Source organism: Drosophila albomicans, chromosome 2R (assembly GCF_009650485.2).
Source record: "Drosophila albomicans strain 15112-1751.03 chromosome 2R, ASM965048v2, whole genome shotgun sequence".
In the NCBI taxonomy this organism is placed as follows: domain Eukaryota; kingdom Metazoa; phylum Arthropoda; class Insecta; order Diptera; family Drosophilidae; genus Drosophila; species Drosophila albomicans.
The window spans coordinates 21,835,600-21,965,125 of record NC_047631.2 but is presented as its reverse complement, the minus strand read 5'-3'; the positions used below and the strand labels follow the sequence as shown (position 1 = coordinate 21,965,125).

General features: G+C 40.0%; 11 protein-coding genes and 1 non-coding gene across 17 annotated transcripts; 5 read left to right on the top strand and 7 right to left on the bottom strand.

Annotated features, from left to right (window-relative positions):
• Nucleotides 1-3,941: 3,941 nt before the first annotated feature.
• Nucleotides 3,942-4,769, bottom strand: LOC117574748 (uncharacterized). Its single transcript, XM_034258688.2, has one exon. It carries the CDS (start codon nt 4,767-4,769, stop codon nt 3,942-3,944), a length of 828 nt encoding a protein of 275 aa, XP_034114579.2.
• A 2,990-nt stretch (nt 4,770-7,759) lies between these two features.
• LOC117575601 (calmodulin-related protein 97A) lies at nt 7,760-8,442 on the bottom strand. Its single transcript, XM_034259870.2, has one exon. The coding sequence runs from the start codon at nt 8,293-8,295 to the stop codon at nt 7,846-7,848; it is 450 nt and encodes a 149-aa protein (XP_034115761.1). The 5' UTR covers nt 8,296-8,442; the 3' UTR covers nt 7,760-7,845.
• A 20-nt stretch (nt 8,443-8,462) lies between these two features.
• On the bottom strand, nt 8,463-9,022 carry LOC117575600 (uncharacterized). Its single transcript, XM_034259868.2, has one exon. The coding sequence runs from the start codon at nt 8,961-8,963 to the stop codon at nt 8,463-8,465; it is 501 nt and encodes a 166-aa protein (XP_034115759.1). The 5' UTR covers nt 8,964-9,022.
• An 11,426-nt stretch (nt 9,023-20,448) lies between these two features.
• LOC117574363 (luciferin 4-monooxygenase-like) lies at nt 20,449-22,146 on the top strand. Its single transcript, XM_034258196.2, has 2 exons — nt 20,449-21,125; nt 21,180-22,146. Exons 1-2 carry the CDS (start codon nt 20,449-20,451, stop codon nt 22,144-22,146), a joined length of 1,644 nt encoding a protein of 547 aa, XP_034114087.2.
• Nucleotides 22,147-45,084: 22,938 nt separating this feature from the next.
• LOC117574258 (uncharacterized) lies at nt 45,085-46,150 on the bottom strand. The gene has a single exon (XM_034257989.2). It carries the CDS (start codon nt 46,068-46,070, stop codon nt 45,585-45,587), a length of 486 nt encoding a protein of 161 aa, XP_034113880.1. The 5' UTR covers nt 46,071-46,150; the 3' UTR covers nt 45,085-45,584.
• Nucleotides 46,151-46,527: 377 nt separating this feature from the next.
• LOC117573980 (nuclear pore complex protein Nup58) lies at nt 46,528-48,603 on the top strand. Its single transcript, XM_034257527.2, has 2 exons — nt 46,528-47,690; nt 47,775-48,603. Exons 1-2 carry the CDS (start codon nt 46,659-46,661, stop codon nt 48,516-48,518), a joined length of 1,776 nt encoding a protein of 591 aa, XP_034113418.1. The 5' UTR covers nt 46,528-46,658; the 3' UTR covers nt 48,519-48,603.
• Nucleotides 48,604-48,670: 67 nt separating this feature from the next.
• Nucleotides 48,671-50,207, bottom strand: LOC117573981 (developmentally-regulated GTP-binding protein 2). Its single transcript, XM_034257528.2, has 4 exons — nt 50,029-50,207; nt 49,705-49,905; nt 48,988-49,652; nt 48,671-48,925 (listed from the first exon to the last, which is right to left on the bottom strand). Exons 1-4 carry the CDS (start codon nt 50,090-50,092, stop codon nt 48,764-48,766), a joined length of 1,092 nt encoding a protein of 363 aa, XP_034113419.1. The 5' UTR covers nt 50,093-50,207; the 3' UTR covers nt 48,671-48,763.
• Nucleotides 50,208-50,570: 363 nt separating this feature from the next.
• Nucleotides 50,571-54,575, bottom strand: LOC117573979 (uncharacterized). Of its 2 annotated transcripts, none has more exons than XM_034257526.2 (5): nt 54,268-54,575; nt 53,067-53,729; nt 51,719-53,008; nt 51,044-51,662; nt 50,571-50,978 (listed from the first exon to the last, which is right to left on the bottom strand). In XM_034257526.2, the coding sequence occupies exons 1-5, from the start codon at nt 54,388-54,390 to the stop codon at nt 50,731-50,733; spliced, it is 2,943 nt and encodes a 980-aa protein (XP_034113417.1). In that variant the 5' UTR covers nt 54,391-54,575; the 3' UTR covers nt 50,571-50,730. The 2 variants fall into 2 exon arrangements, with proteins under 2 accessions (XP_034113417.1, XP_034113416.1); XM_034257525.2 differs by having other exon boundaries at nt 50,572-50,978; nt 51,044-51,665; nt 54,268-54,573.
• Nucleotides 54,576-58,244: 3,669 nt separating this feature from the next.
• On the top strand, nt 58,245-62,822 carry LOC117576111 (glycine receptor subunit alpha-4). Of its 2 annotated transcripts, XM_034260669.2 has the most exons (5): nt 58,245-58,589; nt 60,296-60,421; nt 60,483-60,937; nt 61,522-62,174; nt 62,237-62,822. In XM_034260669.2, exons 2-5 carry the CDS (start codon nt 60,351-60,353, stop codon nt 62,510-62,512), a joined length of 1,455 nt encoding a protein of 484 aa, XP_034116560.1. In that variant the 5' UTR covers nt 58,245-58,589; nt 60,296-60,350; the 3' UTR covers nt 62,513-62,822. The 2 variants fall into 2 exon arrangements, with proteins under 2 accessions (XP_034116560.1, XP_051863478.1); XM_052007518.1 differs by lacking the exon at nt 58,245-58,589 and having other exon boundaries at nt 59,669-60,421.
• A 1,868-nt stretch (nt 62,823-64,690) lies between these two features.
• LOC117574739 (plasminogen) lies at nt 64,691-71,784 on the top strand. Of its 3 annotated transcripts, XM_034258674.2 has the most exons (6): nt 64,691-65,406; nt 68,774-68,851; nt 68,914-70,408; nt 70,836-70,946; nt 71,007-71,319; nt 71,380-71,784. In XM_034258674.2, the coding sequence occupies exons 1-6, from the start codon at nt 65,373-65,375 to the stop codon at nt 71,536-71,538; spliced, it is 2,190 nt and encodes a 729-aa protein (XP_034114565.1). In that variant the 5' UTR covers nt 64,691-65,372; the 3' UTR covers nt 71,539-71,784. The 3 variants fall into 3 exon arrangements, with proteins under 3 accessions (XP_034114565.1, XP_051863477.1, XP_051863476.1); XM_052007517.1 differs by lacking the exon at nt 64,691-65,406 and having other exon boundaries at nt 68,779-68,851; nt 68,928-70,408; XM_052007516.1 differs by lacking the exon at nt 64,691-65,406 and having other exon boundaries at nt 68,791-68,851; nt 68,910-70,408.
• Nucleotides 71,785-72,548: 764 nt separating this feature from the next.
• Nucleotides 72,549-104,700, top strand: LOC117574740 (nicotinamidase). Of its 2 annotated transcripts, none has more exons than XM_034258677.2 (7): nt 72,549-72,837; nt 89,442-89,649; nt 90,858-91,044; nt 101,410-101,514; nt 102,538-102,672; nt 103,457-103,897; nt 103,954-104,700. In XM_034258677.2, the coding sequence occupies exons 2-7, from the start codon at nt 89,564-89,566 to the stop codon at nt 104,071-104,073; spliced, it is 1,074 nt and encodes a 357-aa protein (XP_034114568.1). In that variant the 5' UTR covers nt 72,549-72,837; nt 89,442-89,563; the 3' UTR covers nt 104,074-104,700. The 2 variants fall into 2 exon arrangements, with proteins under 2 accessions (XP_034114568.1, XP_034114567.1); XM_034258676.2 differs by having other exon boundaries at nt 72,549-72,996.
• Trnav-cac (transfer RNA valine (anticodon CAC)) lies at nt 73,383-73,455 on the bottom strand. Its single transcript has one exon. It is a non-coding gene; the product is annotated as a tRNA-Val (tRNA).
• Nucleotides 104,701-129,526: the final 24,826 nt, after the last annotated feature.

Sequence of the window (129,526 nt, the reverse complement as noted above, 5' to 3'; positions counted from 1 at the left end):
ATAAATATCTCGGTGCTGACTACAAAAAGCTTCTCTGTTGTTCATATTACTTTGGGAAATTGTTGCAGCTACTTTGGCAAAATAACATAAATTTCCGCTTCACATAAAAAGACAGACGAAGAGCGAGCGAGAGAAAAATATTCTATTCGCTTTCTTGTCTTCATTTTTTTTTTTTTTGCATCACTTTGCTTATAATGTGTTTCTCTTTGCAACAACTGCCGTTGACTGACACAGTTGATTTTTTTTCTGTTGTAGTTGCTGCTGATGCTGCTGCTGTTGCCAACTGTTACTGTTGTTGGCCAAGTTGCATGAACTGTGCTCACTTTGGCGCTTGTCTTGGCTGAAAGTCTTGGCTGGTTGTTGCTGCAGCACCTCCGGCGCCGAGCGCATTGAAATAAATCTGAGCCGAGCTCAGTTTAGTGCAAACTTTGGCAAGCAATCGCAGTCGGTGGCATGCGGCATGTGGCATACAGCCTGTCTATCGCCCTTTCCCCATTCTATCCCTTTTCCTTTGCTGAGGCAAAGTGTTATTTACCTTTTCTCTTTGTTGCCCAGGTAGAGAGACGCCTTGGGACAGACTCCAAGAAAAGTTCCACTGAAGTTCCACAGTGCACTGACTCTGTCTATAATTCCCATTACAATGCGAGCGACTCTCCAAGGCCGAAGTTACTCAATGTTTACGTTGCATAATTAAACTATTATCAAACGCAACGGTTGCAAGTGCAAAAATGAAAACAAATTTCACTTGAGTTGATTTGTGGCACATTGAAAGCCTTCTGAAGTAATTTATTTTGTTTGTTTAACATCTAAAAATATTAACACGCTTTGAAATTACTCTCACCTTAAATGTGCCTGCAAAAAATAAACAATTAATTTAGAAGTGATTTACAATTTAGCTGTCACAAATTTATTAACACACATTTGATAATTACGTTTTGTATTTAATTATTTACTATGCACTTTTTTACCCGGACATGTAAACCATTTATTCATTATTTAATAGCTTATTTAGTTGTTCATATTCACAGCCATTATAATGCAATTATTTACTGTACATTTGTTGTCAGATTTATTATTTATTTTCGATAATTATTTATTAATAAGCAATCATTAATTATTTATTTAATTCATAACCCAGAACATTGAATATTATATTCAATGTAATTACCCATGCCCAAACATTTTTAGAACTAACTTTAATGCTGCTTATCAATCAATATTGATGCTCTGTATCCATAACCTTTAATCAGGCTAATAGCAGTGACAAGAATAACAACAAGCGCTGGCATCGTTAACATCATCAACAACACGGCACAACAAAACAGGAACCGAAACAGTAGCAAGAACAATAATTAATCTCGGGGTAATGTAATAACCGTCATTAAACTAAACAAACAGAATACACCGACATCGACATCGACATTTGCCATTTGCCGTTACGCATAAATTTCAATATGTCTGGCAACTGTTTTCCCCTCCCACTCCCCCACTCATGTTTTGTCTTCCCTTCAGTTTTAACCAGCAGGTTGGCTATGTTTCCAATTGGCTGGCCTGATAGCGTATATTTCCCCGATCCTTGCTGTGTTGTGGGAGTTGTACTCAGTAAATAATATAGTCGAGCCAATGTTAAATGATACGAAATTAATGCGCAAATATCAGCGGAATAACCGTATAACAACAGGACAACAATGTTGCTATGATGAGGCGTGGGACATGCCGCATTTTCCCAATGAAACAGGCCAGGTGAAATGTTAATGGCATTGTAAGTCTACGGTGGGTCCATTTATGACTGCTGTGCGTATACTTAATTTGTGATAGATATTACCTGCCCAACCCCTTTTCTCCGGGCATAATCGAGAGTTGTGCCTAATGTTCTACGAAAATACAAAGCACACCCACAGTTCTTGACTTAAGTCAGCTTGAGGAGAGAACTAGGCAAATTTGATTCTTTGCCTTGAATTTTATGTGTTGGCTGTCACGCCCACAAGACCAAACAATTGGCGCCAGTTTGCTTGAATTTTTATCGTAACTCGTATATAAGTATGCCACAATTTGAGGCAAGAACATACACAAACAAACACACACACACGAACACACAGTTGGGTCTCATTTTTCGGCCGAAATTTTTATTGTCCAGCAAAAAGCGAGGAAATACGCATGAAATTAGATTTGCTTCATCGAATTGATTTCATTTGTTTTGATTTGTTTCCGAAAATACGCAAATTGGATACGAAACCAAAAACCCAACAGCCACACTCTAACACACAGCACACACAACGCACACGAATAGAAGCATTCAAACATTATGGCAGCATTGCCATTGCTGAAATGAATACATTTTGGTCAAACTGTTGAGATTCAAGCATTGTCGTAGTCGTTGTCGTTCTTGTTTGTCGGATTGCGGGGCCCTCGGTGGGAAGGGCGTTGACGAGGGGGCGTTGCGGTTTATGTTGATACTGTTGACTGACAAGGAGGCAACACCTCTCTTCTACTCCTTCTCCCTCGCCCATCCGAAAAACCCGAAAAACCATCTCCAGTCCCTGACTCAACCCAAAACTCACTCTCGTAGTTTAGCCCGGCCTGACTTTTAGTAGTTTTTTGTTCTTGTCGTTGTAGTTGGTTTAAGTGCTGCTACTGCTGCTGCCTTGAGTTGGATTTGAGTTTTGTGCGTTTTGCTGCTGGCAATTGAGCGATCAACACTTGGCAGCTGTGTTGGCATTAAAGTGTCAGCAAATATTTTTGAGGGGGCAGCCAGGCAGGCAGACAAACTCTCTGGCATGCATGTGAAAACAGTGCGGACAAAGTGTTAGTGATTTAGGCCGCATGCGGCTTAATCTGCCACGCGTTAAGCCGTCTCTGGCCAACACAACAAGGCCAAAACAAAAGTTGCCTCTCAATCAAATGGCAAATCCAATCGTTTCTAGCACAAGCACAAGCACAACCCTTTTTCGGTTCAGTTCTATGTCTGGGGATTAACAGATCAGAGGCTCAAATGACCCAAGCTATCCTCAAGGGTTTTGCGTTCAATGCTTTTGCAGTAAGTGTTCCCAAGAAACTTTTTCGGGGCCCTCAAGTTATTCAACACATTTCGCTTTCGCATTGCTGTTGATGACCCAATTAATGGCTTTTCAAAAATTTATTTATTGTCATTTCTCGCGCCAAACTTTATGACAAAACCGAAATAAAAAAAAAAGAAAATAACAAAACGAAAGAAAAGCTAACAAAACTTTAAAAACCAAATATTTATTTTTATTTTTTTGTCGCAAAACAAACCCAAAACTAATCATTATTGAAAGCGTGTGTAGAAAACTTTTATGCCATCGCCCCTTGTCGTTGTCGCACAAGCTGGCGAAAAAGTCGAGTGAAAACTGTGAACGCCATAGCATTTCGACAAATTGTTTTATTGTCCTTTTGCGCCCAAAAATATCCCAGCGACGTTAAAGCCTCTCAAAGGATTCCATTGAATGGGTTTCGTTGTCAAAGCAACGCATTTCTATTAATGTGTGGGAAGAGAAGTGACGAGGAAAAAGTATTTTCTAATAAATTGCCATATTGAATAAGCGGATTAAGAGCAAGAGATGGAAAGTTACCAAGTATTGGTTCAAGGATATAGACAACTATCTGTGAATACTGTTGTTCATTATTCTAATGATACAGAATCTCTGCTTTAAAATGAAACTCACACCAATTTGTATAATCAAAGCATGCACATGAATAGCGAGTGGATGAATGGCTGTCAATCACTGAATCGATGATAGATGAATCAAATGCTGATTGATGGATGTGTGGTTAAAAACAAGTTGCAAACTTGTACAGCCAAAGATTGCATATGAATATAGTCTGAAACAGATTTTCCCCTTTAACCTTTGGTAGCTATTTAATAGAGACTTGCTCTCTATTTATTGTGGAAAATCGATAGAAAATAAAATGAAATGCACTTGCTACTGAAGCTGTTGCTTTTGGTGTATCTTGTGGCGCTTCCTTCGGTTGCTGCTCCTCCCGCTGTTCCTTCGTTCTCTGTTTGCCTTCTGACGTGCCTCGGCAGCAGCACAGACCGCCTTGTAGGCAGACTTTTTGATGTTTTCGAGATCTTTGCGCGCGTTTTCAAGCATTTTCTTAAGCGTATCAATGCGATGCTGTGCCGACTCTATAAGCTGCGCCTTCTCCGCCAGCTGCTGTTGGGCACCTGCAGCCGCATTCTTGGCATTCGCCAGATTCTCATGGGCAATCTTGATGATGCTCTGCAGCGCAAGCAGCAATTGATGTGCTTGCTTTGCCGACTGGCAGGCGAAATTTAAATTGTTTTGGCTGGTTGCCACCAAAGCGGTTTCCTGCTGCAATGCCGTCTCCGATACGCAGAGCTCTGACTCAAGTTGCTCCACCATCTGTTGCTTGCATGACAGCGCCGCTTCGGCTGCCTTGGCTGCCGTGTTCGCCTTGTCGGCCAGCTGCTTTTTCACCTGGTGGGCGACCTCGTCTGCTGCACACTGCTGTGTGCCATACGCCTGCTCTGCCTCCTGGGCGGCCTTTTGGGCAATATTTGTGGCTGTTTGCTTTGGATTGTTGCGATTCATCATATCGCAGCCGCCTCTCTCGGCATTGCCATCGTCTCCTATGTCATCCGGTTGATCCATGACATTGAGGCGCGAACGATGATGCAGCGGACCCAGCTGATGAACTGCCCCGGTTGGTGTGAGGATGATGTGCTGGAGTAGCAAAAGTGCCAGGAGTAACGGGTTGAAAGCCTGAGTTAGCTGTGCAATTCGCATAATTACGTGAGCCTTCAAACTTTCTGCAAGTTTTCCTTTTCAGTTGCCGCTCGAACATTTTTACATTTCAAGTAGTTTGCTAAGTCAACTTACAGAGTGGAAAATAAAAATATATAAATGTTGCACGAGCAGTAGGCGAACAGTAATGACGGGAGGGGCAACGTGGAAATACAGCAAAGGCGACGACAGACGCAGGCAGGCTCGGCGCATAACTTTTCCAAGCAATTTAACGGCAACATTTTGAAAGTGGAAGCTCGTCAGCCTTAAGAGCCACATGATACCCTAAGATATGCGTGAAACACTACAGCAAAGCTGAGTTTCGCAGAAACAAATCCAAAAGTATTTTTGCTAAGAGCTGCGCTGAAGTGTCATAAAATGGAAAGTGTATTTAAATTCAACGAGCACGGCTCGAAATTCTTATTTAATGGACCTTTTATGTGTAAAATTATATTGTATTCAGAATAAGTGTGACCAGATGTTACATATTTGAACACTTCACTATCAAAGTGCTCTAATTCCAAGAAATCATAAAACATTTGAATATTGCGCATACGCCCTGTCAATTGTGTAACCAGCGGTGTCGAATTTTGTTCACTTGTATATTATATTCTGAATAAGTGTGACCATCTCTTACATAAACTTTTTACACAATGCAGCGTTAATTCTATGGAATTCTAATTCATTGAAATATTACGTATACGCGTCATTTGTGTTAACAACTGTAGTGAACCTTTTATTTGTGACATTGTATTTTATTCTGAATAAATATGATCAGCCCTTGCGTAACATTATTACACTTTAGTTCTAATTCTGTGAAATCCCAATACATTGAAACATTATGTATACGTCTAGTTAATTGGGTTAAAGTGCTTTTAGCAATTTCTATTTTACAACTATGCGCAGTTATAGACATAAATTCTGGTTTAGCCGGTTAATACAATACATGAAACAGTAAACATTTTACAACATGAAAAGCTCGCCCACATATCATAAACAAAATAAGTTCGGTTCTTCTTCTTTTGGTCAAAACTAATTGGGTCATCAAAGCAACTGCCAGCTTCGGTTGCCTTCCCCTTCAACTGTTGACCAAGTCGTTTTGTCCTTGATAAGCTTTGGGGCATTATCGAAATGGTTGAGCTGGTAACTCCACAAAAGACCCCTAGACGATTGCTCTGTGGGTCGTTTTGTGCGTTGATCTGCTAATCCCAAAAGGGTATTCGTCTTTGCCACACTTTTATGCTGGCTAAGAACTTAGATTTGCCATACGAAAGTCAGTTTTTACGAGCCATAAAGATTTTACGGAAAATGCTACAATTTAAAGAGTAGAAAAAGGTCTTTATGTTAAATATGCTTTACTATCAATTAAAAAGGGGGAATTTTCTCTCTCGAAAATATTCCAAAATATTTAAGTGGAGTTGAATTACTGCAGAAATGGACACTCGACAACCGCAACTGGCAGCAATTCCGAATGCCCTGGCTTTGCCTGGCTCTTGTCCTTGCCCCCAAACGGCACAGACGAAACTTATTCGCTTGCAAGCTGCCTTGTGGCATTTGCACATTTGTCGGGCTACCTCACGACGCCCCACACACCCAGCATGTCCTTGTACGCTCAGCTTGTGCTTGTGCTTCATGTTCAGCCCTATCACCATCCTCAGCCTCATCCTCATCCTCATCCACGTCACTTTCATGCGCCTTTTTGCGTGACCAAGTACATGTGCAGAAGTGTCCCAAATGACACTCCCGAGAGTGGGTGTGAGCCTTGGTCCTGGTGTGGCAAAAAACCGCAAAAAATCGTACACGAAATCGATGTGAATGGAACATTTTGGCGAATGCAACTACTACACTGCAAACGAACTTGCAATGCTCTTTAATTAAACTCCATTTTACCAATAGGCTGTAATTATCTGAAATGGTATCTTAATTGCAATTACTTGCCTTACTTAATGAAGAAAACACAAATGATTTACAGGTAAATTTTCATTAATTTGCAATGTTATGATCTGTCCCTGACCTAGGTTCACAGCCCTTCTATCATGGCCACACTACCGAAACGGCAACAACAATGCTCAGCCACACACAAATTCAATTTCCTCTGCAGTCAGTGGACCATCGAATGGCATCTGTCGTCATCCCAAGCCAGTGCCAGAATCAGAGCTGGGACGACCAGAATGTGAGTATCAGAGGCAAATATTGTAGCAGCTATGTCTATGCTCACCCCTTTTCCTTCCCACCATATGTCTCTTTCGCTCTCTTTCTCTCTCTGGGGGTATATATTATATTTATGCCATTGCAAGTGCTTATTGATGTTGCATCTGAAATTGAAATCTGCACTGTTTTTTGTTACCATTGCCATTGCCATTGCCTTTGCTGTGGCTGTCACTTGGATCGTTTACACTTGAAAATGCATCGATTTCTGTGCCAATGTTTTGAGAACTTTCAATTAAGCAAAGCTGGCATTTCGTTAACCGGGAACGCCATCAGGAAATTTGTAGTGTAATATGCAAAAATGTCATGATACTCCCTAAAGGATCAACAAAAAAAAAGATAAAGGCAGGAACATGTTGTACTGCGCCTGCAGCAGAGTGAACACAGCAAGTTGAGTCGAGAGCCATTGAGCCTCAGGTAAAATTTAATTTTAATGCATAAGTAAATTGAATTTAAGCAACAGGAAAATTGCTCGCAAGCCACAAAGGTGCACCGTCCCAGCTTCAGCTCAGATGTCTGCCACGCCCACGAAGCCTCATCAGCATATGGAGGAGAAGGCAGACGCCGCACAGTGCTCAGTGCTTGGCAAAAGTCTCTCAAGCAAAATTCTCAAAGCAACCGACCACAAAAACCGAAACATGAAATTTACGCAAATATGAGCAAGCGAAGAGAAGAGCACAGGACGCAAGTGAAGCCCAAGTTTGATGACAACGTGCACAAGGTTGATGTTGAAGTTGTGCTCAGACGAAACCAATGATTAGCTTGGAAACATGACGAGACAACTCTTCTTATACTTTCATCGAAACTTTAATTTAAACTGTTGCATTGAACTATTTACAAAATTTGCATAAAAGTGGGTTTGCTTCAAATTTTACTTCTGCGTGATCATATAAACAAACTCCTCATAGTTAATGAGACCATCACCATCAAAATCAGCTTCACGTATCATATCATCGATCTCCTCGTCGGTTAGCTTCTCTCCCAGATTTGTCATAACGAATCGCAGCTCGGCTGGCGAGATGAAACCATCCTCATCCTTGTCAAAGATTTTGAATGCCTCACGAAGTTCCTCATCGGCGTCGCCCTCGTTCGCTTGTTTCGACATTAACGAGCAAAATTCCGCAAAATCTATTTCACCGTCACCATTGAGATCGATTTCATTCACAAGATCCCTTAACTCCGCTTCGGTGGGATTCTGGCCCAACGACTTCATCAGATTGCCCAACTCCCGAGTGCTTATCATGCCGGTCCCAGTTTTATCGAATAGGGAAAACGCCTCCTTGTATTCGGCAATTTGCTCGTCAGTCAAATCTTGAACCATGATTGTGAATGATTATGATTTCTTGTCGGGAGAAATGTAAAAGAGTTTCGATTTTGAGTTTTTTGTCGACTTAAACTATTTTGTGAGTATTTACAGACTGAAGCATTTAATTTGTTATTCGTATCCAAAACTTGAAACTTAAAACTGTCAAATGATCGTCGCCTGCTTTACTTTTCACTCATCATGGCTACGAAATTTCTATAGAGAATATTGCCCTCGGTATTCGAATCGGCATCGAGTATAATCTGATCGACATCATCAGGATCCATGGGATCTCCCATCGTAGACATAATTTGTCGAAATTCATTTTCATGTATATATCCATTATCGTCTTTGTCGAAGACCTGAAATGCCAATATAACCTCATCCTCCGGCGTCATGTCCTTATAACGCTCTGACATCAGATGCAGAAAATCACTGAGATACAATTCATCTGTACTATTGGGATCATATTCATTATAGTATTCCTGCAGTTCATGCTCCAGCGGATTGTGCGCAACTGCATGCATTATATCCTTCAATTGTTTCATAGATATATAGCCTTGATTTTTAGTATCAAACAGTGTAAAGGCTTCCGTTAAATCTGCTTCTTGTTCTGCGGTCAAAGTATGTTCTCGTATTAAGCGTTCTTCTGGTGGTGGAGTGCCATAATCAAAGTCCGTATCCATCGTGAATAGAGTTTAAAGAAAGCTGATGTGGAATAGTGGCAATAGACGGAGGAAGTGTGTTGAATTGAAAGCAGACACTAAAATTTGAAGCTACTTTAAATATTTTAATGAAACAAAAAGCACTGTCGACTATGAGAACATTTTTTATTTACACTATTGTTTAGTATACTATGAGATTATAATCACAATTATCTTTATTGACTTGTAACTGCAATAATCGTCTGACGATTCAGCTTAATGCGCTTAGTGGTATTCCCCATTGTTAAAGGCATATCGAGTACACTTAGTCTGCTGACAATATAGCCCTAAAGTCAAGATGAGTCACCACGAGTAATTGTCATAAGCATGAGCAATCTCAATGCGCACATACCAATGAAGCTAGGCAGAGAAATGTTTACAACGTATGGGGAGTAGACCAACTTTTGTGGTAGACGACGGAGGAGAAGTTGTACAGGTGAGTCGGTCACTTGAGTTTGCTTCTCATTAGCAGCAGTTCCAATTATGGATTGTTGGATCTGCATTTCTAATTGTTGTTGTGGTTGATGTTGTTGTTGTTGATGTTGTGTGGGAATATGCCAGCTGCAACCGATGCCAAAGCAATTTGCCGGTTACAGCTAGAAATTATGTAAATTGTGCAATTTGCCTTATGCACGTTAAGCTTAAAAGCAGCAACAACAACAACAACAATCCCATTGCATGCCACAAAAGACGGCACGTAAAACGGCAAACAACCAAATATCTACAAGAAAAACAAATGTCCAAAAAGCAACGATTTTAATTAAAATTGTAATTACCAAAGCAGCTGAGCTTGGACCTGGAATTTCAAATAAAATACGAAAAATAAAAAAAAAAAACAATTTCCTGAGGCTGTTAAAAACACAACCTGCAATCAAAAGCAAAACACAGATTTTACTTGGAATTTCTACAGAGCTTTAAGTTGGCATTATAAATGAAAGCTTTAAGACGTTGAGTTGAGTATTAAATTTTATACAAGGCCTTGGGTTTGTAGTAAGCCTATATTAGATAGACAAATAATTGAATCTTAACAGAGAATATATATTTGATTTGTAGATGGTTTAAGAATTCTATAAAGAAATTATATTTTTCAACCAAAATTCGATTTGAAGTCCTCCTTACACTAAATTCTACTTTACTTCCACAAAACTTGCTCAATTGCTTTATCCTCCTGAATTTAATTAAGCAAAGGAAGATATCACTACACACACAATGCGACACTCAGTTCCAATTGAGTGGACACTGTCATAGCTACAGCTCTTTGTCATTGAGTGCTATCAGAGCATAGGCAGCAAATTTGTCTCTCATACAAAGCGCTCTCAATATGCTCCATTGTGACCCTCATTTTGCGGACGTCACTGCAACCGGAAATGATATATTGCCCCCGGTGGGGAAGAGCAGCAATCAACCCGATGAGGAATGAGCGTGTGACTTTGTGGTATGAAAATATTCTGCATTATTGCTAAAGCCATTGTCTTTGGGGAGCCAGCCAGATGCATTGGCATATGAGCTTGGCCAATCTGATGAGTTGTTTTGATTGCCGCTCTTCCTTTTTACCACAAATGTCAATTTTCATTAAAGCCGTCACAGCATTGAGACTAACAAGCGTCACAGAGTCCACACTGCAAACTCAGGCACTGGCTGGCTTGTTTGCTGTTGATATAAAAAGAAACACCCAGACACACGGACAACATGGACGCAGACTTCTTCAGCCTCTGCCTTGGCGCACTTGAGGCAAAGGCAATTCAACCTGCCACCACTTTCTATCTCAATGGCTTTCTGTTTACAACCCATGGAGGCTGTGGACTAAGGAGAAAGCATTTTAAAACAAAAACACTGCAAGAGTAGAACTTGCTGTTGCTTGCTGCTTGTTGCTGCTTTAAGTGTAAAGGCAAATATGTAGACGGGGCAAGTCAAAGGTTAAGTTACCAACGAGTCTGGCTAAAAATAAAAACGAATCAGAGAAGTCTTGCCAAATGAAAACTGGCATCTTGCTCTTTAAAGTAATCAAAGTTGCACGTGCAGGCATTAAAAGGCATGGAGTACGAAATAAATCAATCAGTAATTGATTTAAGCTCCACTTCAACTAAATACTTAAATTGTTTGCAAGCGTATTAATTAAATCCCTTTAAACACCACTTTTTTATATGCAATAAAAAGATACGAGTTTTTATATTACGTGCTAATGTTGAAATACATATAATATAGCAATTCTATTTTAAATTGATCTATAAAATTGTTAGTTCAACTGGTTTTTATGAGTGGATTCTCAATTGCCATGTTTCACTTTCATGAAATTATGAGACTTGCACATCACAGAAAGTCATAACTTTTGTTGACTTTGTGTATAAGTCCTTTTGGCCATGTTAGTTTCTTGTTTGTTTGTGACACAAATTGCATTTGTGGATGACAACAAAAGCTTTGGTCAGGCCAACACAATGATTAAATTACTCATACGCCCCGTGTACGGGCATCGCAATAGCACAGCACGGCATTTGTGGGCGGCATTGGTGGGCGTGTGGTAAGGGGACAAGTGGGCAAGTGGGCGACAACTTCTGTGGAGTTATTGTTATTGTTTTAGTTTTTGTTGTCTGGCATTTAGTTAATTAAGTTTTACAGCAGCTCGACAACGGCGCCTGCCACGCCCAGTAAACAACACTTACCCGCTGCCAACTGCCATCATTCCCTCTCTCTCTTCCTCTATTTCGCCCATTTAATTAGTTTTTAATTATTTTGCAGTATTTTTATTTTTTTGAACAGCACACTTTACAAACTGGACTAGCGAGCACAAAGTTGAGTATTTGTTTTGAGTTTAGTTAATTTTATTTGTATTTGCTTGAACCGCCCACAGGCCCAAAAACGAGCTTCCCACTTGATGTTCTCGGTCTCATTCTCATTCTCATGGCGAAGCTTTGTTCATTTAGCACATTATTTCTACACGCTTTGTTTTAGTGCAGTTCCTTCCGCCCCTTTATTGCTGCAGCCCAAAGACTCGCCTACGCCCGCAGCTACTTTCTGGATGGCTGGCAAAGTTTTATGTAAGCCCATTTGCTTAATAGGTCAGTCCAGCTCGTTGCTTGTGTATGTACAGTAATTAAGTTTTGTTTCAAATTAATAAAATTTAAGCAGGCCGCAAATAGCAAATAGCAAATAATTTGCCCAAAACCGTTTGCTCGTAAAATGCCTTTGACAGAGGCGCAGGAACAGTGTCTGTTGCGGTACAGTTTTTAATTGAAAATTTCTGGCCACGTTACGAGGCGAACGTCATCAACGCTGATTGAAATAGCCAAGCAAATATTGCACTTTTCTGCATATTTAACGCATCTGGGGGAAAATTGCCGGGAGCGAAAGCTCAGCTCAGCTCAGCGTAGAAGTGGAAGTGGAAGTGAGCGAATGAGAATGTGAAGGAGCCAATGTAAATATTTACACACTACGTTGGCAGTGCCATAAACCACCGCAAAACAATAAAATTCGCAATAAACCAAATGGAAAACGGCACCAGAAATGGAAGTGAGGAATTGCTGCCGGCGCATGTGAAATGCAATGCAATGCGAAACAAACCAACAGCAACATCAAGAACAAAGCAAAACAAAGCAAAAATGCCAGGGTATGCGCAAAAGTTTTTGGCTTTCACTAACCGATTGAATACCCTAAACCAAGCGAAGGATTTAATATCATGCTGTAAGCTGAATATTGGGGCTAGAAGACAAAATTTTTAAATCATTTTCATAGCTTAACTTTAGAATCTGCTCATTAATAAATGAACTAAGAAGTACCAAAAATATTTACAATACTATAAAAGGCAATAAATTATTAAAATTTACACATTATTGCACCTTGTTACCAAGCTGTTCTTAGTTGAGTAATACCCTTTTAAAAAGAGCTCTACAAAGCGCATCGGAACGAAACGCTTTTTCATAACTTAAATTGCACAATGCACAAAGTGCGACTAACTGGAAAATCAACACAAAAGGCAATACCACAACAACAATAACAAGCCCAGAGTTGACTTTCGTCAGACAAACAAACACAATGATACACAGGGTCAAGACAAAGCAATTAGTAATACAGCTTTGAGGCACTGTACTGTTTGCAGCCAAACTCATACTTGGCTTTCTCTTGCTTTATTATGCAAATAGTTTGAACAAAAAAACAAAATAGATTGTTTGTTTGTTTGCTTTTTTTTATCTACTCACACAATAACCTTTTTAGGTTGGCTATTTGCACAAGAATTCTCGTTATTCAAATCAAAATATTAACCAGCTATTAAGATTACACAAGCAAAGCTCATAAACACAAGACTCTATACACAAATGTAAAAATCATAGCATACTTTTCTGCGCATCATCCAAATAGCTGATTTAGTTTCACCCATTTTAGTGCTGGCTCATGAAAATTGCGAACTCTATCTATATTTAAGCACGGCTATTTTAAGCCGTATAATTAACCACACAACCCATACTAAGCTGAGCAAAATCCGGACGCAGGCACAGAAATAGCCTCCGTTAGCCGAGAAAACTTTTGAGTCACTCTCGCTCACCTTGATGGTGCCGAGTCACTTTAATAACGTTAACAAAAAGTTGATGGTAACAAAAGTTTGCCATGCTTTTGATCATCGCCATTGAGTGCCTAGAAAGCAGCTTTCTCATCAGCTTCTATTGACCTTTTTAATGCACTTTCAATAAGCTACGGCAACATCGGCATTGTCCGGCTTACCTTTGAAGTAGGCTTTGACCGGAATTCTATTCTTGTATTTCTCGTTTCCATTCAGCATCCTCAGCTTCATACACACGTGGCCGTTAATTTATTGCCTGTCTAAAGCCCAATTTGGATTTGCAAAGTGGACGCAGTGGTCAGTTGTTAGTTGTTCCTTGATATACGGTTTAGTCAATGGTGACTAAATGTTAGAAACCTTGACTTAAATTTCAGTTGGTTTAGCAGTTATTTCTTTTGCTAGCACCATGGGCAAATTGTTTTTCAACTGCGCAAAATTAAAGCCATAAAATGCAACTCCGACCAACAAGTGCAGGAAGTTGTTAGTTGGCAAAATTCTCAACAGCGGCAGTAACATTCAGTTTGCAATTGAAGTGCCTGTTGTCGTTGTTGATGTTGTTGCTGCTGTCGTTGCTGTTGTTGTTGTCGAATGCTCGACGCCGTGTGCAATTATCACCTCGAGCCATACGTGTACACAGCCCAGGCAAAAACAGCAACAACAACAACAACAGCAACAAGAACAACATTATGTGCTCAAAATGTAAATGTCATTTATGTGCCGAGCAGCACAACATGGCGACAACAACAACAACAACTACAACTACAACTGCCGGCAAGTGTTGCACATTTGAAAAATGTGCTGCTACAAGTGAAGTGCTAGCAGAGAGTGTACCCAGAGTACACAGGAAAACCATCCAGAGCAACCCAGGGTACCCAGCGAAGTCGCAGTCCAAACGGGCAACGCTGCGAGTACTACTCATAGTTGCTCCTTGCTTCGTCGTATGAATAAATGTGCTGGCAGCACAATCGAGAGCCGTAAATTCCAAGCAGTCAGCAGGTAAAATAGGTGTGAACAAATACACACACACACAACAAAAAACTAGTGAAGAACAAAGTACAAAACTAGATGAGAACGAGGATGAGACCAAGAACAATGGCAGGCCCAAGGCAGACAGTCTAATTGGTATAATAAAATGTCATAAAAGGAAAGAGCATTGCAACTGGCCAAGTCAAGTTATGCGGGAAATGTGATAAATGTGCCAATGGAGGAATGGAGAAGAGGATTTTCTGATTGGTTGCAGGTATTCAAAAGGCCAAAGTGCTAGCTGCCTGGCTGGCTGACATAGTTCGGTAACAGCTGGGAATGAAGCAGAAACTGCAACAGTCAATTGTCACAAATGACAATTAGAAACTACAAGAATCGAAATAGAGTTCAATTATTTTTCATCAACTTAAATGGAAATGTTGAAAATGTTTCACTGCTCTTTGTAAATGCTTTTAATTAAATGTATTCACAATCAACTTCATTCGCACTTCAACATCAAAGATTTTTGGTGGCCAATATGTCGATAAAACGAATATTGAAAAAGCATGTCGAGGCCTATAAAAGACTTTATTTGTTAGTCGCAAATCCATTTTAATATACAGCAAGATTATACTATTTATTTCCTTCTCAGTGTCAGCTCGTCGACGACAGCTTTTATTTTATTTTTTTCATGTTTTAAGAGACTAAAGCAATTGCCAAGTGAGGCATCAGCTACATTCTCTGTGCCCATATATCAACAGTCGATGGCTTGCAATGCTTTGGCGCCACAATCAACAAAATTAGTTTCATTTCGAGCAAATGGCATGGCAGTCAAACCACTCCCTACACGACCCACATAACAAACTGCGCTTTAAGCTCAGTTATCTGCCTTTGCCTTGTAACCACTGACAGCACACACTTCGCTTTCCTCCTCTTCTCTTGCTTTCTTCTATTTAATTTTCCTTCGCTGCGCACTCGCATCGCTTTTGATGGCTTGCTGGCATCGCTTTTGATCTTTGCCGTGGCCTGATAAATGATAAGGTCCCTGGCACAACCGACAGATAACGCAAAAAAAAACCAAAACAACAAAAAAATGCGCCAAAGTGTAGAAAATTGCGCCGCAGGTGTGTGGCCATCAGCCCGCATCAAACTGCAAAGAGAGAAATTGTTCTGCCACAAGCTCAAGAGCAGCCAGGGGAAAAGGACTCTCTCGCTGTGTATTGCTCGTTTAAGCTGAAGCGTTTAACAAATCATTGTCACGATTTTCCCTTTAAGATTCATGAAATGTAATTAAAATGCGTAATGGGCGTGCAACTGAAACTTGCTGCCAATTAGCAGCTAAACTGAACGCTGATAATCATCAGTAATGGGCAACGAGTTGTCAAGTCTCTGATTGGTTTTCTCTTGCTCTTCTCCAGTCTCGCTTCTCAACTGCTTACACAGCCATTTTTGTGCTTTCAATAACAGCTATGAGCAATATTTATATTTATGCAAAAGTGCAGTTGCCACGTAAGTTTTACCTCGTTTCGCTTAAATCAATCATACGCAGCGTACGCCCGCCTGGACCCCGTGTTTACACAATTCACTGTGTGCCGTTGCCTGTCAGTCAATATTGTCTGTCTTTCTCATATATACATATATATAATATATATTTTGCATTGCTTTTATTAAGAGCAGTCATGCACACACCCATACAGATGCGCAAATGCACAATTTAATGTATATGGCAAGCCAATAAAAAAATATATTGCGAATATCCACCGATTTTACACTAATATTGACGCCGCATTTCTCTACAAACTTAAACTGAAACCAAATTTAAGTCTGTAATAAAATTTAGAAATCTAATATTAATCTCTAAATCAATGGAATATAATAAACTTAGCATTCTCCTATAAACGAAAACTTTAGCTGATAGTAATAAAATATGAAAACTATATAAAAATCATTAAATCAGGCGAATAGAAGAAAACTCGAGCAGTGATATTTTTTAGATATTTTTTAATTTCAGCACAACGAATAAATTCTGGTAGTAAAATTTAAGGATTTGATTTTATACAGTAGTAGTAGGAGGAGTTTCGGATTTAACTGCCATCCCATTTTCAGATTCTTTTTGTTGTGTGGGTCATTTCATTGTCTACTTGCAGTGAAGCACAGGAGCTGCATGAAGATGAGCTTGGCGCAGCTTCTGTTTTGCTCTGGCATACATATTTGCATTGTCTGCTGTTCCAATTTTTTGTTTTTTTCTTTTGGTCGATTTTGTTTCTTTCGACAACTGCCGAAACGCCCCTCGATGTGACGTTGTACCATAGTTGTGGCTGGTTTTAATTTCGTTTTGTTGGATTTCCTTTTTTTGCTGGACTTTTTGATAGTTGGAACCGGTTGAAGGTGGTTGGCTTGGGTTCGATGACAACGTTGCGATGAAATTGCAGCTCACAACATTTTTTTTCTTTTTCGGAGCTTTCAATTGAATTGTCAGCATTTGTTTATGCGAATAAAAAACGCTGAAGCGTTATGTTGTCATACATCCATTTAAAGCTCTGCAGTGGAATGTGTAAAGCTCTCCAAAGGTTTTTTGCAATGCTTTGTAAAAAAATGAAAAAAACCTCAGCAGTTTAAGTGTAATTTCATCTCATTAATCACTTACCGACTTGTATTTGTATAGTTGGTAGTAATACTATATATGCTAAGGGCCCTTCAGTCTTTGATATCACAATTGAACTCTCGTGGCAATAATATTCATTTCATTGTTGAAAACTCATACATTAAAATACTAATTAAGCTGTGTAATATGTGAACAATTTTGTCCGTTGGAGCGTCAAATATATATACACACATTGATTGAGCTTAATTAATTCAGAAATTAATTGCACATTATGTGACATAATTATGAACCTGACACACAACTCCAACTGCCAGTGCTGAGTGTATTGTGTCCGAGTGTATTTGTTATGTGTGTCAGCTCAATTGACCATTCAAAATACCCATTCACACGAACACACTCGTAAGTAATTAATGCTTTTACAATGCTATGCGATGCGATTTGCTGCTGTCAGATGTCAGCAGCCAGTATGAACTTTTCCTCACAACTTTCAAGCAATTGAACATCAAAAAGTTTCTGGCAAATCCCTTTCTCCATTTGAGCAAAGTGCAGCTGTCAGGGGCTATAAACTGAAAATCGACAACGAAATTGCTAGCGCTGTTTTATTCTTCTTTTTTTTTCTGCTATTTTTCTATTAAAAAAACTTGACAAATCGGACAGGCAAAAAAACATTGAGCCAACATAAATTCATGACGAGGACAACATAAGCCAAAGTGGCCCAGTTTGCGGGCAAAAGTTTTCCCACCCGCAAACACTTTTTACAACATCATTTTCGATTAGATAGATAAGGTCATGTGAGAGTCGGACTTGAGGCGTTGTCTGTTTATCTTGGACTTCGGACATAAATAAGTTAGTGAGCGGTGGCCAAGTTGAGCTGATGGTCAACGACTGCAACTATCCAGGCTAAATTACAAGCAAGTGGCAGCCAGAGGCGTCGTAACTAATCAACCACTGCCAAAGCGTGTGTGGACTTTGCAGTTACCGTTGCAGTTTCAGTGGCAAAATGCAATTTGTGCGCTACAAATTGAACAGCACAGAAAATACCTTTCTCTCTCTCTCTCTTTGTTTCGCTGTCAATTTAATGTATATAAATGAAAATTAGTAAGATTCCACAGTCCAACGGCACGAATACTTAATATTTTGTTCTAGCAACGTGGGTTGGCACCCGAAAAACTCGCTAAAAACATTCTAAAAGCTGCTGAAAGTAGCTAACCAAATGAAGTTAATTAGATTGCGTCAAGCAATTTGCAAGCATCAAGACATTGACAGACAGCCTTGACAAGGACATCAGCAGACAGACAGCGACAGCAACGAAGCAACCAATACTTGTTGGAACGAAAGATGGTTGCCAGCTGCCTCACATCAATGGCAGTCGGTAAGTTGTAGTTGCAAATTTGATTAGTTGCTAATTAATCTCATTAATTGAGACGAGTCAATGTTAGTTCGCCAAACTGTCGACAGCTCGACAAAGTGTGTGTGTGTGTGTGCGGAAATTGTCTGAAATTGGCTCCTTAAAGCTGCAGGCAGCCAACAGTATTCAACATCAAACATCCTGATTGTATCCTGAAGGTAATTGACATTGTTTATGACTCGCACAATTGACTGACTGACTGACTGACTGTGTGTGCATTTAAATGAATTGCATAAATATTTTTGCAGAAATTTTCAACACATGCGCACATAAGTTTATGCATTTATTTGTTTATTTATTAGAACTTTTATTTCGCACTTTTTTTGTGTTCGCCACAAAAACCGCAAAACTAACACAACGCCACGGCATGCTGATGTATCCACTTTTAAAGCTGACGCTGCCCTAATGTCTGCGGTTTGGTTTTTGTGTGGCACCCAATCGAAACATGAACAGATAAAAAGTAAATGCACGACGAAAAAACGAAAAGATACAAATACGAAAATTCAGCTACAAATTGCACAACCGAAAATTGTTATCCACAGAGCGCACAAATTGCAGGCTAGCAGCAACAACAGCATCAGCCTGAGAGGTAGCAGGAAATGAAGGAAACACACGGAATAAAAAAAAATTGTGCTTAAAATTCACAAAATGAAAACCACAAATATGTGAGAGTGTCTGTGTGAGTACTATGTGTGTGTTTAAGAAGGAGCTAGAGAACTGTAACCAAATATGCAAAAACTGTGAATTTGTATTCAATTTTGCAAAGGGCCACATAACGAAGCCAAGTGGATGAGCGGGCGACAGGTCGATTACTGCTCTTGCTGCTCTTGCTGCTTGTCCAGTTCCTCTACTCTCATACTCTCTCCGTTTACAGCTTTGCCTGCTTCGCAGTTCCCAGCTGCCAGCTTCCAATGTTGCAATTGCTGGGCTCTCTTCCTGCCACCGGACAGACATTGAACATGGGCAACCTATCCAAAACTAGACAACACACAGCACAACACAGCACAGCACAGCTCAGCACGGCAACTGACCAGCCAGTGAACTGACACAGCGCATTTGAAAATTGATCACCGGAACATCCGTGCGCTGACCGGAAATGCGCAAATGCAATTCCAACTGCATTTCATGACGCGCTCTCTATTTCATCACAATGTCTGTGTGTGAGTGTCTGTGTCTGTGTCACATATGAATAACTGTTTTGCATTCGCCAATTGTTTGAAATTTCAAACGTGTGTCGTGAACTTTAAATTCAAGCAAATCGAATTGCATAAACGAACTTCAAGCAACCTAAATTTAAGCACAAATGCAATGGAGTTTTTATTTGAGTTATAATAAATAAATAATAAAAAATATTTTTTCTAATTTTAATTATTTAAGTGCACATTTAAATCTCCGAAAATTTGTTCTTCTTCGGCAATGAGAACCAGTATTATGAAATTCACTCAATCTTTTTTATCAATGCGCCCTAATTGAGTCGCAGCCACACAAAAACTCTATAAATAGTAAGAGATAAAAAACGAAAAAATAAACCATTTAACAAAATAACAACGTTTTACCCAAGAGTGTTCGACTACAATATACTCTAATTATTTATAATCTAATAACAGATCAATTTAAATTCTTATTCATTTTAATATAATTTTTATTATTAATTAATTTAAACACTCTTATAATAAAACTGAAGTTTTATTGAAAAGAAAAAACATTTTCGCTATGAAATACTTTAAATACATCTTTAAATATATTTAAGTTTAGCAAAAATCGAATAGCACCGTATAACAAGCTTTTAGCAGAGTATGAAAACAAGAAACTTGAGCACAATATTACTATCAACATGGGCAACTTTATTTAATCTATTTGCATATCTCAGCTGGTGAACATATGTACTCATAATATAAGACAAACCTGCTCGACAACAAAACTCTTTAGTTTGTTTAAAATGTTAGATCACACCAGGCTGACGACCAAGTTAACGACGAGCTATAATGCGGAAGAAAAAATCTGGTCAGGTGCCGGAACTCAAAGTTCTTACAACGACGATTTAACAATTGCCCAGCTTATATTTAATCAGCTGCAAAGTGAGCCTGAGAAAGTGTTTCAAATTTCCATCGCCGAAAATACGCAACTGACTCGCGGTCAAATGCTCGAGAATGCAACGAAAATAAGTGCATATTTACGTCAAGAAGGACTCATCGAGGAGTCGCATAACGTGGGCATCTTGGCAAGAAATACAACACATTTGGCTGCATTGGCCTATGGCTGCTTATTCAATGGAACGCCCTTTAGTGCTGCTAATCCCAACATGGACGAACCTAAAATTCTTGATTTGTTTAACCTTATTAAACCACAAATTATTTTCTGCGTTGCTGAAGACTGTGGGAAGGCTACAAGTGTAGCGAATTCATTGGGAGCAAAGATAATAACTATCGATAGAAGTATCACAGGTGTAACAAGCATTGCTGACATATTAACAACTCCATTAGAAAAGGATTACAAGCCAGAATGCTTTCGAAGGAGCAGAGATAGCACGATAGCTATACTTCACACCTCTGGCTCAACGGGCACGCCAAAAGCAGTGACGATACCCAATAATCCCATTTTATTTGAAGCCTTCAGGTAACAGTTTAATAACTTGAAATTATCGAATTATAAATACTTGGTTACTTTTAGCTATCTTGGTGTAAATGATGTGCAATATACACCAAGTTCACTGGATTGGGTTTCTGGATTAATTAAGCTGATCACGTCGGGTATTAATGGCACATTGAGTCTAATTTCCGAGGAGCCATTTAGTCCTGCACATTTTTGGACTATATGTGAAAACTATAACATCAGCTGGGCTATGTTGGGTGTCTCGCAAGTGGCCTTGCTAGTCAATAGTCCTGAGATTAATGCCAACCAGTTAAAAAGCATACGATATTTGATCATCGTTGGTGGTCGCATACAACCAAAGACTGTGGCGACGATGGAGTCCTATTTACCAGGCAAAGGCATCCAGTGTATGGCATATGGCATGACGGAGATGGTTACGCCTTTGGCTAACAACTTCAGCACTCACACGAAGCCCACTTCGGTGGGTCGCCTCTTGCCCATTATTCGCATGCGTGCTGTGGATGAAAATGGAAAGAACTTGGGACCCAATGAGGTGGGAGAGATCTACATTGATCATGGACAGCATTGGAGTGGCTACTATCAAAATGCTGTGGCTACAAATGAGATGAGAGACATTGAAGGTTGGTTTCACACCGGTGATTTAGGTTACTTCGATGAGGATAACTATCTGTATGTGGTGGATCGCAAAAAGGATCTTCTTAAGTATATGCGAATGAGTTACTATCCAAATGAGATAGAGGAGGTAATTGCACAAATGCCCGAAGTGGCAGAAGTCTGTGTATTTGGCATTTGGAGTGAACTTAAAGGCGATGCTGCTACTGCCTCAATTGTAATTAGAGAAGGTAGCACATTAAAGTCCACTCAAGTAGTTGACTTTGTGGCCAGCAAAATCAGCGCAAGCTATAAACATCTGCATGGCGGAGTACAGTTTGTATCCAATTTAGCTAGAAGTCCCAATGGCAAAGTAAATCGACGAGCTGTAAAAGAAGCCTTTCTAAAGGCTAACCAAATAGAAGAAAAATAATAGTAAAATGTCTAAATTAATCACTTCATTTTGTTATTTAGAATGAACTTCGTAAACCATTGAAATTTCAAAATTTAATTTTAAAATACATAACATAAATTTCATAAAAGTAAAGAGTAAAATAATACCACAAAAGAAACACACTCTAAAATTAAGATTATTGTTAAGGATTAACAAATCTTCAAAATAACTAAAGCACAACTATACACAACACAGCCAAAGTTTATGGCAATAGATTCAACAAGCAGGTAGTAGTTGGAAAACTTCTTAACAGCAATAATTCGACCGAGGTAACGAAATTTCAATATTTGCGTATATTTCTTTAGCAGTTAGCGAGCGAAAATCCAGCATTTCTTTAGCCTTCTTCTACGTATTGTAATGGGAACTTGAGTTTCAGTTTGAGTTTGAGCTGAATTTCAACCAGCGCGCTGGTTGTAAATTTTAATAAAATCAGGCAACATAAAATGCCAAAAGTTTTGTGCCAGCGTCCCAGCGGCGAGTTTATAAACTAAAAGCGAAAAAAGATTTAATTTACACGCAGCGTAAAAGGATTGTGGGGGAACGGAGGGAACGGGTGGCCAAATGGCGCCAAACTATGAAAACTAATTTAACTACTTAAAGGACGTGCGAGGTGCCAAGTGAGAAAAACAAAAGAAAAACACATTTGCAAAATGCAAAACTTGTGTTGACACGATATCTAGGCGCCAGTTGAGCCCCAGCTGCCCCACTTGTCCACCCCTCGCTCTATGCATTTATTTACTCCCGAGTAACCACCATGCCAAACACCTGGGTTGACAATGAGTGTGGATTACGGGGCGAATGCATTGCGTGGCGAGTCTCAGAGTTGCCCCGCCTCGCATTTCTTTGATGGAGTGACAAACTTCGCAGGTTGCACAAAACTTGGGCAGATTGCTTAAAGTCAACCCCTGCACCGTTAACAGTTAACAATACTCCCCCAAACACCCCTTTCACTCACTCTCTCTCTCTCTCTCTCTCTGTCTCTCAATGCTTTCTGCGTCGGCTGTGGCTGCGGCATTTTATGCGTTTTTATGTGTAACACAAACCCGGTACTTAGTGAAAAGTGAAAAACCAGTGTTACAATGTTGAGCTCTTAACGGTAAATTGTTGCGCCAGAGACAAAAGTTGTTTGCAAATGAACAACACGAACGAAGCAACAACAACAAAGTTGACTAAGGGTTGCCAGTATTACGGGAGCTAAAGAGATTGGGGCATTGGGGAAATGCGACTGGGAACTGAAAACTGGAAACTGGCATCGTCAGCCAAACAAAATGTGTCAAGTAAGTGCAATGCTTCAGCTGCAGCTACAGCTAAAGCTTCAAATTTATGCAAAGTGCGCCAGTTCGGCGACGAGTGAAGAACCCTAAGCATGCCAAGTGTATTGTAATTTCAATGGAGTTGCGCAAATTCTCGTGCACTAACTGGAATTACTATATACAAAACTGAGCAGGAGAACTGAGCAAAGGAGAAAACGTAGAAAAAACGATTGAATGATAAAAAGAAGCACACAACGAAGACGAGTTGCCTTGCAGCTTGCACTATTCTATTGACTCATAAATATATATCCACAACATTTTAAATGCATTGCACTGTCAATGTACCCCAAAAAATACCAAAGTGTATACGCTGTGCCATTTACATGCAAGCACAGTTTGGCAAAGTTAATCAGACTTTTTTTTTGGCGCGACAAACTTTTAATAGGGGCGAATGCACCGCGATTCCACACAAATAATAGCAGCTACTTTGCTGCGAATTTTTGGTTTATGAATAAATTGTGTTTTCTCAAGATGAAATTTAATAAGCAATTCGGTTATCGCAAGAGTTTGGAAAGATGAGAAAGAGTAAGTATTTTTTACGAACTTTGAGAGTAAAGTAAAAAAAAATATATACTTCAGTAAAAATAAAGTAAATAGAGTAAGTAATAAAGAGTAATGTAAAAAAAATATTTACTTCACTAAAAAATTTATACTTGTATCTCTGTTTAATTATAACCTGTGATGATGTAGAGAGTGTTTAACTCAGAAATTGCTATGATTTTAATAAAATTATGTAATTTTTCAGTAGAAGATTTCAAGTTTCTTCAGATAACTTTATATAAAGTTTCATTATATTTCGATAGACAGTAACATAATTATTGCAAATCCAGTAAAACTACTTTTGAGGAAGAAAAAAACTATTTTTGATACATTTTTCGTATTGTTTTATTACTATTAAAATTGCAATAAGTTGTTTAGTTGTTCTTTTTCTATACATTAATACTACACTCTCGTTTAATTATAAACTGTGACAACAAATATAAAATTCAGTTTAATGCACAAGGGATAAATTTAACTTAATGCTGCTAACAACTGTTTATAGGGTATATTTGAGTCTCTTATGCCCTTGAGCAATGCTCTGATTACTAAAGGGTGTTTGTTGCCGCACAAGTGACACTTTGACTGACACCGTAAGCGGTGAAGGCTGAGGGAGCTGCTGTTGCTGCTGTTGCTTTTGCTTATGCTGCTGCTTGTGTTGTTGTAGGATCTGCAGCTGAATGCTAGTCTGGACAGCAGCAGCAGCACTTTGAATGACACATGGTTTCGTTGTGTATGTGCGTGATCCGATGGCCCAACGTTTGTTTGATGTAATCGCAGCTGAGTGGTACAAAAGGAATAGGAAAAACCCCTCCTCACATCCTCCTGAACCTGGCCAAAGGGGACAACGTCGAGCAACATCAATTGGTTGGCTGCGCTGCTTGTCTAGTGGCGATGTTGATGGGCTTGGATTGGGTTTGGGTTTGGGTTTGAGTTTGGGGTTCGAGTTTGTGTTTGGGATTCGTGTAGCCGTTGTCACTTCAGCGGGGGCAATTGACTGTAAGTAGCTTGGATCTGAACTGAACCAACTGCTGTGCTGCAGTCTGCTGGGCATTAGGATTAGAAGTGTTTAAGCAAATGCGGACAACTTTGAGTGATTGCTCGACGAACGCTTGAAAGACACCCAGACACAACTTGACGCGTCGAGGAATGGCAACATCAATGGAATTGCTCCTGAGACATGCAACCGCTTAAATCTCAATGAAAATTTGCTACTAAATGGATATGGGAAAAAAAGGAAAACTGCTTTCAGCAGGTGCGCGCAAGAATCTTTATCTGGAATAATATTCTTTCACAGAGCTCTCTCTCGCTATTTCATTAATTTATTTGGCTGTCCGTCACACGTAAACAACACGTTGAAAAAGCGCGTTCGAAAATGCCCCTTGAATAAAAAACAAACGATCGAAATGTCTGGCCATTATGCGAATTTATTTGCGGTTATCCAATTTGGTTGCAATTGCAATTAATTTCTCACACATTTTTAAGTGACTTTTGTTGTTGCTGCAAGTGCTGCATGACATGGTTGGCGGCAATTTTCACTTCAGCTCCATTGTTTTGCGAGCTGCATTCAGTCCACAATATATTGTTAATTTCGTGGATCAATTGTGCATTTTTAATACGCATTAAATTGATTTATATTGTCTAATGTGCTTAATGCATTCCGCTGTTGGTAAACACTTTGAGCGTGTGTTTATGTGTGTGTGAGTATGCAAGCAAAATGCTTGACACAATTCTTTCTTCACTTTTGCCTTTTCCGCCTACTTTTTTTTTTTTCAATCTTTTGCGCAAACAAGCAACTGGAGAAGGAGACAACTAAAAACCAAAACGAACCGCAACAATGAAGGTCCTTGGCAAAAGTATTTCACTTTCACGCCGCAGCTGATGCCGCAAGAGTCACAAGAGTCGAGACGAGACGAGACGAAACCAGACGAGAGTCGAGTCGATTCAAGTCCTTTTTGGTCTCTACTAAGTCTATGCCAGGCCAACAGATTTCGAGTAAGTAATTGCTGCAGTTCTCATTGCCAGTTGCCACTTGCCACTTGCAACTTTGCCACACACACACACACACACACACAGCTAGCTGGCTGTGGCCTTCGATGGCGTTTGTATGGCAACGTTTGCTACGTTTGCTTAATTGTCTGCAGTTTTCTTTTGCAGCTGCAATTTTTCCTGCTCTCCTCTTTTGGCCTTTGCATCCGAGTTTGCTTTCGGTTGAGCCTTAAAGCAAATCAATTAAACAGAAGCCACAAGTGCATGAAAGACACTACGCGTCAGCCTTTGGCAGACTTAAAAGCCTGCCAAACAAATGATGACTTGCCTGCGTCTATTTAATTTTTGTAAACTATAAATTATTACCATCAATTACCAAATCGTATCTTTAAATAAATCATACAACAAATCCCTCAGATTGTTAAATTTCTTATACGGATAACTGCATAGGTAAATGAATATTTTAAGCCTTGGCAATTTGCCGCAGGCAGTCACTCAATTGGATAGTTGGGCCAATTGGGCCAATCACAGCCAGCTGCTGCTGCTGCTGCTGCTGTTGGTCGCTGCTGTTGCTTCTGATTAATTTATGCCAATATGCAATTTTCACACCAATGGGCAACTGCAATGACAGCTCAAGCGCATAATTGCATGGGCTTTGCTTATTTATGGTGCCATCTGTGCACCGAGAGTAAGAGAGAGGGAGTTTCCGATGCATGAACCAGCTGTTAAGATCAGGGGATGAGGAGAAGGAGGAGGCATAAAGGCAAGCTTAACGACGACAACGTTATGGAAAATGCCTTTGGCGAGTGTCGAGGCCAATGTCATAAATCGACTCGAGCTGTCAGTTGGCAAATAAGTTGCATAATTTAATTAAAAGTCACAAGATATATATGAAATCTCTCCGACCGTAAGTGCTTTTCATTAATTGCAAGCCAATGCAAAAACAAAACAAAAAAAGGAAATAACAAAAATGCGATAATAACATAACGCAATGCAGCGATAAAATAGGAAAGAGCATCTTTTCTCGGGGAATTGGGGAATTCGGGAATTTGGCAACTCTGGCAAAAACTACAAATTTATGCAAATTGCTAGAAAATGCTAAACATTGGAAGTTGCCTTCAGCTTGAATGCCATCTACTCCACTCGCATACTCGCAACAGCTTTTATCTTGTCGTCTCACTCACGTTTAGTCTATGCACGTGTGCGCTTTATGGCACACACAAAAACTAAAACCGAATCTATGCCACGTGTAGCAGCTGGCATTTTGATTAAGTCAACACCAGACAAGAAAAAAAACCACACAGAGAGAGAGAGAGAGAGAGAGAGAGGAGAAACGAAAACAAAGGCATTGCATACATTTGAGTGCTGCTGAATTACGTATACGACGCCTGAGCCGCGTTGACTGTCAAATAAAAATCAAAATAAGTCGGACAATGAAAGAAAACAAAATGTTCGCCTGTCAACCGCAACGATACAACAGGTGCACAGCAAATTAATGACTATGGGATACACTACCAAATTGATTTGATTAACTTTATTGCATTTTTAATATATTCTTGCCCCATTATATTAATCGCTTTCATTGTCAGAATTTAATCTATTCAGTTTAGTATCCAAACAATGTACCTTTTGAATTGTTGGGACTCTTTTCTTTCCTTAGGGTATCACAACAATTTGCCAAGCACTAAATGCGTTTGCTCTCACAGTGAATTGGCTTAGATTGCTCTCTTTGCCATGGCCCAATCAACGTCAAGCGTCGTCAGTCATCACTTTGATTGACGCTTGATGGATTGCCAGGGCTGCACCAACACACACACACGTAAGCGATCGCTAATCAGCAAAGCACTTACTTGCTTATGACAGACTGCGCTTGCAATACAAATTATTACGGAATTTTACCCTCGCTTCTTAAAGTGCCATTAAATTTACGGGTATTTTTTTTTTGTCAAGTTTTGGCCTGACAAATGATGTTTAAAGGCCAAGTTAAACGGGTATTTTGTGGTTTGCCATTTCTTTGGCTACCTCTGCTTTTCTTATGCTTTTCTTCTTCAGCTGACTTCAAGCGAAATGTATAAATTTATTTGAATTATTACCAAGGGCTGCTTGTTTACGTTTAAACCTTTTTTTTTTTTTTTTGCTTCACTTTGGTTCTTTCTTGGCCGCTTCAGCTGACATCCTTTCAACACAAAACTCGTTCATTCGTTGGTTCGTTTTGCGTTCTCTTGGCCGTGACATAATAAATAATTGTGGATATTTTGTTACGTAATTTATGCAGGTTGAAACGCGTTAAAAAGGTGCCAAGAAGTGGGGACTTTCCCCTTTGTGTCTACAATTCCAGGGGGTAGACAAAACGAGCTGCTGCTGCTGCTGCTGCTGTTGCTTTTCCTTACTTCCCTACTTTTATTGCTATCAGTTTGTCCTTGAGCGCTTGCACTTGACCATGCAGATATCCGTAGCCTGGCCAAGTGATTGTCTTGCCATTGTGGCCATAAATTGTCTTCAACATCTACATAATGGCTGTGGCTGGAGGAAAGAGTTTCCTCCCTCGTTTGGCATGCATATTAGCGCAGTTTAACTCGTATTTATAACACCTACGGGCTAATGATCAAAACGTGCCGCACACATATGCACGTAGCCCTGGCTCTGATTTTTGGCCATGGCCAAAAACAATTTTCGGTAACATGAATATGCGAAAACACGAAGCAAACACATTAATTAAATTTTGGCGCTGAGACCAACGCAAATTCAAAAGGCGCTCGCTACTTTCCTTCTCTACCAAAAAAGCCAACCGAAAAAAAATAAAATCACCTAACTCTTATTTACGGCACCCAAGAAAATCGCATAAAGGCTGAGGTAAAGATCGCGAGCAGACGAAAAGAGAGTGGGAAGGGCAAACAGGGGACGCATAAAGAAAATCATGTTTCGTGCCGCACATTACAAGCGCTTTCAGTTTCAGGACATGTGTGTGGGCCAGTGCTTCCCGACATTTGATTAAGAATTATGTATGATATGCGGAGAAGAGAAGAAGCTATAAAGCGACAGAGAGAGAGAGAGAGAGAGGAAGAGAGATTGCTGCCCATTAAAGATGAGCCGCAGAAAAAAAGCGAAAACCAAAGGCGATGCCTGCATTATTTATCAGACGCTCGCTCCTCCGCAAGAAGAGCCAAACCAAATAAAGCCTCATCAAAATGCCCAACAAAATGCCGTCAGCTTAACAATATTGCGGATATTACAAACAAAAGATAATAATATAATGAGCAGCAAGGCGAAGCAAACCGAACTTGGATTCAATTATGTGCGATAAGCAGCCGTCATTAAATATTAAAGTGCTAATGGAACTGGAATACGCACAATGCACAAAACTGCTCGTGGCCAAGTCAAAAGGAGTTGGCAAGAGCAACAAGCCAACAGCAAACAGACGCCAAGACACTTAAACTACAGTCAAATTAATGGATGCAAAGCAACAACAGCAACAACAACTACGGGAAGAGGAAGCACCACAGGGTGTCTTTTGTTTGCTTGTCTCCTCTCTCTCTGAAAAAATAAAAAAAGGTAAGTAAACTACTTGCTACTTGGCACTTGTTTACCGTTCGTCTTACCTTCTTCCATCCACTTGGCATTTTAGCCATATGCCCATATGGCTCTTGTATGCATATCTTAGTGGAACTGCCACTTGCCAAGGCATCTCTGCGATGACAGGGGTGCACAAGCACAAAAGTCTCTCTCACACACACACATACGAGCGTTAACTGCTTTTGGCCATATTGCTTGTTGCTTGAGGGCCCCGAAAAACGCGACTTAAAGTCGTCGCTCGACTCGAGGGAAATTTTCACCCGATACGCGTATGTGTTTTTCTGTTTAATTTTAATTTATTTTGTTTTGTCGCAAAGGTTAACACTGGCCTGTGGTGCATAAAATTATGACAGCTTCCCCACCCCACCCCAACCGAACTCAAAACCCCAATCTCCCCTTCCCTTTGTCCGTTTACTTGACTGCGTTCTGTGTGTGCTACCTCACTTGCCCTTGGGAGCCATATTGTGGCTGAATATTTGGGCTAATTTTACGCATTTCTAATTCAATATTATGCGGTATTATGCCTTGCGGTTAGATTGGCTTATGTTTTGAGGTTATGTTAGCTTTTGTTTTGAGGTTATGTTGTGCATGCTTTGAGGTTAGGTTTGCATACTTTGAGGTTAGGCCTGCACAAACCTATAAAGCAGCAGTCTGCTTTAAGTTCTTAACTTTTGGCTTTACCCCTAGTTGAACTTAGGATTGCTAGGCTAAAGTTTTGAATATAATTGGTTTGGTCATTTGCGGTTACTCTGTGTTAAGCACAAATAAAATAATAATTATAACACAATTAAAATATTTATGGTTCTTTGATCTTGAGATCTTAATCATTTTATTGGCTGACTTAAAACGTTATGGCCACAATTAAATTTTGAATGACATCTCTTGTGACTCATAATAATGTTGAAATTGAATAATTGCGAATGAACTTATGCTTTGCTTCGTCAACAATTTAAAGTGAGTTTCGAAATAAATGGGGTAATATATCAAAGGCAAAATATGTGACGTTGTAATAATTCATCAGAGTTAGCTCACCATTTCCGCTGACATTCAATTATAAATGATTTGGTTCATTACAAATGCATTGCTTTCATTTTACACATTGCGTATTTGATCTATTTTGGGGAAAATCAGAAACACAGCCACAGGAAAAACCACTCAACATTGAAATCAGCATTCAACTGAATGTTGTTCCGCTACACAACAAACATACATAACATATAATATGGCTGAAAGCTGAAACCGCAGAACAGCTGACAGCTCGGAGTTTCTATTGCCTAAACCAGATGTTAAATACGACATGTAATTGCTTTGCACTAGTTTTGGGTAAACAGAATTTGCGCCAGTTTTGCGGCTGGCGATGGCAGGTGTTGAGTATGGAAAATGATTTTGGAATTATATGAAATGCATTGAGCGAACCAGAGAGTGCCCACGAGAGACAGAGAGGAAGCGACACCCACAGCTGTCCCTATTGTTCCAGAATTCGTATGTAGGACATATGTAGTATATACATGAAAAACACCATTTTTTTTTTGTTTCCCTTTTTTTTTTGTGTTGGGGAGGCGTATTTCGGTGCTTGCTATGCTTTATTTATGCCATGAATAAATGCAAATTTTGCCAACACCGTCGCAGATTTAGCAACAGGATAACGGCAAGCAAGCAGGCAGGCAGGCAGGCAGGCAGGCAAGTCGCCAGCAACGCGTGTCCTTTGCATAATAATAACTTGTAAAATGTCATGTAGTGTGTGGACCCGGCCTGTAAAAACTGTCGACTCGTTCGCTTGTCGTTTACTTAGCTCCGGCTTTAAGGTTTTGGCCGTGTGCGAAATTAGCATTTAATACTTGCGAGTATGTGCCATAAGGCCAACTGCATTAAAATTGCTAATACGGCAACGTTTCAGTTATTTATGAAGAAAGGAAATGTCTAAAATATATAAAATACAAAAACTCTACAAGCATCTCAAATGCAAGGATTTCACTTTGTCAGGCACCGCATTAGCACACAAATTAAATTGCTTTGCGACAGGCGAATGACAGCAGGGAATGAGTATGACATGATGTTATCTGAGTGTCACATTAAAATAATGAGAAGCAAGACAAGAAATAATAATAAGTTAAACTGAAATACACTTAAGCCTAAATTGTGATCAAGTTTAAACTGAGATAATCATTTCTTAGCAATTGATAAGTCTAATAAGTTCGCGTAAATAAATGCAAAATCAACGACCTGTGCTTAATGAGTTTCCGCGATAGTTTTTGTGTACTTTTGCTCACACTAAATATTGCATTTATCTTGATTAGTCGCATGCATTTTTTATGCAGTTAATTGAGCGGAAGGACGACAGAAAACGAAGAAGAAGAAGAAGAATTGATTTGCTTATTCAGTCGAAGGCTGCAACGTCAATATTAAGTGAATGGACAGTCACGGTAATAAATCTATTTCCCATGGCTTACACATACAGCTTCATTGGCATTTGCCAATGCCATAAAAAATGTACACGGTTTTTGGTATTGAGCTGAGCTGAGCTGGGATGAACGCAACTGAGAGTCAATTCCACTTATAGCCAACGCAGCAAATAGGACAACACATTAATTCAAATTAAATCTGCTTAATTTAAGCAGACGCGATAAAGGACAATGGCAGAAACATGGCCAAGCTTAGCGTCATCATTTCTGATTACGTATACGTCACGTTGCCATACTTAATATACTTCACTTACTCAGCAGCATGACAACGTTGTGCGTTGTAGAGCAATTAAATGTGCCCAAGTGAATGCAACAAATTTCACAGAGAATTTCGTTAAAATGCTTCTTAGAGTACGACTTCCGATTCAGTGGCCACTGAAATTGTTTCATTCCCCCGACTACCAAGTATTTTATATGTATAGCATTCGCAAATGACTATCCAAAAAACTAAAGTTCGCATTACACTGTGCAGCCGAACGTGATGAGATTTAATAAAATTATGTAAATGTCTCTCTCTCTTTGAAATGTCGGTTTTCTGTGTTCAGCCAATCGAAGAAAGCAGCAGAAAACTTTAAAGTGAATTGAACATTTCAAGCATTTGGTTTGAGTTCTCAACACGTTGCTGACTAGTGTAATTGACACCTGCTTGGTTGCAATTGGTTGGCTGCTGGTTGGGTACCATGGATATGCGTGGAATGTGATGAATGTGATGCGTAGTAGCTCTGAAGCAAGCCGAGCACTCAATGCGAATTGCGACTTGCGAGCTGCGCGTGTTTTCTGTTTTGTTCCACAAATTGCATATAATGGCAATTTGTTGCTTCGCACTAGCTGAGACTCAGACTCTGATTCCGACAGAGATTCGCTGAGGCATTTGTGCAATGGCAAGCGGTTTTTGCCAACTGAAGAGGGCAAGGGAAGAAGGAAGATATGTATGAGCTGGGGGAGAACAGACACTTGTATGTGATAGTCGTAAGTATACGCAAAAAATAGAAAAGAGAAAGATACAGATACAGAGATGAAACCAGATAAAAGCCATTTGAAAACTATTACGCCCATGAGATTCATTCAAGTAGTGCGGCATTTATAACTCAAATGTTTGCTGCCTAAAAACGGCAAGAGAATGAAACAGGGGAAGTGCAGTCAAAGTTGAACTGTGAAGCAGCAAAAAGGATGTGCCAAGCATCAGTGTTGAGCAATGCAAGGAAAAGAGAAATGTTTGCTGCAAAAGGACAAGCATTAGTGGCTTTAACTGTGAGTAATACTCAATTAAATGGCGAGATTTCTGCAAGACTTGCGCTTGCTTTGGCAACTTGCAAAACTTTAACAAATGTTTCGCATCACTGACAACGGCAACGTCGACGAGAGAGTGAGAGAGGACAACACAAAAATGGCAAACACAAAATGGCGTACTCAATGCTTCCCTTTTTATTAGAATGTGTCCATGGAGACGTGGGCGCCTGGCATTGTCTGGTCTTGGGTTTTTACTCTTCGCATCCGTATCCGTATCTGTATCTCAGTGTGTGTAGTTTGTTACACATTTCTTAGCACGTACTTATCTCTCTAGACCAGCCCCAACAACAGTAACAGCAGCAACGGCAACGGCGACGGCAGCAGCGACAACTTGAACAGCAACACTTGAAACAACAATAAAAAGCTTGAGTAACTACAACAACACAGCTCCACATCCCAGCATTGCCATAAAACTTGAAGCCCTGTGGGAAAGGAAGTCGTTGCATTGGCCTGACAAAAGAGCTATGCCTACATTTGGGAGACATCTGAAAGCTCGCAATGATTCCAGCATATAATAATGTTTATAATATGTATATAAAGTGAAACTCGGCAATTTTGGTTGTGGCAACGATTTCAACTTATCTCACATAATCAAAATGATGTGCAAATATCGATGCTGACTAAGCAATCTGATTTTGCTCTTTAAAGATTTAACTTTGGCATATAATTAGCCTATAATCTAGTCCATATTTATATTTATTAATAGACTGCCAAATATCTACCAGCATTGTTTGTTTTGCTATGTTAATTAAGTCAACAATTGAAATGTAATTTCATTGTAGAGAAATCATTTTATTACCAAAACTGTAATTGCTCTAATGCTACTGTTTCGCTTCAAGCATTCAACGAATTTAATTTGAAGCAACTTTTTTTCTACATATTTTTTTTTGTTTGTTCGTATCTCAAAGCTGCAGCTGCTTCAGTTCATTTTGTTGGTTTCAACGTACACAGCAAAAGGAAATTAGCAACTAATTAATTTTCTTATTAAAACAGGACAAATAACCAGCGGCAACATTTTGGCTCTCTCTCCCTCCCCTTCCCTTTCTCACTCTCTCTCACACTGGGAGAGTTTAAAGTGCTTTGCGGTTTTGGCCAAGAATATATTGGTTGCTTTCAATTGCACACACACACACGTACAATAAGAGAAATACACACAGTTAGTCATTGCTTTATTTGCACGATCTACAAATTTATTTATTCATGTTTTTCGTTGTTGTTTTTCGAAGCGTTTTCCCGAGCTCAGAAAGCGAACCCCGACAACCAGCTGCGCTGCCAACTAATGCAGAAATTTATTGTGACTTTTGGCACTGGCGGCAACAGCTGCTGCACATTATGTGTGTGACTATGCTAGCAACTTTTTAACTTGCAACGAAACCCTAACCTCCAACCCAAAAACCCAACTCGATCCCATTTTGGGAACCCTCTGCTCCACTCGAGGGGAGGGACTGACTACACACAAAAAAAGAAAAGGAAAACAACAGACACACACATGTGTCTCCTGCTCAGTTTTATCTGGTGCACTGCACGCGGCACATTTGCATAGTTCGTGCAACAGCAGCAGCAGCAGTAGCAGCAGCAGCATCAGAAGCTCCTCTTTTTATTTCAGTTTTATTTTATTTCATTTTATTAATGTGGAAAATGTAATTTCAGGCACTTGTCCTCCCCAAGGGTTTCAGTTGGGACACGATACTTGCGTCCCAAAAAATTGGCATGTGGAAAATTGCTTGCCTAGATGCAAAAATAATTTGCGGGCAGGCTTTGAAATTCAATAAGAGGTCAAAACTAGAACCAAATGTGTCAAGCTGCGAACAAGTTAGATACAATTTTAATTAGCAACAAAAAGAAACAACAACAAAACTGAAAAGTTTGAGAGTAAATGAGTCTGTCAATCAGCAGAAGGTTTACGATCTGCCTTTAAATTCAGCAAAATAAACGGATTATTTAATTCCAATTAAAATGCCTAAAGTTTTGCAAAATTTGTCAATGGATTTTGCTGGTCGGACATTTATCATCATATCATTTACAAATTGTTGTTTATTGCAAGTCAGGATAAATCAGCCATGTTTAGATAAATACAATAAATGGCAATGCTGAAGCTCCGGTTTGCTCCGGTTTCATTTCATTTGCATTTGCATTTGTCACGCTCGTTACGAGTTTCTTAATTCCCATTAGTCGACCGTAATTCGATATGTTATGGCAGTCACGTGACTGAAAAGTTCTCGTACTCGCACTTATGCCATTTGCACAGCACAACTGAAGATGAGCCACTGGCTGTATAGCATTCATTCAACGGCAACAACAAGAAAAACAGTTGAGAGCTGAAGTGGAAACGGATGCTTACGAGCTTACAACGAGCAAACTTTCCCACTTGGAAAATTGTATATTCTTTAAACTAATGCACACACAAACACACACACACAGCTGCTTCTTTCAGGAGCAAGGAACAGTGAAAACTCATAAATAGCATAGAAATACTACGGTATGAAAACTGAGCCAACTTTTAGTTTTACTTGGCAGCAGACAGCAGACAGCACTACATAAATACTATGGGATAAAATTACTTTAAGCTCAATCCTTTGGGTCATCCACTCTCTTAAGCACTCTTCTAATAGCACAAATCCAGATACAAGTTCTTGGGCCAATTAAATATTTAAAATTATTGCAGTTGTTCTAGACGAAATATACAAAAAAAAAAAGTTGAATGCGTCTGTTGATTAAGTTTGATTTGAAGAAGTTAAAAATAATAAACCAGAGATACAGAAATGAATTTCAATGGAAATGAAACCAGTGAGCAAATAGTTCACATTAATTCAATGAATTCAAACCATTCTAATTCACTTGGCACCATAAATAAATAAACTCATAGATGCTCTGCTTTGCAATGTGTTGCATACGTAATAAGAAAATGAATTATTGAAATCATTTCAAAATGTCAGCATATCAATTTAATTTTTAAGCAACTTAATCGTCATCTCAATTCAATTGATTATTTATAGATTTTTGCAGTCTATGCTATAAATAAATATCAAGTATTTTGAGGGTATTTACTAATCGTATGCCCACAACTATCAGCAGCTGCTTAAAGAGTTTTCCCTCAAGCACAATTCAGAGCTTGGTAAAATTTTACACCATGTGGCTGGCGGCCTTCTTATTATTACTATTACTATTATTATTATTATTATTGTTGTTGTGTGGGGTTGGGGGGGTAGCTACTTTTGTGTTTGCCAGCTAAGGAAGTGGCCGTGGCCGTGTGGCAGCCACAGCAGCGGCACTTTTCATAATCTTTTGCATTTTATGGTCGTGCGGTGGCAAACAACACAAAAGTCGGCAGCTAAAATTCAAATGAATAGTAAATTGGATGCAGTGAGTAAAGTGGGCGCAGCGAGTGGGAGTGGGCGTGGTAAGGAGGAGGACGTCGGTGTGCTACGGAAACAGCTGTTTCCGTTACAGCAACTTTTGACCTAAAGCCCGCTTTCAGTGGCAACCTCCAGCTTCAGCTCCAACTCTTGCCTCATTGCCAACCAAAAAACGCGTTCAGCGAAATTATTATTACATTTTATGCGAATTCAACGAGTTTTTTGTGTGGGTCGACAACAACAATTCGGGTGGTGATAATAGAGAGAGAAGGAGAACACATTTGCATGCCTCGCATATGCGGCGTTGTCTGCGTCTTTGGCCTCAGTTCTTGGTAAGGTAATTTCCGCTGCTCAGTTTGCTTAATTAACGTAAACAAATAAAACAACAAAAAAAATCGCATAAATTTGGCAAAACAAGAACTTAACAATACCCTGTATACCTGAGCTTAATTAGGGAATATTATTTTAAGTATAGTGTGTAACCATATGCATAATATGTATTTAAAGGTATTGAGCTACATTCCATTCTCCTATCCACAATTCAAATTAGAGAGTAATGTGTAGTTCATCGAAAGCTCTGCAGTTTTTTCTTTCGTGTGTCCTTTTCCATGACAGCCACGGAAGTTAATATTTTCGCAATTTGCGCTCGGCTTTAATTAAAACCAAACTCTGCGATGCGCTTCCAGTGCAAAATTAATGAACGAAGGCGTTTAAAAAAAAACGCGCACACCACAGCAAACAACACAAAATTTCGACTCGGTCTGGCAACGCCGGACGCGGCCGGATGGCAATTCTGGCTAATTCTGTATGCGCCGCACACAAATCTTGTCATTATTAACCCAACACAACACAATGCAAAAAACAAGTAAGAAATCTACAGTCGAGTGTGCTCGACTTTGATATACCCGCTACCCATTTTAATAAAAGCTAAACAGTGCGGTTTATTCTTGAAATATAGCACAGAATATACCGCAAAAAATACAACAATACCATATTTTGTATATAAATGAAGTACCACATTCTAAATACATATACCATAGAGGTCAAAATATACCAGCTTGTCTGGCAAAACAGCTAAGACACAATTGCAGTAGGCGTTACTTGCAATACAAAAGCCTTTTTTAGATAACTTCTACAATTTTTATCGCAACCAAATTCAGGAATCTTAATAACTTTATTTATTATTGTAAGACTCTATCAACTCTATCTTCAAAATTACGCTTGTTATTTAAATTTTAGGAATTTTTGGGGGCGAGGGGAAAGTGACAAAAATTTTAAACACACTTGATCTAAATACAAATACATATAATAATTGCTGTAGGAAAAAAATGACATCTCTACCTGTTACAATCTGTGAGATCTAAGTGTTCATTCAGACGGACAGACAGACGGACATGACTAAATCGTCTTGTCTGTTGATGCTGATCAAAAATATATGTATATACTTTATGGGATCAGAGATGCTTACCTCTGCCTGTTACATACATTTCCTACCGGCACAAATTTATAATACCCTTCTAACCTATAAGTAGCGGGTATAGAGAACGGGAACAGTGGCGAAGAGAATACGTCTGCTTTTTGCTCGTTTGATTTGCTCCATTAATTTTGAGTGGTTTGGTGTGTCTGCCCGTTGGTCGTTGTTCTTTCAGTTGTCCATCGCATTCGCGGTTTGTCCTTTTGGAGCCTTTGGAAGTTACTCGTCGCCGACGCTCGTTAAACTTCTGTGACAATCGCTTCGGCGGCGGGTTCGCTGTTTGCTTGTTGATTTGTGTGGCGCTTTTCTGGATGATTAAGTCATCCATCAGAGACAGCATTAGGCGCAGCGGCCAACGCCATCTCTTCTTTTTTTTCCTTCATTCTTTTTTTTAATGATGCGCAGCGTTGCGGGCGGCCGCATTTACAAAATAATTAGAGGCCTGTGCCTGCTAATGCCCCTTGGGGTGAGTCCTGACACCCCTCCAGACACACTCCCCCCGCACTTCCCTCGCACTGTATTAACTGAAGCCATTTTGCAATTAAAAAGTTTTTCTGTCTTGCTCTCGTCTCAGAGCCATTTCGACATTGTCATCATTACGCAATTTGAGCAGCTATGTGCGACGCGTCGTATGCGTAATATGTCAATGATTGGACACTTTACGTTGACACGGATACGTGCAATACCTTTGGGGGCCAACAAACGTAACTTTTTGTACTAAAACTGAAAGACACTCTTTTGCACTTGAGTATTGCCCAAAGCATTTTCAAATGGCAGTTGACCCAAGGAAATGCCAAGAAAAGCTTCGAGTGAAGAACTCCCACCTGAAAGGTCATTTTTAAGTAGTTTCGTTGCGACTTTGACATGCCTGACGTTGCAAATTAAATAATTTAATTGGAAGTTTGTGTGCACAAACTTGCTTCATACTGCATGCAAATGAACATTCCATAAACATTTGTAATAATTAAAAACTGTATAATTTCTGTTGCAAAATTCCAGGAAATTCATTTCAATTTAATCAAAATTAATCTTATTAAAATTCCAACTTCTTTTTCTCATTACAAAGTGAAATCTCAGTTTTAGGCAGAAATGTAATTTAAAAATTTGCCAAAGAGATTTATTTTCTCACTTACAAAGAGAACTTAGAGTTTTATGTAGAAATTTAATTTAAAAATTGGCAATGGGAAATCTTTGTAATCATAGAAAATATGCTTAAAAAAAAACTTTGCAATTGTGAAAATTTGTGAAAATTCGTGGAAAATATCGTGCCTACAGCTGGAAAAGTTGAACAAAAGAGAAAAATGTTGCACGGCAAAAAGGATTATGGCACGTACGTGTGCCACACGGCTTCCGGGCGTTGCACGTAGCCAGCGGGCGCAGTTAGGCAAGGGCGTGCAACTATTTCTCAGAATGTGCTGGTGTGTGTGTCCTGGTGTGTGTGTGTGTGTGTGCTGTTGTTGGCTGGTATTAATTTCTTGCTGCTTGTTGATTCCCGAGCACATTCTTATTGCTGTCGCTGTTGTTGTCTCGGACGTGTTTGCGGCAGTTTGTTGTATTGTCTTGTTTGTTCATTTGTATCTGTTGTCTGTATATGTGCGAGTGTGTGTGTGTGTCGTTGTCCTGTTTTCATTATTAATACGTCGCCTGCTTTTGTTTACGACACTTTTGCACTTTTTGTTCGTCATCTTTGCAAAGTTCTCGTTCTCGTGCTGCTGACACAAATTATTCTTGTTGACACATAAAAATTGTTAACCCTTTTTCTGTTTTTTTTTTCATTTTTTTTGGTTGCCTGTTGCCAAAATGAAAAATGACAATAGATGATAAAATGCGCTTAGTTTTTTTGTTGTTATTCTCGCTACGTGTTTTGGACATTTTGTTGTATTTTTTTTTTTGTGGACGTGCGACATTGATGAATATGGGTCAAATTGCAGTGCAATTTACTCCAACATCTGGCAAAACTGAATAAATATTTGGCCAGCTGTGCCAGAAAGTTTTGCTGAACACCGAACGATGCCTCCTCGATACAAGCCCACTTTTATTATGCAATTAACGCATTATAATTGCATTTTAATTGTACTTTTATATTGCCAATAAATTTGACATTATTTAAATGCTGCACGTTTTTCCGACACATTTCCGAAAAACTTTTTTCTGCAGTCGCGTTTTCCGCTCTAACGCCGCCGTCGCCGCCGCCGCTGCCTCATCAGCTCATTTGGCTAATAGAGTTTAGCAGTGGGCGCTAATGAAGCATAGTTGGGAGATTGGAAGCAGCTTCAATTAGTCCTACTTTCTGCGCCCGTTTAACTCCCGGCTCGCTGGCCATTAAAACTAATGGCAGTTGGCTGCGCCCAATGCCCTGAAAGCAAAACGCCCAGTCAACAAGCCAACCAGGCAACCAAGTCGATGAGCCGACCAAGCTGACCAACCATACAGTCGGATATATCATTTTACAAACAAGCCAAATAGCCAAAAACCCAGTGCACACACACACACAACCGAAATAAAACATAAAAAATATAGTACGTATAAGATGAAAAAAAGAGAGTGGGGAAAGAGCAAAGTTTTTGGCTCGCATGTTGGCAAAACCTGCGGTCACAAAAGAGCTGTAAATTAAAATTTACTCGACATGAAATTGAAGCGCCACAGCGCTGCGTGGCGCTCTTTTGCTCACTCTACTGTACTGTACTCTCTACTCAGCAGAGAGCTCAGCTCAGTAGGAAAAAAAAATACTTTTTTCGTACTCTTTTATACCCTACACACCCAGTGAAAATGCGCGAAATATAGAGTTTAATATATAGGAAACTGTTTTCAAAATGTTTCATATATTAATAAATATAAATAATAATTAACTATTTTAAGTAGAAAGTAAATTATATTCAGGATGACTCCTCCTTCGCTTTTACGTAATTTTGCACTTAAGGGCCACACTGCATATAGCATTAAAACTTCACACAAAATGACACACAACAAAAAATATATAAAAACTGTAAAAAACCATATGAAGTAAAGTTTCTTCCTTGATGTTACGCATTTTTGCACTTAACGGCCACTTTTTATTTAGCATTAAAATTCACATAAAAAATGACACTCAACAAAAAATATATATAAATATTATGAATATAGTTAAACTTCTTCCTCACTTTTACGTATTTTGCACTTAACAGCCACATTGCATTTAGCATTAGAATTCAGACAAAAGGACACACAAAAAATAACTAGAAAAAAGCAAAGGTAATACGAAAGAGTCTTTTCACTACTCACAGCCCACTTCTGCGTACTCAGTTGCGGCCGCTAAGTGAGATACAAAACTGCTGCTAGGTATCTCATTGTGCTTCACACGTGAGGAAAAACACTTTTACTTTTTTTCAGTTGCATTTGCTTTGCCATTTCCGGCTGATGCCCGAGAGAACGAGGTGGGGCAGTGGGATCAGTGGACCGAGGCGGGGAAACAGGCGCATTCAATGTTGCATTCAAAGGCGCTGTAACAAATATTGAAATGCACATGAGTCCAAGCCTCCCCCCAAAAAAAAGAGAAAACATGAATATGGAATATGGTAAGCATAATGGAGCATTAAGTATCTTTAGTATGGACAAGAAAAAATACAATACGTAATATTTTAAAAGCATGCACGCATTGTGAATTATTTTACATATACGCAATCTTTTAAGTATGACACAGCAAAATAAATATTATCAGTACTGATTGGTGGTAAATGCAAAAAGAGTGTAAGAATAAATAATCTGAAATTGCACAATATGCAGACCTATAAATGCATCTAAAGAAAACATGAAAGGAGATGCATTTTTTCTTCTTTCAAATATTATGCAATCAATTAAATTTACAATTTAAATTCAAGTTCCTTGAGAGCGGCAATAAATTGATTGCACGTTTCCGAATGTTTCAATTTAACTGGCTGAGCGCGTGCACTCAAATACGAATTCAAATTCCAGGCATCTCATTAGAAACCGCATTGCATTCGGCCCCAACTATGAGCATAGCTCATCTGGAATTCGTGGCAGTCGAGCAACCTGTTTGGACGGCCTGGCTATGGCGATGGCGATTGGATTGGAGAACCGTCCGTTGCTTTTATATGTATGCATTTCGACTGCTGTTCGTTTGCAGCTCGTTCAACATCAAGCTTCTTTTTTTTCTTCTTTTTGTTGCTGAGTTTGTGTGTGTGTTTTTTGTGCCGTTTTTCAGCTGGTTGTGTTTGCGGCTACTGCCCAACGGGCTCGTATTTTACGTGGTTAAAGTTTTACGCTACGGCAGACTGACAGGCAAAGGCAAAGCAGATTTACCAGGCCCCGCCCTTGCCCCCTTGGTCGTCCCTATCAAGCCTCGTCCGGACGCATGGCACGCGCACAGATTAAGCGCCCAAAATGCTGCAGCTTTTGCGTGGTTTGAAGCAGCAAGCAGAAAGGGAACAACGACAACGACAACAGCAACAACAACAACAAAATCACATAAAATGTGCCCATAAAAAGAGAGAAATTAGGAAACCAATGCGACAGCATTTTGTTTCAATCAATTATCTCGCTGACTCTTTTTTTTTTATTTTTTGTATTCGAAGCCACAATTTGCCTATAAACGGCAATTTCCGCAGCGATTATTCAATGCTACAAAAAAAAAAGCAAAACTGTAAATAAAACATAAATATGTAAAGGGTAGTACATTTTTTTTGCAATAACAATTAAAACGAGTGCGCCAGGCATCAATCAACAGAACTTGATTAGGAAATACCATATAGCAATTGGAATTTAGGGGGCGATATAGAAACTGAGTTAGATCCTGATGCAGTCAACAAAAAATATGGATAAAATGCTTGCATAAATTTCAGATTGAATTTTTCAGAGCAAGGCTGAAGATCGAAACATAACAAGAATAGATAAAGCAAATAAGAAAGCTACAGTCGAGTGAGATACTCGCTACCGAAAATACTACAACAACTAAAAATATACCAAATACTATATTTGGTATATCGATATAGTACCACATTCAAAATATACCATAGACGGCACAATGTACCAGATTGTTGGCCAAAGCAACTAAGTTTTTGCCCATACAAAAGTATTTATTTAATACCTTCCAGAATTTTTATCTGATCGCAATCAAATTTTCAGGACTCATAAATACTATAGTTATTATTGTATTCGCAGCTCTAGTTTTAAAATTACGCTTGTTTTACATTTTTTTTTCGGGGGCGGAAGCGGCGTGGCAAAAATTTGAAATAAACTTGATCTGCGTGCAAACATAACAAATGCTGTCGAAAAAATTATAGCTCTATATCTTAAAGTCTCTGAGATCTAGGTATTCATACGGACAGACAGACATACGGACAAACGAACATGGCTAGATCGTCTCAGCTATTGATGCTGATCAAGAATATATATACTTTATAGGGTCGGAGATGCCTTCTTCTACCTGTTACATACATTTCCTGTCGGCACAAAGTTATAATACCCTTCTACCCTATGGGTAGCGGGTATAAAAACATAAATTGTAGCTTGCATCACTCTAACTAATTGTAATTAATATAAAAATTTCATTCATATTAAATCAAGCATAAATAAACATGCTAACAAACTCTAATAAATACAAAAAAGTGAATAATCTAAGTCATTGAATAATAAATAGACTAGCCTATATGTGTGAAACATGTTACCTAACAAATTGTCTTTACGTCAGATGTTAAACATCATTCTATAAAATTTCGATTTATATTAAATCATGCATGCATAAACTTTTAAAGCACATATAGATAATAATGTTTATAAAAAGTTTTCATAACTATGAATAGTTGAAATATTTAAGTTATTTAGTAATATATAGTTTATCCAATAACTGTCAAACATGTTTACCTAGTTTATGTACCTTTTTTTCGAAAATATTTTTTACAAATATTTTGCTCATCTGACACGCCCGATTTGTGTATGCGATGGTAGTTTATTTAACAATTTTGTTTTTATTGCAAATATTTATGCACAATGTCTGTCAACTTGACTGCAGTTTATTTGTCAAAGGGACAGGCAGCTGTTGGTTGTCGGATGCCACGCCCAAACGCCCCCCCCACGGATTAGACGGATTTATCGCGTACAGACAAATAAATAGTTTCAGCGCAACAACATTTTTCCCATAGGAGCAGATTCTATGGCATAAACCGTATTATCAAGCGCAAAATATGCATCTAAAAAATGTTCAAATTCTCCCAAAAATATTTGCATAAAAAATGATTGTTTCTTTTTTAAATACATAGTTGCCGCATTAGCAGTGTTCAGTTGCTAGGTGTTAAATGGCTATATCAAATATGCCATAGATAAATATTATATTAAGAGCATGGAATTAAATAAACAATTTGGTTGTATCAACATGTCAATTAAATAAAGCAATCCATACCAAAAAATGAAGAATTTAATTTGTATATCGAGTTCAAAGTGCAGCACACTTAATCAGTGTCATTTGTTAATGTTGATGGGGTTCTTTACCTTTACTTACCTTAATTTAGAAGGTACTAAATAATACAGCTTGGTAATAATGAATTTACATCGGAGTATTCATTCACGTTGGTTCGCCCCACGTGCCCCCGCTTGCTTCACATGGGGCGCAGAAGGATTGGTAAATGAAATTTTGTAATTTGTCCACCTCCCGACAAACACATCTGACGAATGTCGAAATACACAGATGACATGTTGCGAGTTAATTGAATTGTTGTTTTGTTTCGTTTCGTTTTGTTTTGTTTGGCCAATTAAAGCGACAACTGCTGACATAAGCTGCGTATTGGTTATTGATTTCTTTCCTCTAATAAAACTTTTGAGAATCTCAACACACATTATCTATCTAAACTGCGATAAGAATAGTTTACGAATTATAAGAATTACATGTATTTTTTTTTAATAGTCCTTTATTTAAGTTTATATAGTTTCTTGAGTCGAAGAACATTGGGCAGTTAAATACACTATGCCTTATTAACATCGGAAACAAACGCTATATCATTTTTCTTAGATAATATCAAAATTTCAAATTTCAGACAATGTTGATGATTATGATACCAAAATGCCCAATTCGTTTACAGTATCAGACAATGATTTTTGTAAAAACATACATATTTCATGATTTTTCTGTCAATTTTAGCTTGACAAATTCTTTATAACGAATTAAACTTAATACTAAATTTCCATCAACGATCTAGCGTTGATTTTATGTTTTAGCTGATAACAAAATTCAAAATTGGTTTACACAATGTAAAATGAAAATTCGTTTTACAAATGCTTAATATAATACCGCATAATACGCCACTTTTTCTTGAAATCTACATATAAAATAGAATGCTCTTAGCCGGCAGATTTTTCTCCAAATTGTGCAAAATGTAATGCTTTTCTCCTATGCAATCTTATACTAAACAAAATTGGAATACATAAGATTCGCTTACAACTCTTGCGCGTTGGGATGCAGCTGACTGCAGCTCGGCTGCTCATCGCTTTGCTGCTGCTCAGCTACGGTTCCCTCGCTGAGATTAATAGACGCTTCAACCGTATACTGAGAGTTGGACGCAATGCTCTCCTCGTAGTTCGTAGGGTCTGGGGAGTAAAGGGGAGCAGCTCCCATTTCGCCCACTTGTCCCACGTAATCATCTTCATCGTTGTCGCTGTCGTAGAGATATTCTTGACCACCCAAATCGATGAGTACGCGACGCAAATAACGCAGTTCTTCTTGAGCACGTGACACTTTGCGTTCCAGCGCTTTCATTTGGGACTGCGGAATTAGGGGACATCCGATGGTATGCAAAATTTCCAATTGAGGATCGATGGGCAGCGGTTTGAGATCAACAAGTTGCTGCAATATTTCCAATAGCCGCGGCAATACTCCGTGTTCATTAAGATATTTCGTATATTTCTCCTCACGTGCCAACATTTTTTATTTTATTGTAGTTTGGTGTAGTTTGACAAAAACGCGTGTTAATACAATTACTAGGAATTTTGCAATCGCACGAAATGAAAATAACTGTAAAAGTTAGTGGCGCCAGTGATATGCAATTTTTGGTATTATAAAAAGCGGTTGGCAGCTCTCATTGAAAAGCAGTGTTTGACAACGCTACAACTGCGCATCCACTGAATATTTAATATTTTTATATTTATAATGCTGAAAATATTTAAGATAATTATTAATAGAAATAACAAATGCAATTAATTTTTCATAATTTAATATATTTTAAATAATTTTATGTATGCACTTTCTTCTAATCATTTAGAAAACAGTGTGGCAGTAAATTAAGAAGATACAACAGCTCTTCACTCGCTCGTTGCGGAAATGGTATACATTGGCATACAATAAAAATATATAAAAGCCAACGGTATATTTGCCATTAAAATATACGGTCACTCTGTTGTGAAATATAGTGAATCGTGCGAGTTGTTTTATTTGTCGAATTTGTTATTTAATTAAAAATCGAGCAGTGACAAATACAAAATTAGCGCTTAACCAAGTGAATCAACTATCACAATGTCCTTTTCGTTTGGCACACCAACAACGAACGCCGCCGCAGCGCCCGCAACAGGCGGATTTAGTTTTGGCGCGCGACCCGCAACCAGCGCCCCGCCCCCCGCCTTTGGAGCAGCAACCGCTACATCGAGTCTAGCCGGAGCAGCTACCGCTGCCATCGGAGGAGCAGCACCCAATTTCAGTTTCAATGCGGGGCAAGTTGGTGCAGCGCCCACGCTCAGCTTTGGTTCACCAGCAGCAACTGCAGCTGCTCCAGCATCAACTGGACTCGCGTTGCCTGCCTTTGGCGGTACCACAGCAGCGGCAGCGCCCGCTTTCGGAGCACCTGCCGCGGCACCGGCGTTTGGAGCAGCAGCGCCCGCCTTTGGCGCCACAGCAGCTCCTGCTTTTGGTGCAACAACTGCAGCGCCTGCTTTTGGTGCAGCAACTGCTGCGCCTGCTTTCGGTGCAGCAACTGCAGCGCCCGCTTTCGGTGCACCGGCCACATCAACGGCTTTCGGTGCGCCTGCAGCTGCACCCGCCTTTGGCACAACAGCTGTGGCACCTGCTTTCGGTGCAACCACATCGGCGCCCGCTTTCGGAGCTCCTGCAGCTAGCTCAGCATTTGGAGCGCCGGCTCCCGCTTTTGGCACCGCAACCGCCACCGTAGCGCCTTCATTTAGCTTCTCTACGCCGGCAACAAGTGCACCAACTACAGCACCGCCCGCCTTTGGTGCGACAGCCATGCCAACACTGGGCACTGCTGCTGGCGTCGGTGCATTCTCCTTTAACAAACCGCAAGCAACAACGGCGGCTAGCTTGAACTTCAATACAACCACAACGACAGCAACAGCGCAGCCTTTTAATGCCAGCCTGCGTCTGGGTGGCACCAACACGCTAGCAGCAGCTCCCGCTAGCGGCGGGATCTTTGGCAAACCGCTGACAACTGGTGCTCAGCCGGCGGCAGCGGCGCCAGCATTTGTTGGTCTCGGCGGCATTGATGTGAGTGCAACGCAGCCGAAGCTGGGCGACAACAAGCAGGATGGCATCAAGGTAAGTTGTATAACTGAGTTTTTCAAAACATAATCCATATAACTAACAATGAATCAAACTAAAATCGTCTCATTGCCCCAACAGATTAAGGAAACACAAGTACCCGATGAGATTGTCAAGACAGTGGACGCACTTAAGGCGCATATCAAGCAGCAGAAAACCATTTCCTCGGACATTGGACGCACCTCGACCTCGAAGCTAAGCAACGTGAGTCACGAGATCACCAATCTGCGTTGGCTGCTGCAAAACGTGGCCAATACGGTGGATGCCAACAATCGACAGATCAAACAGCTGCGCAGCGAAACAGCCAAGGCTATTCAATCACTGGAGATGGCGCAACGCACACAGGACACTCCTGCTGGTCTGCAGTTTGAGAACAGCGCACCCTTCCAGTACTTTCAGTGCCTGGTGGCCAAGTACGAGGAGGATCTGATAGCATTCCGGCAGCAAATCGCGCTAACCGAGAGTCACATGCATGCTTTGGCAAACCCACAAAGTGTTTCACCCGAAGATCTGAAGCGCGGCTTTCGACAAATCAATGAATCATTTGTCTCACTGGCTGGGCGACAGCATGAGCTGCATCAGCGCGTAGAGGAACAGAAGGAGCACTATTTAAATCTGCGACGCTATCGACTGCGCGATGCCACCAATGTGTTTGCCAGCATCGATAATCCGCCTGAGCCGTTGAACGAACCACAGCGCATTAGTAGCGGTCCGACGCCCTTCTCCAACATCTCGGCCATTAGCACACTAAACAAAAGCTATGCATCCGCTTCAGCGGCAACGTCGGCCAATGCAACCGCCTCCAAATCGATGGATAGATGGTAATCTCGACAATGTATTGCCATGGATAGTTTTTAGTTGTTTTATGCAAAGGAAATGCCAATAAAGTTATTATTCATGCGATTCCTCACATTTATAATTGTGATTGTGATTAGATAGAAAGAGGAATCTTTGATCCTGATAGAAAATGCACGCCATTTCTAAGTATTTATGTAGAATAGAATATATTTCAACCCAATTGATATCAAGCTGTTGACCAACAACAAATGCAGCTCTTGAATGCAGCCGTCTTATTTCTTGACCACTTGGATGACATCCTCGTCGGCCATCACATGGGCAATACCCACACGCTGTGGCGAGTATTTCGTTGATGTGCCCCAGACCAAAGCGTATTTGAATTGCGCAGCCAGAGTTCTGTGAATGGCATGGCAAACATGCTCCACGCTGACGCCCTGCAGAAAGGAAATATGAATTAGATGAATAATAGAACAGTTAGCTAATTATTTTAACTTACCTTCCGCAAGATTAAACCATCATCAAAGTCTGGCGGTGCACCAGGCTTCTTGGTGTACACACGAATCAGTTGTAGAGCCTCCCAGAGTGCCTCCAGCATGTAATCCAAGTTCAACTTCATGTTACAGCTGACGACAATGGAGTGCGGCTGTTTGGCCAGCCGATCCACCTCCTCTATGGAGATCTGATCAATCTTATTATACACATACAAACAAGGCAGATAGACGCGATTGGCCGTGACTACATCAATGAACTCATCCTCTGTGCAATCCTCACGGAACAAAACCTCAGCATTGAAGATCTTAAATGAATGCAGAATCATTTGCACCATTTTCTCGCTGCAGCGCGTCAAGGCGCAGGTCGAATTGAAGCTGAGGCCGCCGCCCTTTTTCTGTTTGAAGTAAATGTTTGGTTTCCGTTTATTCAGCCTTATGCCCACAGATTCCAACTCCCTTTCGAGCAACTCCCGATGAACATTCGGCTTCGTGGCATCCAACATCATCAGTACCAAATCCGCAGTACGTGCCACGGCGATAACCTGACGACCACGACCCTTGCCCTGGGCGGCACCTTCAATGATACCCGGCAAATCGAGCAGCTGTATGTTGGCTCCTTGATACTCGATGACACCGGGAATGCAGGTGAGCGTGGTGAACTCGTAGTTGGCTAAGAAGTACAAGGTTAGAGAGGTATTTGAAGAGTGTAGCCCTCAACTCACCTGCTTCCGACTCCGTTTTCGTTAGTGTGGACAACATTGTAGACTTGCCCACACTGGGGAATCCAATGAGCGCGACTCGCGCATCTCCGCTTTTGAGCACATCAAAGCCCTCGCCCTTTTCGCCTTTCTTTGACGGTTCCAACAGCTGCGAGCGATATTTCGCCAATTTAGCCTTCAGCAGACCCAAATGATATTCAGTGGCTGCAGCAAATACAAATAGAAAACGCAAGTCAAGTGAATTCTAACCCTAAATTCCGATGCCAACATTGCGAATTGTGACGCCGTGTTGTCTGCGCCGGTTTTTGTTGCAGCCAATTTGCTTACCTTTGTTCTTTTGCGTGCGTGCGATTTCACGCTCGATCTCAGCAATCTTCTCTAGAATGCCCATGCTGTTGTTTGTGTGTGTCGTGGATGGAACAGCATTAAGTTAATAACAAATATTCGGGAAGCTATTTTGCACTTGTTGTTGTTTTAAAGTAGTGCCGAGCCATGGAACAGCGTGACCGCAGTCCGCGTTGCCAAATATACGTAATTCAGTTGCACATTATACTGAAATATGCTCAACCTATATTAATACAAGCTGGTTACACTTGGTGAAGTAACTTGCAAGTTTTAAAATATGGTAAGTTTTATAAATATTTTTGATCACAAAATAAAATTATAAAATAATATTTTTTAGAAGATTAAAAACAAACAAACTGACCGCATTTCCGCAAAACAAACAAAAATACTAGAAATTGGATTGCTTGTATATTTGCTGTATATTTCCAGTTGCGGTCATGCTGCATTCAAATATTTAAAAAGAGTGAATACAAGAAACGCATTGTTAAGTTTAATATTTAATTGTAATTAAAAATTCATAAAATATACACAAATACACACATGTAAATACTGTTACAATTACGCGAAACAGCCACAGACAATAATGACGATCGATTAATTACAATAGGTGTGAATAGAGTAGAGAGGAGGATAGAGTTAGTTCGTTTTTTGCTTTGTTTTCAAGTGTTTTGTTTTGTTTTGTGTTTAATTGGCATAAAAGCCAATACCATCGTTGCCCATAAACTCAGTCCAACGTTGTGCATCAATGTGATCCAGCTCCGAACACACCTCGCCCGGCTGCAGTGAGCGACAGCTACATGTTATGCTAATCCTAGTGATGATCAATTGGGATTCATATTTTGGCAACGCGGGATCCGCGTCCACGAGACGCTCACTCAGGCACTGCTTGAGAAATTGCTTGCGCAGCACACGCAAATTATCGGCGGTATAGCCTGTAACACAAATACCGTAAATATAGTCATAAATTTATATACAGTTACAGAAATTAATAACTCACTTTTGTAGGCGCTTATTTTCTCCTCGACGCAGCTTAGATCCTGCGGGGAGAATAACGGTGGATACGCCTCAGATTCGCGTATGTTGAGCACAAAGACAAAGTCCAGCGTAGAGCTGACATTACTAAGCGCCTTGAGCAGGACACCTGTCGATGAAATGGATGCCAAATACCAATCAGCAGGCGATGGAACGTCTGGCGTCACAGTCACATCCTCTCCAGCATTGTTATCTAAAGTGGAAGCACTGCTACTGCTACTGGTAGCAGGTTCATTGCGACGCTGTCGCTTGCGACGACGGCGACTGGAACTGGTGACCGCGGCAGCTGCTTCTGCAGCACGCTCTTGTGCCTCATTGTCTAGCTCCAGATCCCACAAACTAAGTGGCGATTGAGCCGATAGCGGTTGACTAGTGGTGCTTGTGCTGCTCGTGGTCGTAGTCGAGTCCAGCGTATCGCTACGCACATCACGATTGTTGCCACTGGGATATTTGCTGCGCAAGTGAATCGGACGATCGTTTTGCTCAGAGACCTGTGGCAGCTCATCGTTATAGACCAGCTCGTACTCCTCGGGCAAACGCATGGGATTTGGATTCTCAGCTGGCAGCTGCAGCGGCTCATAGTCCTTCTGTAATGTAAGCTTAATTACTTATTCTTTACAATTTCATGAGTATAACTTACAAATTCCTTGTAGGGCTCCTTGATGTAGCCACCTGCAAAAGCAGGCAACTCATTGTCCGCATCCGCTTCCGGCAATAGTTCTGGCAATGTGTGCTTGTGATGCTTAACATGCTTGACTGGCAACTGCTGCTGCTGTTGCAATTGCTGCTGCTGCTGTTCGACTGCATCATTGGCACCAACAACTTGACGCAGCAGCTGCTCCCGATTTGCCAGCAGTTTCTTAAGCAGCTTGGGATGCTTCAGTGGCGACTGTTTACCCGTTGCCGCGGGCCGTTGTGTGCGATTCAGCTGCACCTCCAAATCATCGGTGCTAAATAGCACAGCACCCGGTGGCTCAATGTGCCGGGCAATAGCATAGAGCTTGAGCACCGTGGATTCGTTATAACGCAGGCGACAGGTGTCCGCTCGAGCCTGCAAAATGATGTCGCTGTCGGGCACAAACTCGTAGGCATCGCGTGCATTGGGTTTGTTGCGACACTGCAGCTGCCAGTGCAAAAAGAAGTCGCCGCCAAAGCTCTGGGAAATGGAGACGCCACCCAACAGACTGCTAGCACCGCCTGCATCTGTCATCATGGCATTGAGCAGCGGCTGCCCGGTGTTGCCATCGAGGATGGTGGTCTGCGAATAGTAATAGACGGGAAAGCCTGGCCCCGTGTTGTACTTGACCATGAAATCAGTGACGTTGTCGTGATTGAAATGCCCCGGGACAATGGCGCTAACGCATTCGCTCGCTGGGAATGTATAGTTCCACATCATGCTGTAGTTGCGACCATCGTAGGCATAGACGCTGCTATTGAAGGCAGCCACAACCACATCCGTAACGCCATCTCCATTGATATCTGTTAATACTGCGGGCACCATCAAACCCGAACGCTGCTGTTGATGCAAGGGCGTAAAGTGCTTCTCGCTGGTGTGCGCCATCAACGACAGCAGACGCAGACTGTAGATGCCGCCAGGGGTATTCTGACCACCGGTAATCATTAGCAGCAGCTCAGTACCATCACCCTTGGTCAGCAGCTGGATGGGCACAAACATCTCTTCGCGATGTGGCGTCGGTATACTGCGAATCACTTTACCCGTCTTGCCCGAAATGAGCTTAATGTGGCCAGCTTTGGATTCTTCACGCTCCTCCAGATGGGCAGCTATAATCTCGGGCACCTCATCGCCGTCCAAGTCGCGTAGCACATTGATCGTATAGAGATCCATAACAATGGGTGAATTTGTTTCCACCTCTAGCTCATGGAAAGTCCAGATAACCTGGCCAGTGCGTCCATTGATGGCATAAATCATCTGCAAATACAAATGTTAATGAAAATTTAGTCCTTTGATGAGTCTCTCGCTAACTTACGCCCAGTCTGCCGGCCGCCAAGCAGTCCATGCCACCATCGCGATCAATGTCTGCATTGCAGTGCAGCGAAAACACATTCGCCACGCTCCATGATTGCCACAGAATGCTGCCATCACGACCATTGAGCGCCACAACGCCACCCTCGCAGGGCACATCGTCGCCCTGTTGCGCGGACTTGCAACGCGGCAATGGAATGCCCTCGTAGTGTATGTTATCATCGACGCCATAGCCAAAGATGACATCCTTGATGCCATCGCCATTCAAATCAGCCGCTCTCAACGGACTCTCGCTGTTCATTCTGGGCATACTGCGTGTCCAAAGTTTCTGCACCCGAATCTGCGTACAGGGCACAAATTCACTGCCCATAGAGCTGCCATAACTGATCTGAGCGGTGGCCAATGCGCCCAACTGTTCGCCACGATTCCACCAATGATGTATATTCTGTATGGGAGATGGGAACAGCGTCAACATCAAGGCCGCCAAGCTGAGCAGCGCACAGAGCACAGTCAATGCAGCAAGCACGTAGCAAAAGGACTCCCAGCATCTGCAGCAGCGACGCCGTTTGTGCTGTTTCATAATGGGCGTGGAGCTGCTGCCCGAACCGGAGCTGTGCTTGCGACGTGGCGCCATCAAGGGACGCTTCAGACCCTGCTCCTCGCTGCGCTGTAATTGCAAGCAATACATCGAGTTAGAGAAAGTTCAACTGGGGCTCAAAAAGCAATAACTCTTATTGTTTGCACTAATCAAATTGCAATTCAATAAATCAAGAGAATTGACAAATATTTTTGATGAATAACAAAGTAATTTCAAAATTGTCAAAATGGGAAGCAATAAAACACATAGAAAATTGACCAAACTATAATATAAAAGGCAAGTTTCAAAAATGTGTAAAACAAATATAATTAACACTATCAAAGGCAATTTTGAGTGAAATAATAATTAGTTTAAGTTTTCAAATTTCGATTGCAATTCATAAAGAACAAATTGCAATGAATGTACAATTAATGTAAATGAATGAATATAACGACATTAAATTGATTTATTTGCAAAGAGTGGAATTCGTATGCGGCATCGATTTTAAATTAAAGAAAACTTTTAACAACTCCCTTAATTAATGCAGCATATTTTCTCTCAGTTATAAAAAAGGGAATATTGAATTCCCACGAACATAATATTGAATATGCATTAAATTGTGACTCACTTTGGCGGATCGGGCGTCCTTAATGAACACCTCATCGTCGACATCATCGCTTATGTCCTCATCAATCGAAGAGTCCCGTATGGCGATGCGCTTGGATGGCACATATGGTCGCAGTTTGATCATCTTGGGCCACGCGTCCAAATTCTCGGCGCCCGGCGCCTCTGCCTTTATGCCAAGCGCCGCCTATAATGTGCGTTATTAATTGTAATTTTTAATGCAAACACAACAATTTTTTGGTTTAATGCATTTTCTTTGCGTCTGCTTTGGGATGTTGTGTGTGTGTTTTGCAGCACGAAATGCAGTTCAACGATGCGCGTCTCCTGACTGTGTAAAAATCAATAACGACGTCACGATGCTGCCAGTGCTCAGCTGGCCCGATGGCAACGAGTCTGCGCAGTTGTCCGCTTGCGATTCACCCCCTCAGCACCCTGCTGGAGACACCCCCTTGTTGCCGACAACCACCCAAAGTTTATATCAGAATGAACCGCACACGTGTTTTTTCTGTTTTTTTTTTTTTCATTTTCGGAGGGGGCCGAACTGGTGGCTACAGGTTTGTTTATCAACAATGGCGACAATGACGCAGCAATCGTCTCCACCTGAGCGCTCTCTCTCTCTCTTACTCTCTCTCTCGGTGTGGCAACTGTTGCTTGCCTTGGCCACCGGCATCCCTACCCCAAATGTACAACCCACTGGCAATTCGCCCAAGTTCCTAATGTGGTGTGGAACGAATCCCGCAGCGCATAAACTTCCTTATTAACCATTTCGAACGGCAGTTCAATGGCCTCAGTTGGCGCTTTTCATGAATGAACCGAGCGAGTCTCGATGTCTGGAGTGGAGTTTCTCCGCTTAGGGGTTGACTGTTGCTTCTTGTTGCTTTCTTCAATGCCTTGCAACTTTCCATTCAACACACTTCCGCAATATGTTTATGTGGGTCACAGTTTTGTTTTTGCTTCTGCTGCTGCTTGACAACGCATGTTTCCACATGACTTTTGTGTTTTGTGTGGCGCGCTTATTAATTTTTGAATAGATTATGTTTGTCGCACGCATGAAGCTCTAGATATGCTCAGATTGGCTGCTCTATAAATATAGCATTAATATTACCGTGCAGCATTCTTAGAAGTGCTTAAATTATCTTAACGCGACCTTCACTTGTTTTTATAGATCTTTCCTTGACGTCACACAAAGGCATCATATTTTAAATGTGAATTCAGAATTTATTTTTGCGAAATTTCAATGACGTAATGCTTGTGAAAAAGTTCTGTACAACAACAACAACAATAACAATTATTACAAAATTACAACTATTCAAGTTAAAAGCGTGGCAAACCTTTACGTTTCGTTTGCAATGCCCACGTTTTTCGCTCCTCGTTGCCGCCTTGCTGCCATCAGCAGAAACTTGAGAGCACCACTTAGGCCGAGGCAGAGGGTGGCACTGGATAAAGGGGGGAGATTGAAAAGCGTGTGCACTACGAGACTCTCACAGCCCCACCAAGTACTTAGGTCAGGTCCAAAAGCAGCGCCAAGCTCGACTGCATTCGAATAAACTATAGAAAAATCAGCGGCTTTTTATAGCAGACCAACTGCTAAGGGGCGGAGGGAAGGAAGGATGGGGCGAGAATCTACGGCAACTTACTTAAGTGTGTTATTATCGCATCAGAGATAATTTAATAACGATGCTGATGACGAGTTCTTCTACTCGTTGCTGTTGTTGTTGTTGTTGTTGTGGTTGCTGCTGCTGTTGCGGCAACGGAAGGCCAAAGGATGTGTTGCTGAAGTGTTGCGGCAAAGGCGTTGAGTGCTTGTAGCTTGTGCTTGTGGGCGTGCCCAAAAGGCCGCATTCTCAGCATCATCACCGAAGGATGAGGAATCGAATATACAATACTCTCGTGTGTGGTGTGTGTACAGTCAGTGTACAGACAACATTTAATATATACAGCTCAGCTGCTTCAAGGTTGCAGATTGCCTTGTCCTCCAACCAGGTGGCGACAAGGCGCAACGCGTTTTAATTATAGCTTCACTAAGGAACTGTGTTCCGCTTGAATTGGCGTGTTTTTGGTAACTCAATTAGATGCATTCCATAAAGAGCGAAAAGATTTTATGTATACTATATAGTGAGTGGTTGTTGGTCATGAAAAAGAATAATGTTTACGAATTTTATATGATGGATATGATATTTTTGAAGATTGTATTATTGTATATTCAATTTGCGTTACTTTTATTATTAATTATTCTTCCTACTAAGGGCTAATTCTATATGTGTTTGTTATGCGTATTTCGTATTTCCTCAGATTGTTTTTATTAACTTTTCATTTATTTGTTTGTTACTATTAACTTAACTTATTACTATTTATATTTTCTCTTGATATTCAAATTTTTGAATTTACTTAATTCTTAATTATTTTTATTGTGTAAAATACGTATACGTTATTTTTGCGTCCATTTTTTCCACTTCCTTTACTCTTTTTGATATTACTAGTCCTATTCTAATTAATTATTCTCATTTTTAAATACGTACCATCAATATTGTAAAAGTTGAGATCGCCATTTAATATTTGAGAACACTAACACGAGTACTTTGTAGAATTTATAATGCTTTATTCTTTAGATAATTTGTTTTTATAATGCTTTATTCTTTAGATAATTTGCTTAGCTTACCCTAAGTACATAATAAGGCATAGCGCGGCGAAGCCGGCAGTAGAGCGGCTGCATATGTATATATATATCTTATGTTATATACTATAAGAATATGCGATAAGGCATATTAGCGAGAGAGAGAGAGAGAGAGAGAGAGTTTCGAGTCACTCTTGAGTTGGAATGTTTATGCTGTTTAATTGATTTGCATAACAGTAACGAAGTGTTGCTGTTTAATATTGTTTATGCTTTGGTACAGTGTACCCTTAATATATGCACATACTACAATATCCTTATGTTCATTTAGTAATGAAGATTTTTATGTATAATATCCTTATGTTCATTTAGTAGATTTTTATTTAGATGATTTTTATGTATAATTTAATGCCTATTTTATATTATCCCCAAAGGCTTTACTCTCTTCATTACATCGCTTCATATTCGATGTTTTTCGACACGTTTTGCTCACAACCTCGCTGGATTATCAGAGGATTGACTGCCATTAGTCGCCATTTGGCATTTTCGTTTATCCCAGGCCAATGCAATGCAAGTGCAGCAAAATGTTGGCATTGTTGCTGCTGCTGCGGCAAGTCGACCCTTGGGAGGCACTTCAGAAGTTGTTAGCTTGTTAGTCGTCGCTTCGAAACAAGCCAATTGATTGGAAAAACTACAGAAACGTTTTCAGTTTTTCACGCTAGAAATTCGTTCGTTACACTTCAGCGAATCAATAAGCGAATGCGGCACTGCTGAAATCTGGCTAAAAGTAGGGATCGAGGGGAGAGGAGACGAGAGAACCCCAGCTCATTATTACAATACGAATTGCAATTACAATGACGAAGAAGATGACGACGATGACGACAGAGCCCGAGCAGATTATGTAGAAAGGCAATGCCAAAGTACTCGACGAAATTATGTTAAGTGACTATGCCAAGAACAAACAGACAGAGACTATACACTATATATAGTATGCTGTATATGTGAGTGTGTGTGTGTGTGTACACTCATACACACGCATTCACATAGTCTTCCCAGCTGACTGTATTAAAGACTTTTTCTTAGTTTTCCCCCTAGATGTTCTAAGGCCTTTCACTTTTATATAGTGTGCAAAGGTTTTCAGCAACTCAACCACAATGTCTCAATAGCACACACACACACACACTAACACACAGTCACACACACACAGGGACATCGAGACACATTCTATGAGTGCTGTCACTGCATCTTGTATCCAGCCAGCATTCTGCGCCTTTCGTTGGTGAATTTCGCCATCGTTTCGCCTTGCCTGGCAACGTTTTAAATTCAAATTCCTTTCGTTGTAACCGTCAGTTGTCAGCGACGCCTCGAACGGCAAAGACGTTCAGATCGGCCATAAATCACAACCATAATTAACTCACTATATACTAAGTGTTACCAAAATAATCAAGTCAACTAAATAATTAATATTACTAAAATATATTTTATTGTGCAATAAAAAACATTTCAAAAATATCAAAAATAATCAACCCGAAATGTTTTAAAGAATTGAAATCAGACGCAAAATGTTGCTCCTGGCAGTGTTTAGATGATGTTATATAATCGTTGCTAAGATTTGATAATCCGTGAAATCTACAGCAAATTTTTAATTGTGCCAGAATTGTTTAATCTCAGAAATCCAAAGTGAAACTCAATTTTTAAAGGACTCAAACTTTTCAGTATGTACCATATTTTGAAACTTATATTTTTAGAACTGAGCCAACTTTTTCTACTAGCCACAACATATTTTTATTATGTCACTTCCTATATTTCTTTAAAGTGAAGAATTTTAAAGTATTCACATCGTTTCCATATTTTCGTTTTAAAGTTTTTGATTTTTTTTTTTAACTTTTTAGGTACAAACGTACTTATCGCTCTACAAAATATCAAAGAAATTTCAAGACACAAAATTAAATCGGCTAATACTTAAATTTGGTTAAATTTCTGACATATTATGTAATTATAAATATTATAGCATTCTACGCATAATAAAACATAATTAAAAGTACCTAACTACCTCGCGTAAAAAAAAAAGAAATAAAAGTCATATATAATGGAAATATAAAATATGGTTTCAAATTTAAACAAATTTTACCAAAGCAATCTAAAAAAAAACAAACTACGAAAATAACCAAAGCAGCTTTAAATAATTGAATACATTTTATATTCACAAGAATTTTCTATATTAAATTTACTAGGAGTTGAAGATTTGTTAGTCTATGAAATAAATTAAGTAAGAAAGCTACATTTGAGTGTACTCGACTGTGAGATACCCGCAACCCATTTTAAATAAGAGGTATATATTGCGGCATTCATCTTAAAAAAAAACCAAATAATATAGTGAATAAATTAAAAAAGTAATCTGAAGGCATTATTGATATGTCAATGAAGTTATACATTCGAAATATACTATAGAGGTAAAAAATAAAACCCCAGATAAGACCCGATTGCAGTAGAAGTATTTCTTATTTTATACGGTCCTCCTTTTTAATATCTGTATATTATAAAAGGAGTGCTACTTTGTATTGCTGTCTAGAAACTATCAAATATGAAGATCTGCATTTGGTTCTCATAGCAGAATATCTGCTTGTCGAGCAACGCTATCGACTTGATCGCTGTTTAACGACCAACATAATGCAAATTTAATGAATAATTAAATAATTAATGCATGCGTATAACTTGGCCTAAATTTGACTAAGGAATAAATTGCAGTCACAGCAGGCAATGACGTCTATTGGATGAGTACCTTACTATGTGCCACACTCGTATATCGTGCAGCATGTGTGTATTGTCCTTGTCTAATGCGGCCGTTGCATAGCTGCGCCTTCAATCTAGCCGTGTCGCGCTCAATGGGCCACATTTTGTGTGGCATTGCCATCTCAGGAGCAGCGGCATCGAAGGCATCGCATAAAAGGCGCATGGGCCACTTAAAGCTGCGGTGCACCCCAACAACGTCTCCCCCACGCCTCTCATCTACTGCCCTCTTCGAGTGGCTTTAATTGTGAATTAAGTCGGTATTGTGGCCTCCACGTGTAGACAGAATTGTGAAGAGAGTGCAATAGAGAAAGAAAGAGAGAGAGGAGAGGACTAGGTACTAGGTACTAGGGTTGTGCCAGGGTTGCCATTGCAATGGCGAGGCTATTGTGCAGGAAGTGTGGCTAACTGTCCCCGTCATTGTCCTTTGTTTCACATTTTATTTACATCGTTAAGCGACATAATTGTTGCTATTTTCGTCTTCTCTCGATATCAAAGCTCTCGATGCACACATTGTCAATGCCAGTGACACCGTTCGAGAGTTTTGCTTTGATCCCGTCAACAAGGTCATGTCACGGCCAAAAAATCACCGCACTCATATCCACTCACATATGTCCTTTGTCACCTGCAGACTAACCTGAGCAGAGAGAGCAAAGAAAGAGAGAAGAATACTTCAAGTCACAGCCATGGTCGCACAAATAATCCTGCTCGTCATCTGCTGCATTTGCCTGAAACATTATGCCAAGGGGGAATTTCAGTAAGTATACTTCTCTTCCATCGAACATTCGTTCAACGGATTAATCCGTTTCAAATAACAGACAAAGTCTGGCCATCACCGATATTCTGCCCGAGGATATTAAGCGTTATGATAAAATGCGACCACCCAAAAAGGAGGGACAACCCACAATTGTCTACTTCCATGTGACCGTGATGGGTTTGGACTCCATCGATGAGAACTCGATGACCTATGTGGCCGATGTGTTCTTTGCCCAAACCTGGAAGGATCATCGTCTTCGTCTGCCCGAGAACATGACTCAGGAGTATCGCCTGCTGGAAGTTGACTGGCTGAAGAACATGTGGCGACCCGATTCCTTCTTCAAGAATGCCAAGTCGGTGACATTCCAAACGATGACCATACCCAATCATTATATGTGGCTTTATAAGGACAAAACCATACTCTATATGGTGAAGTTGACTCTCAAGTTATCCTGCATCATGAACTTTGCCATCTATCCACATGATACGCAGGAGTGCAAGCTGCAAATGGAGAGCTGTAAGTTTTATACAAGAATTTAATGAAAAACTTAATTTTAATGAAAAATTTAATCACACATGGAACGTAAAAATAGTGCTTACATTTAATTTGTATCTTTGTACGTTATCATTTTAAATTTTATATGCAGAAGATGAAAAATGTTGATGAGAAAATACTTATACTTTGAAAATAGAGATTGAAAATTAAAAAAAGGAAAAACATTCATGTTGGATAAAAAGAACTTCAAATTAATTGTGAATTGATTCGAAATTACATTTATAAAATTGTATGAACAATCTGCAAAAAGTTTCAAAACAATATATGTATTTTTTTTTAATATTTAAACAATTCAAAAATTTTCTGAAAGATTTAATTAAAAATTTATGGCTTTACATTTTAAGGAACACTTACCTAAATGTATAGAACAAATATGAAACTTTTACTATTATTTAAAAATAATTATAGGAATTTCTTAACATGTATTACTCTTTTAGTATCTATGTCTATAATTAATTAGTAGTAGTATCTATGTCTAAATTAATATCTATGTCTAAATTAATTTAATAAAATTAAATAAGCCACAATCTTTACTCCTCTCTCAGTGTCTCACACCACAGATGATTTGATCTTTCAATGGGATCCCACCACGCCTCTGGTGGTCGACGAGAACATTGAGCTGCCCCAAGTGGCGCTAATACGCAACGAGACAGCGGACTGCACACAGGTCTATTCCACGGGCAATTTCACCTGCCTTGAGGTGGTCTTCACGCTGAAACGTCGCCTGGTTTATTATGTATTCAACACCTACATTCCGACCTGCATGATTGTGATCATGTCCTGGGTGTCCTTCTGGATCAAGCCGGAGGCGGCGCCTGCTCGAGTCACACTGGGCGTGACTTCGCTGCTAACTCTTTCGACGCAACATGCGAAGTCGCAATCTTCGTTGCCGCCCGTCTCCTATTTAAAGGCCGTGGATGCCTTCATGTCTGTCTGCACGGTGTTTGTGTTCATGGCCCTGATGGAGTATTGCCTAATCAACATTGTGCTAAGTGATACACCGATACCCAAGCCCATTGCGTATCCGCCCAAGCCAGTGGCCGGGGAGGCGGGCAAGAAGGAGGCAGAAGCCGGATCCACACAGCCACCGGGTGGCAGCAATGCGGCAAACAATAAGCAGCCCACGATGTTGCCGTTGCCCGAGGAGAAGATGGAGAAAATCGAAAAGATCTTCGACGAGATGACCAAAAATAAGCGAGTGCGTAAGAGTATAAAAATGTGAATTTAAAATATGTTTTTAATATTAACATTTCCGTTTAGATTGTGACTACTACAAGAAGGGTTGTGCGTCCGCCGCTGGATGCCGATGGTCCCTGGATACCGCGTCAGGAGTCGCGCATCATCTTGACCCCGACCATTGCACCACCGCCGCCCCCGCCTGCACCGGAACCTGAGATGCCAAAGCCAAAGCTAACGCCCGCTCAGGAGCGTTTAAAGCGTGCCATTTACATCGATCGTTCATCGCGTGTGCTCTTTCCCGCACTCTTTGCCAGTCTCAATTGCATCTATTGGATTGTGTTCTACGAGTATCTGTAAGATACATGTGTCAGTCTGTGGCTGGCTCTCGTGTAAATATGAGTCTTTCCATCTCCAAGTCGTACAACTTTATTAACTGTTAATTGTTCGCAATATATGTAGACATCTATATAAACATGCATATTTACTCTTAAGACGATGAATTTTAAACTGAAATCACAACTCAAAGAAAACTTATATATATAATATGTATATCTCTTACGAATGAATGAATCATTTAAATGCGAGTATATGAATTCAATTCCTAAATGCTTAATGTTAAAATTTCAATGGCGTTGTAGCTGTAGTTTAATTCTAAATGCTAATTTAATGTCTTAAAATGCTTTTAATTGTAAATAAAGTAAAATAATACAAAAAACAACCTATACTTACTCTTACAGTTTGAGAAGCACTGCTTCTGGTTTTCAGGTTAAGCATGAACCTTAGTAAAAGCTTTAGTGCTTAAAGCGCTTGCGCAGTGCGTAAAGCTTGCCAAAGGCGCCCAATTCAGCGAATGCACAAAACAATGATCCAATTTTTATATTGCTGCGCACTTTTCATAAAACACAGACAATATTGTAGTACATTTATTTATGCATAAAGTTATTCAGCATTATTTTCTCAGCTCAGCCATTAGGCAAAGCCATATGCATACATATGTTGTCTGCACACTTTTCTTCACATTTGACTAGCAAATTTTTGTGTTACATGTTATTATTATGGTTTTTATGGCTGTTGTTGCTTTTCCTTTTAAAGGTGTCAACAGTAGGTAAACAATGGTGGGCAAAAGACAGCTAAAAAAAATGTAAAAGAGGCAACAAAGATTTCTAAGTTTTGCAGTTGTCAAACAACTTGGGCCAGGTTCGCATGAATACCCAATTAATTATGTTGGTCACACGCTCCACACTTTTGCTTTTCACGGTCGTTAGTGACGCCAAACACAAGATCCCCCAAAGGAGCCCGCAAATGGTCCATCCAATCCACAGATGATATAGATTTATTCAATGGTCCATAGTTTGGCGCTGAAAAAGAAAGGTGAATTAAAGCATCAAGCTTTCAGTTTGTGTCTTCAGTCTTTTGTTTGACATGATCTAGATTTCGGATATAGAAGTAATTGATAATATCTGAAGTGGCTTCATTTTAATGTCTTTTAGCCAAAAACCGCCTCAAGGATTTCTGCAGAAAACTTTAAATATTATAGTCGGTATTTCCACATCTTCAGTCGAAACTCTATTGAACCATTATCGATAATGACTTTAGTGTTGAGACCTTTGTTTTGTTTTCTTCAAAAACATTGTGTTAATAATCAGTTTTGCATTTTAAGTAGGCCAAAAAGTGTGTTGTGGGGAAACCACGTCAAGTGCATGAATCATCCACAAAAAACACAGCATTGACTGCTGCTCGATAGTGTATTGCAATCCAACAACATACGAGTGTACAAATAAAGCAGCGAAGGTTGCGCAAATTTTGACTGGGGATTACCTGAGCGTTGGGTTAGAGTGCGCTAATATGTTATGTGGGTGTGGTTGACGTACATTTACATACGGGTTCAATAAGGTTTGTCTCGAAGGTGCGCAGAAAAGTGTAGAAAAAGCAATGTATGTATTAATAGATATACATATTAGTATTCATTAGAAGTAGGAAATAGCTTACTACATTGTAAACATAAAGAATTGTTTAAGGCAGTAATTGTAACAGTAATCTTACAAACAACTAGCGGCCATAAAGATAAAATTAAATGAAAATGGTAACATTAGCTGAAAACAATTTCGGTTAATTACAGAACTTGAACATTTAAAGCTCAGCATGCTTGTCGAAGCGATCCATTAAGACGAAAAAAAGCGCAACTGTTGAAGAAAGTAAAGACCCGGTAAGTCTCTTCGCTTGGTTGTTGTGTATTTTTTTTTTCTTTCTGTGTGTGTGTGTGTTTTTTTTTTTGGTGTGCTCGCTACCTTCGCGGTCTTAAGTCCCCACTCTTTTACACAAAGCAAAACGAAAGCACCCCAAACTCAAAGTCAAAGCTGCCTGACGCCTCCGACTCTGTCTCTGTCTCTGCCTTCGTCTCCGACTGCGACCGCGACGCCAAGACGTAAATTGTCTGTTGTGTCTGTCTCTTGTAGTTTTTGTAGCTGCTGCTGCTGCTGCTATTGCTGTTGCTGTCGTTGTTGTGTCGTTTTGTCTTTTGCAGTTTCAGTTTCAATTTCAGTCGAACTCGGGCAGCAACGGCATACGGAAGCAGCTGCGGCGCAGGCGCAAAAACCAACCAGCAACAAAAAATATATATAAATCCATTTAAAGTTTTCAAAGTTACCGAATGCAACTGAGTTTGAGTGTAAAATCAACAACAATTACCAAGCCCAAGATCTCTGTGTTGTTGCCAACTTCCAGTGAAATCTAAAAGTGTTTATTGAATTTTTTGCGTATACGTAATTCGTAATTTGTGCTGATTTCGCAACCGTGCCGAAGCGTACATAAATAAACAGATAAATTTGTAAATAAATATTACTACATTTAATCAACGAGCTGCGCGACAATTAACAGCTCATAAACATTATCACAATCAGAAAATATATATATACGAAATCATAAAAAATAAACGTACGAGTTTTTTTTTATTTAACATTTTTTATAACGCGGCGCTTAACACTTTCATTTTCATTGGTCTTTGCTCGGCATCGTATCGTGACTTTTCGTTAAGTTCGTCGTCGTCGTCGTCGCCGTCGACGTCTTCGTTGTTGTCGCCTTCGCTTCGTTGAGTTGTGTTAAATAACAATAAACAGAAACGAGACCAACTCTAAAAAAAAACAAATCCAAATTTCTATTGCAAATGTTTTGTGATTTGTGCATTGCATAAAATTTATTGTCAATCGGATTAAAAGAAATGCATTTAAGTGCATATTTCTTGTTGTGCCTAGGTTCGTATACCAACAATAAAAATTCACAAATCTATGATTAAATATTTTGAAAGTATTTTGTAATATTTATCATCTGAGTGTGCGTGTGTCGGTGTGATTATTATTGTTAATTTGTGCTAATGTACGGATGTTCCCAATTTACGGATTTTGGTCTCACACTCAAAACAAAAGACTTAGGCAACGAACTTGAATTTATTGCATGTGTTAAATGTTAAATGATCAGAGATTTAAGACGAAATACCATAAAATAAACCAAGTGATGATTAAACTTATTTCAACACTTACCCGATACACTTTGATCTCTTATCATTTATCATTAAGTTAATGACAGACATATTTGTATATAGTTACATAGTTGAGCGACTTTTGTTTTTATAAAAGTGAAAACCCTAAGCTCAAGTTCAAGCTGTCGTCTGTGTTTCTCACCAAAAATTTAATGAGCCAAATAAAATGCGCATCCAACAGCAAAACGTGACTAAGTCTGCAACTTTCTTTGGGCAACAGCCAGCGAACAGCGCAGCAGCAACTGCTGCAAAAATCTTCCGCCACGTGACGTCACAATTTCCGAAACCAGTTGAACAAAATGCAAATTGCCCACATGTCCAAGGCCAATCAAATTGTAGCTCGCCGAGCAGCTGTCCAGCTACTGTGTTCAACTCGCATTTACAAACACTTACTCTTACTCTAACCATACGTGTTTTGGTTTTTGTAAGTGTCTTTTTGGTATTACCGCAACGTCAGCCTATCCATACATATTATGCAACTGGCTTAAAACAAAAAAAAAAATAAATAAATAAATGAAAAAACAAATATGTTGTCGCTGTCATCGTTCGCTGCACAAACTCAAACTCCAGCAAATTGCTTTTGGCTCTTGCTCACGATGTCTACAATTTAATAATACATTTATTCGTTTATTCGTTGCCTCGGAAGTTATTGCCGCTTTTTGTTTTTGTTGGCTTTTTTGTTTTATCTATTTTTATTGTCGCAGCAAGCGACCGTTGCTCAATTGCAATTTTTCCTGCAGCTCTGACAATTCGGTTTCCCCAGCCGGTTAGCCGGGATTTTCACTTTCGTTTGCCCAAGTCAAATAATACTACGACAAGAAACAGCTGGCTGAGTGCCTGATTAATTCCAAACGTTTGTTTGCGGTTTATTTTAGTATTCGAGTTTTTGTGTTTGAAAAATAAAAGCTTCACAAAAGAATAGTAAATTGAATTTAAGCTTATTTTTATTGTCAATATTTGGTTGAACAATAAAAGAAAGCATTGTTGGCGAATTGGATCTAAAAAAAAAAAACGATTGTGAATTCCAGATTAAGATAATTATAAGATAATACGCAAAATAAAAGTGTCGTTTAGTAGGATGACATGCAATAGACAATTTTTTATTTAATTTTAAACATGTTTAACAGTCACTCATTAAAAAGTAATTTTAAACTTCAGAATGAGAAACTTTATTCAAGCGAAGAAGTCATTTAAGAAATACGTATAGGCAAAAACGGGTCTTAGATGCTTAGACTGACAATCTGGTATATTTTGCACTTTATGGTATATTTTGAATGCAGTACTATATCAATATACCAAATGGTATATTTTTAGTATTTTTGGTACAATATTTTGATATATACTTGCTTTAATTTACAATTTGTAACGGGTATCTTACAGTCGAGCTCACTCAACTGTAGCTTTCTTACTTGTTTATATTGACCAATACAGTTTATTGCCGGTCCAGACCAGAACTAACCTACAATACCAAATGCTTTTATTTTCATTCTCATAGAAGTAACCCAAATTTACTATAAAATATTTGTTTTCATTGTTATATAGTATTTTTTCGCGTAGCTTATTCATTTTGAAAGTGACACAGAGTCTGGCATGAACAATCGGCCAATTGTGCGCCTATGCGAAGGGTGCTGAGTGCTGTTGCCAATGCGGGGCATTCACTTTTCATAAGAAATCATTTCTATATACTTATGCGAGGCAAAAGGCTTTTTTGTATAATTGGCCAATATTTCATTGTGTAGAGAAAAATACGAAAAAAAAAAAATAAACTCAAACTGAGATACAAAAACAACTTCAAAAAGCATTGCCATTGGTATGGGCAATTTTATTCCCAAGTGAAAGTGACAAAGTTGCAGTGCACACCTCGAAAAATGTTAATGAGCCACCGAGCGGCGCATAAGAAAATAAAAACAACAAACAACAAAAAAAAGGCCAAAAACACAAAAAGCAAAATACGAGTCCAACTGTAACAGCTTAACCCAAATCGACGTGCGAGATAATCAATTTTTGTTGTTGTCGCTGTTGTTGTTGTTTTTATGCGAGGAGAAATCTTCAATCGACCTTGAGCTTCACTCTCTGCATACAGAATAAGTTGAAAGATTCCTCTGTAACTTGTGTTACGACGAGGGAACCAAAGCGAATAATTGCAAGTCATTCGCATTGGTTACGAGCTCCGATTATGTCACGGCAAAAACTAAATAAACATTAAACGCTTCAGTTGCGGATATACATGGACAGTGAGCAAGGAAGAGGGTGAGGGTGAGGGTGAGGGCGGAGTTAAACAGTGAGCAGAGATAGAGAGACGCACACAACCGACATACTTTCTCATTTATATGGTTTATTGTTGTAAAACCATTTTGCCCACAGATGCGTGTAATGCCAATTTGTGACATTACTCAACTCGAAAGAGCTTTTTGCATAAGTCAAGCACTGCTTTTTCATTCACTTGACTTAGGTCAGATTTCTTGGTATTTTCTATTCAATTAGGCGCAGTCATCAATGTACAAAAATATTAAAAAGTTTCTTGAAAACTAGTGTGTAGATAAGGCAAGTAAATTAAAAAATATAAATTGAAATACAGTTGTAGAATTTCAAACAGCAATTTGTATTTTTACCTCATGGTTCTTGTAATTAATAAATATGACATGTATAATATATCTTTAGTGTACTCTATGGTATATTGTGTATGAAGTAGTATATTGATATACCAAATATAATATTTACGTTATGTACACTTTGGTATTTTGGCATGAAATACTATATCGATATACCAAATATAATCTTCGGTATATTTTCAGAAAAATTTCTGTATATTTATTTGATATATTGTAGAAATAATACCGGATAACGGATATCTTATTTGACCATTTCTCAGCTGAAGATAGTTATAGAGATTTTAAAAAATTGCATTCTTGATCAAACAATATAAATTTAATTCGAACTGGCTAGCTTACTATACTTAACTTAACTCCTAAGCTCTATGTTTTCAAACATTCACTGTTCATCTTTCAAACTGTCAGTATAAGAATTCGCTTAGTGATTCATAGCTGCACTTTAACTAATGCCACTTTTCGATTTCATTGCAGCACTGGGAGCTGGCATTCGAGTGCAGGGCCAAGTGAACCAAGAGGACGATGAGCAGCCGCAGCATTTGACAAATGATGGTAAGTGAATTAAGTTGCAATTTCGTTTACACGGGCATTCATAACTTTAACTATTAAGGCAGCGTCTTTCTTTCAGCCACATTTGCACGACGCTCGCCTGGGGCGACAGCTGATGGATGACTCCGAGTACGTCGGCTTCTCGGCGAGCAACTCGGCCAGCAACAGCAACAGCAATGCCAGCGACGATGATGACGATGAGGATGATGATGATGTCGAGGGCTCAAGCGAGTACTATGACAGTGATGAGGAGCAAAGTGAGGGCAACAGCGATGCAAGCAGCAATGAATCGTTGCCTCGCCTGCTCTCGCCATCGACCTTCCATCGCATCTCTGAGACACTGGGCGCACTCAACACAGTGGGACACATGCTGGTGGACATGACGCGTGGCGGACAAGAGTCTAAGACAGATAACTCCACTGGCAACAGCAGCAGCAGCAGCAGCGCTGAAGGCAGCTCGACTTCCAGTTCAATCGCTGAGTTGAGCACAACAACAACTTCCTTGCCGTTGGGCAAGTCGGAGCCGTTGCCTGGCATTTCTGGCAAGATTCTGGATACGACAACAACACTGTCTGCCAACAGTTTGCTGCCCGCTGGCAAGCCAGCAAATCTGAGTGCAATTCAGGTGGCCACAAAACGCATTGGACAACAGGAGACTCCGGCGAAGCCAATGTTTGTGGAGAACAAGGACACCAAGCAGAAGAAGAAGCGCAAGAAGAACAAGAACAAGCAGAAGGTGAAGAAGCCCAGCGAAGAGTTGACAACAGCACAATCGCAAACCCAAATTCAATCACTGCAAAAGATCAAAATACCAACCACACCACGGACCACAACCTCAACCACAATCTCCGCCATCAGCAGCACAAACAGCATCCTCAGCTCAACCACACTGCGCCCACTGGATCAACTGGCGTTGGCCAGCGATGACCAGGGCACTGCAAAGGATGTAGAGAACTACTGCAAGACGCCCAGCGGTCGTCCAGGTCGCTGTGAGGATCTCAGCAGCTGTCCAGCGTTACTTCTTAATCTGAGCAGCTTGCGTGAATCGCTCTGCTTCAAGAGTCTCTTTGTGCCCGGCGTCTGTTGTCCGCTTTCGTCTTCGGCCACCTCCGAAAGCTCTACAGTGCTGACCACACAGCGACCTCTGAGGCTGACCACCAAGCCACCCGTGAGCACCACTACAGTGGCCACCACCACAAGACGCACCACAACACGTGCCACAGCGCGACCCACCACAAGACCCACAGCTGGTCTAGTGCTCATACCGCAAAAGAAGCCGCCCACAACTACGACAACCACAACCACGGAGGTGCCACTGGAGCCCGAGGATCTGGATGAGATTGCCAACAATATTGTCGATCCGGATGAGTGCGGACAGCAAGAGTATTCAACGGGTCGCATTGTTGGCGGCGTCGAGGCGCCCAATGGCCAGTGGCCCTGGATGGCGGCCATCTTTTTGCACGGCCCGAAGCGTACGGAATTCTGGTGTGGCGGCTCCTTGATTGGCACCAAATACATTCTGACAGCGGCGCATTGCACGCGAGACTCCAGACAAAAGCCGTAAGTATTAAGTACTTGATTGGGAATATATAGTGATTATAAATTTTGATAGGTTTGCTAATGTTCAAAACATTATCAATAATTATTTGATTAGAAACAAATTGATTGAAGTAAATTATCAAAATTGACTTTATCAAGATTTGAAATATTATCAATACAAATTACTTAAAAGAAAAGATTAAAGTACATGAAATTTAAATTTTAAATACAGCTGTGAACTATGAAATAGCAGTGCGATAAAACAAAACTATATTTCTTGCATATTCCTTTTTGTACTTTTGAGAATGACAAGTGGCTTTTGAACTTGCTTCTAGAGTGCAGAATTAAGTACAACAAAATGATTCTACTTTTGCAAATATTTATTTAAACGACAAATGGAAAATCTCTTTCACTAATTTCAATTCCTGCAACATTTTCTTACTTACAGATTTGCGGCACGTCAGTTTACTGTGCGTCTGGGCGATATTGATCTTTCGACGGATGCCGAGCCCTCCGATCCCGTCACTTTCGCTGTCAAAGAAGTGCGCACACATGAAAGGTAAATAAGTGAATTTCAAATATAGGTAGTGCATTTAGTCAACATCTTGATGCTTTACAGATTCTCGCGCATTGGTTTCTATAATGATATTGCAATACTTGTGCTCGATAAACCTGTGCGTAAGTCGAAGTATGTGATACCAGTTTGTTTGCCGCGAGCTGGACGCATGCCACCAAAGGATCGACTGCCTGGACGTCGTGCCACAGTCGTTGGCTGGGGCACCACCTACTACGGTGGCAAGGAGTCGACCAGTCAGCGACAGGCTGAGCTGCCCATCTGGCGTAATGAGGACTGCGATCGCAGCTACTTCCAGCCGATCAATGAGAACTTTATTTGTGCCGGCTACTCGGATGGCGGTGTCGATGCTTGTCAGGTAAGCATAGAACACATATTTATATCTTGGATCATTTTTAAAGCTATTCTTCACTTCCAGGGCGACTCTGGTGGCCCGCTGATGATGCGCTACGATTCGCACTGGGTCCAACTGGGCGTCGTGTCCTTTGGCAACAAGTGCGGCGAGCCTGGCTATCCTGGTGTCTACACTCGCGTCACCGAGTATCTGGATTGGATACGTGATCATACGCGAGATTAAGTTTTTACTAACTGTAGCTAGGTTTATTTACGCGCTAGTCTATATACGTTTAATGATCTTTATCTCTCTCTCTTACTCTCGCTTGATCTATATATTTAACTCGCTGTCGCTGTTTATATTTATTAATCCTCCAGCAAATTGTAAAACCAATTGTTTACCATATTAGTTGTGTATAGCATTTTTGTGTAAATTATTTAATCGTAAATTAAAACAAAAAAACACCTGTGTAAAATTCAATTTTAAAAACCGTAAAATCTATAAGTAATGCAGAAAAATTCATTACAAATTGGCAACTTCGTAACTCAAAACTTTAGTTGTACTTTGTCAGTCGTTGAGAATGGATTAGAAGCAAGGATTCTATACCAATTTCGTGATGTTTTTAATATTCTTTATAAACGATAGTACGTAATAGAAACGTTTGCAATTCAATTTAATGTAATTCAAACATTTTTGTAGTATCCGTGAGTTCTCTTCGCACCTGCACGGCTCTATGGAATGGGATCAGATTGTTGCACCTCCGTGGGATGGTCCGAATATAATAAATAATAAATAAAAAATAATAAAATGAACTAGCAAATGTCAATGTAACTCATATAGTAGTTGGATAATTTCGCAATAATATGTAATCTAATGGAAATGAGTAATTTGTAGAGATAACTTGTATGCAGTTGCATGCTAGCAAAATGCACTGCTTGCAGTTAGTATGCAGGTGTGCAAGCAGTGTATGCTGCGGGCATCTATGTTTTTCTGCTTATCTTCAACTTCCAATTAGTATGCGGAAACTACTTGTGTATTAAGATAAGGCTATAATCAATAATCACTTTGACCATTAAATCAACATACCCTTCAATCATATCAGCGGAAATACCTGACACAGCAGCTATTCAAAAATGTAAATAAACATTGCCAACGAACCGCGGAGAAACGTCTAAAAGGGAATCACCACGCGAGATATTGTTCGCATTGCATTGGCTTTATTGGTTTCCCTTTTAGTTTTCGAAGCGTTCTCACAGCTGACGGACGCGGTGTTGCTTAGCTTTGCCGGTAACGCGCGTTTTTTTTTCTTCTGCCCAGCTCAGTGAAGTGCACAATTACCTCTGATAATAAACGGGGAGAAACGAGTTTATAAATATTGTTATATGGAGTACTAGAACGAAGAGAAGATTTACAGTAGCAATTTGCCGGAATTTGTATTACGTGTGATAATATTTTCATTTCGTTAATGCCGCCGTGCATAAGACGAGAGCAGTGTGTTTTGTTTGGAAGCCAAAAGCTTTTTTCGTGTACATAGAACGCGTGGTAAGTGCGTCAAGAGAGACATTTGGTGGAAGCTCTCTCTGCTAAGCGAAGAGAGCGCACGAGAAAAAAATACGCTTACTCATTGGTGCTGTGCCAGAGGTCAGAAGGGCAAAAGAGCGTTAGAATTTTCTGGATATATAATGGAAACTATTGAAGAAAGTCAGTATAATTGATCAAATTCAATCTACATTTTTTTAAAGCGTTATTTTGATTAACAAAGATTATACTTTTTTGGTATATAATTTATAAATATGAATAATATTAAATCAACAGTTGGAATACATGCGGTGTAAACGCGTCTTGCAAAAGCTTTTAAAGCTTTTTGTTAACATTTTTCTGTTAAACTTAACTAAACTTTATGCTTACGTTGTGCTTTATGTTAAAGTCAAATTTCACAATCTCATAACCGCATGATGTGGGCAAACCATTTGAAAATTTCAATAGAAAAACTAATGACTAATTTGTTATGACAATTACCTTGGGTATTTTGTGCGTCGATTATTCTTCTAATTGCAAGAAAAAATAAAATGCAAAAAGTTACTAACTGTTCCCGCCCGGGTTCGAACCGGGGACCTTGTGCGTGTGAAGCACACGTGATAACCGCTACACTACGGAAACAACTTGAAGGTGGCCGCGCTAATACAGCATATAGGCCCCAGTAGGTTGATAGTTGGCAATCTTCTGAGCGTAACCTATAAATTGGTTCAGTTTGTCAAGTTTCTCCCCGACACGTTGCTTCGTTGACTGTTAATTGGCGTCTGGTCTGACCGCCCACTTTCAATTGGTTCACAATTGCCGGTAGATTGGGGGTGTGGGGCGAGGCGGGTGGTCACAAAGCATTCGAGGCATTCAGCTGAGAAAGCTGTGTGGAGACTGAGAAATGCCTGACTGGTTGGAAACATGCACACAGATTACCAAGCCGAGCCAGAGCAGCAGAAGGTTGACGAGGAGGTGGCCACCTTTAAATAAATTTGCCCACGCTGATCCTTAATTAAAATTCCTATTGTCTGTTCTATGGCCTGCATAGATTTCGTTTTATCCTCCTGGTTCAGTTCTCCTGCTGCTGCTGCTGTTGCTGCTGCTGGCACACAATTAATATGCAGCACCAGAACGATTCAGAGTAACTGCTCGCACTCGTTATAATTACGCATTTAAATTGGCACAAAAGGTTGAGCCATAGCCCGAGTAGAAGAGTCCGAGCTGAATGGGGAGATATGGCTAGCTGGGCAGGCCTGAGCTGAGTTGAGCTGACTTGAACTGAACTGAACCGAGCTAAGCTGCTCTGTGCTGTGCTGGACATTGAGTTAGCTGGCCAGCCATCTCTTTCTCTCTTGCTCTTGCTCTTGCTCGACTGCTGTGGGCTGGCCCCATAAATTTGGGTCAATGGGAAAAACGTCAGAATTGAGTAATTACAACATAATTTTCAATTTTGCAGTTTACGTTGTAAATTAATTTGCGGTCGACATTTGCCAAACTGGTCGCGCATTGTGCTCGGCCTGCCGTCGTCCCTCCACCTCCACTTCCCCCCCAACCTTTCTTCCCCTCAATCCACACAACACACAATTTGCCGCCTATGCTGATGAAGCGGCACAGAGAACACAATCGTGACTGGGTGTGCCACTTGGCTTGGCTTGGCTTGGCCTGACTTTCTAGTGGATTTGGGGGGAGGGGCGCTGCACAACAATTATAGCAACAATTAAGGGGCAGCTGGGCGTTCATTGGATTTGTGTAGGTGTGGGGAACAGGAAGGTGGCTGAGGGGCTGCGGGTCGTCGTTTGTTGTGCATAATTAATTTGCAGTTATTTTGCACGTTCGCGTGTTTTTTTCCGTTCCGTTTTTAACCCCACACCGCAACGGGGGAGCATTAGGTTTGGCGCGGAGGTCGGACAAAAACTGTTTACGATTTTACAGTTGAACGAATTTTAATTGAAAAAAAACTAAAAGACAAGCCAGTGTCAACGACACATGCGAAGGAGCAAAAGGGGGCAAGACCAGGACCGGGACCGGGATCGAGGAGTTGGAGGCGGAGTCGGTGTTGGAGGAAGGAGGAAGGAGGAAGGGGGCCGTTGCCAACAGCTGCGACAAGAATCATGTGGGTGGCTTATGTAGGATGCAATAAAAAATTGACCCGAAAATGTGTAACAAATGCTGTGACATATTTTCGCAACGTTACCCCCAGTTCATCGTCCCCCCCATCCTTTAGTTTCCCTTCCTGTCCCCATCGACGCCCTAATACCCCGTTTCGATACCCGCTGCCAATGATCCTGAAAAGAACAAGCGAAAAAGAGTCGCAAAGGGTGTTTCAAATGGGTTCACTTTGTAGTTGGGGTTGGGATTGTTGTTGGTCTTGGTTATGGAGGAAGCGGGGGGGTGGGTGGAACGTTCCTTCGACTGGAGGCTGCGGGTTGGATGAGTGTGTGGCATATATGAGTATAGTGAAAATCGGTTTCGGGCAACATTTGTTTTGGGCTACAGCACAGAAAATGTGCAGAAATGAATATGCCAAAAACGAAAAGAAAAGAATAAACTAAAACAAAACGAAACTGAAACAGCACAAAAAAAGAGAAAAGAAGGCAAATGGCAAAAATCTGTAACTGTAACTGCAACATGGCATGAACTTAATCTGCTGCCGATTGTTTTTGTTGCCAAGGGTTTTTGCGGCGGCGGCAGAGAGCGAAACGGAGGTTTGTTGCTCAATTTGTACTCGCATATGGAAGCTACTTTGCCGGGGCAGAGGCAGAGGCAGAGGCGGAGGCAGAGAACAGAGGGACAAGGGATAACATGCTGGAGTGAACGACGCGCGACCAACGCCAATCCAAACCAAATACGCCGCATTTTCAATATTGCGGCAACAATTTTCATCGTTGTTTGTATTTGCCAGCGTTGTAATAATGAAAGCAACGATTGGGGCGTGTTCTCATTCTCCTTTCAACCCCAACAAAAACTCCCCAATGCCCCCTTTGGTACTCCTCCAAGCTTGTCGCACTCTTTGACTAAAGCTTTGTACGGGTTTCGGGTTGCGAAAAACGGCGGAATTGCGGGTTGTGGATTGCAGATTGCGGGTCACGGGTAATACAACGGGTTTTGCTCTGTGTATGTGTGTGTGTGTGTGTGTGTTATGTAGGGCCAACTCTCTCTCGGCCCTGGTGTTCATTTAATTGAAAACAAGGCGGCAGCACTTAAAGTGAAACCGAAAACAGATGGAAACGAAAAACTTACAATAATTGCTTCGACTTGAGAGTGAGTGAGTGAGTGAGAGAGCTTTGAGTTCAACGGGGCAATGCTCGTAATCAGCAGATAAAGTTCCTCCAGGATACACAAGTGTGCAGCTAATGAATTCTTTATTGAGTTAAATATTAACTTATCGAGCTATTTTCTTAATTAACACGAACACTTAAAACAGCCAACACGTTGAGCCAAAGTGTTGGGTCTTGGAAAAACAGTTCATAAATGTTGCAAATTTTCCAATTCATTTACCATTTTAGCACAGAGAATTCAATTAAATTTTATTAAAAAAAGACTTTTCTAATGAAGATGCCCAATAGTTTATTTTATATTTTAAGGAATTTATTAAATAAGCTAGAAATTGAAGGTAAATAGAGTTTCAAATAGTTTGCTTACTTTGTGTTTTAAAGAAATAATTGCACTAAAATAAATGTTTTAACATTTGCTTTCAAAATAATTTCAACACTTTATTTATTTAACAGTTTAAAGAAATAATTGATAAGGAATAAATGTGCTCGAATTTGCAAGAAAAAGAGTTTCAAATAGTTTATTTATTTAGCCAACAAATGGAAATTGCTTAATACGCCCTTCCAGTGAAATTATTCAACTCAATTTGAAATAACATTCTCAAGCTAAATCAATAGATCAGTTTGCTCAGCTATCAAAAGGTTCTTTGGCTAAAATGTTTCGTTATTTATATCAATTTAAATGTGATACAAGTGCGACTGAGACTACTTAGAGTTGCTTTTGCTGTTGCTTTTGCTGCTGCTGCTGCTGCTGCTGTTGATGGTGTGATGTGTAACGCGATATTTTCGCTTGCTACAATCGGTGGCGCCATTTCTTTGTGCAACAGCCGTCGCCTACACAGCGACCTTTCCCATTGTGCTCCCCGCTCGTTTCTTGTGTTGCACAGACTGTGTTATCTTTGGCCATATATGTATATGTGTATATCTCGTTATATGCATGTATGTGTGTGTATAGCCCGTTTGTAAACAAACAGTGTACAAGGATACACAAGGCCAGGCCAGTGGACATGACAAACAGACGCCGCTTGCTGTTGCCACTCCTCCCTCCAGTCTCCGCCTCCGCCTCCGCCACACCGGATCCATTCCGAATCCATGCGGCAGCCGTGTGAGCCTTGTGGGCGGTTTGAACTGGACAAACAGGACGACCAGCGGCAATTGCAACTGAGCTCGTTTAAACGCATGCCATCCGTTGTTGCGTTATGGCCAACGAAGCCAAAGAGCCAGCCGAAGGGTTGTGTGGGCTCTCCCTCTCTCTCTCTCTCTCTCTCTATCTCTCCTCCCCTTGCCACTCAGCAACCCTTTCCCATGACTATGGCAGCAGCAGCAGCACAAAACCAATAAGTCAAAAGACCAAAAAGGCTTAACGGACTATAAAAAGCAAAAGGCAACAAGAAGAAACTCAGCACAAAATTACAACGGTTGCAAAAAAAAAAGTAAAAAAAAAAAATAAACGAGAAATGTTGAAGAAATAAGCAGATTGAAAAACTTTTTACAAGTTGTCGAAGCTTTAATGCTCTTAACTAATGGAAAATCGATGGGCGAAGTGCACACAAAACGAATATGATGAGCCATTACTTTATCAGTTAGTTGAATTTAGAAAAACTCTTGGGAAATGAACGCAATTTGGAATGCAGCATAAAAATATTTGTGTTCACTTCGTTAGCATACAAATAAATTGGCCAATGCATACTGTAAATACTTGAATGTTTGAACTGCAATTTGAAATAGTCTTTTTTTTATTAATATTAGCATATATATTGGATAATCTTTAGAGGATATACAATTTTAGTTGAAAATGGTTATGTTATTTGTGAATATATCCACGAATATTAATACTTATTTAATAGTGAGAATACTGTTTTAACAGTTACTTCAAATAATATTTGTAATTATTCTTATAATCATTAACATGCAATACTTTATTGTTGTTTTAAATAGAGTAAACCTTAAGAGATATGAGGTTGAATATAAAAAAAAAGTTGTCATAGGGGTTTCTTTATCGAATTAAGGACTTAACTTTATAAGGTGTATAAAATACATATTTTTGGACAAAAATAGATTTGTTTTTGAAATACTTACAAAACGAATTCATAAATATTATATTATTTTGTGATGCATCTATTACATCTATTATATAAGGCTTTCATACAGTTTTTAGTTTTAGTTAAACTCTAATGGATAAAACTAAAATGAATTGAAAATTAAAAAGCAGATGAAAACTTTTGTCTGCAGACAATATATATTTTTTTGTACTACACATTATATAATAAACAACTGTAATAAATTAATAAATAATAACCTTTTTGGATGTCCATTACTAAGTGTTTGATTTTAAAGTCTATAGTCGAGAAGAGCTCACCTTTAGCTTACCTCATTCGGTTGCCATAAAACTCAGTGAAAGGGTATAGATATCGGCAACAACAGAATATAGCATGCAAGTACAACACAACACGTGTTGTTGTTGACTGTTTTGTGCTGTGATTGCCGTATAGCAGCAAGATCTATGAGTCCCGTCCAGCCGTAGTTGTTGTCGACTAGTCGAGCAACCGTCCAGCGACCCATTTGTGCCAAGTGTGTGACAATAAAATGTTTACTGATAGCAACAACAAGCAAGCCCCCAGCCAAGCCAAGCCAAGCCAACCAAGCGACCAACCGGTCGAGCAATTGAATGTGGCACAAACTGCTTGCCGGATAGCAACCAATGTATCTGTATGTAAGTGTGTGAGATTGTGTGTGAGTGTGAGTGTGTGTGAGTATGAGTGTGGGTGTGGGTGGGTTACATTACTCGGCTGTTCTGTCATCTATTAAAAAAGGTTGCCAAAGCAAACTAAATGGCAGGCAAAAAGCAAAGCCGAGCGACTATTATAAATAATAAATGCTGACTGGTCAGCCAGAGTCCTTTTCCCCTCTCCTGGCTGCCCTTAGCTACAGTTCGAGTCTAGTACTCCTTAAACCTCTAACCCAATCCCAAGCACTGCAGAAGCTGTAGCTGTAGCTGTAGCTATAGCTGTGGCCCAAGGCGCAACTTTTGGCGCCGGCAGAGCAAAAACAATTTGCTCTGGCACTTTTTTTTCCAGCTCACGCGCCCTTGGCTCATAAATCTCAACCAAGAGTGAAATAAAGCTAAACGTACCGGGCAGATAGAGAAACGAGTCTCCCAGACTACCGACTACAACCGTCTAAGGCATTGGCTTTAGGTTTGGGTTTGGGGTTAGGTTTGGCACTGCTTCTGGTTGTGGCTGAGGGATTGCGGAGGATTGCAGGAGGGGGGGAATGGGGAGCTCTGGGCCTAGGCACCTGGCAAATTGATTTGTTGGTTTATTTGGTGTGCCAGAGCACTCTCTGGGCGACGTAAATTCAGCCAACGCCTGTTTGTGTCATAAAATACGACGATGACGGGATGTTATATGAAGTGTCCTGCCCGAAATGACATTACGATGAAGTGTAGGAGGCAGCCAGGAGGAGGCGGCTGTGTCAGCAAGGCATCCAGGCTATATATACTCGTAAGGCATCTCCTGGTTTGGCTATAAAGCAATTTACAATTGCCGTGTCCTTGCACTTGATCGATTCAATTAGATGGCCAGCCGCTTAATGCCTTTAATTTAAATCAATCAATCAATCAGTCAATCAATCTATCAATCTAGCAGTATCTGCCACCATTTACCTACTCCCACTTTTTGTTATTTTAGTTCGCTTTTTTTTATGGTGGGCATTTTTTGTTTTGGTTGGTTGGGGTTCCGCTTATCTAGTAGCCTTCATTTTTATTTGGCTGCTTTCAGCTTTGTCCTGGCTTAGTTTGAATTGATTGGGAGCCTTAGGCTCGGCCCTGACCCATCACAGCCAGAGAGCCAGACAGCCAGACTGCAAGACTTGTGCTTATTTTGGTTTCGATTTTAGGCAGCTTACGCAGTCAGGCTTTTGTCTTTAGCTAAGCTACTTAATTTATTTGACCCTATTCATGTGTCCTGTGTATCCTGTGCAAGCAATTTTAAAGCGGATCGGAATTGAAATCAAATTGGACGCCGGACAAAGTCCTATACGCCCATTGAGAAAAGGTGAAATAGTACATGACCTGCATTTACTGTTGACCATTTATCTACTCCCTCCGAGTGTGTGTGTTTGTGTGTGTGTGTTTTGTGGGACTTGTGTGTGTTTAAGGCTCTTTCTCTTTAAATGCCTGAACCCGTATTGAAGTTTCCGCTGTTTGAGTGCAAAAGCATCTTGAAATTACTGTTGATTTATTCACAGTTCTCGGAACAAATTTCACTTTAATAAATTTCGTAGAAATTGCAGTTTTAAGTCATTGAAACTAGATTAAAATTGGATGCAAAGAACACTCTAGTGATTGCACTTTCAAGGACCACACTTTGCACTTACGTTTGTTTGCCGGCAAGCGATTCTCTGGTGAAATCAATTCATAGAATTGCCTTGGCAATCGCATGACCTGCTACAGTGATTCATGATTGCAAATAGTTGAACTATAGATGAAATTGATTCGCAGAACAACCCCTCTTCTATTTGCATGACCTGCATCTATGCAGCGTCGCTCGTTTTGCTGCCATTTGCCTGCAATCTTTCAATAATTCATGACGCAATCAATAACGTAAACTAACAACACGTGCCCTAACAACAGCAACACATTTCAGCCAGGGGAGGCGGCCTCTGAGGTGTGAGAAGCAAGCAGAATGAGTGTGTGTATGTGTGTGTGGATGGATGGATGGTTGGATGGATAGTTACCATTCTTAACCGTATGCTGCTGACTGGCATTTCGTTTACATTTAGCTACGATTCGTTTCACCTGCATATTTTGCCAATAAATTGCCCTAGCCTGACGACCTGTTTTCCGTTCGTTTTTTTTTCGTTTATCGTTTTGCTTCAATTTTTTCTTTTCTTTTTTTTTGTGCGCTAGTCTTATCCTAACTGCAATCGAAGTGCCGCCTGTATGCCGCAATACAGCGGTATCAAAATGTCAAAGTTCAATGTGCAATTTAAATGCAACACTGTGCAATTGGCTTGCAACCTTTGCCCGCTTGCCTTGCTTTGCCTTCGCATTGCAGGTGCAACCAGAAGCAGCGGCAGCGAGTGAGGAGAAAAAATGCAAACAATTTGTATTTAAATGCAGTGCAATTTGCCGCTGTTTGAAGAGAGAGTGCAGCAAAGTATAGACAGACAACAGATAGGTAGCATGATGCCTAGGGATGATTTTAATTGGCAAATAAAAATGTGCAGACAACGTGAAATTGATGCATATGAATGCTAAATGAGAGAGAGCGAGCGTTTCAAATTGAAATTTATTGTGAAAAATCAACGCATCGGTCCCAAAAAAGTATGCTACAGCAAACGCAAATAGCCAGCAACCAAGCACACACACATTCACACTAGCACACACACACTCATCGAATTTGAAAGAGCAGGAAACATCGATTATTCAAAACATCCGCAATTTCAAGCGCTTATCAACAATTGCGCCATCTAGCGACAACCATGCGCAGTTTGTCAAAATCATTTCAAGTTTGGTTGCCATTTTTTTTTTGCTGTCCGCCTTCTCCGTTTCGCACTCCATTCACTCCCATCTTTTTTCTCTTCTTTTTTTTTTTGATCTCGCACAGTGTGTTGAGGCTTAGTGTCTATTGTCACACACTCACACACAAACACATACACGTCTTTTACAGAACCACACACACACTGGTCCGCTTCATTCATATGCATGACGATGTGTCCATTTTTGTGGCTTGTCATTAATGCATAAAAAATGCTAATGTGGCCAACGTTTATAGCGTCGCTTTGCCAAAAAAGGTGCAAACTGTTGTTGCTGTTGTTAGTCTGTTGTTGTTGTTGTTGCTATTTGGGGCAAATGCTTGTCGTAATGCCTTTTAAATGAAGTTGTGCGCCATTTGCCATTTGAAGTTTTTGGACTGTTTGTTTGCATCGTTTGCACTGATGGCCAACACACACTCTCACTCACACACAAACATACACACAGTAAAGGAAATTGACTGGTTTCATTCTCTTTATATTTGGGCTAAAAGAGGTGCCAAATAGAGACGGGGGATAATCTGCAATGGCAGATTAGTATAAGCATCTTGCTCTTGCTCCTTGTAATGCTAAAGGATTTTATGGGTAATTCTCTGTGAATGGCACTCGAGAGCGCTCTCTGCCTTTTTACTAGTATCTAGTCGCTATCTTGGCCCGTCTCTGGAATAATGCCAGACGTGTGACTGTTAAGCAAATGTCTTTAATAGTCAACTGATTTTGTTCTTTCCATTCCACAGGCGAAGTTCACAGAAAACGAAAGTCAATGACAAGAGCAACAAAAGAGAAATGGATAGAAATGGGCACTGAAAGAGATACGAGTGAGTGAGTGAGAGAGTGCGAGAGTGAGTGAGGTAAACTGACTTTCTCGACTTCGACTTGAATAATGTTATTAGCAAGTTGTTCAGATAATAGAGTTGCTTTGATTTTCAACGGGAATTGCACCTTTAGTGTCTGTTGGGGACAACTTAACGAAATCACTTTGCAAAGAGTTTATTTTAATGATCGATTTATAAGAAATATTCAATTGGGAATGCAATTATCGTTTCACTTAATTTTGCAATATTCGATTATAGTTAAATGTAATTACAGTTGCATTTCGAAATGAAACCACAAAAATCATATATTTTCAGCCTGCGTTTGATGGCGTAATTTATTAATTAATTTCTGCTTATTATTGTATAAGCAAATGCTTATTTAATCAGGTAATTTGGAGTAAATGAAACACGTCGTTTCGTTTAATGAGGCTCTAAAACTCGTACGTTTATGTATTATGTTATATCCATTATACATTTCATTCGAATTTTTGTTGCCGTTGTTCATTTCGTGCGAGAGAGAACATTTTAATGTCGTGTTGACGTGACCCAAAACAAAAAAAAAAAAAAACAAAAACAGAAAAGAATTCCCAACGGGATGCAAAAAATGTATATAAAAAGGTTTACCCATTAAATGGGCAATATTCAATTTACCTTTGTGGCACTTGCGACACATTTCTTTGGGGCACATTTTGATCTGCAAAACGCGAGCTGACCGTTGACCCAAAAGTCATCCGTATCTGGATTCAGGATCTGTACCACGGTACCGAGTATCTGCCCCCAAAATGACAACGACAACGAGACCGAGACCAAAAGCCTCTCTCCTCGCCAGCTGCATGCGTGGGTTTTTTGTTGTTGTTGTTGTTGTGCCTAAAGTGCGAACGAGTCTGTGTATGTGTGTGTGTGTGTGTGTGTTTGCATAGCCCAACACTTTTGCTGTTATCTCTGCATCAGCGTCAGTGGAGCGGAACGTGAACATTTTTCAAAGCGGCGCAGCAATAACCAACAATATTCGAGTACAGCACGAGGACAAGGGCTAAACTTGTGCAACTCGCGTCCAATCCTCGCCAGCGGCCAGAGCTCTGAAGCATCGAGTTCATTTCGCAGAGTTTACTTTACGTTTTTTTTTCTCATTTTCAACGTTGTTTTTCCAATTTCTCTGCTGCGCTGAACACAGGGTCACAAGGCGAAGGTAAAAATTGCAAAAGGTGTTAGAAGGAGGCAGCAGGATGAGAAGGAGGAGGAGGAGATGAAGAAGGAACTGCTGCTGCCAGTTGCGTCAAAATGGCAATTTATCATTTTGTATTTAAGCGCACAGCAGCAGGTAAACAAAATGAAGCGAAACCAAACCAAACCAAACGAAATGAAATGAAATGAAACCAAATGAAATGAAATGAAAGGCGGCATGTGCGCCACGTATTTTTAGATACTAACAAGTGATAAAAGGCCAGCACGCAGCTGGCAAAGCACACACACACACACACACACACACACATGAGGAGAGACACTGACATGACTGACTGAATGACTGACAAACTGAGGTACCGGCTGACACCTACTGCAAGCAGGCACTGTTAATGGCAGACCACAAGGCACAAGTTGAACGTGAACGTGAATGTGAACGTAGCGAAGCCAAAAGGCAGCTGCTGACGTGGCATTCCTCGCTCGCTCGCTTTTCATTCCCCATCTTTCTCTCTCTCGCTCTTTGCGTATCCATCAATGTCTGCCCCATGTCGTCCTGCTGCTATTGCTCCTCTTCTATAGCTGCTGCTACTGCTGCTGACGTGCCTGCATTAAGCAGGCCCCGAAAGAACTCAACTGCAAAAAAAAAAAAAAGAAAATACAAAAGAAAAAAAAAAAAGAATTGAAAGCCTTTTATACGCGCCGGGTTGAGGGTTGAGGCTCTGGCCTAACAGAAGCTGCTAAATTTTTTGGCAATTCAATTGATGGCTGGCTTCGTTACCAGCCAAAAACCCGTCTCCGCCTCCAACTCCGTTTGCCCCTCGCCCCTCGCTGCTCCTCTTCCGATCCCGTGTACTCCATATCGCAAAATTGAGCCCCGACCTCGAGGCGTTTGCTTTTAAATGCGCCGCGCCACTTAGCGCCTGTTTCCTGCCCCGCCCTGTGTGCACTCTGTCTTTCTCTCTCTCTCTCTCTCTCTCTCCCACTTTCTGCTGCGGCCTTGGTGCTGCCTGCCGCCTGCTGACTTGGCTGACTTGGTGCGGGTTGCGTGGTTTATTAGCTGATCCCACCCGGCTTGACAAGCCACTTTTGACGCCCCCTTCCAGCTCGAACAACAACAGCAACAACAACAGGAAGTCTTAGGCGGTAATTTACTTTTCAGGGCGCTACTGGCAAATTATGCAAGACTTTTCCCCGCTTCAGCTCAACTCACTCCACAAAAACTCACCTTACTGGCTCCTTTGTTGAGTTATGTTTGGCAGCTTAAAGTTTTTGCGACAGCCTTGATGAGAAAGCACTAAAATTCTTCAAAAGATTCGGTGCACTGATTGCTGCTTGAGAGCCTTCGATGACAAACACTAAAATGCCATTCATTATTTTTTATTTTTTTTTTTTTGTTGATGCTTCCACTTTTAAAACTAATTTCAAAAGTGAAGCTTTTGTAAAGCTTTAAATGAAAATTGTAATTAATATGATGCCAAAAAGTTAGTTTTATGTACAGACAATTTAATTTATTTTTCCTTTTAATAACTGCCAGCCAGAGTACTCCATATGCTGTTATTGTACGTAGTTTCGAAGTGCTTTCAGCTACACGAACATTCGCTTGACTTCATAATTGCAGTTTTAGCAACTTGTGATAATATTTCAATGAAACTTTTTGTTGCTCCCCGTGGCGTACGGTGCACTTGCTCAATCTACTTGCTCTAATACTTTAAATATAATTATTTGCGGCACCCTCGCAAAGCAGTTCAAAAGGCATAACAGACTATAAAGGGTATCTCTTAGTTGAGTAACTACTTGTCATAAAGTGAGTAATGAAATGATATGGTATTGCGAATACAATTCTGAGCAGCTGAGTTTAAGAGATTCGACCTCACCTCTGACCTGTGTCACGCTTTCCACCTGACGGTGAAGCTGAAGCTGAAACTGAAACTGACGCTGTAGCAAACAATTTAGACACGTGCGGGCTTCATTATTTGCCAAATTGTCAAAGTTTTTGCTGTTTGATGCGGGCAACGAAGGTGGCGGGAGTCGCAGTATAACTGCTTTCACTTTTATGATGCTTTTTATTTAGTCAATGACTTTGACGTCGACAACTTTAATCGAAAACAATTGGAGCCCCCCGAAAGAAAGGAAAAAAAAAATTGGTAGCTCTTTTTTTTGTTGTTGCTGTTGGTAAGGTGTGCGCTTGCGTTTTGCTTAATGCCGCGTAAATTGTTTCGCAGCAAAAGTTTTGCGCGTTTCGCGTTATCCTCCATTTACATATTAACCCAAAGGGCCCTTGGGAGTTGGCAGTTTGGGAGTTAAGAGTTGCCAGTTCGAAGTCTAACTGTCGGCTGACGGCTGTCGACTGTCGACTGTAGGCCGCTGGGGAGTCCGGGGTGTAGGTGGAGGAGGGTCTCGCCGCCGCCAATTCCAAAAATAGTTTTCAATTAGTGTTTGGCATATAAAGCGAAGCGGCGCCTGAAAGTCATACTCAAGCCGCCTCACAACCGACCAAAACCTTTCCTTGACGCCCGCTCTCCTTTACCTTGGGGAGTTGTACTTAAGTTTATTTGGACAAACTTTTCTCGAGCTAAGCGAAATTATGCGCATTTTTATTGTATGGCCACAGAGCAGCAGATAAAACCAACCTACAAACACACACACACACTCACACACACAGCAAGCAAGCACATAACACATACGCCCCGTAGACTCTGGCCAGTCAAATTGTTTGTTGTTTGTTTGTTTTCTGTTGTTATTCGGTTATTTTTGTTTATTTGCGGGCGAAAAATTTTAGTGAATTAAAGAACAAGTGTTCTGAGTGAAACTAATTTAAAAGCTAACTCGTAACTTCCTGGCAATGATCATTTATGGTTTTATGTCCCTGGCCCTTCTGTGAATTGTTGCGGCTTCTGATTCATGCGGGCCGCAAATGCTTTGAGACTGCCAGAAGATGGAGTTGGAACTGGAGTTGGATAGAGAGAGAGAGAAAGGGAGTTTTGTTGGCCAAAGCATAAATCATGAGCCCGGCTTGTTCTTGTTCTCTCGTTGGTCCCCGGCTTGGCACATTTGTTGTGCTATATTTTTATTTTATTAGTTCTCTTTACCTATGAACCGGCTGCAGTTGGCGCTCTGCACATTGCTCCTCGACTCGGCCCTGATCTGCCTGCCTGTTTGCCGCAACATATTGTGCATAAATCTTTAATATTAAGTAAACATACATATAAATTTAAATTTATTGCTTTATTTAATGCGCATTAGTTCCTATATGTCGGAGTCATGTGAATATAACAAACACACGCACCACACACAAAAAACCAAAGCCAACAAAAAAAAAAAAAAAAAAAAAAATAAGGAACGACAAAAGCAACGTTCGGCTTAGAGCCTGTGGCTGAGTTAGGACTTTAAGTTAAATGGAAATCTATGGCTTTGTGGCACTCACACACATACATACACACACACACACACTGGCCACAGCTGGGGGTTAGCAACCGATACGAGATGGATGGCAAAAAAGGAGCAAAAATCAAGAATTAAGCCAGCTGAATATCATAATAATAAAATACCTTGCCATTGCCATAGAATTTATTGCAGTCAATGGGAGCAATTTAAAAAATACATAAAACAAAATTATTCAAATAGAACTTTAGTGGAATTTAAATGATTGAACGGTATGGAGCTAAAGCTTATCTAAATCTTATATAAAAGAAGAGATGGAGAGATAAGTCTTCTGAATTAGTTATATATAAAAAAAACCTTAACAATTTTTTTTCTTTTACAAAATAAGAAAAAACTTGAAATTTATATCGACATCAGAAAATAAAATGAAAAAAAGGCATTTAAGTCAATCCTATCATGTCTTAAAGAGATGCAGTTTTCTATCTTATTTATACAAATATAAAACTATACAATGTTGATTTTTTCCTATCGCAAAATAAATAGAAAATATGTGAATTTAATATCAGCTTTAGGGGAATTTAAATAATTTAACGATTTTAAAATAAATCGTATTTATGAAGATTTAGTTGAATGTTTTAGATGTATACAAAAAAACATTTCTTACAATTGTGAAACATTTTGATGAACTTTGAGGGAAATTAAATGGTTATCGCATATTGGCGAGAATCTTATTTTTGGAGAGACAGTTTTTTGTCTCAGATATATGGATATATATAAATAATCTAAAATGTAATATTTATATGAACTTTACGGAACTTTAAATGATTGAAAAGTATTGAACTACATCTTATTTATAAAGTGAGACAATTTTCTGTCTTAGATATGCAAATATAACCATATGCAATATGGCTGCTTTTCATCCGAAAAAAAGTAGAATTTATGTGAATTTTCTACGATATTTAGGGGAATTTAAATGATTGAGACATATTGAACAGAATGTTATTTATGGAGAGACAGTTTTATGTCCTGGTTGAACTCAAACAAGTAACAAATCTACAGTCGAGTGAGCTCGACTGTCGAATACGCTGAAATATACCAACTTAATATACTGAACAAACTTTAAATATACCGAAGACTTTATTTGGAATTTGGATATACATATTTTCACATTTAAAATATACTAAAAAGTACAAAATATGCCAGATGGTCAATGCAGCCGGTTTTAGCTAAAGTTATAATATTTTTCTACTCTATGGGTAGCGAGTATAATAATCGCAACAAAGTTGATTCGTTTCTTTCACAAAATAAGCAGAAATTGTGTGCCTAAAAAAGTCCATCAATTAAATGTCAAGCTATAGTGCAGCAACTGTTTAATTTCGCATTGTCACTCCAGCGTCTAATGGAGACCAAGTCGAAATTGTGGATAACATGAAGAAATGGTAGTTGAAAGCCCGTCAACATGCCAACAATTGGCCTTGTTAGTCAGCGTGAGCTGAAGAACTTGATTTCACCTCAGGAATGGAATGACGGAAGGGGAAGTTAACTCAGTGGGACTCACTCCAAAAAAATCAAGTCAAATAAGAGGAAACCTATGCCAATAGCAGAAACCAGGCCAACCATGTGTGTGTGTGTCAGTGTGTGTGTGTGTGTGTGTGAGTGTGTGTGAGCACGTGCACAACTGTACTTTTGACGCATTTAAAACCGCCTTCACTCACACATCGCGATTGGGCTCACAATAACCGACAATCAGCTCCATCAAAATTGCAATGAAGGATTTTAGCCCGCATTTTTTTGGGTGGTTCACTGCTTACACTGAAGTTGAAACTTTGCTGCAGCTTTTAGCAAAGGCATTTCCACAAACAACAACAACAATAGACTTACACAATGCGCACTTTTGATTAGGAAAAATGCCGCCAGGTAATCGCTACGGGCGCAGCCACAAAAGCCGCTCGCTTCGCTGAGCTCGCTGACTATTTGGTTGGTTGAGAGCGGGGCTTGGAGGGGAGCTGGGTTTTTGGTTTGTGGGTTGGGCGTGAAATGAAATAAATAAAATAAACCACAAGATGACGTCGTCGCCATGACAATAGCTCGATGACAGAGGGGTGACGAGAGGTGCGGGCGGCGCTTTGTTTATTCGATAAATCTATTGCAAGACGACGACCATCGAAACGGGCGAATGAATGTGGTTCAGTAACTGGCGGTCGTTCAAGCTGAGCGGGTAAGCTGTGGAAGACGCCCCAAAAACTTGTCTCAGTCTCAGAGTTAATTCTAAGGATCGTGGGGGGTGCACTGTGGGTGGGTGTTGTTGCCATATTTACATTCACATTCACATTCACGTTCACATTCAGATTCACGTTCACATTTCACATTTAGGTTCAGGTTCACGTGTGTGCGCGCGCAAAACAACAGTTATTATTGATGGCTTCACTTTAACTTGCAGTTGGTGGCTTGCTGCGGGCTTCATTAAGTGGCAAACTCAGAGGCTACGACGACGACGACGACGACTCGAAGAGCAGACAGCCAGGTTGTTTTGTTTTGGACGTTGGCAACGTTGTCGCAGTTATGGATTCACCAACACCGCCAATTGTCATCGACGATTCGAACGGTTCAGCAATGGACGCCTGTTTCACGGCATTCGACAAGGATGGGTGCGTATTTAAATGTTGTGACGAACGACAAACAGAAAACGGCTAAATAAATAATAATAATTATTTGAATAATAATAATATGCAAACAAAGGCAACCAAACAAAATTAATTAACGGTCTGTTTAGTGCATAAATTAACAATACAAAAAAGTCAATTTCAATTAACTATTCATAAAATGACCAAAAGTTAACATTCTATTAATTTATTAATTAATAAATGCCGCGTAAAATTACTAAAACTATTTCTAACAAAACGAAAAAAACTATGAAACATTTTTTATTACATAACATTGTGGCACATTAGATTTAAGGCGGTTTTTCTCAACTTTTAATTTGGTACACGGCGACCGCAAAGTAAATCAATTACTATAAAAATAACGCATATTTATGCAAATTGGCAAAAGTGTAAAAGTTGCAACAACAAATAAATAAATTGCAAACATAAATAAACAAAAATTAACTGAATTAACAGCATCAATGGTTGGACCAACAAATTTGCAAATTTACAGTAAACACTTGCATAAATTATTAATGAAACGTGACATAAAAAGCTGCATACAGAAAGAGAACGAAATCTAAGTTAATTTATTAATGCAAAGTTGGGGTACAGCAGCAGCAGAAGCAGCAAACAAAAAAAAAAAGAGAAAAAAGAGAAAACGAATTGAAATAAAAGCACAACGAGGACAAAACGTTGCATAAATTAATTCTAATTGACATTTTCAACAGTTTTATAGGGCCATCCATTTAAAACGCAAATCAATAAACGTAATCGCATTAATTTTACCTTAATTAAACGAATTGAAAGCAGCTGCTGGGATGATGATGGTAGGCCCCAAAAAGTATGCTATAAATAAATAAATTTTCATTCATTTGGCAAACGGCAAGTTAAAGCTCTGCTCTCCAAATGGCAACGACAACAACAACGACAAGAACGACAGCAACAGCTACAATGACAAACAACCCCTAGGCAACTGGCCCCAACTTTTGCAACTCACCTTCCCCGCTTCCGTTCCCGCTCCTGTTCTCTTTCTAATCCTCTACCCTTGCGCCCTAAGACTCGCTCTCTCGTTCTCTGTGTTTAGCTGAGTCTCTTCCTGCTTCCCGAAAAACTAACTTTATTTGCTTGCTCTGCCTGCCGTTTATTTTCATGCCTGATTCACCTTTGCCGCCGCCGTCTCCTCCATCGCCTCTGCCACCTGTCTCCTGTAGCGATGACCGCCTGAATCTGGATGAGTTTACGCTAATCTGCCGTGCTCTGTTCCGCAACGACAAGGGCCACATCTACGACGTACCACACGAACGCCTCGAGCAAATATTCGCCGTCTTTGATACAAATGGCGATGGGTTCATCGATAGAGAGGAGTTTAAATTTTGCTGGAATCAATGGATAAAAACGGTAAGCAGCGTTTCATCTTCATCTACTACTACTTCACACACACACACATACACACGTTTCAATCTCAGTGTCTGTACTTATTATATACTATACAATGTGTGCGTACGTGTCTGTGTATGTGTGTGTGTGTGTGTGTGACGTGTGTGTCTATATCTCCCGGGCCATGTCTGGGTTAAGCTTTTACCATCATCCACTATTATGAAGCGGTGTATTTGCTGTGCATGTGCGTGTGTGCATGCGAATGTGTGTGTGTGTGTGTGTGTGTCTGGTAAGGTTCTCGTCACTCAGTGATTCATATCCGGGGACTCATAAAATCATAAAATGTGATAATAAAATATTTGTCAACGTTTTGCCAACGCGGAAGCTGCGTCATAAACCCAAAACACACGCATAGAGAGCGAGAGAGCGAGTGCGAGTGAAAGAGAGAGCAAGATAAAGCGGTGTCCCACCGCACACAAATTCGCAGTCATTCGCAGCGTTTGCAATCAAAGTGGCCGAGTCCCGGATTGTGTGTGTAATTCAATCCTGATCAGTCCTTGTTGGACGGTAAAATGTCGCTTACAGCAAATGTCACACGTCACACATTGCGAGGTCTGCCGAGTTTGCCAGTCTGCATATGGGGATTGCTTTCATCATCTCCCATCCCCCACTCCCCCAAAGCCCAAGCCATTTTCCCTGCACACACAAACACAGTTGCTGCTGCTCCTGTTTTTGCCCACAACCAAAAACTCATTCCTTGGCCCAGCTATCGTCATCGTCATCATCGCCACTGCCCTGTCACGAAGCGACGGCGGCAGTGGCAGCGTATGCAAATGTGATAATCTGATTCTGTGAATGTCACATACAAACACAAAAACAGACACACTCACACACACACACACACAGACAACAGAGTGACACATACAAACACAATACTCAGAGCCTCTCCGCACGTAAAGTGATAAAAACGCGTGACAAATAAAATGCCACAGAAAGCGAACGGAGCTGCATTCATTTGGTGAGCTCGTTGCTCCATTTCCCCCCTCTCGCTACCAACTTCCCCACTTCCCTCTCGTGCTCGCGTTGCCTTCGCCCTCATCGCATTGCCAGCATATTAAAATAAAGAATTTTTCGAATAATTTTATTGTGCGAATAGTCAACGAAGCCAGGCCATAGCTGACTTCATCTACTGCTGCTCGCTGCCTTTTCATTGCTTCCTTCGCTTTCCACATTTTTCACATCGGAATGAGCTGAGCAACATTGTTGCCACAGTCGCTGCCATAAAATTGCGTACGTGATGTGAAAGATGTTGCGTTTCGCCTGTTTTAAAGCTACTTGAAAGTTTTTGACTGCTTCACAATTAACATAACTCTCAAGTAAATCAAAGAAACCAAAAAATAAAATATTACCAAAATCACAAAAACAGAAAATTTAATAAGAAATCCACTCGCACACAATTCACAATACAATTCTAATTCAGTGTACAATTTAAAGAGAGTTTGGAAAAATAACAATGGAAACTTTTTCGTTTTGCGGTAATTTTGTGGGTTAATGTATTTTTAATATAAATTTCAACATAATTTGAATTTAAACTGAATTGTAGCATAGATTAACAGCAACTTTTTAAAACTTTTTTTCATTTTTTTTCGGAATGTCCATTTTTTTTGCTTGAAATTTTTGAATAAAACTTTTCTTTTCTCTGAATTAACGAGAACTCTACATATTTATTTAATAATGAACAATTGCGAAAAATTACCAAAATTCCCAAATGTTGCAAAAGTTTTTTTTCTTCCGTATTTTGTCTTCAACTGCTTCAATATGATGTTAAATTTTCTTTACAAAACCTTACGAAATGGGCTTTAATTTGTGCACCGAGATTTCTATAAATTCCTGAAGTGAATGCTTTTGTTGAACTTTCTTCTGGCATGGAATGTATGTACATATGAATGTGTGTGTGTGTCCTGTAATGTGAACCCCAAATAAATTACGTATACGCATGGTAGGTCGTTCGCATTGTCTGGCTGGCTGACTGGCTGGCTGGCTTGGTCTGCCTGTTGAACAATCCCTCGTTTGTCACGCGACAAATTATTTCACAAAAATAATTTCATTTTTGATATGCCATTTAAACGATGATGATTCTCCCGCCCCCTCGCTACTCGCCCCTTGCCCATCGAATGGAATGGTGAGCGTTGCCAAATTGTGTAATATTGCATAAAAATTTATTAACATATAAAAAAATCTTCCGGCAGCTGATATCATAATAAAGGGAACACTTAAAAAATGGCAGACCTCGGTGACACCCCACACTTCCTTTCGCTGCCACATCCCTTCCAGCAACATACAGTTTTTTTTCGGTTTGCCAAAAATAAAAAAGCAACAGAAGAAAAAATTGCGCCCCATAAAATTGACTTTTGTTTGTATTTCCGCATGAATTGCATAAATGGTAATTTTGCAGTTTAATGTTTGCGTGAAGCGCGCACGGACAAAATAAAATACAAAAATACAAAAACAAAAAAAAAAAAACGAACGAAAACAACAATAAACGAAACGAAGCGGCAACAACAAACGAAATTTGCATAATAAACAAATCAAATGATGGACGGGCTGGGAACGAAACTTAGACGAATGAAACTTGTGTCCCGCGTTTGGAATTAAATAAACACATAAATAGAACATTTAGCGCCGTAAATCATTTGCATTGCTCGCTAAATATTTTTGCGGTTTTGTGGTGTGCGTGTGTTTATGTAACAATGAGTATATATTTGTTTTCCCTCTGTGTGTATGTGTGTGTGTGAGTTTGAGTCCATCTGGCTGTAAAGTATTTTTTTTTTGTTTTATTGGGTGGGGCTGCATAAAACTGAAACCGATTGAAGTGGCAGGAAACGGAAATGAACGCAAATTTATGGAAATAATGTGACTGGCCGCATTTGTGTAAAACAATCAATAGAAAGGTGCATGCGAAAAACGGATTTGAAAAAAGGGGGATCGAGCATGGAGGCTACCTAATTTTGTGGGCATAATTCAATGTGACGCGTTTACAATTTTGATGCTTTTATTGTGTTGTGTTTGCATTTTTGTGCCATTTCGAAAATGCGTAATTTATGTGCTTAAATGTGCAGAAAATGCTTTTTAACCAACTGCACAAAAGGTATACCTAGAGTAAAGGCAAGCGTTGAGGACGTTGAGGAGCGACGGGGGGAGTAGTAGAAAAGGAGTTCTGTTGTTTCCTCAAGCGTAAAATGCTGCGGTTTTGACAAGCAGCCGCAACACAAGCGAAACCGAACAACGAACAGTTTTTGATGAGGGACCAAACCAAGTGCAGGGCAAAATGACCTTTTTACCTAAAGTTTAAGTGCTGGAATTGAAGGTAAAGTCGTGAGTGACGGCGGTTTCAATTCCACGGGGATGATTTTACTTTAAGCTCACACACACAAACACACCCACATATATTAATTGACAGCGCAAAGTTTATACAAAAAGTATCCAAGCACTTTGCAAAATATTATTATAATTGAAAACGAGAAGCTGACAATGGGATTTTTCCTTTTTCGAGGGATGAATTTTGCTCAGCGACAACCTGTTGCATTTATGTCTTTGTTTTCTCATCAAACAAGATGAACTGTTTTCCGTGAACTCGACAATGGCTGTTAACATTGCGAAAGCGCCTAGGAAAGCAGCAGCAGCTATAGCAGCAGCTGGCAGTTTCATTTTATATTTGAGGGCCGCCATTACCATTTCCTTAAACAGTTTTATCTTCATATAATACATTTATTGCTGTTGCCACCTGCTCGGCTCGGCTCTTAGCCATCTGACAGTCGTAAATTGCCAGCGTTTGGCTGGGATTCGGAGACTAGGTTATAAATATATGTAGTATGTACGTGTATGAGGGCAAGCAGCGTGCTGCTGGCACATTTAGAGAGCCGTAATATATCATATAAGGCGCGTCATCATATAGTTCATTGAACCCCCGACCACAAAGTGACTCAAAAATCTTCCGCCCAAAAAGCTTTAAGTGTCTTACAATGTCTACCGTTAATCTTGGGTGCACTTACTTATACCCACACAAATATACACACACCCACACACACACAGCTGGGTAGGTGCGAAGAGGAGGGGGTGACTGAGGTGGTTCCGTGGTGCAGCATCGTTTATAATGTCTTCATTTATGGCACAATGTGCCACAGTTTTTTTTTTTTTTTTCGTGCTCAGTTACGCACCGACACCGAAAAACACGGCCAGCAATCCGTGGAAAGAGACTTCGTTTGGTGGCCATGGTCGGGGAGGGGAGGGGAGGGTGATGGACTTGGAAACACAGCCGCACAGTGAGTGCCAAAAGTCGCCCTACGACTTGTCTGCTCATCGAGCGGAAAATAATATCTTGCTATAAATTTGGGCTCCGTTTTTCTAACGTTGTCGCGTGTCCAGGGCGCTTAATTTTTTCTCGTCCTTTTTCGTGTGCTCTTCTTCGTCGTCTTCTTCTTCTTCTTCTTTTGCTTCTGCTTTAGCTTCTACATCTTCTGCTTCTTACTTGGTTTACGGGATTCCCAATCCTCAATGCCACCACTCACCGTCGCGTCGTCCTCGACTGATGAAAGTTTAACGACCAAAGTTGACACGCTGCGGCGATTATTTAGAAAGTTAATGACTTATAACACACAAGCGCAAGTGCGAGCGAGACGGCGCGACGGTGTCGCACAGAAAGGGACAGAGCGTGTGGAGTTGAGTATTAAGAGTGACAGAGATAGAGCGGGGCATAACAGTTGATATAACGTTGGAAAACTGTTGGCAGTTTTTGTTTAATTGGATTGGGCAGTTGTCAGACATGAAAAATGTTTTTCCAATAGAAAAAGCTTTCCTGCATTAGGCTTCATTAAATCAAACAAAACGATAGCACCCCAGGAAACAGAGAGTAGAATAGAGCAATAGAAAGGGAGAGAGAGAGTGAGAACAGGTATGGGTAAGAAACGAAATGTAGTAGCAATGGATGCAACATTCCGATGCAAACTAAAATGGCAGATGAAACTAGATAAATAACTTTATGGCTTAATGGCAGCCAGCACTGAAGTGAAGATAAAGTTTGCTTTTAGAGAGAGTTTTTGAAAGAGAGCATTAATTGGAAATATGATTTATGCTTCTTTGCTAAAAGTCAACTCCTAATGTTCTAACAATAGCTATCATCAATATTTCTGATAATCATCTGCTTGACTTATGTTCAATTTAAGCATACAATAAGAATATTCTGATTCGACTTCAATATAGCATTCAAGCTTTGTCAAATGATGTATCAGATCTCTAATTAATATATTGAATACTCATCTCTGCAAATTTATTTTGTGAGATAAGCATCCAATAAATATATCCACAAACTCAATAAAACATTCAAGCTGTGCCTAATCATGTATCAGATCTCTCAGATTATATATATTAATTCTGAGAGTTAAGCATCCAATAAACATATCCACAGACTTAATATAACATTCAAGCTCTCCATTCATTCAGATCTCTCAGATTATATCATTAATATCTTGAATTCTCATCTCTTCAAATTATTTTGAGAGTTAAGGATCCAATAAACATATCCACAGACTCAATATAACATTAAAACTCTGCAAAATCATGTATCAGATCTCTCAGATTATATCATTAATATCTTTAATACTCATCTCTTCAAATTATTTTGGGAGTTAAGCATCCAATAAACATATCCACAGACTCCAGACACCACTTCAATATGACTTTCATGCTCAACTAAAATCATGCAAAATCATGAATAGATCTCTCAGATTATCAACAGACATCAAGAAGTTGCTGGCGAATTATCAGCATATCATCTGCATAAATTTGTCGTAAGCAGCTTATTGCCACATGAGCTTGAAGTTCTGTCTGCCGATAAGTGTGTATTATTGGTGTTGGCAATAAATTGGTGTGAAATCGTGGGGAGTTCGAAAACTTATTTATGGTTAGTTGTGCATAACTCTCGCTCGCTCTCTCTCTCTCTCTCTCTCTCTCTCTCTCTCTCTCTCTCTCTCTCTCTCTCTCTGTGTGCTCGCTAGGCATGTTGGGTTGCCCAACAATTTCTGGTCCCAGTCAGCCGCATAAATTGTATAATGTAATTTTCCAGCAACTGGCATGCCTCCACTAACTCTGTCTCTGTGTCTGTCTCTGCCTCTTCCTCTGCCTCTGGCTCCACCTCATCATCACTCCTGGTGCGTCCGTCGCGTCCGTAAAACCCACAACTGTCAACGGCAATGTGTGTTGGAGCTGTCTGCCTATGTGAGGAGTATGCCAAAAAATAAATGTATACAAGTGAGCAGAGGAGTTGGAGGTGAAGTGAAGTGGAGAGGGAGGCAGACAGGCTCAGGATCGGGCCCAGAACTGCCAGAACCGCCAACTTATGCAACAATTTCAAAACGGAAATTGCTTTAGCACCTGCCCCACATACCCATACAGCCAATACACACCCACACACTCCCACACACACATAGGCCTCCCCAACATCAATGTGTGTGGGTGTGGCTGGGCACGTTTCCCTTTTGGCACATACTTCAATATCACGTTGAATTTCATTCGATTCGTGCGCCTTTCTGCCTGCTTTTGGATCCTTCGGTTCGTGGTCCTTGTCGACGTCACCATTTGCCGTCCTCATTCGTTTAGCTTGGCAACTTTTTTGGCACACACGGCGCACACTTTGACAGTTTGTCTGCGGCTCTCCCCAAAAAAAACCCGGCTCGGGATGAAGTAGCTCTGGTATCCAACTAAAAGGCAACCCAAAAACGTCGGCGCTTTGGGTTTTCGGATTTTGAAATTTATTCTGCACTGAAATTGACTCGAAATGTTGTATGCCGTGCTCGACACAACGAAAGTTTCTCTTCCATTTACTTGCGAGTGTGAGAGTATAGAGATAGAATTCAGCAGATAGAAAGAGAGAGAGAGAGAGAGCGAATGTGTGCAAGCGGGAGCAAAGTTATTTCTATAACTTGTTCCTTTTGTTTGGCCCCTGACAGAATCGGGTTGAAGTGTAATTTGAATTTAAGATTTGCTGTGGTAACCACAAGGTGCCTTGTCTTGCCGCACCTCTTTGCTGTCTCTCTGTCTGTCTGTCTGTCTGTCTCTTCGTTCCCGTGGAGCCAAAGGCATTTCGGGTGTCGCCGTGTTTGCCACATCCACATCCAAATCCACAACGTGTCTGTGGGACTCGTTCTCGCAACGCTCAATAATTAATTTAGCCGTAACATATTTGCCAGCCAAATGAATGAACCAGGATTTCTACTCTCTCTCCTCTGCACACTCCAATTTGTTGCTAGTTGCCAGTTGGTTGTCGCTTAACCAAGAGTTTCACTTTAAGTTTGAAAGCATTTCTTGGCTATTGCCACAGCACTTTAATCAAACATTCATAGTTGCAACTTTAAATTAAACGGCTCAAACTTAGCTGGCAAACTCTGCTCTGCTGTGGGTGCGGGACGCACTCTTGTTTGAGGCCAGGATGTGGGCAAGTGGGCAAGTGGGTGTGGGTGGCTAAAACAATAAGTGCTTGGGCCAAGGGTCAGTTGTTTGCATTAGCCAACGCCGACGCCAACGCCAATGGAGCCCAGTGGATGAGGTGCGTGTTAATTTGCCAACTTTAGTAAACTGTGCGACAGCAGATTGAGAAAGAGGAACGGCAGCAGCAGCTGCGTCAAATGCTTCATAATTGGATGGTGCTGTGATTTCTTGCGGTGAAACTCTGAGGTAAAATTGCGGAGCAAAATGAGGATGTGTGTGTGTGTGTGAAATGGGAGGAAAGAGTCGAATCGAATTTAAAGTTTTTTAAAGTTCACAAACTAAACATTGTAAAATTAATTGCCGAAATGTGTGTGTGCGAACTTTGGGTAAAATTTGATTAAAGAAACTAAAACAATATTTGCTATTTGGCAATTTGGCATGGGGAAATTCAATCCAGTCAAAGCCTTGTCTTTGGTCGTCTAATGGCCATGCTAAGCTCTAGCATAATCCACGTGTGATATATGTTTTATGGGCCAAGACAACTCACCGCACAAATTGATACATTAACTACCTTTATCCGGCCATTATCTCTAAGTATGCTCTCTAACCGAAAACTATGCTCAAAATGCGTCGTCCCCATGCTCGACATGCAAATGTAAATCACTTCCGCAACTATGCGGCTCCACTGCACCATCTCACCACAGTAGCATCCGAGGCAGCAGAGGCAGAGGCAGCTGAAGCAGAGGCAGCAGCACTAATGCTATAACCACTGCCACAGCCACTGCCAACGGGCGATAAATCATCAACTGCTTAAGCGTTGTCTGCCCCACGACAACAACAACAAGAACAACAGCATCAACAAGAACAACTAACCTTTCCGCCACTCTCCGAGCCCGCAACTTCATTTGCGTGCCACCTGCTGCTGCTCATGCGACTGCCATTGCCACTGCCACAGCTACTGCTATTGCTGCTGGTGCAACTCACGTTGGTCGCTTTAAAGCATTTAGCTGGGATGACATATTTTAAACGCTCTGCCAACAGTTGCAACAGCAACACCAACAGCAACAGCCACACAAATCAAAGCTACTGACAACAACAACACACTTAATCAGTTGCTAGAGATGACACTTCATTATGATCATTAAGCTGGCATATTATCTAGATGAAAAATCGCGTTATTTCAATGTTCTAAGCAAAATTTGGAAAACATTGTGGGACAATCAATAATATTAGGAAATAAATAATAGTATATCGACATACCAAATTAAATCTTCGGTATATTGTAGTATTATTTCAGTATATTGATTTGGTATTTGTTGAAAATAATACCACTCTGTTTTGGTTTTATTGAAAATGGGTAGCGTGTATACTAAGCACACTTGACTGTAGCTTTCTTTCTGATTATTTGTCAGTTTCGGCATTTTCTAATATGTTCTAAAACAAATTGGGAAAATATTGTAAGACAATCACTATTATTTTATAATATTATTAAATAAATAATAGTATAATCATATACCAAATGTAGCAATAGGTATATTTTAGAATTGTTTTAGTGTATTAATTCAGCATATTTTAGAAATAATACCACAACTGATTTGCTTTTATTAAAAATGGGTAGCGGTTGTAACTTTCTTTAATTTTTAATTAAAATTTTCATTGTATTTATTTAAAAAATTAGCCTATAAATTCTAATTTCTTTAAAAATGTCAAAAAACATGAAATTAATCCTTGGAAATTACTTGATTAGCAATCACTCAATATTTCATTATATTGTAAGATTATTCGTATCCAAAACCTAATATTATATTTTTATAGAAGCATAACACAAATATATAGCACAAATAATAAATAAATGGGTAAAATATATAAATAATAATAGTTGTAGTTTGCTTATGCTGAAAGGCACAAACTTATGTAGAAAGTACAGAAACGAAAGTTTTAAAATATTTAACATACTCGCATAAAATTTCGTATTAATATATCGTTTGTGAATTTCTGTCGATTATTACGACGTGTGTCACGCACTCAGCTCCAAGAGAGTTGCATGCAACGTGCCGATGCTAATGTGCTACAGCTACATACATACGTACTTACATCTAGTTCAACTGCTGTTGCCACTGCCACTGCCAGTGTCTGTGCTCCTGTCTCCGTCTGTTCGTCTCCGTCTATGTTTGCGCATAGATCATAATCATTCATAATCAGCGTGCACATAAATAACAAATTAAAAGCGCTTCACTAATTTTAAATATGCTCGAACATAATCAGCTTAGACGACGACGACGACGACGACGACGTCGACGGCGACGTCGACTCTGTTTTGTTGTTGATGATGATGCTCGTCTTCGCTCTCGTTGCTGCTGCTATTGCTGCTGCTGTTGATGATGATGTTTGATGATGACGTATACTAGGTACTCGCTACTCAGGGCTGCCAGTCAAGATAGCAATGGCATCCTAACGAGCTCTTTGCTCTCATGTGTGCTGCGGAGGGGTTTTTTTTTCGAGAGGTTTTTATTTTTTTTGACTGGCTTTTACTTCATTTAAAACGCATTTATAATGGGCGGCAAAAAAAAAAAGTAAAAATGAAGAAGAAAACTCATCAGCGCACACACACACACCAACACTCACATAAAGAGTCTTATACACACACACACGCACACACACAGTGAAGCAGAGTCTAATGCACATGTATACAAATTTTCTTTGTAGCTTTTCATGTTTGTGCTTATGTACTTTGGGCTGACGTCTTTTGTGGCGTCTGCTTCACTTACTTTTGGCCATACAATTTTCTTACAATTTTCGTGGGCTGCTCATGTTACCATCTCACTCTCTCATGTTCGCTCTCTTTCAGTTATTGCTCATTCTAATACACATACTCTCTCTCTCTCTCTTTCACTTTCTTGGCAGATTGTGCGACCGGTGAACGCGTTTCTCATTGTTGATGTACAAAATGATTTTATAAGTGGTTCCTTGGATATAAGTAATTGCAGTGCACAGCAGCAAGGACACGAGGTGAGTCCGGACAGACACGCAAGCAAGACGTTTGGACGAAGTCGACTGACAAAAAAAAAGAAGTAGAAAGTAGAAAGAAGAAAGTGGAGCTGGCAGCTGGTGGCTGCGAGTCGTGAGTTGTGGCCACAGACGGGGCAGCAGCAGCTAAGCTTAGCTCCAGCTCAGCGCTGGCTGAAGTCGGTTGAGCAGAAGCGTGGGGAGGCCAAACTGACAGGTATGCGGCATGCGGCGACGGAAAGACATAAAACGTAACAAGAAATGAAAATGGAGGCAGCGAAGCGGAGCGCAGGATGAGCCAAAGTCATTGCCGCCGACAACTACGACGACGATGAGGACGATGAGAACGAAGGAGGGCAACGACGAGGTCGACGAAGTAGATGAGGTTGGGCTGGGCACGCTCTGCATGTCTGCATCTCCTCCCCTTCGGAAAGATACTGTATCTGCAACTGTGTGTGTGTGAGTGTGCGTGTGCAGAGACGGAAGCGGATATGCTTTACTTAAGTCGCATCCGCGCTGCGACACACGCCGGATGTCATCGTCAACGACAGCAGCAGCAGCAGCAGCAGCAGCAAAAGCGGCAGCGGCATCAGAGCTTCGACATCAGCATCGGCATTGGCATCGCCATTTCCATCGCCATCGCTTAACATCTGCGGCAATTGTGTGTCCTCGCTGTCCCTGTTAGCCTGCTGCTCGATGCCGATGCCAATGCCGATGCTGCTGTTGCTGCTGCTGCTTCAACTTCGGCCTCATCGTCTTCTGTGGTGCACTTGTTGGCCGGCACTTGCTACACTTCGAACATGAAAATTTGTCAAAATTAATAACACACACTTCCGGTTGCCGCTTTATGGACTCAACTTGCAGACGTGACACACCCCACATGCCGCACGCCGCATGCCACTAGCCGCATTTCGTATGCCACATGCCGCAATGCCAAATGCCAGACCCATTTTCCACTGCTATAAGGTTATCTATATTTTTGGGAATTTCATCCAATGACCGCGCACCTTCCGTCGCTTTTCATAGATACTGGAGCCCATTAACAAGCTACTCGACACCGTGGACTTTGATGCGGTCTTCTATTCTCTGGATTGGCATCCAAGCGATCATGTTTCCTTTATTGATAATGTCAAAATGCGAGCCATGGACGAGGCATCATCGGTGAGTAGGCAAATTTGTGTACATAATTCAATTAAACTTAATTCAATTAAATTTAAAATGAGATGCCAACATTTTATTTAAATAAAGTGCAAATATATTGAATAGTCAGAGGTTATAGATATTACATTTTAAAAAATGTTAAAAACTTTTCTAAATATATAATAATGTTACAGCAAATGAATTCAGATAAGCTAGAAATGACTTCAGAAGTCAGAGGTTATACATAATAATATGAATAACAACAATAACAATAATAAACTAAAACTTAAATACAAATAAATGTAAAAGTTTAATAGTTGTAAATATTAAAAGTGTAGCAGCAAATACATAACTTAAATAATCATTTAACATATCAAAAGCAAATTATATTACGAATCACCTCAACACCAAAAGAAGTCTTTCAATAACTCATAGAAAATATATGAACAAGTTATAATGAATTCAAATGAATTAAAAATAATTAAGCTATAGCTATTACTTTTCATAGCTGCATGTATTAAACATGTTTCAGCAAATTTCTATTGAGATACACCCAATAAATTCAAATAATATTAAAACAAGTAAGAAATATACAGATGAGCTTAACTTTGAGATACCCTTGACCTATTTTAATGAGAGCAAAACATTGAATTATTCTTAAAATATGCCAAAATAATATATCAAATATATGCTGAAAATAAAATAATTAAAAATTCTAAATTTCATCTATTACAAGAAAGTGGCATACCAAAGAAAATGAATAGTTTAGAATAAAAATATTGCATTTATTTAATGAACTCCACAGCTGGATGCTGATTCGGCAAAGGTCTTCGACACGGTCATCTTTGCTGGGCCGCCGCCAATGAAGCAGCGTCTGTGGCCACGTCACTGTGTGCAGGACTCGTGGGGCGCGGAGCTGCACAAGGATCTCAAAGTGGTCGATCATGGCATCAAGGTGTACAAGGGCACCAATCCCGAGGTGGATTCGTACTCGGTGTTCTGGGACAACAAAAAGTTATCGGATACCACACTAAATGCGCAGCTTAAGATGAAAGGCGCCACAGATATCTATGTGTGTGGATTGGCCTACGATGTGTGTGTGGGTGCAACTGCGGTGGATGCTCTCTCAGCTGGTTATCGCACCATTCTGATAGATGACTGTTGCCGCGGTACCGATGTCCATGATATTGAGCACACTAAGGAGAAGGTCGTGACCAGCGATGGCGTTATAGTTCACACCAATGAGGTGAGTGTTGAGTGTTTATAATTGAACTCTTTTTTGTATTGCGTATTTGTATTTAGGTCAAGGCCATGGCCGAGGGTCGAGATCGTCGCCCGGAGTTGGGCTATAAACTGGCCATGGAACTAAAAAGTCCCGATTCGGTGCTGTCGCAACGCAACGGATTTAGGCCATCATTTTAACCAAGTGCAGCGCAATTGATTAAGGTTTAAAGACATCACAAAATATCACAGAGCTAAGCAAAATCACACAAGGAATATGGAAATGAATAATGACAAATTTAGTTAAAGTAGTTAATGTTTAGTGCGTTTTAGTTAAACAACAAAATGGAGAAACAAAAATAAACAATCACAAGTATCAAGTGCCTCGCAAAATGTAGTTGAGCTAGCTTTTGCTAAAAAAAGGACATTGAACAATTTTGAAAATAACTAAAATAATTGCGAAATATTTTGGTAGCATTACAATTTTTATATACTCGTACTTAATACAAAACTAATCTTGAATTTTGTGTGTCTATTGACAGGGTATAATCAAATGAAATGAGCTTAAGTATTACCTAACATAATTATTCCTTTACTTGGCACCTGTATTACAATTACAAGTTTCAATCAAGCAATCAGCAAATGTTGTATACTGCACCTGTTTCAACAAATACAAATACAAATACAATTTTAAATACAGTTAATAAACAATTTTTAGAGAACTCTGGAATGAAGATGGGCTTCAATGTACAAGTACTTAAAAAACGCTATTAGATTACATAATAAATAAAAACAACTTATTAAGTTTATTATTTCGCAATTTACAAACTTTAAAGTGTGCTCATTCATGGCTGGGAAAGTTTTACTCAGAATTAGAATTGTATTGTTTCACTAAAATACTAAGAACATAAAAAAAAAAATGGTGTTGTTCTAGCTCACAGCAGGTATAACTTTATGATAGCTAAGCTGCTTTGATAAATGTCTCTTGCAGTTGTATTCAATTCATTTTGCATTCTTTCTTTCTCTATACTCAATAGACTCTTCATATATAGCCAATTGCAAACAAAAACTTCAAAACAAACCGAATAAATGTCCTGCGACCAACACACACACACACACCATGTTCATTCTGTGTGTGTGGGTGTAGTTGGTGGACAAAGTGTGCAGAGATTGTTAAACGCTTTTTTACCGACTCGCCTTGAATGGTCCACAGCGTCAAGAACAACATCGAGAACGAGAATGAGAGCAAAGTGAAACAATCCATGCAACGTTTAAAGAAACTTTCAACTTTCTGTTTTATGTATATAGTAGTACCTACAATAGTTGTTTGTGTAGATGACTGTGTGTTGTTGTTGTCAGAGTTTTCCGAGTTCGTTTTTTTTTTTCATTTTGTGTTGCTGTTGTTGCTGCTTTTCCTTTGGCAAGTGACTAAAACAAACTTTAAATTTATTAACAAAACTGGAGAAAGTATCCAAAGCAACTGACCAATAGGCGGATATGTGTGGCAAGTGGCATGTGGCAGGAGGCAAGAGGTGTGGCATTGAATCTGCATTGTGGCAAGTGTAAACTGTAAACTGCTATTTTTCACATTTCAGCATATTTTCTTTGTCTTTTTTCCCTCCTTTTTTTTTTTTTTTTGTTATTTTTTCTCTCCATTTTCCATTTAGCAAATGTAAAAAGGGAGGAACTCCCTTGCCGTGTTGGGCGGCTTCAGAGCTTGTGAGGTTTATGGTAAGTACTCCTAACATGTGCTGGAAATAGACTGCAGGGCATAACTATGGCTGCCCCTGTGGTTGTTATGCTCCAGCTAAGCTTTCCGCTCTCAGCTCACAGCTCTCGGCTCTTGGCTGTCGTTACTGCCTCTGGCATTGGGTATTTGCCAGACCGAATTTGAAAAGCGTTTACCTTGCGAGTCCGACTCGATCTCGGACTCGGTCTCGTTCACGTTCACGTTCTCGTTCTCGGACTGCAAATGCTAAATGCGTTTGCCCAGAGATTTGTGCAGGCTTTGTTGTCATGCTGACGACGTTATCGTGGGAGTGTGTGTGTGGAGTGCATCAGTCTGTCTCTCTCGGTCTCTGTGTGGGTATGTATGAGTGTGTGTGTGTGAGCTGGAGAAGACTTTTGCGGTCAGGCACTAAGCAAAACGTTCGCGTCGTTGTCTGTCAGCGGCAGCTGGGAAAACCCGAAAAATCGCTGATGAAAATTGCTTGCAAGTGGTTTCTGTTTCTGCCCGCCTGCCATGTAATGGTCGCTCGTTTTGCTTGTAAAACTTTTGGATTATTGTCAGCCATATACACACACACACACACTCGCACACACACACCACATCACACACAAACGCACATGGTCTGGCTATGTGCCAAACGGCAGAAGCAGCAGCATGCGAAAAGTTTTGCCCCGGACATGGACATGGAAGGCGCGTTAGCTGCCTGCTCTTAACAGCAAATTTTCGCATATTTTTCTCGACTTTCTCCACACCTCCGGCTGCGCCACAATTTCGGACTTTCTCTCTCTCTACTGCTGCGTAGGCGTCGCCACGTTGTCCATGGCCTGAAACTGAATTCGTCGACTGCAGTTTGGAGTTGTGTGTATGTGTGAAACACACATTCACACCCATACACTGACAGCTACACAAATTGCGAGTGTGGAGGTCGTTAGAACAGCTGCTGCTGTTGCTGCTGCTGCTGATGCTGATGCTGCTTTGCCGGCGGCTGCTTGACTTCCAGCTTGTAACTGGGCACTAAGCTCATTGTTTGCGGTTTGCACCACACCGAAAGGCGGCAGAGACAGGCAAACAGTGTGAACAGCGACGCTGAGGAGGAAGAGGAGGAGGAGGAGGAGAAGGTGAATTAGGAGAGAGGCGTACTGGACTGCAAATTATGGCCAAGTGCCTACGGCAGGTATTACAACTGATAACCCCGTGACGGAATTTGCACTGTAAATACCACGGAAAGCATCTGCAAAGTAATTAGGTGTTAATACAGTTACACTGACCCCTCTCTCTCTCTCTCTATCTTTCTCTCTTCCATTTGTAGTGTGAAGGCTGACCTATTTCAATCTTTTTGAGCTGCAGATAAGCAACATTTGCCTCTGGACAAACTCGAAAAATTGACAACGTCTAATGGAGTTAAGGATTGTCAACTTGCAGAAATTTCGGCCTTAAATCAGATTTCAAAAAGATTTAGAGAAAAAACAAAAGTCCCCCAAAAGTATTGAAAGATTTCGAAGTCCCATTTAGTTGCTCTGTTTCGTCTTTAGCTAAAAGCCAATGCGTGTTCAATTTAAGTGCTGTGCCTAAACTCGAAATTGGATTAAATTTCACTTGCTATTCATGACAGAACAAGTTAACATAACAGCAAACAGCATTTTAATTGAAATGAAATACTTTGTTCAACACTTTTGAACGATGGATTTTAAATAAAGAATTTAATTAAAAACTTTTTTGCATTGAGGGAAAGCATTTAGTATTTTAACCAATTCATTTGCTTTATTCATATCTTTCAACTTGTATTTAAGTGAAGAATTAAATGCATTAAACTTTTGATGAGTCACTTCATACAAAACTTAATGAGTTCTCTATGTTGATCGATTAAGCGACTGTTATTCAAATTTGCGCATAGCTTTAATTAATTTTCGCAGCCAATTTCACAGTTTATTTGCCAAAGAAAATTTGTTGTTTATTTTGCAGCAAGTCAACAGCATAATGCATCTTTGAAACGCTGTAATTGCAGCTGCTGTGCGACAGCGGCAACAACAAGAACAACAAAAATAAATAAACAGACTTTGCATGCCTCGAAAATGGGGGAAATGGGGAAATGAAGCATGTTGAAATTTTAATTTCTATATTAGTCGCAGCAGATACTGAGCTCAACTGAACTGAACTTTCAGGTGGCAGCAGCTTATCCAAAATGTCATGGTTAATTTCGCAGCTGATTAGATCGCCGTCATGGCCAAAAGTTTTAAATTATGAATTGCGAAAAACGAATTATAATTAAATTTCGTTCGCTTGGCAGGTAGCAAAAACAGCAGGCGAATCTTTTAAACAAGCTGACGTTGATTGCAGTCGCTGTTGTTGTTGCTGTTGTTGCTGTTGTTGTTGTTTTTGTTGCCGTTGCTGCTGCTGTTGATGTTGATGTTGATGTTTGTCATAACCAATTTGGCAACAAATATGCAACGTTTGTGGTCGAAAAACTTTTCCTAGAACGTTCCACGCGACGAATACGTACTCGGTATGTTTTTTTCTGTTTCTGTTTCTATTTCTGTTTTATGCTGTTGTAGTTGCTGTAGTCTGTGTTTTGTATGTATTGGGGCTTGTTATGCGGCTGCTGCGGAAATGCAGCAGGAAGTTGTCATGCCCCTGCCACACAGACAATGCTTTGCTGTTGCTCCCGCTATGTACTATACATATATTTCTATCTCTATCTCTATCTCATTTTGTCTTGTTCTGCCTGTTAATTTTAATGCAGTCAAATGAGTTTGTCCTGGCAGCACGCAAGATATGAAGTTTTTGGGCTTAACAACACACAGCCTACATCCCGTAACCTTCTTTCGTCTCCACTTTGCCTTTAGATATGAGCATTTGTGTAGCAAGTGATTATGAGGTTTTCATATTTCATATGTGTGTCATCTAGCTGCTCTTTGATATGAGTGCTTTCCTGTGTATGTGTGTGGCAATAAAATGCTTTACTGATTTGCAAAGTTTTGTCATTAAGCACACTTGCTGCTTATCCAAGCGTTGTGACGTGCCATCCCCAAAAACCGACCCAGCATCCTGTCTGTCTGACTGGCTGTCCGTCTGTCCCCGATTTACTTAGATTATAGTTTAGAATTTCGTAAATATTTGCCAAAAGGTTTAATTTGCTGCTGCTGCTGTTGTTGTTAGTTTGGAAATGGATGCGTCAAATTTGTCGACCAATAACAGAAACCGATAATGCATTTAAAATTAAACTTGAAGCTACTTAAGTTATCTAAACAATTTATTACCAAAAATACATTTACAACACAACATTCTAAAGATTACTGCTCTAACAATTGTGTCGCAATGTTCGCTTAATAAAATTAATTATGTAAGTGCACTGATTTCCAGAGCCAAGTTTATAAGAATCTCAGGCAATAATGTGCGTGGTACTTTAATTCAAAACTCGACCATTGTTGGCTTAATGAAGCAACAGAAACAGCAACAAATAAGCTCAAGCCTCAGCTGCGCACCCGTAGGACATCATTATTCAATGTGGAGTTTCTTTTCCAGTTTTCTGCTGAAGCAGCAACAGCAGCAGGCGCCACGACCCGCCATGCCCCGCACCTTAGATCCACATCTTAGGCGTTATCCATGCTGCCATCATAAGCCATAAAATGGAGCATAAATAGCGTAAAGTGTGCGTGCTTGTGTTTCAATCGTCTAAATAAGTTTGGCCCGCACTCAAAAATTGCCCTCGATGGCGCCCATAAATAGGCAACAAATCGCACCCCGGGGCCACATGCGTCGTATACGTGATATTTTTTAATTACATTACACAGCTAACAAGAGCAACAAAAAACACTGTGTATGTGTGTGTGTTTAAAAAATTGTATTTTAATTGGCGCCTCCATAACCGCATTTCAAACGTTGAAACTAACACAAGAAAATATGAGCGAAATATGAGATTGAAACCGAAAATGAGAATTTAATTAATGCTCTCACAGCAAAGGAGAAAGAAAATCGTATAAGCAAAACCAAAGCCAAAGCATTCGAAGTGAATCGCTTAGTGAACGAGTCGAAAAAGTAAAATATGAGAGAAAATTCCAAACGAATTTTGGCAAATATTTTGTAGTTGCAGCAAAAGTTTTCCCACTAAGGAGCAGAATGTCGTTGGGGTTGTTGACTGCATAGTCGAACAAGTATATATATGTATATGTATGTTTAAGTCGAGTTGAGTCGAGTCGAGGAGTTGAACATGCCGCTTAAGTGTCGCAGTGGAATCATTAGCCAAAGCGGCAAAAGATGTTACCAAAAGACTTTTTGAGGGGAAACTTTTTGGTTTTGCCGCTAATCAAAAGCAAATATGCAAATGCTAAATGTTAAATGTTAAAATGTTAAACGCTAAATGTTAGATGTTAGATGATGCCAACAAATGGGAGGATGGCAAATGGGGTTCAAGGGTCAACCCACCACACACTATTCAATTTAATGTGTAGCAAAATTTTGTGGCATTTAAGCGTAAATGAAATGAAATTAGCGACGATGCTGCGGCAGCATCTGCTGTGCCTCGTTTCGGGAGACAAATGAAAAGGCATTTAAAATGTCAACACGACCACAAAACATCGTGTGCAAAATGGTCGAAAAAGGTGTACACACAGAGTGAGTGTGAGTGTGAGTGTGAGTGTTGGCTGTACAGACGACGACTTTTGCGGTTACACAAAGTAGACCAAGCGAGAGGGTCGAGGTTGAGGTTGAGGTTACGGCCAGAGTTGAAGCTTAAATGCTTGACCACGAAAAGGCCATTAGAAAATGGCCAATGTATGAAAGTGTATTCTGTGTATGGGTGTGTGCAAGTGTGTGTTTGTTAGCTTCTACGTTAAGTTGCAAAGGCTGCTGTCCATAGTTGAAATTAAGCAAAACATCCACACACACACACTTACACGGAAAAAAATCATTCTTGCGACATCCTTGACAAAATGTGACCACAAAACGTTTGCCGACTCGTGTAAACTTTTTGAATTTTTGCATGTTTGAGTGACATTGTGAGTGTGCAAGAGTGTGTGTAACCGTGAGTATGTGCAAATGTGTGTGTATGTACATCACAATGTCGATCAGCTGCAGCAGCAGTAATTACTTCGCAGTCAAAACTGCGATTGCAGTGAAAACCAAAAGCTACAGTCGAGTGTAATCGACTGTGTGATACCCGTTACCCAGTTTGAGTAAAAGAAAAACAGTGCTTTATTATTCATTATATATACCAATTTAATATATCGCAAAAATACTGAAATATACTGAAGGCTATATTTGGTATATTTATATAGGACTACATTCAAAATGTACCATACTAAAATACTATAATACTAGATGGTCAGCCAAAACAATTCAGACCCTTAGTAAAACGGACAGACGGACATACGGATGTAGCTATATTTACTCGGCTGTAAATGCTGGTCAAGATTATTATATTATATGTAGGTTAGGAGGTTAGGTTAGGTCTCCTTCTGCTTATTACATTCATTTTCTACAAACACAAAGTAATAATACACTTCTACACTATGGATAACGGGTATTAAAATCGTACAAATTATATCAAATAATAAGGTTTAATAAGGTTTAATAAGGTTTAATTAAGCTGTTAAGCTGTTTAAATACTAAATGTCAATATATAATTTTAATGATTTGATATCCTTTTATATCTTGCCATGTTCTATTAATGTGCAAATCTGATTAAGTTCTCATTACTAAAGAAAATGGTCAAAGGATAAAGCATGCAAAAAATTCCATAAAAAAGTTGTAATACTTTCATTTGAATAAGTCAACTAGTTGTGCGTATATTAATAAATAGAGCTGGATATAGTGATTACATAAAATACATGCTTAATTATAAAATGAGCTGTGAAAAGGTGCTTGCTATGCATGTATTTAAATTGAGTTTAAGTCTGTGATTACGATCGTCCATGGCGGCGCAAGTCACGCATCGCTGCCCAGAGACAAAGCCATAAACACACACGCAGAGAGTACCGAAAGAGTAAATGAGAGAGATAATGTATGCCATACATAGATGTGTGTATGTGTGTGTGTGAGGTATTTGTGTAATCTTTGTCGCATTGCCGTGAAATGTGCAATAAAGCCTCATGACTTTGGCTTTGGGCTTTTACGTTTCGTGTTAAGAGTTGGCCGCACACACACACACATACACACACTTGCACCTTAAACCAACAATGGCCGTGACCATCCGCAGAGCCAAACAAAACACTGACTCTACCATCACGATGATGAGGATGATGATGATGATGATGACGACAAGCAAGTAAGCAGCAGCGTGCTGCGACGAGGGCAACAATGTGCAGCAATTAAATGTCAAACAGGCGCTTTTGATGGACGCTTAAAATCACTGCAACTGTCAGCTGATGTTACCTCCGTGTTGTTGGCCAAGCGGCAAAGTACAGAACCAGGTAGCTGCTGTTGTTAGTAGTCACGGAACGGTCAAACTCAAATACACACACACACACATGCTGACACACACATATAGCGTTTAAAATGTACACCCATAAACAAAAGTGCAAACAAAGCCATAAACAAGCTGAAAGAACCGAGAACCATCTGGTCTCGTCCCCCCCCTCTCTCTTTCTCTTCTCTCATTCTTTGTCAGTTTGTTTGGTTTGGCTGGCAACCTGGTTGCAGGACACGCTGATGTCACCCCGCTGTCGCTGTCGTTGGCGTTGTCGTTGTTGCTGGCGTTTTCGTTGTCGTTGCCGTTGTTAGTTTTGCCTGCTGCATTGTGGCAACAAACATAAAGCGCTAGCAACGAGCAACTAGCAACGAACAGTGAACAGCGAGCAACAGCAACAGCAACAGCATTTCGCCATTCAATGGCCGGGTGAGGCTTCATTCCGGTCGCCGGCGTTCAGTTCAGTTCAGTTCAGTTCAGTTTGTTAGCTTTGCTTTGTGTCCTGGCTTTTATGGGGAGTCGCAGCCAGCCTTTGCTGTCAGCGTTTTTCTGCGCTTTGTTTTTAATACATGTACGTGGCGCATCATTTATTATTTTTGCCACATTCCAGCAGCATCAGCAGTAGAGCAGCAGCAGCAGCTGAAGCCAAAGCATTGACTACGTTGCGTATACGCAATGTGACGCATATTATGGCATTGGGATGAGCATTGGCCCAAGTGGGACCATGTCACGCACACATTAGAAGGTAAGCACGCGTCTGCCACACGTTGCATAAACATTTGGACATTCAACCGGATACAGTGGGCGTGGCCACCCACTGATGATGGTCCATGGTCATGCGTGTGTGCCTCGGATTAGGAACTAAATTAAATTTTTACATCAACATTTGCGCTTCATTAGAGGTAAGGGCCCAAGCTTGTGTTGCCCACAAACAATGCTCCAAGTGTTGCTCCAATGTTGAGAGGCCACTCGAGTGGTCGCCTGTGGGACACACACACACACACACGCATACATAGACACACTTCTTCACACTCTCATACACACACACTCACACTCACACATTGATAAAGCAGCAACGTCCCAGATAAATGAGTTGAGTGTTATGGTGGGAAATGGCAGGCGAGCCCAGTAAATTACCCAAGTCGAGGTGTTGTAAAGGGATGAGCTGCCCCATGCCCAGATGATGATAACCAGAAGCTGAAGCATACCACATACATAACATACATATATATGTATATTACATTTATTTCCCCACAAAGAGCAACAAATAGGCGAAAAAATGTAGTTGGAGAGCCGGTTAATTAGATATTGTTGAAAGAGATAAATAAACCAGGCAATAAGCCTTTAGCATGCTTAAAGAGAATGCCCATTAAAGCTAATCTTAAATGCAAATGAAAGGACAAACAAATAAGGTATGTGAAATAATGCTGGGGACTTGAAAAATGACAAGACATTAACTCTCTTTCTTATATGCAAGAAACTTACAAGAATTTGCTAAAAAAAATTTCTCTAATATTCTTAAGAGCTTCAAACTGTAACATTAAATTCCTTTCTATTTATTTGTAAATTCTTTTTCGTGTAACCGACAAACAAAACTGAATTTCGCTTAAAAAAATTCAGTAAAATTCAGAAAAGCCTTAAACTTTTACTCAGAATTTATTTATTTAGCATATGCAACAAACATATCTAAAAGTATTATTTAGAGCATTCAGCTTTAACTTCAACTTTAAATTTATTTCTATTTCATATAAGCTTCAAAATTTAATTTAAATAGTAAATTTCTTACAAATTCTCAAACAGCAACTCTAGATTTTTATTCGTTCCTATTTCTATTTTGTATAAACCACGAACTTATTGGATTCTTAATAAATTTCTTAAATATTCTTAAGAACGTTAAACTGCAACTCTAAATTTATTCACCAATTGTTTTGTAATTTCTTCAATTTATTTCTAGCTTCTGTTGCAGTTACTCTGTTTTCTAAATTATGTATTTAGTTTACTAAGAAACTAAATTAATTTACAGTGATCGATCTCAATTGCTCAGGCTGTCCGTCAAATTTGCAATGAAATGTTACTTAAAACGAAGCACAAACTTGGCAGCCAAAGACAACGCCAACGCTCGAAATGAAGTTTTGGCTTTTATTGCACATGTACAACCAATAACTGATAGCTTCGCTTCCATTTGCAGCTGCAGCCAAACAATTTTCGCCCCAAAAAAAGCAGAGGGAAAACCAACGATATATAAAAGAGAAGTAGATGAAACCGCTGCAACTTTCAAGCAACAGAGCATCTGACAGCTGGCACCAACTTATAACTCAGAGGGACGAAGAGACGGAAGAGAAGGGACTGAGACTGTGCATATGACTCGGACTGGGACCATGGTGCGCTGTGTCTGTGCCCTAAGGGCAACTGCTTTACCAAGAAAACACACACACACACACACACACAAAAACACACATACACAGAGCAGCGGCACAACCCAAAAGATACAAAACTTGCAAAGCTAGCAGCAGCAACAGCAGCAAAAAATAATAATAAAAAAAAGAGAGAAAGAAAAGTTTCAGTTACGTGCTGTTGCTTTTAATTGAATTTTTTTCCAGTTGCTGCTGCTGTGGCTGTTGCTGCTAACTGGTCGCTGCGGTGAACCAATGCTCGGCCAGCACATCCGCATCCGTCTAGCGCTTCCGCCGCGTCTCATTCAGAGCAGCAGACACAAACAACACCAACAACAGCACAACGATGACAACAACAAAAACAACAACGGGTGGCAGCCTAGACTTGCGACTTGTGTCCGAGTGCTACACTAACTGGAGGCAGTTTTCTTGTTATTTTGAAAGCGCCAAGTCGCAAGTCCTTAAGCGGTTTATTTTGCTTCACACTGATTTGCAGCTTGCAAGGTGTCCACTGCCAGTCCTAATGTCCCTCTCTCTCTCTCTCCTTCTGCCCCTTTTTTACTTTTTATGCTGCAACTTTTTAATTAAGAAGTTTCAATTTAATACGCCCTGAGACTGCACTCTACGATGATATTATTATAATAATTTACTTACCTAATTAACTTGACTCAGTTCTTTTTATAAACTCTACTTGCTTTCAGTTACCATTTGCCATTCAGAACTTCCTGTTTGATTGATTGAATACTTAATAAAAATGGAGTAAATTGAAGTGGAAATATGATTATTCAATATATAAATGCAATCCACATTTTATTGTTTCCAACTATGTTTTCAATATAAAGCTATGCATACTAATTATTTAGTTAATTACTTAATGCTATGAAATTTTTTCAATACTACATTTTTAATAGAAATTTTATAAATATTCAGAGCTATTCAGAATAAATAAAAAATAAGCAAATAATTGTAAAACATTTAATAATGTTAATGATGTTAAGAATGATTTCTGAAAATTTGGCTGCGATTGGATAAAACTTTTAAAATTTATTTAAGAAATACTTTTATAGGGGTAAAAACGCCTAAGTGACTGATTATTTGGTATTTTTGCACTCTATGGTATATTTTGAATGTAGTACTATATATACCAAATATAACCAATGTAATATTATATTTCTAGTATTTTTGGGGTACATTTTAAAATTAATACCTCTCTGATTTTCTTTTATACACAATGGATAGCGGGTATCTCACAGTCGAGCACACTCGTCTGTAGCTTTCATACTTCTTTATATAATAGTTTGTTTTATTTTACAGATAAATAAAAGTAGTAGAATCAAAATTAAATAATTAACTAATTAAATTATTTATATTTGCATTCACATATTATGAAAATAATTCTGAAAACTAGATTTTCAATAGAAATTTGATGAAAATTAAAATACTTGAGCACACTTGGCAACAGTTAAGCAACAGCATGAGTCCTTCTGAGTACTTAGCATCGACCCCATTTGCCGCATTGCACTTTTCTGTACACACACAAAGCTGTGTGTGTGTACGCAAATGGGAAGAGGTTTTTGGGGCAAATGACGTCACTGAAATCAGGTCAACACCAGGCAGAAGCTGAGCGCAAAGTTCATGAGTTTTGGGCGCAGTAAAAACAGCAACTCACCGGCTAATGCTTTCACATACATACGTAAAAGTATATAAATTTTTTGCTCTCTCTCTTATTTAGCTGCTATTTTTTTTTCTTTGCTATTTTTTTTTTGATGAAGGCGCAGCCTCTTTTCTAGCTGGTAGGCTGTCTCACCTCGACTAGGGTCTTGGTCATTAATAGCTGAGTCTTGGCATTTTTTTGCAGCTCTATTTTTTTTTTGTTTATTTATTTATTTTTTGTGCTTCGTTTAGGTCTAAGGCCACCCGCTGGTCGGCAAGGTTCATTTTTGTTTTGCTTGCGTTTTTGACATTTTCAATTTTTGCTGCGTTGGGTAAATTACTTGTAAATTCGCATTAGAAGGCTGTCGGTGCAAAAAGAGAAGAGAGAGAGAGAGAGGCATATTTTCCTTGAAGAGGGTGAGAGAATAAGCGTAGCTCTTAACTAGATTGGGACTGGGACACAAGTGACTGGCATTTGTTTTCCATATATTGATTGCTTTTTAATGGATTTTTTGTGGACTCTGGCCATAAGGTGGCATTCCCTCTCCCTCTCACTCTTACGCTCTTTCTCTTTCTCTCTCTTTTTGTACTTTCTCTAGTTGTGTGTGTGTGCCACGCCTCTGGTCGTCGTATTAATTTTATTTACATAGTTAAATGGTTCAATTGTTTGACTGTTGATTTAGTGCTGGAATTTCAGACAGCAAAATTAATTGTTTGATTTGTGGCGGCCATTTCAGCTCTCAGCTGAGTTCTGAGTTGAGCTCAGGCTGGTTGTGTTGTGTTATGTAGGTCAACTGCGTGGGCTTTGCGATTCGCTTTGGTGATTTACAGTTTTATTTGCACAGTTTATAAATAAAACTGACATGCGATGTGATTGCTGCTGGCAGCTGCCATTCGATTGTTGGATTCTCAGGATCTCAGTTCCCAGTTCCCAGTTCTCTCACACTCTTTAAACCTATCAAGCGTTTGTGCATTTGTTTAGTCAGTTGAGTTCAGTTCAGTTCAGTCACTCAGCCAGTCAGCCAGTCAGTCAGTCAATCAGTTGTGCCTGTCAATCAGCAGGTAACTAACTGTAGTCTGTGGCATGTCGCACAACAAAACAATAACAATGCAATACTCGTACATTCGCTCGTATCTCTACAACTAAAAATATTCACCACGCTTTGCTCAACTCTTTTTTGCTACAGCTGTCTGTTGATGCTGTTTATGTTGTATTCAGTCCTGTTCAGTTCTGTTGTGCTGTGCTGTGTTGTGTTGTATTGCTTGCTGCCATTGCCACTGCCACTGCCACTGTCTCTCACTCACTCTCGCTCTTTTGCTGTCTCTTCCTCTCTCAGTTTTTTGGGCTAGAGAGCAGAGCAGAGACTCTCACGCATCGCAATAGACATGGCAACAGCCACAGCAATAGCAGCTTTCATCTTTCCTTCTTTTTTTTAGCACACGCGCCTGACTTGCTGCTGCTGCTGCTGCTGCTTTTGCTGCTACTGCTGTTGGCCTCCTCTCGTCTCCTCGTCTCGTTGTCAGTTGCCACCCGTCGTGTTGGTCGCCTGTCGACTGTCAAATCAATTTGTCAGAAATCACTGACAGCTGCTTACAGACAAAACACACAAACATGGCCAGGCCATGCCAAGCCAGAGCCCTCAGCTCTCAGCTCACAGACCCGCAGCAGCCTCTGAAGAGTTGTCATGGCATACCCAAAAGAAAAAATTACAAAAAAACAACAGCAACAACAGCAACAACGCACACAAAATAAAATACAGAAATAAAACCGAAAAAAAGCAGTTGTAGAAGACGAAGACAACAACAACAAGCAAAGTGTAGCGGCAATGGGATCCAAAGTAAAAATTGCCCTGGAGTGTAAATTATTGCGCATATTTCCATTTCTTTTTTCAAATTGCTTTGCAGATTGCCGCCATTTGAAAATTGTCTACGGCATATCAAGCACTTTCGACATTTACAACTCATTTCTGTGAAATCTCTACGCCAAAGTTTTCAAGTTCGAACTGACAGACAAGCGTCTTTTGTTTGCATGCCACACTCACACATACACACACACACTCGCACACGCACATCCAGAGTAATACACACAGATCAACAAACAGGCACGATGCTGTGCGCTGCCAGGCGTATACGTAATTTCGCAGACAATGGCTGGCTAAAATAAAAAAAAAGGAAAAAAAACCTAAACGAAGAAAAGGAGAAAAGAATATATATATGTATAAGAAAAGGTCTTTGACTGAGCATTTTTGATGCCCTAGCCGAACCGTGGAGCATGCTATTTTAGGCAATCTGCCGAGCGATGCCGCTTATAAGGGTAATTATAACCAGCAGCAGCAACAGCAGCAGCGGCAGTAGCAGCAGCATATGAAATGCGATATTACGGAAATACCATTTGTTTTTATAATTAAATAAATTGTTGTTTTTTCGACTTTTCTTTACAGCTGGGAGATGTCTTTGTTTAGCCAAATTTAAATATTTTCATTCAACATGTTTATTTAAGCCATACTTCAGATATGCACAAGAATATATTAATTTGAAAGTATAATTATATTTTGAATATCTATATTTTATATCATATTTCATCTTATGTGATAGACATTGTTTTCAAAGTAAAATTATATTTGGAATATATTTCTTTCTTGCAATAAACGTATACTTAATTATTATTTTTAATTTCATTTTTAATAATTTCATATACATTATTTTTAAAGCATAATTATATTTTGAATATTTATATTTTTTTTCATTTTATGCTCATTCATATACTATTTAATATTTAATTTTATTTAATATACTTTGTTTTCGAATAAATTGTTATTGTTTGACATTGAGTCTTTCAATACGTATACTTAATTATTCTTTTGCATTTTCATTTTTAATATTTAATTAGATTTATTCATAATGATGCAACGTTTTTCGAAAATTAATTGAATTGTAAATTAAAAGCTGTCATTCAGTCTCCGAAAATTGATTTTCACCACTTTCAGTGGAGAGTATTAAATCTTCGAACAGCCTTTAACCTGTTCGGTTGATGTTTCTTTACTCTTTTCTTTTTTTTTTGGCCACACCAGAAGCAGCAGCAGAAAAACGACAACAACAACAACAGTAACAATAGCACTAAATACAACAATAACGAAAGCAACAACGAAAATCAGTAGCATGTTTGCTGCTGTTGCTTTTTATTTATTTTTCGTTTGTAATCTCTACCCCTTTTCCTTTTGCTGCTGCTGGTGTTGATGTTGATGTTGTTGTTGTTGTTCTTATTGCTGTCCTTGTTGTTGTTGTTGTTGCGGCCTCTACTTTTGCCGCTGCTGCTGTGGCGTTTTTTGTTTGACCAACTACAACATACAAGCTCATAAATAAGTAGGCAAAGGCCTGGTCCCCACAGCTCGTCCCCGGGTTCGCTTCAGTGTCTCAGTCAGCACGGCACAGTGCCACGCCCAGAGGCTGGCCATCTTTGCTTTTGGCTGAAAATGAAAAATGGATTTCTGTGTCAGTTGGTTTCCATAATTTCAGCTCGTTTCTGGCTTTGGCTTCAACGCAACGCAACTCAACTCAACTCGTCTCGACTCACTTTGCACTCGTTCGTTGCTTTCGTCCTTCCTCGAATCCTTCAGTCCTTCAGTCCGTTTCACACACAGCCCGCCGCCGCTTTGATGCGCATTCATCATTTGGCATTCAGTGTTGTGTTTTTTTTTTGTTTTTGCGTTCATCTGTTTTTTGCTTTTGTTGGTTGACTCGGCTCATTCTTCGCTATTTGTTTGGCATGTCGCCCCGTTTATTTAATTAATTATTTTAAAGATTTTCACCCTTTTTCGCTTTTAATTAATTTATCAAAAGTGCAAATAAAAATTGTGCTTTGTGAAGGGTCCTCGATGTCGTGCCGCGTCCCTTGGCGAATATATATATATATACACACTTTTTTTTTTTAAATATTTTATTTTAAATAACACAAACTTTAAATTAGCCCGCCGACCCCTCTTATTCGGTCATCTGCAGCTAAGTGAGGTTAAGCTGCGCAAAGGGTTAAGCCAATGCCAAAGTTCTGACAGCAAAAACTTTTTTTTCCTCTTTGCTTTTGACATTTATATATATATATATATAAGTAGAGATATGTATATGTTGAATATATATATTCTATATATCTAGGGAAGGTGTATTTTGTTGCCGTTGTCCAACGTTGATAGGTCTAATAACTCCCTGGGATGCTGTAATCCTTTGGGCCACGTTGCCATCCTGTTTTACCGCCGTCGCTGTTGCCGCTCCTCCTCCTGTTCCTGTTGCTGCGGCCTAATGGACATGGCAAGTCACGTAAATGACGCTGATGATAATGTTGATGCCGCTGATGATGATGTTTATGCCAGCTACGTGTTCATTGCTGTCACAGCGGGCTCAAACTTTTTCCTTTCGCTTTTCACTTGCTGCCTGCTTTTTTTTTGTGCTGTTGTGCTGTTGTCTCCTGCAGACTGGCCAGTGCTGCGTATGCGTAATATTCAATGAGTAGTTGGCAACAGCAGTTGAAACTCTGTGTCTGGTTGCATTAAATATTAATTTGTGCAACGTTTGTGCCAACACCAATCCCATGTGGCGCCCCTCGACAAATCCCAGTCAGCCAGCCAGAGTCAGGCTGTCCAACACAGTCTCCCCTCCCCACCCGACGTTTTCCCCTCTCTCTTTCCCATCATTTGCTCTTTGCATACATATGCGCACACATCCGTTTGCCAAATTGCCAAAAACGGAAATTAGTTACAGAAGTTATAATTAAATTCCTTCGAGTAACGGACAGGACACAGGAGCAGCTACATGTACCAAAGTATGCCTCTGTCTATGTCTGTGTATGTGTGAGTGGGTGTTAAAGTGTGTGTGAATGTGTGTGTGTGTGTGCAACAAACTGTGCATGTAACTGCGTCCGGACAGCAGCGTCGATGACGTCGTCGCCATAGACAACACTTCACTGCGCACAGGAGGCAAGAGGCTATTTTGAAGAGGCCGCCACCCAAAACAGTCAGACCCACAGTCTTAATTAGAAACAATTTGAGGCTGACTGATTGCCGGTGGTATGAATGTTCATATGTGTGTGTGACTATGTTCGACTGTGCGTGTGTGTGTGTGTGTTGGATAGAATTCAGCCAAAGCATAGAGTCATATGTCGGGGCTCGAATGAACGCTACGCGCTGCTGATTTTCAGTCATTAGGCGAAACATTTTATGCTCGTTGGTAAACTTTAAAATCCACCCCCTCCCACTCTAAGCAGTCAACATAAATATTTACTTATACTTGAAATCTTCTATAATTAAGATAATATATCAGTGTCTGCCATTGAATTATTTGCACAAACATCAGAGACAAATGCGTTGTGATGATTTGTGGTTAAAGTGAGAAATGCAATCAATACAGATGAGTAGATAATGACTGAACAGAAAAATGCGAGACATAACTCATTAATTTAGAAGTGTAAAATTTGCTTTAAAGCAGACTTCATTTACCTATTTCAAGATATAACTTAATTCATTTATTTAAAGCAGACTTCAATTGCCTTTCTTCAATATAAAACTGAATTCACTTATTCGAAATATATCATTAATATCAATTTGAATGCTTTGAAAATGAATGCATACATTTAATGATAAAAATAGAAACAATCAAATAAAAATATATATTAATAGCAACAGTTGTCCAAAAAATATCACAAATCGTATTAATAGACAAATGGGATAAATTAAATTTAATGTATATTTTAAAGCCTGTCTTGAAGATAAAACAAAATATTTATATTAAAAATATATCATTAATTTCAGTACGATTGAATAAATAAATGTATGCATTCAATGATAATCAAATATTAAAATAATAATAGCAACAGCTGTCCGAAAATATAACAAATCGATTACATACTCATCTATATGTATAAGTGCCACAAGTGTGGCGGGACGACACTACCTGCCACATGCTATTAAGGCCAATGGCAGAGGCGCAGCCCTCCACTTTTCACACTTGCTCAGCTCCAGGCTGAGATACAGACAACAACGAGAACAACGAGAACGACACACAGACAGACACAGATACAGATAGGCTGAACACACGCACACATATTTGATCTATTCGGTTCGACGCCCTCTTCAAGTTGCGTGCGTCGATTATTGTAATTGATTTGCACAATTGAATGGCAGGCGAGGACGCGCATAAATCACACACATCCAACACATGTGCATCAATTATTGAATCCTGTCAGCAATGCTGTGCATCCACCAAAAAGGAGAACAAAAAAAAAAAAAACAATACAAAAAATAAGAGAAGAAATAATAGAAACCCCCCTCCCAAAAAATGAGGGACACATGAGAGACGAGAGTGACGAGAGAGCCTTGTCAGTTAGGGGCCGTGTCACGCACTGAAGTTTTATTGTTTAGCAAATGCTGAAATCGAATGCCTCGCAGCCGATTACAATTCTCGTTTGCGATTCGCGCATCGTTGCCGATCAATTATGCAAATGGGCACGGCGACATATTCAATAATAAAGTGCCACCAACAACAACAACAACAACAACAGCAGCAGAAACAGCAGCAACGATAACGTCGCACGCATGCCACGGCATTTATTAAAAGCACTCACATTTTGCGTATTACGTATACGCAATGAACGCCAATCCGCAAAATATAAAAAAATAAAACTGCCAGCAAAGCGTATGTGCATCACGAAAATATGTATGCATGTGTGTGTGAACAGCTGTTGGAAACACGAGCTGCTGGCCATATGAAATTGTAAGTTGTGAGTAATGAAATTGGTTTGAAAATTGTCGCTCAAACTATGCGGATATGCTTGACAAAATGTCACGAGACTGTTAAAGTGAAATGATTGTAGTCAATAAAATATGCTTTTAGAAATCTGCCGAAGAAATCACTTTGTACTGACCAACCATGAATTAAGAGGCTTAAATATTCACAGCATGACTACGGATTTTTGTCAATTTATATGTATAATCTACATTGTATTAATTTTATGATTTAATTCAATTTAATTCAATTTAATTCAATTCAATTTCATTAATTATCTAACTTTGCATTGTTATTAGCAAACTTATAAATAACAAGTTTTAAAATTAAGATCATTATCTTAGTATTAAGAATTTGAATCAAAAAAGTGTGTTAAGAAGACAAAAATCTTAAAATAGGGAAACAATACTTTATTTGTAGAGCAATTCATAAGAGACAAAGTTCTTATAAATAAGAGCAAAAGATCTTCCCTTTCTCAGACCACAAGACTTATTACAAAACAGCTCAACTCAGTGAGTTAGGACAAACAACTCTAATAACCAGATTAAAATTGTCAAGCAAGATTTGATAGTTTCAAGAATTTTAATACTCATTGTAATAACTTGGCATTTTCCAGATTAATATTCTTGTATCTAGTAATTTGTCCTAAGCTGAACTCATTCCAAGATGAATGTTCTCGATTATAGAAACTGTTATTTTCCTCTTCTTTTCAGAGTACCATTTACTATGCATCCTCTTGAACGGCGCGAAATCTAAATAAATTATTATGTTAGCTAGAATCTGTTGAACTCAAGCATTAACATTAGGTCAGTGCTCACAAATTGTATCGGTATCTATCATTTTGCTTAAATGATACTCTGTGTTCTGTTCTGGTTTTACTTGCGTCTTTCTTCACTCCATTAAATTCAATCGCTCTATTTTCCAACTCATTATTGTGCATTTATCGATGGCCATAACCATTGGGGAGCACCGCAATTTTTTAGCCATTGTTGGTTTATCTTGGGTCCATTACCCACACTCTCTTCACACCACTCTCCACTGCCGTATTTATACTATATTTATATATATATATTTATTTACCTAACTGGAAGTCATTTAGCCACAATTACGAACGCATCCAATTGTAATCAGTCGTCTCTTGACGCGCGGCGGCGGCATCGACATCGGCGTCGGTGGCTCCCCAGAGTAAAGAGCGTCAATTACTTGAAGTTTTTGTGTTTATTACCCATGGATAGATGCCTGCAGCTGCTACAAGTCAAATAAAACATATTACAAATGCCTCAACCACTCTCAGTCTCGGTCTCTGTCTCGTTCTCTCTCTCTCTCTCTGTCTGTCTCTGTCTATCTAGGGCTTCCTTACGGCATCTTCGTCTGGCGCTATTATTCAGACTTAAGCGCCTCGAGATGTGCCAGCAATCTGACAAATTTCGCACAAATTATGCGGCGACCACAAATGATGACGATGACGACAACTAGGACGATGGCGATACCTTCTATCCGCACTCCCCCGCTCCACCCGCACCACGTTTCGCTCTTCAACAGCTTGTCCTCTGCCAACAAAAGGCGACGAAATTATTATTGCATTAAGTGGAATTATTAAATTTCATCGGTAGCGACTGTGGCGATGGCCGCAAACGGAAACGAAACGACGCGACGGCTCAGCACAAATAAAAATAAATAAATCTAATCAAAAATAAGCACACAAATAAAATCCTCGAATGATAAAAAAAAAAACGACAACAATAAGAGCAGCAGCAGCAGAAAAATAAGGCAAAATAAATCAATAAAAAAAAGAGACAATGAGACAAAATACGATGCGCTGCAATCCTAATACCAATACGAAATCTCCTGAATCCCAGTTCCAGTTTCAGTTCAGTTCAGTTTGAGAGTGGCCCGTTTCAGTTTCAGTTCTGCGGATCGAGGCAAACTTTTCGGCGCGCCACTCAAATCAACATAAAGTTTGATATATTGTGCCGCATTGGCATCGCCCTGTCCCTGTCCCTGTCCCTGACTCTGTTCTGTCCTGTCCTGCCATGTCCTGCGTTGATTTAATGGTCACCACCCCTAAGGCTATGTTGTGTAAGGCAAGGGAAGCGAGGGAAAGGGAAGGGAAGGAAAACAGCGACAGCAACACTACCACTACTTATTACGGCCGCTGCTTGTCGCCATTGTTGTCAATTTGGTCGTGTCTTTGACAGCGGACTCTCTCACTGTGTTGGCATGCCAGAGACCCAGAGCAGAACAGAGAGAGGCGGGCGAGGGGTGTATACATATTGAGGGCAGAGGGCATTCAAATTGTAGTCGCATCATCATCTTTATGGCTATTGTGATTTCGGAATTAATTGCTGCCGCTGTGACACACAATCGGGGACGCGCCCGCTAGGTGGCGCCACAGTGCTTAAAAGGATTTGTACATATTTGGCCCCGCAACAGTTTTGACCGCTCGGGTTTGAGTGCACGTTGTGCCAACGTGGAATGTAACATAGGAGCGTGGATAGAGGGGGGCGCATGTGTAGCATAAAGTGCTGAAGGAGGGGAGTATGGGAATGGGAATGGGAATGGGAAGCGTGGGCGGCAGCGGCAGCGGCTGCTTCTTCGGTTACTTGATTGCCCTCAAAAGTATGCAATGCTAATAAATTCAGTTTTATGTGTGCGGGGGCCCCAAATAGCGCTCAATTTTCAGTTGCTGCCTTGGGGTTGTCTCTCTTTCACTCTCCCGGCCACTTTTATGACAGATCATTAAAATTTCTTCGGGTTTTTTTTTGTCGGCTCCTCGCTTGTTGTTTTTGTTTTTTTTTTTTTAGGGGTTTAAGTTTAAGTAGCCTGTTTGTCTTATATTTATGGCGCCTGATTTGGGGTCTGGATGTTGCTGTTGCTGCTGTGTCAAAGGGTGCATTAATATTGAACTTTATTGTCTCTCTGGGTCAGTTCCAGTTACGCAGGCTCAATTCGGTTGACTGCCGCAGCTAAAGTGTTAATAGCCAACTGCTTACAAAGGTCAACAGTATCTGCTTTTCTCTCCATTCTTTTTTTTTTTTTTGTTGGGTAGCAACATTAATCTGATTATGATGCAAAAGGAAATGGAGATGGAATTTAGGTAAGCGTTACTCTTTTCTTTATTATAATGATTGCTTTTTATGGCACTTGTATCTTATTTTACTGGCTAATTTGTATGAATAGTTTTGCAGCCATTTACTAAAACTTGCTTGCAAAGCAAAAGTTGCACAAACAAAAGTTAAAGGGGCAAAGCCGAGAAGTTGCTGAATTTATCAGTTTCCTTTTGTGAACGCTTCATGAATTGCATGAAAATGAAATTGTAATTTTAAGTCTATCAATGTTATCGGTTAGTTACAGTTGTAAATGTCAGAAGTACTTGGCAAAGTAACTCAATTTGTTTCACTTGAAGTCAGACAGGACAAAGAGGAGCAGGAGGCGAAGGCGAAGGCAATGTAAGAATATTTTAGCTTTTTAGCATTCCAATGACAGCTTGGCCTATTTGCGGTGGCTGCTGAACTTTTTAGACATTCTTCTTAACGCACCTGACAAACTCGCTTTAATGTATGTCAAACCTCAGCACTTTGGAAACAAAAACAACGGCAACACGAACAAGAACAACAATAAACAGCGGCCTCTTTTTGACATTTGAGTGACATTATTTGTGTCAACAATAAAACACTCAAAATACATGTCACCCAGAGAGAGAGAGAGCGAGGAAGAGAATAAGAGAACTGCTAGAGAACTAGTCTAGCAGAGAAGCTGAGAGCGAGATAGTGTGCTTGGCAGCAGAGAAAAGTTTAGCAATAGAAACAACAACTGAAATGGAAACTGAAACTGAAACGGAACCGGAGCCATGAACCAGAAACACACAAAAACGGAATCAGGCGGGGACAGTGTACAATTTAAAATTCAATAAAACTTCAATCAGCGTTCTTAAATGTGTGTGTATGTATATGTGCGTGTGTGTGGGTGGGTTGTACGTGTGTACACATTGGCACACCCAGCAACGACAGCGCCCAGCAATTTAAACAAATTGAAAGCAAGCGCAAATAAAAAACAGTTTGTTGCCACTTTTCACATCAATTACGCACTTCAGCCAAAATAGACGACGACGACGACGACGCTGGTAACGATGACGATGACGACGACGACGACGAAGATGTTGAAAGCCGAAGCAGAAGCAACGGCATCAACGGCTGTTGTTGGCCCGTAAGGACGAGACGCCGAGAGATGTCCTCGTTGGTGGCTGCTTCTAGCACAAAAATAACACTTGAAACTAAACGCGCATTCAGGCGACGACGTCGCTGTCGGCATCGCTGTTGCCATTGCCGTTGCCGTTGCTGGGCGTGCCACACCCCATACCGACAACAACAATTTTCGCCTGCGTACACGGCGTTTTTTATGCGCCAACTGGCAGCCCCTGGGTTCTACCTACAACTGCTGCTGCTGCCTTTGCCCTTTCTCCTTATCCACACACACAAAACCCAAACCTTAGCAATTTGAATACGTGTGCTTTGTGCGCCTATGTGTGTGTGTGTGTGTGTGTGTTTGCCTATGTTTTCGTTTGCGAAAAGCGAAAGTAAATGTTTGAAAATCGTAAGGAAGGAAAAATCAAGTAAGCATCAAAAAGAAAAAAAAAAACACGAGCAGCAAAGCAAAGCAAAAAAAAAAAAGGATATTTATCTTTGACGAAGATTATATGCCCTCGAAGAAGGGAAGTCTATTAAAATGATTGAGCATTTGCCGAATGCCACGATGGATATTAATGACTTCACATTAAGCAAAGATAAGATTATGCATAATAAAAATATATATTTTATTTCTGTTTATGATTTTAAAATATTTCCCCATAATTCATTACATAAATAACACGGCGCAAACATCATTTGTATAAATTTATCTGTGATCTGGGCGCTGATTTCCACTTTCGCATTAATTTTATTTAAATTTGACTTTGCTGTGACCGAAGAGTCATTTGGGTGCTCTAAGCTTTAAGTAAATGAATAATATTATTTTAATTAGAATTATATTTATAATATTTCTTCAAGTTTGTTAAGTTTATAATTCAAAATTGTATTATTTTGGTATTTTGAATTTCTAACTCTGTATTAACTATCATCTTTCATGTTTTCTAATATTTGAAGCGTAAAACTTCTACGCCAAAAATCACTTGTAAAAAAACTAGTTGACACTCCTGAAAAAAGTCAAGAGTTGTACAGCTGCTTCAGTGTCACTTACGTTGACATATTACCAGCTTCAAGTAAAATTCACAGTATCCTTTAGGAGAGTATAGACAAAAAAAAAAAAAAAAACGAAGAAAAATTCCAACTTGGTTTTTATTGTGCGTGATAACAAGCGGGGAGTTTTGGAATGAGAATGGGAAGTGGAAAGTGGGAATGGAAATGGGAGAAAGGAGGAGAGAACGGGAGCTGCTGAGACTAGAACTGAGACTTGATAGAACGTGGGCACTGTTTGCTATGGGCTGGTCTGGACAGCGCTGTTTGATGTTATTATAGATGACGATGATGGCGATGACGACAGCGTGTGGCATCTACACAGAATACGAGTGTAGTCAATGATGATTTTTGCCTTCTCGCTGTCGCTGTCGTTGCTGTCGCTGTTGCTGTTGCTGATGCTGAGGACTGCCAATCAGAGACGACAGCGGCAAATGTCTTGTTCTTTGGTATGTTTCAGGTTGTCAAGGCTGCCTCAAGTACAAGCACGAGTATATTGTGTATGTGTGTGTGTTTATGTGTGTGTGCTCTTTGTGTGCCGGTCATTACTTTGTTGCCTAAGCATTGCTATTGACAATAATTCTAGGTAACTTAACTTGACGCTGTCTATTTCAGCTCTTCAATCTCAACAACGTCTGTGCACAACGCACTCTGCATCATTTGCCATTAATATATATAAAAATCAAAGGAATCAGTACGTAAATGTACATAATATAATTAATAAGAAAAGATGACACAAAAGCAAAAACCATTTAATAAACATTCGTTTTAATGGCAAAGCAAAATCGTACTCTCGAGTCTGACCCGTGCTTTTGTTAAGTATACGACAGGTTGGAGTGCATTTTAACGACCTCAACTTATTTAGTTATATTTTAGTGATGTCTTCTTCTAGCGTTTTTCTTTTTTATACCTGTTCTTTTTCGCTTCTGTTTGGATGTTTGCCGCCTTTGTTTAGCCGCAGCCCAAAGCACAGAGAGAGAAAGCTGACAACGTTCTGGCTTTGACTAAGGTTGCGGCTGTTGCTGTCGCTGCTGCTTCTGCTTCTGCTGCTGGCACTGAACAATATGCAATAATAACAATTTACATATTCATGAGACGCTTACGCACACAAACACGCTGAAAAACAGGCAGCAGCCAAAACCAAAACAACGACAACAACTAGCAAACGGAGGCGGCAGTTTGCATAAAGAGCAGCCTCCGCTTAAAAAGTACAACAACAAGAGCGGAGAAAAAAAAAAAAAACAAACACACACACAAGCAGAGAGAACGAACTCCCTTTAGAGCACAATCGCTAACCTGGGCACAACCCCAAACCCAATCACAATCACAATGCCCCCAAACCCCAAATTGCCTTAAACCCAACACCAAATTTCTATCTATCCATGAGAGGCAGCCCTTTTGTTAAGACCTACGAGTAAGAACGAGGTTGAGGGTAACAGTAGCTGACCAAATATTTATATATGGGCCAAGCTCA

Bases quoted from the DNA above. Each gene is read 5' to 3' on its own strand.
- LOC117574258 (XM_034257989.2), bottom strand. From the start codon at position 46,070: ATGTTGGCACGTGAGGAGAAATATACGAAATATCTTAATGAACACGGA.
- LOC117574740 (XM_034258676.2), top strand. The intron at 91,045-101,409 runs GTAAGCAGCGTT...CTTTCTTGGCAG, and splicing joins GGAATCAATGGATAAAAACG to ATTGTGCGACCGGTGAACGC. The intron at 101,515-102,537 runs GTGAGTCCGGAC...CGCTTTTCATAG, and splicing joins CACAGCAGCAAGGACACGAG to ATACTGGAGCCCATTAACAA.
- LOC117573981 (XM_034257528.2), bottom strand. From the start codon at position 50,092: ATGGGCATTCTAGAGAAGATTGCTGAGATCGAGCGTGAAATCGCACGC. The intron at 49,653-49,704 runs GTGAGTTGAGGG...TGTACTTCTTAG, and splicing joins GAAAACGGAGTCGGAAGCAG to CCAACTACGAGTTCACCACG. The intron at 48,926-48,987 runs GTAAGTTAAAAT...TCCTTTCTGCAG, and splicing joins ATGGTTTAATCTTGCGGAAG to GGCGTCAGCGTGGAGCATGT.
- LOC117576111 (XM_034260669.2), top strand. From the start codon at position 60,351: ATGGTCGCACAAATAATCCTGCTCGTCATCTGCTGCATTTGCCTGAAA. The intron at 60,422-60,482 runs GTAAGTATACTT...TTCAAATAACAG, and splicing joins TATGCCAAGGGGGAATTTCA to ACAAAGTCTGGCCATCACCG. The intron at 62,175-62,236 runs GTGCGTAAGAGT...ATTTCCGTTTAG, and splicing joins AGATGACCAAAAATAAGCGA to ATTGTGACTACTACAAGAAG.
- LOC117574363 (XM_034258196.2), top strand. From the start codon at position 20,449: ATGTTAGATCACACCAGGCTGACGACCAAGTTAACGACGAGCTATAAT. The intron at 21,126-21,179 runs GTAACAGTTTAA...GGTTACTTTTAG, and splicing joins ATTTTATTTGAAGCCTTCAG to CTATCTTGGTGTAAATGATG.
- LOC117574748 (XM_034258688.2), bottom strand. From the start codon at position 4,769: ATGCGAATTGCACAGCTAACTCAGGCTTTCAACCCGTTACTCCTGGCA.
- LOC117575600 (XM_034259868.2), bottom strand. From the start codon at position 8,963: ATGGATACGGACTTTGATTATGGCACTCCACCACCAGAAGAACGCTTA.
- LOC117573980 (XM_034257527.2), top strand. From the start codon at position 46,659: ATGTCCTTTTCGTTTGGCACACCAACAACGAACGCCGCCGCAGCGCCC. The intron at 47,691-47,774 runs GTAAGTTGTATA...TTGCCCCAACAG, and splicing joins ACAAGCAGGATGGCATCAAG to ATTAAGGAAACACAAGTACC.
- LOC117573979 (XM_034257525.2), bottom strand. From the start codon at position 54,390: ATGATCAAACTGCGACCATATGTGCCATCCAAGCGCATCGCCATACGG. The intron at 53,730-54,267 runs GTGAGTCACAAT...TTGCAATTACAG, and splicing joins AGGACGCCCGATCCGCCAAA to CGCAGCGAGGAGCAGGGTCT. The intron at 53,009-53,066 runs GTAAGTTAGCGA...TTGTATTTGCAG, and splicing joins TGGCGGCCGGCAGACTGGGC to ATGATTTATGCCATCAATGG.
- LOC117575601 (XM_034259870.2), bottom strand. From the start codon at position 8,295: ATGGTTCAAGATTTGACTGACGAGCAAATTGCCGAATACAAGGAGGCG.
- LOC117574739 (XM_034258674.2), top strand. From the start codon at position 65,373: ATGCATTTAAGTGCATATTTCTTGTTGTGCCTAG. The intron at 68,852-68,913 runs GTAAGTGAATTA...CTATTAAGGCAG, and splicing joins GCAGCATTTGACAAATGATG to CGTCTTTCTTTCAGCCACAT. The intron at 70,947-71,006 runs GTAAATAAGTGA...GATGCTTTACAG, and splicing joins GAAGTGCGCACACATGAAAG to ATTCTCGCGCATTGGTTTCT.